The 121896-nt window shown below is 41.9% G+C and overlaps 5 protein-coding genes and 1 long non-coding RNA gene across 14 annotated transcripts; 3 read left to right on the top strand and 3 right to left on the bottom strand.

Annotated features, from left to right (window-relative positions):
* The first annotated feature begins 4126 nt into the window (after positions 1-4126).
* Positions 4127-15911, top strand: LOC118365035 (uncharacterized). 6 transcript variants are annotated; one of them, XR_008088215.1, is made up of 10 exons: positions 4127-4284; positions 4492-4618; positions 4983-5117; positions 5290-5385; positions 5477-5584; positions 6177-6261; positions 7580-7787; positions 8194-8292; positions 14102-14204; positions 14390-15911. It is a non-coding gene; the product is annotated as an uncharacterized LOC118365035 (long non-coding RNA). The 6 variants fall into 6 exon arrangements; XR_008088218.1 differs by lacking the exon at positions 4983-5117; XR_008088214.1 differs by having other exon boundaries at positions 4983-5385.
* A 1901-nt stretch (positions 15912-17812) lies between these two features.
* On the bottom strand, positions 17813-20457 carry LOC118365034 (protein dpy-30 homolog). Of its 2 annotated transcripts, none has more exons than XM_035746934.2 (5): positions 20312-20457; positions 18815-18855; positions 18674-18721; positions 18216-18358; positions 17813-18019 (listed from the first exon to the last, which is right to left on the bottom strand). In XM_035746934.2, exons 2-5 carry the CDS (start codon positions 18830-18832, stop codon positions 17947-17949), a joined length of 282 nt encoding a protein of 93 aa, XP_035602827.1. In that variant the 5' UTR covers positions 18833-18855; positions 20312-20457; the 3' UTR covers positions 17813-17946. The 2 variants fall into 2 exon arrangements, with proteins under 2 accessions (XP_035602827.1, XP_035602826.1); XM_035746933.2 differs by having other exon boundaries at positions 20194-20342.
* Positions 20458-20462: 5 nt separating this feature from the next.
* On the top strand, positions 20463-45829 carry LOC118365033 (spastin-like). 2 transcript variants are annotated; one of them, XM_052490654.1, is made up of 17 exons: positions 20463-20820; positions 22748-22831; positions 23188-23271; positions 25046-25129; positions 27800-27990; positions 28358-28488; positions 28803-28896; positions 30397-30471; positions 31305-31376; positions 31593-31668; positions 31934-32025; positions 32574-32653; positions 35392-35434; positions 35552-35631; positions 40737-40807; positions 40905-40945; positions 45491-45829. In XM_052490654.1, exons 1-17 carry the CDS (start codon positions 20463-20465, stop codon positions 45614-45616), a joined length of 1782 nt encoding a protein of 593 aa, XP_052346614.1. In that variant the 3' UTR covers positions 45617-45829. The 2 variants fall into 2 exon arrangements, with proteins under 2 accessions (XP_052346614.1, XP_052346615.1); XM_052490655.1 differs by lacking the exon at positions 25046-25129.
* A 6845-nt stretch (positions 45830-52674) lies between these two features.
* On the bottom strand, positions 52675-53987 carry LOC118364716 (dispanin subfamily A member 2b-like). The gene is made up of 2 exons (XM_035746411.2): positions 53641-53987; positions 52675-53261 (listed from the first exon to the last, which is right to left on the bottom strand). The coding sequence occupies exons 1-2, from the start codon at positions 53866-53868 to the stop codon at positions 53106-53108; spliced, it is 384 nt and encodes a 127-aa protein (XP_035602304.1). The 5' UTR covers positions 53869-53987; the 3' UTR covers positions 52675-53105.
* A 4932-nt stretch (positions 53988-58919) lies between these two features.
* On the bottom strand, positions 58920-78206 carry LOC118365032 (catalase-like). The gene is made up of 11 exons (XM_035746928.2): positions 78030-78206; positions 76778-76949; positions 74018-74128; positions 69406-69536; positions 69104-69208; positions 68687-68812; positions 64963-65154; positions 64064-64486; positions 62086-62193; positions 60241-60318; positions 58920-59911 (listed from the first exon to the last, which is right to left on the bottom strand). The coding sequence occupies exons 1-11, from the start codon at positions 78093-78095 to the stop codon at positions 59852-59854; spliced, it is 1572 nt and encodes a 523-aa protein (XP_035602821.1). The 5' UTR covers positions 78096-78206; the 3' UTR covers positions 58920-59851.
* Positions 78207-78490: 284 nt separating this feature from the next.
* LOC118364715 (opsin-5-like) lies at positions 78491-120395 on the top strand. 2 transcript variants are annotated; one of them, XM_052490652.1, is made up of 6 exons: positions 78491-78756; positions 112898-113103; positions 117917-118016; positions 118164-118268; positions 118639-118862; positions 119667-120395. In XM_052490652.1, the coding sequence occupies exons 1-6, from the start codon at positions 78732-78734 to the stop codon at positions 120162-120164; spliced, it is 1158 nt and encodes a 385-aa protein (XP_052346612.1). In that variant the 5' UTR covers positions 78491-78731; the 3' UTR covers positions 120165-120395. The 2 variants fall into 2 exon arrangements, with proteins under 2 accessions (XP_052346612.1, XP_035602303.1); XM_035746410.2 differs by lacking the exon at positions 78491-78756 and adding an exon at positions 111594-111821.
* The last annotated feature ends 1501 nt before the right edge of the window (positions 120396-121896 follow it).

Here is a 121896-nt window from a genome sequence, read left to right as displayed (position 1 = left end):
GTGCTTAGTCCTCTCCTGTACTCCCTGTTCACCCACGACTGCGTGGCAACAACACAACTCCAACACGATCATTAAGTTTGCTGACAACACTGCAGTGGTAGGCCTGATCACCGACAACGATGAGAAAGCCTATAGGGAAGAGGTCAGAGACCTGGCAGTGTGGGGCCAGGACAACAGCCTATCCCTAAATGTGAGCAAGACAAAGAAGCTGATCACTTCAGGAAAAGGCAGGCCGAACAGGCCCACATTAACATTGACGCGGCTGTAGTGGAGCAGGTCGAGAGTTTCAAGTTCCATGGTGTCCAGATTATCAACATACTATCAATGGTCCAAACAAACCAAGACAGTCGTGAAGAGGACACAACCTTGCATCACCACCTTGCATCACTGGTTGCATCACCGCCTGGTATGGCAACTGCTCGGAATCTGACCATAAGGTGCTACAGTGGATAGTGCGTACGACCCAGTACATCACTGGGGCGAATCATCTTACCATCCAGGACCTACAGTGGGGAGAACAAGTATTTGATACACTGCCTATTTTGCAGGTTTTCCTACTTACAAAGCATGTCGAGGTCTGTAAATGTTATCATAGGTACACTTCAACTGTGAGACGGAATCTAAAACAAAAATCCAGAAAATCACATTGTATGATTTTTAAGTAATTAATTTGCATTTTATTGCATGACATCATTATTTGATCACCTACCAACCAGTAAGAATTACAGCTCTCACAGACCTGTTAGTTTTTTTTAAGAAGCCCTCCTGTTCTCCACTCATTACCTGTATTAACTGCACCTGTTTGAACTCGTTACCTGTATAAAATACACCTGTCCACACACTCAATCAAACAGACTACAACCTCTCCACAATGGCCAAGACCAGAGAGCTGTGTAAGGACATCAGGGATAAAATGGTAGACCTGCACAAGGCTGGGATGGGCTACAGGACAATAGGCAAGCAGCTTGGTGAGAAGGCAACGACTGTTGGCGCAATTATTAGAAAATGGAAGAAATTCAAGATGATGGTCAATCACCCTCGGTCTGGGGCTCCATGCAAGATCTCACCTCGTGGGGCATCAATGATCATGAGGAAGGTGAGGGATCAGCCCAGAACTACACGGCAGGACCTGGTCAATGACCTGAAGAGAGCTGGGACCACAGTCTCAAAGAAAACCATTACTAACACACTACGCCGTCATGGATTAAAATCCTGCAGCGCACGCAAGGTCCCCCTGCCCAAGCCAGCGCATGTCCAGGCCCGTTTGAAGTTTGCCAGTGACCATCTGGATGATCCAGAGGAGGAATGGGAGAAGGTTATGTGGTCTGATGAGACAAAAATAGAGCTTTTTGGTCTAAACTCCAATCGCCGTGTTTGGAGGAAGAAGAAGGATGAGTACAACCCCAAGAACACCATTCCAACCGTGAAGCATGGAGGTGGAAACATCATTCTTTGGGGATGCTTTTCTGCAAAGGGGACAGAACGACTGCACCGTATTGAGGGGAGGATGGATGAGGCCATGTATCGCAAGATCTTGGCCAGCAACCTCCTTCCCTCAGTAAGAGCATTGAAGATGGGTCGTGGCTGGGTCTTCCAGCATGACAACGACCTGAAACACACAGCCAGGGCAACTAAGGAGTGGCTCCATAAGAAGCATCTCAAGGTCCTGGGGTGGCCTAGCCAGTCTCCAGACCTGAACCCAATAGAACATCTTTGGTGGGAGCTGAAAGTCCGTATTGCCCAGCGACGGCCCCGAAACCTGAAGGATCTGGAGAAGGTCTGTATGAAGGAGTGGGCCAAAATCCCTGCTGCAGTGTGTGCAAACCTGGTCAAGAACTACAGGAAACGTATGATCTCTGTAATTGCAAACAGGTTTCTGTACCAAATATTAAGTTCTGCTTTTCTGATGTATCAAATAATTATGTAATGCAATAAAATGCAAATGAATTACTTAAAAATCATATAATATGATTTTCTGGATTTACAGACCTCTACAAGCTTTGTAAGTGGGAAAACCTGCAAAATCGGCAGTGTATCAAATACTTGTTCTCCCCACTGTATATACTAGGCGGTGTCAGAATCAATTTCGCTTTGCACACTCTTGCCTATTGAGATATCTTTACGTTTACTCACGTATGACAATTGGGTACGTTTTCCACCACTGCGTAATACAGAATATTAATAGACAATAACAGCTCAAGGACATAACTACATACAGTTGAAGTCTGAAGTTTACATACACTTAGGTTGGACTCATTAAAACTCGTTTTTCAACCACTCCACAAAATTTAATGTTAACGAATTATAGTTTTGGCAAGTCGGTTAGGGTAACTAGTTTGTGCATGACACAAGTAATTTTTCCAACAATTGTTTACAGACAGATTCTTTCACTTATAATTCACTGTATCACAATTCCAGTGGGTCAGAAGTTTACATACACTAAGTTGACAGTGCCTTCAAACAGCTTGGAAAATTCCAGAAAATGATGTCATGGCGTTAGAAGCTTCTGATAGGCTAATTGACATAATTTGAGTCAATCGGAGGTGTACCTGTGAATGTATTTCAAGGCCTACCTTGAAACTCAGTGCCTCTTTGCTTGAAATCATCGGAAAATCAGCCAAGACCCCAGAAAAAAAATTTAGACCTCCACAAGTCTGGTTCATCCTTGGGAGCAATTTCCATTGCCTGAATGTGCCACGTGCATCTGTACAAACAATAGTACGCAAGTATAATCACCATGGGACCATGCAGCCGTCATACCGCTCAGGAAGGAGACGCGTTCTGTCTCCTAGAGATGAACGTACTTTGGTGCGAAAAGTGAAAATCAATCCCAGAACAACAGCAAAGGACCTTGTGAAGATGCTGGAGAAAACAGGTCCAAAAGTATCTATATCCACAGTAAAAGGAGTCCTATACCGACTTAACCTGAAAGGCTGCTCAGCAAGGAAGATGCCACTGCTCAAAAACCGCCATAAAAAAGCCAGACTACTGTTTGCAACTGAACATGGGGACAAAGATCGTACTTTTTGGAGAAATGTCCTCTGGTCTGATGAAGCAAAAATATAACTATTTGGCCATAATGACCATCGTTGTGTTTGGAGGAAAAAGGGGGAGGCTTGCAAGCCAAAGAACACCATCCCAACCATGAAGCACGGGGGTGGCAGCATCATGTTGTGGGGGTGCTTTATTGCAGGAGGGACTGGTGCACTTCACAAAATAGAGGACATCATGAGGAAAGAAAAGTATGTGTATATATTGAAGCAACATCTCAACACATCAGTTAAAGCTTGGTCGCAAATGGGTCTTCCAAATAGACAATGACCCCAGGCATACTTCCAACGTTGTAGCAAAATGGCTTAAGGACAACAAAGTCAAGGTATTGGAGTGGCCCTCACAAAGCCCTGACCTCAATCCCATAGAACATTTGTGGGCAGAACTGAAAAAGTGTGTGAGCAAGGAGGCCTACAAACCTGACTCAGTTACACCAGCTCTGTCAGGAGGAATGGGCCGAAATTCACCCAACTTATTGCGGGAAGCTTGTGGAAGGCTACCCGAAATGTTTGACCCAAGTTTAAAAAAAAATATATAGGCAGTGCTAACAAGTACTAATTGAGTGTATGTAAACTTCTGACCCACTGGGAATGTGATGAAAGAAATAAAAGCTGAAATAAATCGTTCTCTCTACTATTATTCTGACATTTCACATTCTTAAAATAAAGTGGTGATCCTAACTGACCTAAAACGGGGAATTTTTACAAGGATTAAATGTCAGGAATTGTGAAAATGTAAACTTCCGACTTCAACTGTAAATTCATGTTGTTCATATTGCTGTTCATTTGGGCAATATGAGATGGGAGTTCCATGCAATAATGTCTCTATATAATACTGTACGCTTTCTTGAACTTGTTCTGGATTTGGGGACTGTGAAAAGACCCCCGGTGGCATGTCTTGTGACTATGTAAACAATTTGGAATTTTCAGCACATTAATGTTTCTTCTAAAAATAAGTGATGCATAGTATTTATATTAGCCCTGATTACAATGAAAAGCAAGATGTGCCACTATGTTCTGGGCCAGCTGCAGCTTAACTAGGTCTTTCTTTGCAGCACTTGACCACATGACTGGACAATAATCAAGATAATCAACTAAACTAGATCCTGCAGGAGTTGCTTTTTTTAGTGTGGTGTCAAAGAAAGCAGAGCATCTCTTTACTATGGACAGACCTCTCCCCATCTTTACAACCATTGAATCTATCCGTTTTGACCATGACAGTTTTCAATCCAAGGTAACACCACGTAATTAATTCAGATTCAGCTGAGGTCTAAAGTTTAGGGATTGATTTGTAGGGGGGTGGTATCTTAATGCATTTTAATTCCAGGCTATAAGGCAATAAAACATTTGAAAGGGTGTGTAGAATTTCTGTTGGCACTGTAAGATGAGGGGTTGTATTTGCAAGTTTCATAAACATATTTTGTATGTATATTTTTATCAGCTGAGGACTTCCTTGTTGCCATTCAGTTTGTCGTCGGAGATAAGAGCAATTGCAGAAGCGCTTTCTTTCATCAAAGAACGGGCGCGGTTTCCTTGGGCTTGTTGATGTCAAATTGTGGATTAAGGAGGTACTTTGATACGTTTAAAAACTCAGTTTAATATAGTACGTACAGCTTTTTTCTTAGCTAGCTAGCTAACCGGCAAGCTAACTTGCACTTCTCACAATCTGTTCTAAATACCGGACTGTAGTGGCTAAATCAATCCATTGGGCGTAATCCTCCTTTTAGCAAGCAACAGTTAAGGTTTGAGTATCCTGAAATTATGTATGCAGTTTTGGGCTACGTTTTTCGACATCAACATACTCGATTATCAAGTATGTAAAAAAAAAAAAAGCCTGCGGGACTATAATGATTGAGCGTCAGTAAAGTTGCAGTTTCTCCGGGTTTTTTTGTCAGTAACGTCGCAATGAATTTTGTCTTGACTCATTTGTAGAATGTTGCAGCTGTGCCCTCCTCTGCCGTCGCTAACATTCTATCCATGAGTACCTCGGACAGTGAAGAGGACAGCCCAGGTTGCATCCGAGATACCTGTTATGGGTGTAAGATGGCACAGTGATGCCATCTGTTGGTAAATGTTCATTAGTGCAACTCTTGTGTTTTACCGGGGTGCTTGAGATACCCGGATGTGTTGTGACGTACTGAACAAGACTGGTTACTCGCATCAATGCTTCTGTCTCGTCATTTAACGTTCAAACTTGGTGTCAGAAGTGGGATAACTAACCATGCTTTCTGCAAATTAGAGTCACCTGCTCTGGTTTACCATTCAAACAATACCGTCTGTGCCATTTTACCAACAAGACCCCGACCAAACCCAGCCTGCAGACAAGGAGCCCAAGGTAGGTGTCCTCTGCACTGTTGGGCAAGTGCCCTTTCCCACAGCGGGGACACCTTGGATCATTTCAATGGCTCTATCTCAATTGGTCTTAGGATACAAGGAATCGCAATCTCCTCACCTCCTTTGCAAATGTATTGGAAGAGATGGTCCAAGGTCGCTCCCTGGACCCTCCTCAACGCATTTTGAGAAGTCGGGGAGAGGTAAGTGGAGATTTATGATGCTATTTATGACTTTTGTTGACTCCACAACTTGGCGGGTAACTGTATGGCTTGATTTTGTGGCTGAACACTGTTCTCAGCTTATTGAATATTGTGCATTTGCCGTAAAGCTTTTTTGAAATCTGACACAGCGGTTGCATTAAGAACAAGTTTATCTTTAATTCTATGTAAAACATGTATCTTTCATCGAAGTTTATGATGAGTATTTCTGTTATTTGATGTGGCTCTCTGCAATTTCTCTGGGTGTTTTGGAGGCATTTCTGAACAAGGTTTTTGGATATAAATATGAACTTGATCGAACAAAACATACATGTATTGTGTAACATTGAGTCCTGGGAGTGTCATCTGATTAATTTGATCTATATTTCTGCTTTTTGTGACATCTGTCTTTGGCTGGAAAATGGCTGAATGCTTTCTGTGACTAGTTGCTGACCTAACATAATGATATGTTCTGCTTTCGCCGAAAAGCCTTTTTGAAATCGGACACTGTGGTTGGATTAACGAGAAGTCTATCTTTTAATTGTGTAAAATACTTGATGGTTAAGGAGTTTTAATTATGAGATTTCTGTTTTAGAATTTGGCGCCCTGCAATTTCACTGGCTGTTGGCGAGGTGGGACGCTAGTGTCCCGAACGATCCCAGAGAGGTTTAGACATGAAGGTTCGTCAATCCGGAACATTTCAAGGACTTTGAACATTTCTTCAGGTATAGTTTCAAAAACCATCAAGCGCTATGATGGAACTGGCTCTCATGACGACCGCCACAAGAAAGGAAGACCCAGAGTTACCTCTGCTGCAGAGGATAAGTTCACTCGAGTTACCATCCTCAGAAATGTCAGTCCAAATAAATACTTCAGAGTTCAAGTAACAAACACATCTCAACATCAACTGTTCAGAGGAGACTGTGTGGATCAGGCCTTCATGGTCAAATTTCTGCAAAGAAACCACTACTAAAGGACACCAATAAGAAGAGATTTGCTTGGGCCAAGAAACACCAGCAATGGACATTAGACCGGTGGAAATCTGTACTTTGGATTGATGAGTCCAAATATGATATTTTTTGTTCCTACTGCTGCGTCTTTGTGAGATGCAGAGTAGGTGAACGGATGATTTCTGCATGTGTGGTTCGCACTGTGAAGCATGGAGGAGGAAGGTGTGCTTTTCTGGTGACACTGTTAGTGATTTGTTTCAAATTCAAGACGCACTTAACCAGCATGGCTACCACAGCATTCTGAAGTGATATGCCATTCCATCTGGTTTGTGCTTAGTGGGACTATCATTTGCTTTTCAATAGGACAATGACCCAACACACCTCCAGGCTGTGAATGGTTATTTGACCAAGAAGAAGCGTGATGGAGTGCTGCATCAGATAACCTCGCCTCCACAATCACCTGACCTCAACCCAATTGAGATGGTTTGGGATGAGTTGGACCGCAGAGTGAAGGAAAAGCAGCCAACAAGTGCTCCGCATATGTGGGAACTCCTTCAAGACTGTTGGAAAAGCATTCCTCATGAAGCTGGTTGAGAGAATGCCAAGAGTGTGTGCAGGGTGGCTACTTAAACAAATCAAAATACACTTTTTGTTGTTTTGGTCACTACATGATTCCATGTGTTATTTCATAGTTTTTGATGTCTTCACTATTATTATACAATGTAGAAAATAGTACAAATTAAGAATTACCCTTGAATGATTAGGTTTGTCCAAACTTTTGACTAGTACTGTACATCAAAGGCAGCATTCTAATTCCTCAGTTCAAACTGAATGGGAGTATCTCAACAGTTTTTAATGTGAATTCCTCATCCTAACAGACAAGGCCGATGAAAGGAAGGATATTCATCGGTCCTCTAATCACTATGGATGAAGGATAGGGAAGGAAGCAACTAGGACCATTGAGATACATCCCTTGTCTGTAAAGCGGTTTGAGGTTTAAATGCACTTTACATAAAGTTTGATTTGACATTTCTCTCTTCCTATCCAGGGAGGTATTTAAAACCTACAACATGGCCATGGATTACCCCACAGTAGCCATCATCTAGAACTTTGGGGCGGTGGGAATGATCTGCATACACTGGAAGAGGCCCCTGCAGCTGCAGCAGGCCTACCTCATCGCCATCTCAGCCCTCTTGGCCCTGGTGTTCATCAAGTACCTGCCCGAGTGGTCATCCTGGGAGCCATCTCTGTCTACGGTGAGTGAGAGGGTTCAGAGTACATATTGTTGTTGGTTTCTACTGTCTAGCATTGTCCGGAATACCATGAAAAAGGGGTAAGGATAAAAATCCACCTTGCCTATCCCAGTGCAAGGTGAATCTACCTTCTTATTACGTATACCTAGCTAATCCTTTTAGATCTTAACCAAGATGGGTAGAGGCTACAGATTGTTTCTGGACGTGCCCTTTGATTTCATGACATAGGTGTTAATGGTAGACCAGTTATCATGCTGCTGTACAGACCTTGACTATTAGCTGAGCACCACCTATCAAAAAGTGTGCAATTTCTTCATGCATAGATGTTGCAATCATTCTTCCAGTAGTTCAGTATTTTTTTGGCTCACTCAGAAATTCCTGTGTCATGCTGTTTTCCTTTTGTTTGCAGATTTGGTTGCAGTTTTGTGCCCCAAAGGTCCTCTAAGGATGCTTGTGGAGACAGCACAGGAGTGTAACGAGCCCACCTTCCCTGCACTCTTATATTCATGTAAGTACAAGGTTTTGTTCATTGGGGCACACCGTAGTAAAATGTTTTGCAACAAAGTGTATCTTGTTAAACAAGTTCACGGGTGTGTATTTATAGTAGCTATTACAGTGAAATAATACCATGCTATTGTTTGAGGGGAGTGCACAACAACAAAACTTATCACAGCAACTGGTTTGATACATTCACCTCTGAAGGTAAATAATGTACTTACATTCAGTAATCTTGCTCTGATTTATCATCCTGAGGGTCCCAGAGATAACATGTAGCATAGTTTTGTTTGATAAAATCCATTTTATATTCAAATGCAGGAACTGGGTTCTAAAGTTTGAACCTCTGCTGTGTCTGCCCGCCAGCTGTATGAATAACATACAGCTGGTGGGTTTTAAGCTTTTTGGCAGGATAGAACAGCAGCCTCTGGTCTATGTATATTTGTAAACAACAGCTGGTGCGTGGAATATAAGGGAAGTCTCGAGGTTCTGCTCGCCTGAGGTAGAGTATCTTATGATAAGCTGTAGACCACAATATTTACCAAGAGTTTTCATCTATATTCTTTGTAGCTATTTATTTACCTCCACAAACCGATGCTGGCACTAAGACTGCACTCAATGAGTTGTATACGGCCCTAAGCAAACCGGAAAACCCTCATCGAGGCGGCACTCCTAGTGGCCGGGGACTTTATTGCAAGGAAACTTAAATCCATTTTACCTCATTTCTATCAGCATGTTAAATGTGCAACCAGAGGGGGGAAAAATCTAGACCACCTTTACTCCACAAACAGAGATGCGTACAAAGCTCTCCCTCGCCCTCCATTTGGCAAATCTGACCACAATTCTGTCTTCCTGATTCCTGCTTACAAGCTAAAACTAAAGCAGGAAGCACCAGTGACTCGGTCAATAAAGAAGTGGTCAGATGACACAGATGCTAAGCTACAGGACTGTTTTGCCAGCACAGACTGGAATATGTTCCGGGTTTCTTCCGATGGCATTGAGCGGTACACCACATGAGCCACTGGCTTCATCAATAAGTGCATTGATGACATCGTCTCCATAGTGACCGTATGTACATACCACAAGCCAAGAATTACAGATCACATCCACACTGAGCTAAAGGGTAGAACTGCCGCTTTCAAGGAGTGGGACTCTAACCAGGACGTTTATAAGAAATTCTGTGATGTCGTCTGACGAACCATCAAACAGGTAAAGCGTTAATACAGGACTAAGATTGAATCGTACTACACCGGCTCCGACGCCTGTCAGATGTGGCAGGGCTTGCAAACGATTAGACTACACACAGCCATGAGCCTACTAGAAGAGCTAAACTACTTCTATGCTCGCTTCGAGGTTAGCAACACTGAAGCATGCATCAAATCAATCAATCAATCAAATGTTATTTATATAGCCCTTCGTACATCAGCTGATATCTCAAAGTGCTGTACAGAAACCCAGCCTAAAACCCCAAACAGCAAGCAATGCAGGTGTAGAAGCACGATGGCTAGGAAAAACTCCCTAGAAAGGCCAAAACCTAGGAAGAAACCTAGAGATGAACCAGGCTATGTGGGGTGGCCAGTCCTCTTCTGGCTGTGCCGGGTGGAGATTATAACAGAACATGGCCAAGATGTTCAAATGTTCATAAATGACCAGCATGGTCGAATAATAACAAGGCAGAACAGTTGAAACTGGAGCAGCAGCACAGTCAGGTGGACTGGGGACAGCAAGGAGTCATCATGTCAGGTAGTCCTGGGGCATGGTCCTAGGGCTCAGGTCAGTTGAAACTGGAGCAGCAGCATGGCCAGGTGGACTGGGGACAGCGAGGAGCCATCATGTCAGGTAGTCCCGGGGCATGGTCCTAGGGCTCAGGTCCTCCGAGAGAGAGAAAGAAAGAAGGAGAGAATTAGAGAACGCACACTTAGATTCACACAGGACACCGAATAGGACAGGAGAAGTACTCCAGATATAACAAACTGACCCTAGCCAACAAACTATCATGGTCCGAACACACCAAGACAGTAGTGAAGAGGGCACGACAAAGCCTATTTCCCCTCAGGAGCCTGAAAAGCTTCGGCATGGGTCCTCCGATCTTTAATACAGTTCTACAGCTGCACCATCGACTGCCTGGTATGGCAAGTGCTCAGCCTCTGACCGCAAGACACTATAGAAGGAAGTGCGTATGGCCCAGCACATCACTGGAGCCAAGCTTCCTGCCATCGAGGACCTCATTACCAGGCGGTGTCAGAGGACGGCCCTAAAAATTGTCAAAGAATCCAGCCACCCTGGTCATAGACTGTTCACTCTGCTCCCGCACGGCAGATGGTACCGGAGTGCCAATTCTAGGTCTAAACAGCTTCTACCTCCAAACCATAAGACTCCTGAATAGTTAATCAAATGGGTACACAGACTATTTGCATTTTACCCTCCCCACCTGTATTTTATTATTTATGCATAGTCAATTTAACTCTACCTACAGTGGGGCAAAAAAGTATTTAGTCAGCCACCAATTGCGCAAGTTCTCCCACTTAAAAAGATGAGAGAGGCCTGTAATTTTCATCATAGATACACTTCAACTATGACAGACAAAATGAGGGGGGAAAAATCCAGAAAATCACATTCTTGGATTTTTAATGAATTTATTTGCAAATTATGGTGGAAAATAAGTATCAGTTGTCCTGGTCCCTTTGCAGAAAAACAGCCCCAAAGCATGATGTTTCCACCCCCATGCTTCAGTAGATATGGTGTTCTTTGGATGCAACTCAGCATTCTTTGTCCTCCAAACACGACGAGTTGAGTTTTTACCAAAAAGTTATATTTTGGTTTCATCTGACAATATGACATTCTCCCAATCTTCTTCTGAATCATCCAAATGCTCTGTAGCAAACTTCAGACGGGCCTGGACATGTACTGGCTTAAGCAGGGGGACACTGCAGGATTTGAGTCCCTGGCGGCCTAGTGTGTTACTGATGGTAGGCTTTGTTACTTTGGTTCCAACTCTCTGCAGGTTATTCACTTAGGTCCCCCCGTGTGGTTCTGGGATTTTTGCTCACCGTTCTTGTGATCATTTTGACCCCACTGGGTGAGATCTTGCGTGGAGCCCCAGATCGAGGGAGATTATCAGTGGTCTTGTATGTCTTCCATTTCCTAATAATTGCTCCCACAGTTGATTTCTTCAAACCAAGCTGCTTACCTATTGCAGATTCAGTCTTCCCAGCCTGGTGCAGGTCTACAATTTTGTTTCTGGTGTCCTTTGACAGCTCTTTGGTCTTGGCCATAGTGGAGTTTGGAGTGTGACTGTTTGAGGTTGTGGACAGGTGTATTTTATACTGATAAACAGTTCAAACAGGTGCCATTAATACAGGTAACGAGTGGAGGACAGAGGAGCCTCTTAAGGAAGAAGTTACAGGTCTGTGAGAGCCAGAAATAGTAGCTTGTTTGTAGGTGATCAAATACTTATTTTCCACCATAATTTGCAAATAAATTCATTAAAAATTCTACAATGTGATTTTCTGGATTTTTTTTCCTAATTTTGTCTGTCATAGTTGAAGTGTACCTATGATGAAAATTACAGGCCTCATCTTTTTAAGTGGGAGAACTTGCACAATTGGTGGCTGACTAAATACTTTTTTGCCCCACTGTATTACCTCGACTACCCTGTGTCCCCGCACATTGACTCTGTACCAGTATCCCCAGTATAAAGCCTCACTCCTGTTATTTTACTGCTGCGCTCAAATTATTTGTTATTTTTCTTAATGAATATGATGTCAGTTCAGTTGTCATCTGAGATATTCTCATCAATGATAAGATGACAAACTCTACAGTGGAAAGTCTACACATCCGAGTTATCGGATTCACATGGAATTGTTGTTCAATTTAAATGTTTGAATATGAAATTATTCGTGATGGGATGAAATGTGATTTTTAGCTTCTAAAATGTGAGATTTGGATTTTCATAAGATAGGGCTCTGCTCAATCAGTGGCCCGCCACTGTGAAGGGACATGGGCTATAAAACTTTTCAAACACGCCCTCCTCTCCCTTCCTATATAAGCCCTTGACGACAATATAACCTCCTGTTCCGAGGATGTAGGACGATGGTCCGATGTCAGAATGGTTCAGATAATAACTACAGAATGAAGCCAACATCAGCATGCGCTTTGGTTGCGAATGGTATGAACTTTGAACTCTTATTCACTACAGAAGTGATACCTCCTTGCCGTTGAGTTAGCAACCGCAGCTGCAAACACAGGTTAGGAAGGAACAGACAGAGTATCCCGTCTACCACACAACGACGTTACTACAACGTATTCAATTTACCAGCAGAGACATTCTTCAAAGGACACAGGACTCGGTTGGGCAACACGGCCTTCCATCTACCACCAACCTACCGAAGCGCAGCTCAGAGTAAATATTTATTGCATTTTCCTTTTCCAAATGGGCGGTAATTTAGACTGCATAAGATAGTGTATTTACGATAGCACAGCTTCGGCCTTTGTTCCTCAGTCTTCCCGCTCCACTCAAACCCACCCCCTTTTCTTTTGTGTAACAAGCTGTCATATCTGTTCCGCCGCTAGGGACGTAATCCTTTATGAAGTAATTTGTAATCAAGTTATGATTTAATTATGTGTATGTGTAATTCTGTTGGATTAGTTAGGTATTTTGTATTGCTGATTCAACTTGTTAGCCAGGGTTCGTGCAGATAACTAAGAATTGACCATTTTCAAATGAGACTGAATTAAGATGACGATTAATATTGACTGCCATTGATGTCAAATATTACTTGCTCTTTAAGAGTTTATTTGGGAGATAACCGCTCTATAAATATTATTTTGTGGTGCCCGACTCTCTAATTAATTACATTTACATGATTAGCTCAATCAGGTAATATTAATTATGGAGAAATTATTTTATAGAATAGCATGTCATATCACTTAATCCTGCATAGTCAAAGACATGACAAGTGTAAGCAATGTTGGTGAACATTACACCAAGCCTATCAAAATGTAGCCATTTGGCATTTCTAGCCTATCCTTTCAGATCTCCAAATATGCATAGGGGTGGCTGTATTACTACCATACCGGCAGTCATGAGTCATGACCACAGTAAAATTCCATGTGACCGTTGAGTAATCTCCTTTTATCACTCTTGACATGCATTGGTGGTATTCAACTCGTTAATGACCATCAGGTTGCTAATGGCCTGGCACTCTGGGCTCTATTGTCCCTCTAACCACTCTGACATCAATGCAAAATCACACTTATCATCAACAGTATTGTGCTTTTAAAACTCACCTCACTGTGAAGTTTAACAAACTTCAAACTGAGTGGTTTAAACTGAGTGGAAAACATGGTCATTGTGGATGTTGTTTCAAAGTGGACAGCGCTTTCTAAGGGCACGATTAATTCAAAACACCCATGAGCATATTAGTTTATGCATAGGCCTATATATGAGCCCCGACAAATGATTGTGCTGTTATACAATACATAGCCTACCGCATATTATGTACGACAGAAAAACTTAAGATTTCTTTGGTACATAATTGCCAACCTGTAATCTGAAATTCTAGTAATCGCCTTTGAATGTGTACTGTATTATCATGCATACTGGATGAACTGGTTACCTTATTCTACGCTCCAAACGTTCTATCCATGAGTCTGGAAGTGAACGTATCGGCCTAGGTGATGTTGGTTCATTGATTGTGCAAGGTGGCTTACAGTTATTCACCATAATTGTAGGCTAACTTTGTTTTTTTTTCCCCATTGTATTTATGTATGATGAACTGTTCAGTTACAAACTAATGTTTGAGTTTATTTTATTTTTACAGGGACAGTGCACATGAATCAACGTTTCAGTAAAAGTGCCGGTTTTAGCCAGCCGGCTAATTTTCAACCGCAGTCCCTGGGCAGGTTATTAAAAACATGTTCATGGTAAGCAGAGCCATGGTAAATTAGAAAGGCAGTTTCTGCAGAAACTTTGGAATGGGTGTTGATTGCTAGCCTATTTAGTGTGGTGGCTAAGCTGAAATTGCCCTAAGAACTGTGTTTAAGCACCAAATGTGGCCCATTTTGTGGATTTGAAATGTTCTTTTAATGACCCCTTCTGTGTCTCACAGGGACTCTGCCTCACTCTGCTGCTGCTGGCCATATGCAAGAAGGAGATTGGGGGGCCATCACCTTCGGCCTGGTCTTCTATAGATAACCTGGTTCGCCCCTTTATGGACAACCTCGCTGCCCATCAGTTCTACATCTGACTTCCCCTCTGGGGGTCAATAGAATGCACAACACCCCCCCCCCCCACACGCCTGTAATGTTTTACTCCAATGGTAGTATAAGCAAGGATTTGATTGGGGGGGGGGGGTGCTATAATGCCTTTTAATCAAATTTAGTATATTTTGCTAACAGGTCACCACAAATGGGGGTCAAATGCATCAAGGATTGTTTCATGGGGTCTTCAACGTGGCAGGTGTATCTGTCTGTTATTTTCCAGATATAGGATGGCGTCAATTTGTTTCTTCTCATTAGATAGGTCAATTTTGATAAGATGCAGGTCAGAAAAACAGGACATTGTGAATGATCAGGAGAAATCACATTTGTATTACGCACTATAGATCATTTTGAATTAGGCATTTATGTCCCACTCAAAGATAACTCTGAAATTGGGAAAATTATAATTCCCTTTTAGTGTGAGATTTATGTTTTTACTCCTGGAATTTGCCTGTTCAGGTGGGATGTAGTTTTTGGCCCCCACAGCATGACATCACAATCCGATCGGATTATTCTGACCAATAACCTGTTCACAAAAATGGTTAGCTCCTACAGACAGTGACTCTGTCTGTCTGGGGCTTGCTATATAAAGCAGGCATCGAGGTCAGTGTATTTGGTGTTATTTTCATGAAATAAAGTTGTTGTTTTTTTACACTGATTTTAATGTCTCGAAAGCAGAAAGTCTGTCTTCACTTCTAACCCCCATTCCCCTTATGTAAATAAGCAAGACAATCAAGCAGATTCAAATGAAAGTTATTTTTGAGGCACTCTATTCGTCAACAATTGATTTAATCTTGTATGACTTGTAGGAAATTATTTAACTTTACATTTTCTAATAGTTGGTTTGAAACCAAATGGAAGTCAAATCATACACTCTCTATTTTGATAATTGCTGCTATGTATGGTGAAGGTGTAGGATTGGGGGAGAGGCTGATGCTAGATCTGTACCTAGGGGAAACATCCCGGAGAGCCTGAAAACAGAAACTAAACATGGTGGTCCAAACTAGCCTGAAATCCAAACAGATATTCTCTGTTCATCAGTTTGTATTGCAGTCTAGGTTCTAAATGCTCACTGAAGACCAAAACTTGCCGGTAGCTTAAAGCTAAAATACTGGCATGCTGTTTGAACGCAACGAAAGTGTGTAGTCTTTATATTGAAGATATATTTTATAGAATGTAATGCTGTAACGTTTTATATTAATACACTTAAATGAAGTTTGATGGATTTTCTGTTGTGCAATAAAGTGGTACTTCTGCTAAATGAATTCCAAGAGCACAAATCTAACAATGGATGAAAGGGTGCTTCTGACGATTAATCTTAATGGTTGTACAGTCGTCTCAAATAAAACTGTGAAGGACCTCGGCGTTACTCTGGACCCTGATCTCTCTTTTGAAGAACATATCAAGACTGTTTCAAGGACAGCTTTTTTCCATCTATGTAACATTGCAAAAATCAGAAACTTTCTGTCCAAAAATGATGCAGAAAAATTCATTCATGCTTTTATCACTTCTAGGTTAGACTACTGCAATGCTCTACATTCCGGCTACCCGGATAAAGCACTAAATAAACTTCAGTTAGTGCTAAATACGGCTGCTAGAATCCTGACTAGAACCAAAAAATGTGATCATATTACTCCAGTGCTAGCCTCCCTACACTGGCTTCCTGTCAAGGCAAGGGCTGATTTCAAGGTTTTACTGCTAACCTACAAAGCATTACATGGGCTTGCTCCTACCTATCTCTCTGATTTGGTCCTGCCGTACATACCTACACGTACGCTACGGTCACAAGATGCAGGCCTCCTAATTGTCCCTAGAATTTCTAAGCAAACAGCTGGAGGCAGGGCTTTCTCCTATAGAACTCAATTTTTATGGAATGGTCTGCCCACCCATGTGAGTGACGCAAACTCGGTCTCAACCTTTAAGTCTTTACTGAAGACTCATCTCTTCAGTGGGTCATATGATTGAGTGTAGTCTGGCCCAGGAGTGTGAAGGTGAACGGAAAGGCTCTGGAGCAACGAACCGCCCTTGCTGTCTCTGCCTGGCCGGTTCCCCTCTTTCCACTGGGATTCTCTGCCTCTAACCCTATTACAGGGGCTGAGTCACTGGCTCACTAGGAATCTTTCATACCGTCCCTAGGAGGGGTGCGTCACTTGAGTGGGTTGAGTCACTGATGTGGACTTCCTGTCTGGTTTGGCGCACCCTTTGTGCCGTGGCAGAGATCTTTGTGGGCTATACTCGGCCTTGTCCCAGGATGGTAAGTTGGTGGTTGAAGATATCCCTCTAGTGGTGTGGGGGCTGTGCTTTGGCAAAGTGGGTGGGGTTATATCCTTCCTGTTTGGCCCTGTCCGGGGGTGTCATCAGATGGGGCCACAGTGTCTCCTGACCCCTCCTGTCTCAGCCTCCAGTATTTATGCGTCGGGGGACTAGGGTCAGTTTGTTATATCTGGAGTACTTCTCCTGTCCTATCCGGTGTCCTGTGTGAATTTAAGTATGCTCCCTCTAATTCTCTCTTGGAGGACCTGAGCCCTAGGACCATGCCTCAGGACTACCTGGCATGACGACTCCTTGCTGTCCCCAGTCCACCTGGCCATGCTGCTGCTCCAGTTTCAACTGTTCTGCCTGTGATTATTATTATTTGACCATGCTGGTCATTCATGAACATTTGAACATCTTGGCCATGTTGTTATAATCTCCACCCGGCACAGCCAGAAGAGGACTGGCCACCCCACATAGCCTGGTTCCTCTCTAAGTTTCTTCCTAGGTTTTGGACTTTCTAGGGAGTTTTTCCAAGCCACCGTGCTTCTAAACCTGCATTGCTTGCCGTTTGGGGTTTTAGGCTGGGTTTCTGTACAGTACTTTGAGATATCAGCTGATGTACGAAGGGCTATATAAATAAATTTGATTCTAAAATTAATGATTAATAGAATGGAGGTTGGGGCATCTGAGATTGACCCTTTTATCAAAGGGGTTCTTCACCAGCTCTATAGCTCAACTAGTGGTAAAACAAGGCACTGGCATATTACATGTGTAATTTGGCAATATGTAAACATGGACTGGACTAGTTCTCAATGTTACATCACAGAGGATATTGTTAGTTAAAAAGCAATGTTTCCTCTTGTAGGCATTTTGGTAAATAGACTGAATTTGAATTTAGAATAGTTTGCCCTGAAGGGGACCATGATGCAAGGGAACTTAAGGTGCACACTAGTGTGTATCTGTTTCGTAGATATTAGTTTACTGCTGACATTTGCCCTAAAAGAAGAGTACCATAATTGCAGCACAATCTTTATTCTGGTTTAAAAAACAACATACACTATCATTAGCAAACATAACCATTGACAGAAACAACAATTTTCTTCATTTTAAACATATGGCCTCAAAGTGCACATTTCCATCCGTCTGGGGCTTAATTTCGATTTTCAAACTGTGATTTGTTCTTGAGAAGGAAGGCTGCTAAGAATTCAATAGGATTTGTAGGTCTGAAAGAGAAGACAAAATGGAGAAAGGCACATCTTTAAAGTATATTAGCTTGACAATTGTTACTCAGATACTCTTTCCTTTTCATAGTACTGCCTGTTCAATGCATTTTTTTTTTACAAATGCATTTCCAAGCATGTCACACAGAAATGTGAATGGGGAGAAATCTGAGCCCCTGCACAGACATTTTCAACATACCTTTCCTTGGCCAACACAGATAAGCCTTGAAGAAGAATGGGCACCACTGTCTGATCCAAATATGCCCTGGTGGGGAGCGACTGCAGATCCACCTTCTGTTTGGAGACCTTCTCTGTGTTGGCTTTCTCGTTTTCCACTATTCTCTACACAATGAGGTGGTGAAAGAGGAAGCAGAGATACAGAAGTTACTGCTACTCACGCCACTATCCATGTATGTAAGCGTCTCAAAAGTGGACTCAGAATTGCAATCTCATGCAATGTAGCCTAACCAATTTGTACCAAAAAGCATAGGCTTCACACATTAGTGCCTGCTATGTTAGAGAGCTGTGCATACAGTGCTTGTTCAGTACACAAGCAAGGTTACCACAATGCAGTGTGATAGTTTGAGTCTTTGAAATTGACCCCTTTTCATGGACATAATTTTCTAAAAGGCACAATAATCATATTGATGGTCATACCTGGATGTTTTCTGTCAGTCCATATTCAGAATGGGGGTTTTCAGCAATCTAAAAAGGAGCAGAAATTAGTCTAACTATAAAACACGACTTTAAATGAAGAGAACCACTTCAAATCCCTAACTACATCTGTATTAGACTTACTGGAGTGTTCCCCTCCATAGATTGGTCTGCGTCTGTGTGATCTGAGAGAAACATACATTAATGTCAGCTAACATTACTACATTCTAGGCAATTCACTCTGGCTATCTACTCCGATTTCAGCGCAGAATAACTGATGAATTTACGAACGCTCAACACCTGTTGAATATGGCCAGTGTCAGTAAAAATAGACAAAAAAGCTTAATTAAATTGTTGCCAGTAGCACAGTTGCAGTCACCAACACTCTGGATAACAGCCTAACCAGCTCTGCCAGGGCAAATCAAATGGCCAGAGTGAGGTGTTCTCTCATTTATGTCTGGAAGTAGCTAGCAAGCTAGCTACCTTTAGCCAGTTAGCTTGGGTGATTGACTGCCATTGTGAGGTCAGATCAACCTTACTCATACACAGCCCTTCTGTAAAAAGCACATCCAACTACCTCATCCCCATGTTATGTATTTGTTGTTGCCAATTTGTACCCCAGTATCTCTACTTGCACACCACCTGCACATCTATCACTCCAGTGTTAATACTAAATTGTAATTATTTCACCTCTATGGCCTATTTATTGCCTTACCTCCCCAATCTTACTACATTTGCACACACTGTACATATATTTTTCTATTGTGTTAGTGACTGTACGTTTGTTTATCCCATGTGTAACTGTTGTTTTTGTCGCACTGCTTTGCTTTATCTTGGCCAGGTCTCAGTTGTAAATTGCTTTATATTGGCCAGGTTTCAGTTGTAAATGAGAACTTGTTGTCAACTGGCCTGCCTGATTAAATAATGGGGAAATTAAAAACTCCTTGGCCAGAGCGTCCAGTGTGCGCTCTAAACGCCCTGCGAAACGCTTCGAATATACGAACACCGAGAGCGCATACTGGCACTCCAGAGTGAATTTACGAACGTACCCGAAGAGGGCAGTCAGTCAGTTAACGTAAATGTCTTCAGAATCATTCCGAGACAGATCAGAAACAATATCAAAATGTCAACAACCGCAAGGACGGTCGATCTGTCATCGTTTACCTATATAACGTAAGACACACACACTTACTCCAGACAAAGTTCAGGTAGATGACTAGTAACATAGCATTACCATCTATTCTTAAAAGCCAAAGAAGGTACTCTACAGGCGGGCTAGCTACAGTAACGTTAAATGAATTCTAGAGGCGAGTAAAGTAACGTTACTTTAGCTCGTTGGCTAGCTAACGTTATCATGTTGGCAACGACATTCCACCGTGAACCAAGGACTGTTACGGAGAGATCAGATTGGATTAAACCAATTGTTGGGGTATAATAAATATTTCAAGCTAAATGTATCCCTAAAATTGACAACAATTATAATTTAACTCACAAAAGTGCCGATAAACGAACATTTCACTTACCGTCCGCCATGTTTGTTGTTAGTATTTACGCAATGTGGGTGGTCTCTACGTAAACTCTTGTTTGCAGTTACGTACTTTCTATGATAGGACAAGAGGGCGCGTGCCCCTCCTCTCTTACCCTTTTGTTCGTTTGGTAACCGCCCCGTCCAATTTGATCAACATTTGAACCACCATGTCGGAGAATATATGGCAACTATAGACGCTTCAAAAGTTGAACCCAAGCAAGAGGCTATGTAATGTAATGGATAAGATAGCAAGTCGTCGGGTGAATGAGTTCTCCGGAAGGAAGAGGCAGCCGAAAGAAGCGAGGCCCTGCAGGGTCCCCGTCCGACGGAGGGGACATCTGCGTCCAGGTGTCACTACTTAAACGAATTGTGTACTACTTCTTCTACCCACTGCTGGCGTTGTTTGCAGTGCTCCGTGTCCTAGTCTTGAATTTTGGCGTACTCTTCGCCTGGCTGTGCGAGCGGATGTCTCGCGCTATGGTTGCGAGACCCAAACAACCGGCAGCAGACGAACATGCGAACAAGGTGTGCAAGCAGGACAGCGGCGAGCAGATTCGAAACAGCCACAAACAAGCATTCGAGTACATCTCAGTGGCTCTGAGAATTGACGAGGATGACAAAGGTATTTTTTCAGTGTAGTGTGACTGCTATTTGCAGCAGCAGCACTGACTGTTGGCTAGCTGGGCTTAAACAGCAGTTGTCAAGTTATCAACTGTCATACACCGATGTTTGGATAATTCAAACAAAGATACTACTGTCAATACAGATTGAAACAAAACTGGTTCAATTTAACTAGGTCTATTGATTCAAACGCATGCTCTTTACCCAAGGTGTGGTGCTGAAGTGTTGATCCCATCATATTTAGTTTATTTATTCAGACTTTTCCATTGAAACCACCACCGTTTTTATAATGTCATCATGCAGACAAAGAGAACAGTTGTTCTGTCAATGACCTTCAGTATGCAATCACATAGAGATATTAGCTTATTGGACTGCAGATACATGCCTGTCCATTATACCACCACATTATTACTACAAGGGCTTAATGTTGAGCCAGTTGACAGTGTTATGCAGACTGTTCAATATGGCTAGGAGAATGTGCCTGCTGCCTACTCAACCTAGGTCTCAGACTGGCTGAATGCAGTCAGCCATATGGTATGCACAGGGGCAATATGTTAGTGGCTGAGTGCGGGGGACACAAACTAGTATAACTAGCCTGCATAAATTAAGGTGCCAATGAATGTTTTATAGTTTGTTAACAAAATGAAGGTAACGATGATGGGCAATACTGTATGGATATGCAAAAAAAACAGCAAATATATTGTGCAAGTTGTGCAAGTTCTCCCACTTAAAAGATGAGAGGCCTGTAATTTTCATCATAGGTACACTTCAACTATGACAGACAAAATAAGAAAAAAAATCCAGAAAATCACATTGTATGATTTTTAATTAATTTATTTGCAAATTAAAATCCTACAATGTGATTTTCTGGATTTCTTTTCTTCTCATTTGGTCTGTCATAGTTGAAGTGTACCTATGATGAAAATTACAGGCCTCTCTCATCTTTTTAAGTGGGAGAACTTGCACAATTGGTGGCTGACTAAATACTTTTTTGCCCCACTGTATATCACATCCCTCTATTTATTTGCAATTGAAGGCTCTGGCCTATATCATGCCCCTAAGTAACCTAAACCGGTAGAGATGAGTGGTGGTTTGAAGTGTAAGTCAAATCCACCTTATTTATTTATATTTTGAAATGGGGAGGGCCGGAGTGGCAGCTATCAGTCTCCTTAAGTGGCTAGAGAGGATACAATGTAATTTCTCATATAGCTAAGGTCCTAATGGAAGCAATACATAGATCAGGGCATGCAACGTAATAAAAATAAATAAAAAATTGCAATCGAAAAACTAAAATCAGCAATTCTTATGACAATTCCTCCCCGTTTCAGGCAGTTTTTCAGTTTAGTGCCTCATGAACGCAACTCGGCTGAACCCAGTAGAATTTTAGGGTCTGTCTGCCTGCCTTGGGGATTAGGGAGCCCCTGTCTCAATAATACTCGATCACTCATAAGGAGTGGATATGCTGTATATTCCCACAGCTATGAAAATCAGTCCCATGACTTAACACTGCTCCAGGCCAGAGGGGTTTAAGAGACCGGGTCAGTCATGTGAAATTATTCATTACAGTTCACTTCATTATGGTTTATGCACTGATTGATCCATGAGTCTCTGTACCCTTGTTTGAGGTCATGATTGACTGTCATGCACAATTTTCTTTTTTTTTTACTACTCTTCCAATGCCTCTTGAGATGCTAAACCTTTATGCAACACATAAAGCATGTCAAATATGTAGCCTAATGCATGGCAAATGTGTATTGTACACTAAAGGATGCTTAGCCTACTGCAAAAGTACTAAATATCTCATCCTTTTACATAGACTTTTGTTGGATCTTATTTGACTGTGAGCAATTTCTTTGTATGTTGTACCTCAAATTGCTTTTAGTCTGTGCCCGTCTGACTGTCCCGACATGTGGTTTGTGTGTTACTAGTGCACAAGGAACAGGCAGTCCAGTGGTACAAACGCGGAATCGCAGAGCTCGAGAGGGGCATCGCGATCAAGGTAGCTGAAAACGGTGAGTTGACTGTGCACACTTTTGCTGTATTTTGTATTCCCTAGGACCTATAGTGCAGATTTCCTGAACAACTCTGTTCCTGGAGAGCTAGTGATATGCAGGGTTTTGTTTCAACCTAGCATTAACACACATGGTTCAGCTCGTCGCGGTCCTGATTGAAGACCATGCTCAGCTGATTATTGTAAGCACCTAGTGTGTGGCTGCTGGGCTGGAACAAAAACCTGCATATCCAGTAACCATAGGAGCGGAGTTGGAGACCTCTGCTATAGCAACAAACTAAAAATCAGTAGTGGAAAACAAGGAAGAATACAGCTATTTTACTAATAGATTTGTTTTTAATCTCTCTTCTCTTCCAGGCGAGAAATATGAACGTGATAAACGTCTACAGGCCAAGATGATCACCAATCTGATCATGGCAAAGGATCGCCTGGAGCTTTTAGGTGAGAATCAAGCATTTGGACACATTTGAAGGTCTTGCCTTCCGTGTCCACATTGATACCGCATGGCACCTTCTGAACGGCTCCATGCATGTTGATTGTGTGACATTTGTTGTTTTTCATCATGCTAGCTTAGATACTGTTAGCTTTGCATGGACCGATTTCAGTGCCAACAGAAATTGTATTCGAATTCCATAAATTTGAATTTGTTGAAGGATATTGAATTTGAATTAAATACTTTTGAATTTGTGATGCACAAATTAAATAATTGATCTTGAATTTCCAGATTTGAAACTGAATTGAATGAATATTGCATTCAGTTTTAATATTCAAATTCAATATTTAAATCAAAACAAATTTTAATTGTCACATGCTTCGTAAACAGGTGTAGACTAACAGTGAAATGCTTAATTACGGGCCCTTCCCAACAATGAATTAAAGAATAATAGGAAGAAAATAAAATTTAAAGGAGGAATAAATAGACAATGAACAATGATAGCTTGGCTATGGACATGGAGTACCAGTACCAAGTTGATGTGCAGGGGTACAAGGAAATTGAGGTAGATACTGTATGTACATAAAGTAAAGTTAGGTAAATAAGGTAAAGTTACTAGGCAACAGGATAAATAAGACGGTAGCAGCAGCGTATGTGATGTGTGTGGGGAATATGTGCCTGTGTGTACGTGTGTGTTGGGGTGTCAGTGGCAGTACTGTATGTGTGAGTTTGTGGTTAGAGTCCATTGTGTGTGCATAGAGTCAAGAAGAGTTAGTGCAAAAAGGGTCAATGCAGATAGTCCTGGTAGCTATTTGGTGAACTATTTAGCAGTCTTATGGCTTGGGGGTAGAAGCTCTTCAGGAGCCTTTTGGTCCCAGATTTAGCACTCTGGTACCGTTTGATATGTGATAGCAGAGAGAACAGTCTGACTTGGGTGGCTGGAGTCTGTCAATTTTTAGGGCCTTCCTTTGAAACCGCCTGGTAGCACCAGCGAAGCAGCGTTACCCATGCAGAGCAAAGGGGAACAACTACTAGAAGACTCAGAGCGAGTGACGTTAGCTAGCCATTTCACTTCGGTTACACCAGCCTCATCTCAGGAGTTGACTGTAAGGTTGCAAGATTGGATCCCCCGAGCTTAATCGGTCGACCTCTAATTTTCATCCATATCGGGTGAACCGTTTAGAAATGATATGGCTTTTTGTACATACTCTAATGAACAGGACCCTACTCTTGGTGTTTTGATTCGTCCTGTTTGGAATTTTTATTAATTTCTTTTTATTTAACCTTTTATTTAACTAGGCAAGTCGGTTAAGAACAAATTCTTATTTACAATGACGGCCTACCCCGGCCAAACCCGGACGACGCTGGGACAATTGTGCGCCGCCCTATGGGACTCTCAATCACGGCCAGATGTGATACAGCCTGGATTTGAACCAGTGACTGTAGTGACGCCTCTTGCACTGAGATGCAGTGACTTAGACTGCTGCACCACTCAGGAGACCATATGGCTGCTATGTTTGGCTTTGCTGCCCAAGACACTGACAATCCTCTCAGCCCAAGACACTGACAATCCTCTCAGCCCTACCCCATATGCCTCTTTTTTTGGATGTGGAATGACAACTTGACTTAGGCACCCTCCCAAAACATTGCTGTTTGTCCCCCATTTTAAATAATCATGGCCCTTATCTTATTTGTTTATTTTAATATAATTTCCTTTTCTTCTCCTTTTCCCTCCCTTCTCCTATTCCGTTTCCCAATTTCGTTTTGATTCCTGTTGTATAGCAAAGCTGTGTTCAGGGCCAGCTCAGAAAGACGTCTATACAGAGAGCTCAAACCAGTCGTACCATAACGGGCATCTACGTTCAGGTGGGTGCTTACTGGGAATCTGCTTTCAGTTGTCATGACTGGTTTCTTACAAGTGTTGTTTTCAGGGGTGTCATTGTTCCTCATTATTCAGGAATTCCAGTTTTTCTGGCTTTATTCTCTTCATACATAATTGAAATTGATCTACCTCCAAACCTACTTTTCCTGTTTGTTCCAATTTCATCTTTGAATGCCAATGTACTGTAAGCTTCCTCCAAGTTAAGTGTTACCGATTTTTATTTATTTTACTCTTTCTGCTGCTTTGTCTGTGTATTTATCAATATGTTCTTCACACTGACACTGATGGCTACCTCAAACTACAGTCATATTTCTCTTTCATAGAAACATCTGCATCCTTTGACTCTCTATGTCCCCTATCTTCCAGGCCGGCTCGGTCCTCCCCTCCCGCTCCGTGGCTCGACGACTCATTGCGAGCTCACAGAACAGGGCTCCGGGCAGCCGAGCGGAAATGGAGAAAAACTCGCCTCCCTGCGGACCTGGCATCCTTTCACTCCCTCCTCTCTACATTTTCCTCCTCTGTCTCTGCTGCTAAAGCCACTTTCTACCACTCTAAATTCCAAGCATCTGCCTCTAACCCTAGGAAGCTCTTTGCCACCTTCTCCTCCCTCCTGAATCCTCCTCCCTCTCTGCAGATGACTTCGTCAACCATTTTGAAAAGAAGGTCGGCGACATCCGATCCTCGTTTGCTAAGTCAAACGACACCGCTGGTTCTGCTCACACTGCCCTACCCTGTGCTCTGACCTCTTTCACCCCTCTCTCTCCAGATGAAATCTCGCGTCTTGTGACGGCCGGCCGCCCAACAACCTGCCCGCTTGACCCTATCCCCTCCTCTCTTCTCCAGACCATTTCCGGAGACCTTCTCCCTTACCTCACCTCGCTCATCAACTCATCCCTGACCGCTGGCTACGTCCCTTCCGTCTTCAAGAGAGCGAGAGTTGCACCCCTTCTGAAAAAACCTACACTCGATCCCTCCGATGTCAACAACTACAGACCAGTATCCCTTCTCTCTTTTCTCTCCAAAACTCTTGAGCGTGCCGTCCTTGGCCAGCTCTACCGCTATCTCTCTCAGAATGACCTTCTTGATCCAAATCAGTCAGGTTTCAAGACTAGTCATTCAACTGAGACTGCTCTTCTCTGTATCACGGAGGCGCTCCGCACTGCTAAAGCTAACTCTCTCTCCTCTGCTCTCATCCTTCTAGACCTATCGGCTGCCTTCGATACTGTGAACCATCAGATCCTCCTCTCCACCCTCTCCGAGTTGGGCATCTCCGGCGCGGCCCACGCTTGGATTGCGTCCTACCTGACAGGTCGCTCCTACCAGGTGGCGTAGCGAGAATCTGTCTCCTCACCACGCGCTCTCACCACTGGTGTCCCCCAGGGCTCTGTTCTAGGCCCTCTCCTATTCTCGCTATACACCAAGTCACTTGGCTCTCTGCTCTATGCAGACGACACACAATTAATCTTCTCCTTTCCCCCTTTTGATGACCAGGTGGCAAATCGCATCTCTGCATGTCTGGCAGACATATCAGTGTGGATGACGGATCACCACCTCAAGCTGAACCTCTGCAAGACGGAGCTGCTCTTCCTCCCGGGGAAGGACTGCCCGTTCCATGATCTCGCCATCACGGTTGACAACTCCATTGTGTCCTCCTCCCAGAGCGCTAAGAACCTTGGCGTGATCCTGGACAACACCCTGTCGTTCTCAACTAACATTAAGGCGGTGGCCCGTTCCTGTAGGTTCATGCTCTACAACATCCGCAAAGTACGACCCTGCCTCACACAGGAAGCAGCGCAGGTCCTAATCCAGGCACTTGTCATCTCCCGTCTGGATTACTGCAACTCGCTGTTGGCTGGGCTCCCTGCCTGTGCCATTAAACCCCTACAACTCATCCAGAACGCCGCAGCCCGTCTGGTGTTCAACCTTCCCAAGTTCTCTCACGTCACCCCGCTCCTCCGCTCTCTCCACTGGCTTCCAGTTGAAGCTCGCATCCGCTACAAGACCATGGTGCTTGCCTACGGAGCTGTGAGGGGAACGGCACCTCAGTACCTCCAGGCTCTGATCAGGCCCTACACCCAAACAAGGGCACTGCGTTCATCCACCTCTGGCCTGCTCGCCTCCCTACCACTGAGGAAGTACAGTTCCCGCTCAGCCCAGTCAAAACTGTTCGCTGCTCTGGCTCCCCAATGGTGGAACACACTCCCTCACGACGCCAGGACAGCGGAGTCAATCACCACCTTCCGGAGACACCTGAAACCCCACCTCTTTAAGGAATACCTAGGATAGGATAAAGTAATCCTTCTCACCCCCCCCCTTAAAAGATTTAGATGCACTATTGTAAAGTGGCTGTTCCACTGGATGTCATAAGGTGAATGCACCAATTTGTAAGTCGCTCTGGATAAGAGCGTCTGCTAAATGACTTAAATGTAAATGTGTTTATCCAGCTTTGTCCAGTGACTACATGGACTTGAAGTTTGAAGTCTGTTGGACCTGTTCAGATTCACAGAGTCTAAGACTAAATCAGGCCTGGAGAATCATTATGCCTCTACTGAAGGGACATTAGCTCACACACAGCTTAATTTAAATGTCCTAAAACGACCATACTGATAAATCATTGATCATGATTGTTCTAACAGTCTCCTTGCTCTTGGCAGTAAGTGGAGCTGTACCCAAAAAGAGGGACTACCTGACTACTCACTCCAGTCACTCCCTCCCACGACCAAAGCATACGGCAAAAAAAACCTTGGCGGCAGGCCACGAGGGCCTCCAGCGCTCCCCCAGCTTCAGTGGGCCCTCCAGCAGTCTCACACAGCACAGACCGGCCCCCCAGTCCAACAGCAACAAGGTGAGACACAGATTGTCTTTCCTCAACTAACTCCATATCTAGCCAAGAGTCCAGGGCCCATATTGATAGTGTCTCAGAGTAGGAATGCTGATCTGGGATCAGTTCCTCCCTGTCAATGTAAATTTGATTTAATTATGCTCTGAACGGAATAACTGATCCTAGACTAGCACTACAGCCATGGACTATAAAATAGATGGAATTAAAAAAACAAATACTAAAAGAACATGTCCAGTCTATATCAATTTTTAATGAAAGGAAGACAAAATTAACAAACTTAATAAAATGGGAGAATTTCCAATCATCATCACAAGCGATTAGCTTGTTTAAAATCGTAACCAAATCTGAATTCATGGTTATTTTGTTATAGGGTAAAGCGGGCTGTAAACCCACCACCACCACTCCCACATCTATGTCCCCACTGAAGAACAGGGACATGAAGAACTTGAAGAATGTGGACAGCAAGCTTGCCAACCTCATCCTCAGCGAGATCATAGACAGGTGAAAGACAATTAATTTGGAGTGTTATGTATTATTCACTGGACTTAAAGCATGTGCTTTGCAAGGTGTCTCAGTTTGGAGCACAATAGATGTTGACTGCTTGACCTGGGTCATGTTCAATAGGGCACACTTTTTAAAACGTTTTGACACTGAAAGGTTCTGCCTGCCTGTTTCAGTCTGTCTTTGCTGCTTAATTTATACAACTCAGGTAGAGTTGAGTATGTCTTTATTTCTGTATGGGAATGAGCACTCAGACCAGGTAGGTGTGTGTGTGTGTGTGTGTGTGTGTGTGTGTGTGTGTGTGTTCGTTCCAGTGGCTCATCAGTGAGGTTTGAGGACATTGCTGGCCAGGAGCTGGCTAAGCAGGCCCTACAGGAAATAGTCATCCTGCCTGCACTGAGGCCAGAGGTGAGATTGAAGAGGAATAGCAATTCACTGGACAATGGAGTGTATATGGTAGTCTTTTCACAGGCTGTTATGGGCAGCCTCTTACAAAGTATCACCTCTCAGTAACATCGTCAGTAAAAATGTTGAGCAGCAACTGTTAGTGTGGGCAGTCCTAACATAATGGTCTGTATTTTTTTGTGCTGTTGATTTAACTAGGCAAGTCAGTTAAGATCAAATTCTTATTTACAATGATGGCCTACAAAGGTGTCTCAGAGTATGAGTGCTAATCTAGAATCGGTTTTGACTTTTCAATCATAATGAATAAGGGGGAACCGTGGATACGAGCAAATGTGTTCAAGCTTTATAGGAGGGAATTTTTATTTTGTAGCACCAGTGCACCTAGAAAAATAATATGCCCGCTAACAATTGTTGTAATGATTAGGCTTTGTTGTACCACTTTGTTTCTGTGTGCCAAAGCCAGCACTTCGGTTGCACCATTTACTACAAAGAAAGCGCTTGTCTCTAGCCCAAACCGTTTGAAAGTTGTGACCATATTACCGGCGCTATGTTTTTCTCCCTTCTATTGCACATTGGCGCTGCAGCTGGATGCATCTCCATTGGTGGGCTGCATTTTACATTCTTAAACCATGTCGCAAGTCATTCTAAAACTATTTGTGGGCCATTAACGCCTTGTTCAGTCATATTACGACAACAGTGGTAGGCCTGATTACCAACAATGATGAGCCCTGGTAGAGTGGTGCCAGGATTATTTGTATGGGGTCGCAGTGGAGAAGGTCAAAAGCTTCAAGTTCCTCGGCATGCACATCACTGACAACCTGAAATGGTCCCTTCACACAGACAGTGTGGTGCGGAAAGCACGACAGCGCCTCTTCAACCTCAGGAGGCTGAAGAAATTTGCCTTGGCCCCTAGGATCCTCATAAACTTCGACAGATGGACCATTGAAAGCATCCTGTCAGGCTGTATCACAGCCTGGTACGGCAATTGTGCCATCCATGGCAGTGCGATGAGCCCAGCACATCACCCGGTAGCACACTGCCTGCCCTCCAAGACATCTACGGCATCTGGTGTCACAGAAAGGCCAAGGAAATCAAGGAACTCAGCCACCCGAGCCACGGCTTGTTCACCCGTTACCATCTAGAAAGCGGAGACATTACAGGTGTATCAAAGCTGGGGCCGAGAGACTGAAAAACAGCTTTTATCTCCAGGCCATCAGACTGTTAAACAGTCACCACTAGCTGGCCTCCGCCCAGTACCCTGCCCTGAACCTTAGTCACTGTTCTAGCTGGCTACCACCAGGTACTCAAGACTGCTGCCCTATGTACATAGTCATTGAACACTGGTAACTTTAGTCATGTTTATGTACTGTTTTACCCACTTCATACTGTATGTATACAGTAAATGTTTAATCAGCCTATCAGAATCAATAAATTACTATGTATCGCTCTGTAATTTTGAACTTCAGGACTATGAAAAAGTGCTGAGTAGATGTTTTTTTCCAGTTGTTTACAGGCTTGAGGGCTCCAGCACGAGGCCTTCTGCTCTTCGGTCCTCCTGGCAACGGAAAGACGATGCTGGTGAGTGTGGTGCAGTGCCATGTGGTATTGGCAAGAGACCGAATGAGAAATGATTAGGAGAGTGAGTCTTGGTTAGGCTCACAAAGATCACAAGTGATCATGATATAACATAACAACTGTCATAGAAAATGCACAAAACAATGCATTTGTAAAATCGTTATAATACATGACTAATATAATTAATATAGACAGTGGATATAGTCCTTTCACTGGAGTAGTTGGTTGAGACATCCTCTACAAGATGCTTTGTCCAAGAGTAGAGTTGGTTTAGGTCTAAGTTTGTAAGTACATTTTATATGGTAGTACTTTGACAGTAGAGTACTATGACAGATGGCACAGAATGATGTAAGGATAGGCTAAATCTGTGGAAATGTATATATATATATTTTTTTTTTGTCGTACAACATTGCATTATCTATTATGAATGTAGTTTAGCCATCATTCATGTACTCAATCTCACAAAATGTGTCTGACCTGCATTAAAACAAATGTTTTATTTTATTTATTTTTATTTCACCTTTATTTAACCAGGTAGGCTAGTTGAGAACAAGTTCTCATTTGCAACTGCGACCTGGCCATGATAAAGCATAGAAGTGTGAACAGACAACACAGAGTTACACATGGAGTAAACAAGTCAATAACACAGTAGAAAGAAAGGGGAGTCTATGGTGATGGTGATTCTATAGAGCAGGAATTTAGACATGTTATCAAATTTCAAACAAAGCGAACAGAAAAATATTGGATTTAAGGATTATAGAGCATATCGTTGAAAATATCTCAAAATAAGTATAATGTTCTGCATTTGACATTTTTGCTCTTTCTTTTACGGACAGGCTAAAGCAGTGGCCATGGAGTCCAACGCCACATTCTTCAACATAAGTGCAGCCAGCTTGACCTCGAAATATGTGAGTACATTATTAGCGTAGAGATCTCTTTACACTTTAATTTGTTACATTTTACATTTCTTTGCATGTTAGTTATTTAGCAGATGCTCATATCCAGTGCAACTTAGTCGGTGCATTCGGCTGAGTTTAGCAGAAAAACAACCATATATCAGTCATTTCAAGTAGACCCTTGTAGAAAAAGAGTAAACTCACTATTATTTTGGTCTTTCCCTGTAGGTGGGGGAGGGAGAGAAGCTGGTGCGAGCTCTGTTTGCCGTCGCCAGAGAACTGCAACCCTCGATCATCTTCATAGGTAACTTTGACTTTGTTAGATAAACCAAGATGACTGCGTAACTGCAATGAACTGGTCAAGAAAGCGCATAACGATAATGATGTTTCATTACCTGCAATCTAATAATAAGCACAGATATTGTATGCAAGAAAGTTGCATTGTAGCATGTTGGCAAGACTTTTCTATTTAATAACTGATGGAAATGGAGTGTACGACTATGCATAGAATACTAGGATAATGGGACCCTTCCATTCAGATTATGACTACAGTTACTTACCCCACACAGATGAGATTGACAGTCTACTCTGTGAGAGGAGAGAGGGAGAGCATGATGCCAGCAGACGACTCAAGACTGAGTTCTTGATTGAATTAGATAATAATAATAATAATATATGCCATTTAGCTGACGCTTTTATCCAAAGCGACTTACAGTCATGTGTGCATACATTCTACGTATGGGTGGTCCCGGGAATCGAACCCACTACCCTGGCGTTACAAGCGCCATGCTCTACCAACTGAGCTACAGAAGGACCACGGACCATGGGGTAAGGTCTCTCTCTCCCTGTGTGTGTTTCTGCGTATGCATGCATGTGTGTTCCAGTGTTAATTTTGTGACCTGTTTATTTGTTTTGTTTTATGAGTTCATGAGCGTATGCACACGTGTATGCAATGTTTGTCCCTGGAGGGATTCTGTGTGTTGGCCACATTCTGCAACCAGCCATGTCTGTTTAGGAGCGAGTCACACAAGAATTTCGCTACACCTGCTATATAACATCTGCTAAACTGTGTACACGACCAATACACTTTGATTGGATTTTTTTGTCCATATCCTGCAGAAAGATTTTGCATCTTCCACATTAAATCTGTCAAAGAGATACATTGTCTAACTGTTTCTGCCAATAGTATTTATTTGTATGTGTGTTCAGGTGCAGTCTGGTGGGGATGAGCGGGTGTTGGTGATGGGAGCCACCAACAGACCTCAGGAGCTGGACGAAGCTGTTCTTAGGTACTGTTGGCCAGTGTGGCTGGGGCAGGGGATGCCCAGTTTTTTTTTTTTTTTTTTGTATGCCACGGTTGTTTTCAATAGGACACAGGGTATTGCAATGGAAAACATGCAAATTGTTCATGTAGTACCGCCCTACCCGTTTTTGTGTGCCTACTGAACACAACCCAGGTTTACTTTTCAGTTAGGTCTCTCTGCCACAAGGTAGCACTGTCAATGGGCAACTCCGCCACATGTAACATTTGGTTTGTTCTTATGAAGTATTTAGTGATGTCATAAACAGTTTTTTAGTGTAATTTTGTGATTTCATGGCTAATGACTGTTTAGTGATGAGCAAAACTGGAAATTGCTTCTCTGTTTTTTTTTCAAGTAGGATCCCTTAGATGACTAATAAAAATACAGTAATTTTCAGCTATCTATGGGGCTCCCAAGTTGCGCAGCAGTCTAAGGCACTGCAAGAGTGCAAGAGGCGTCACTACAGTCCCTAGTTTGTATCCACGCTGAAACACATCCGGCTGTGATTGGGAGTCAAAGGGCGGCGCGTCGCCTGGGTTAGGCCAAACCCGGGCGTTCTTAACTGACTTGCCTAGTTAAAAAAAATAATTTAAAAAAATCTTTATAGAACATGATCTTATTCGAACTCCCTGCTATGTGTTGCTCTGGTTGTCTTCGTATGTCTAATACAGCACCGTAGGCTATTGGACCAATATTTATTTTCTATAAATAATGTGTATTTTGAAACTCAGTCTGTGTCTCAACTTACTGTTGAGAGTTAGAATAATATAATTGTTTTATGTGGTTGTGCATTGCCAGTAACTAAATTAGTATGTCAGCTTAAATGTTTTAGATTGATAAATTAGTCTAGTGGCTAGCTATCTATACTTGTAGTAAGTATGGTCAAATTACCAACCAGGGTGGGCCCTTTGATCATCAGTTATCATATTAAAAACTGCCAACATTTTCCTCCACCCTATGGAAGAATGTGTAGAATTGTATGACGTGAGTTACAAAATTGCAAAATCTTCTCTCCGACTCCAAAAAATGAACTCCAAAACACATTTTTTTTCTCTTTGCTGTCATGAGGGAGGCAGTTAAAATGTTTTGCTTGCAAGGTGACGCTCACAAACCTATAGAATGATATTTAGTTGGCTTACACCAATATTTTTCTGTTGTTCAAGGCTCAAACTACCATGATTCCATTTGGCAAAACAACTCCGGACATCACCGATGAAGTTGCAGCTCCGGCGGCCATTGCGCCCTTTTCCAAATAGCTTATATTTTTGTAGTGAATTACTTATAAATGTCATACTTTTTAGTAGTTCTAATAGGCCTACAGTGTTATTAGATGGTTACTTGGACAGGCTGTATTTGGCTGTTATTGTTGAAAACACTTTATTTCAGATGCAGCAGGGTTAGCTACTTAGCTATGAGAAACTAGGATTCCATAGTGATTTGCCTGTAAATGTCTTAATAAATGTTCTAACAGGCCTACATGTTGTTTGGACATTTGTTTAAGAGAGTCGCTAAGTTTAACTCGACTGTGATTGTTGGAAAAACGTATTTCTGATGTAGAAGTTGGGCTAGCTAGCATACTTGCTAACCATCAGATACGGTAACTTATGGTTAGCATTTGTTAGCATCAAACTCCTTCTTTTTGTGTGTAATGCAGTTGATTGGTTACAATGACATATATTCAGAATTCTATTCATGCAAGCATTATAATAATATTATTATAACCCAAAAGGAATGTGAAATGCACTTCACTTATGATAAGCTTCATCTGGGCTTGCTAGCGAGCTAAGCTAACTGCAGACTAGGCAGAGTATTGTATCGTGGGAGGTGAAATGCACCCCAGAAATTATAGTTCATTTTTTACTTTTTATTTACTTTATTTTTATATATTTTTGCTAATATTTTCTTACTTAATTTTTTTTTTTTGCATTGTTGGTTTGGGGCTTGTAAATAAGAATTTCACGGTAAGGTCTACCTGTTGTATTCGGCACGTGACGACAAATAAAATGTGATTTGACTATACTGTAGATGAGGGCAATGCACAGGTTTCAAAAATGAGAAATCATGCAGTATGACTAACAAAAAATGATAAAACATCACTGTGTATCAAATCCTACAGTAGTTCATATACACTGTGTGCAACTTAGACCAAAGGATGTTTTGTACAAACACCCTTTGGTCTAAATTGAACACCCTTTTGCACTCAGAACAGCCTGAATTCGTCCGGGCATGGACTCTACAAGGTGTCAAGTGTTCCACGGGGATGCTGGCCCATTTTGTGTGTCAAGTTGGCTTGATATCCTTTGGGGAAACTGGAAACTGTTGTGTGAAAAACCCAGCAGTGTTGCAGTTCTTGACACAGCCAAACCTGTGCGCCTGGCACTTACTACCATACCCCATTCAAAGGCACTTAAATATTTTGTATTGCCCATTCACCCTCTGAATGGCACACATACACAATCCATGTTTCAATTGTCTCAAGGCCTAAAAATCCTTTAACCTGTATCCTTCCCTTAATCTACACTGATTGAAGTGGATTTAACAACTGATCAAAGCTTTCATCTGGATTCACCTGGTCAGTCTGTTATTGAAAGAGCAGGTGTTCCTAAAGTTTTGTTCACTCAGTGTATCCTAACAGCATAATAACTGGTTATAAAGTGGTGGAATTGTCATTTATGTCTTCAAGGCATACCCAATGGCACATGTTCTCAAACTGTTTCTATTCACAGGCGATTTGCAAAACGGGTGTATGTGGCTTTACCAACAGAAGAGGTATGTTAAGAAACCTATTAATTCAATTTACAATTGTAGCCATACAGTAAACAAATCACATTCCCCCCCATACAATTTCCCTGCAAAAAAATGTATATAATTGTGTGTTGTGTATAGACACGGCTAAAACTGGTCAAGAACCTTTTGGAGAAGCACGGAAATCCTCTCGCACAGAAAGAACTGTCACAGCTAGCCAGGTAAACTGACTTGGAAACCTACCTAATATGTTATGTACTTTTAGACATCCTTTACCATGGTATGAATGAACGTTGTACAATAGGTAGTTGATAGAGCATTAGATATAGCGATAGATCATGATATCCATATATCTTTATAATATAACATGTTTTGTTCACTGTAATCCTTTCAAAATGATGGATAAATAGATTTCAATAGATATATTAATACATAGAGAAGAATAGAGACATAATGTTATATTTGAAATGTTTGCTGTCTCTCTATGCTTTCAGAATGACATACAGAGTTATACAGTCACGTCTAAAATTATTGGCAACCTAGATAAAGATGAGCAAAACTATATTATTGTATGCTAATACAATTTCTCAGTGAAAGATTTTCTTTAACAAGTAATTTAAAAAAGATAGTTTTCAATACTCCGGCACCCTCCCCTTGGATAATGGTACTTTATTTAAAAACATTTTTATTTATTTAACTAGGCAAGTCAGTTAAAAACAAATTCTTATTTACAATGACAGCCTACCCCGGGCCAAACCTGGACGACGCTGGTCGAATTGTGCGCCGCCCTATGGGACTGAGCCTTTTTCTCAAATGTTTTATGAGATTGAAGAACACCAGTGGCGACCCTTCATTCAGGGCAGGTCCCACATTTTTAGCAATTGTTTTGAAAATATATATTGTCCATATATTTTTGGGGAGGGCTTGCCTGTTTTGCCTGTTATTTTGGCATTAATACGTATCACATATCAGTTTGCAAACAATGTAAAAAAATATATATATATGTCATTCAGTTAATAAAGCTGCATACACACATGGTCTCTTCTTTTTTCTTGAGTAAGGCAGCTCCAAAATGCAGGTATTTCAGCCTAGCTCAGTGCTTTCCGTGGTGGTGCGGCGAGCCAGCAGAAAATAGGAGCATTGTGCCGTGATTGGGTCCTGCCGTAGAGTTATTACAAGTGCCCTTCCAAGAAGGCTCAAGGTCATTGGCCACAGATAAAATTACGTCAAATCACGTTATATGTACAGTAGCTTTGATTGGACCGATCATGTCAACATCTTAATTTCAATGTCTTAGCTAGCAGTCATCATCATGAATCAGGTCGACAATCTACTGGCAAATTCTTTTCATATGAAGATAAATAATGAAGAGAAATTATAGATAAAGCGTATCGGTGCTCATCGGCCATAAAGATTACACAACAAGTTGGAAATCACAAATTCAACAATGAGTCGTTTGGAAGGAATCAGTGACTAACTGCAAGCATTGCAAAGCAACCACTAACGTTCGCCTGCTATTCAATGGAGTGGCTGTGTGTTATTTTTGTTTGAGTTCCCATCATAAATCCAGAGAATACCAGACTTTGATGACAAAGTTTGATGACAAAATTTGCCCCCAACTGACCGCCACGTCCAAAAATGTCTTGTATGCTGCTGCATAAATGATGTAATATGCAAGGGAGATATGTATACTGTAGCTAAGAAAGTAATACTAAGTGTATGTTGTGTAGTAAGCTGTTAGTAGCCCATGTGCCTCACCCTAAAAATGTGGTATATCTTCAGCTCTTAATTTTGCCTACTGTTCTAACTTGGTGGTGCACATGAAGCCTTTAACCTGTTTTAGAGAAATGTAGTCATTGAATATTGTAAGAGCTTTCATTCTGTTTATATGCCCCCTTTGTTTATCCTACGGTTCTGACTTGTTGTACAGTACTGTAAGAACGGCCAATGTTCTGAATTCTGTCGCTGTACATTTCAAAAGTGCTGAACAAATAGTTATACTGACTACGTCCTTCGTCGCTTGCTCATTAAAGTCTTAATCAAAATTACGGATTGCCTCTTATCCGCTTGTCGCTCACTTATGCCATAGTTTGGGGCAGCAGGGTAGCCTAGTGGTTAGAGTGTTGGACTAGTAACCGAAAGGTTGCAAGTTCAAATCCCCGAGCTGACATGGTACAAATCTGTCGTTCTGCCCCTGAACAGGCAGTTAACCCACTGTTCCTAGGCCGTCATTGAAAATAAGAATTTGTTCTTAACTGACTTGCCTAGTAAAATAAAGGTAAAATAAAAAATTTAAAGTTCGGACATTTCAATTGTCAGTAGAAACCACATTTGTTTAAGCAAGTCAGCCATATCAGCTATGGCAGTAAATGAGGCTGGATGAACTGTTTCACTGCTAGACAAGGCTCCGCTGAAAGCCAGGTGTAGCAGTGGTAAGGTGTTAGGGCCCCAACAGCAGAGTCCCAACAGTTTGTGGGCATCGTTTGTCAGCGTTATAGTGCAATTCATGTATTGTGTAGTGGCTTTGCTGGCATGCGTCCCACATTTTTTTGTTTTGTTTTCCCACCAAGATTTACATGCTAAAATCCCCACTGGAGAGCACATACAGAATCTTTCCAGATCCTTGATATCCTTTGGTCTGTGCTTATGGACTGCCTTCTTCAATTCAAACCACATGTTTTTAATGAGGTTCAAGTCCGGAGATTGAGATGGCTATTGCAAAATAGATTTGTTTGGTCAGTTAACCATTTCATTGTGGATTCTGATGTTGTGCTTGGGGTTATTGTCTTGCTGGAATATCCACTTACGTTGAAGTTTCAGCCTCCTGGCATAGGCAACCAGATTTTTGCCTAAAATGTCCTGGTACTTGCTACAGTTTATGATGATGTTGACCTTAACGAGGACCCCAGGACCAGTGGAAGCAAAACAGCTCCATAACATCCAATATCGACTTTTTAAATAGACAGCCAATTTGTTTTCAGCACATTAACTTCCATGACTGATCAAAACTCGTTTTCTCATGGCTCCATCTTGTCACTCTGTAGCAGATATGTGGTGAGCAATATATTTGGACCATAGAATCGCCATGAAATCATAGTTTTGAATCTGACCACAGCAAGAGTTTCAATCCAAGTGTCAATGGCGTTTAGCAAACTCCAGGAGTTTACATTTGTTGGTTGCTCTCAATAAAGGCTCTTTTCTGGCAACCCTTCCAAAGAGCCTATTGGCATGGAGGTGGCATCTAAGTGTAGATTTGGAGACTTGGTGACCCCAAGAAGTGACCAAGTTATGTAATTTTCCAACTTTAGCCCTTCAATATTCTTTGCCTCCCAAACTATCTTCCTTACTGTGTGTGGGGACAAGATACACTTTTTTCCAATACCAGGCAAGTTTGAAACTTCTTCATTGTTGCCCCTTAATTGTTGTGTTCTGTTTTTTAGCTTTTTTTGTACCCATTGCCTGATTTGATGTTCAACAACCATTTGTCGGTTTTGTTTTGTGAATTTTCACATGATGACAATGGTATTTTACATGCGTGTTACCTCATTGTTATACCATATTGAAACAAGATGCCATGGGAGGACACAATACAGTTGCTTAAAATTAATTTAAAAGAATAGAATGTAAATGAAATAGAATTTTGTATGATTTTCTAAAAATATTTAGGGTTGCCATTCATTTTGACACCTGTTATTTATATATATATTTATATTTATTAATTCATTAGAGGTCGACTGATTATGATTTTTCGATACCGATTATTGGAGGACCAAAAAAAAGCCAATACCGATTTAATTGGCCGATTTTTATTTTATTTTTTATTTTAATTTATTTATTATTTTACTATTTTAAAAAATCTATATTGTTTTTAAATATATATATTTGTAATGATGATAAATACAATAATACTGAATGAACAATGAACCCTTTTTATCTTGATACATAAATAAAATCAATTTAGTCTCAAATAATGAAACATGTTCAATTTGGTTTAAATAATGCAAAAACAAAGTGTTGGAGAAGAAATTAAAAGTGCAATATGTGCCATGTAAAAAAAGCTAACATTTAAGTTCCTTGCTCAGAACATGAGAACATATGAAAGCTGGTGGTTCAATATACCCAGTTCTTCAATATTCCCAGTTAAGAAGTTTTAGGTTGTAGTTATTATAGAAATTATGACGCGTTGACTATCTCTCTCTACACCATTTGTATTTCATATACCTGTGACTATTGAATGTTCTTATAAGCACTTTAGTATTTCCAGCCTAATCTCGGGAGTTGATAGGCTTGAAGTCATAAACAGCGCTGTGCTTCAAGCACTGCTAAGAGCTGCTCGCAAACGCAGTAATGTGCTGTTTGAATGAATGCTTACCAGCCTGCTGCCTACCACCGCTCAGTCAGACTGCTCTATCAAATATCAAATCATAGACTTAATTATAATAAACACACAGAAATACAAGCCGTTGATCATTAATATGGTCAAATCCAGAAACTATCATTTAGAAAACAAAACGTTTATTCTTTCAGTGAAATACGGAACCATTCCGTATTTCATCGTACAGGTGGCAATCCTAAGTCTAAATATTGCTGTTACATTGCACAACCTTCAATGTTATGTCATAATTATGTAAAATTCTGGCAAATTAATTCTGACCTTTTTAAGAAGAAAGTTCGCAACGAGCCAGGCGGCCCAAACTGTTGCACATAACGCAAGAGAAGTGACACAATTTCCCTAGTTAATATTGCCTGCTAACATGTATTTATTTTAACTAAATATGCAGGTTAAAAAAATATATATGCTTCTGTGTATTGATTTTAAGAAGGACATTGATGTTTATGGTAAGGTACATTTGTGCAACGAATGTGCTTTTTTCGCGAATGCTCCAGTTATTTATTTATATTATTTTATACTAAAACAATTGCTCAGATTGTTTAACAAGTTTAACAAGTTATATATATATATATATTATATATATATAATATAGCTCAGTATTTGTATTATTTATTTTAGTTGTTTTTTGCTAATCTTGATCAAGGGTGACCATTTTGGACCTGACTGTATAGAGATCTAAGAGATGTAGGTAAATAAAAAAATATCTTTAACCTTTATTTAAGTAAGAACAAATTCTTATTTACCGGGGAATAGTAGTTTAACTGCCTAGTTCAGGGGGCAGAACGACATAATTTTACCTTGTACGCTCGGGGATTCGATCCTGCAACCTTTCGGTTTTTGACCCAATGCTCTAACTACTAGGCTATCTGCGCCCAAACTTAATTTAATATTGTGGTATAATGGAAATACTTGGTATATGTGTAATCCTTGCAGAATGACAGAAGGCTATTCTGGCAGTGACCTGACCTCGCTGGCCAAAGATGCGTCCCTCGGTCCCATCAGAGGTAAGCGGCATAATTCATTCATTTGAATCGATACAGCAATTGGTCTCTTTACAAATGTTTCTATTTGTTTCCTAATGCAATCTATTTCAATTCTCAGAGTTGCGTCCAGAACAAGTCAGGAACATGGCCGCAAACGAGGTATGTTTACACTATTCACTGTATACATCACACTATGGCTGAATAATAAACCAAACACTTCGACCAATCAACCACTTGTATCCCAACTGCCACTTGTCAATGTTCCAAAATTCAAAACCCATTTGTAAGCATTGTCTCCTTCTGCGACCTGTTTTGTAGCATGATACGCTATGAAGCAAAACGGCATCTCTTTACTGCAGCACAAATAGCACCAAAGCAACTCGCCAGTTGACTTAGCCCGCCTGCTCATAGTGCCTGCTAGCTAGTTCTAATGGCTAGCTTCACTGACAAACACAAGGATGGAACATAACAAGCTAGTGATTTTGGGCACTGATGAACAGCGTGTAGCTTGTCCTTCAATTCCAGCATGCTGATAAAGTTGTAGACGTGTTCTCATAAATCAGTCTGTAGAACCTCATGTTTCTCTAAACAGTGTCAGGTCAGCTGAGCACAGCAGACTCTCTACTGCACTAACTTGTTTTCATGCACTTTTTAAAACTTAAAAAATACTACTCCTTCAAGCACAAAACACCTTAGCTCGATGTAAAATTGCAAGACTAAGACCTCTGCAAAAACTTAAAAACAAATGATTATCTTAGATTCATTCTGACAATTTTGAGGGCAAAGTAGTAGTGGCCATGTTGCTACGTAACGGTTTAAAATTCATGGATAAAAGTTGCTGCCAAGGACACTGAATCGGCACGGTATGCCCACTCAGTAAAGAGGCTGCCAAAGGTTCAGTGGAGCCCTCGTAGACTCGACAACTAGCAATTGAGATTGACACATGAACGCGCATATTGAGTGATAGTGTTCGGTTTGAGAATCAATGGCTAGTTTTTTTCCCCCAAGTTTTTTTAAAAATGTTACCGTTATTTAAAAAGGCAAGTCAGTTAAGAACAAATTGTTATTTACAATGACTGCCTAGGAACAGTGGGTTAACTGCCTTGTTCAGGGGCAGAACAACGGATTTTTACCTTGTCAGCTAGGGGATTCGATCTAGAAACCTTCCGGTTACTAGTCCAACGCTCTAGTTGTTGACTACCCTTCGGGCAGCTTGTCTACAGAGTGGTCATCCTGTGCCAACTTGGTGCCCTTGGCAGCAAGTTCTACCTATGAATCTTGGCGTGTTATTTTTTTAGGACATGTTTGGGGTGGGCCATATTTGGGAAAATCTATTCCACGATATGCTACTCCAAATATCTGATATTAGCTCACCTATAATTCCATACTGTGCTATTTTTGTGCTTATTTATTATAGTCACATTCTCATTTAAAAAAAGCCATATGAGTTTTTTATTAACTTTTTTTATTGAAAAAGTGAATCCATTGTAAAAACACTAAACAACCTTAATGTAACATCTAGAGACATCACCTTAACCTTTTAGGTCCCTAGAAAACCAGACGCGAGCAGACTGACACGTAACCCAAACCGGCTGCGCGCGTGCGCCATCGTGCATAAATTAATTTAATCCCCCCACACCAAACGCGATCACGACACGCAGGTTAAAATATCAAAATGAAAATGTATGGCGATTTAGCTAGCCAGCTTGCACTTGCTAGCTAATTTGTCCTATTTAGCTAGCTTGCTGTTGCTAGCAAATTTGTCCTGGGATATAAATATTGAGTTGTTATTTTTCCTGAAATGCAGAAGGTCCTCTACTCCGTTAATCCACACATAAAACGGTGAACCAAATCGTTTCTAGTCATCTCTCCTCCTTCCAGGCTTTTTCTTCTCTGTACTTTATATTGCGATTGGCAACTTTCATAAATTAGGTGCATTACCGCCACTGACCTTGTTCGTCTTTCCGTCTTTCATAACCAATGAGATGGCACGTGGGTACCTGCTTCTATAAACCAATGACTAGATGGGAGAGGCAGGACTTGCAGCGTGATCTGTGTCACAAATAGAACTGACTTCTATTTTAGCCCATGGTAACGCAGACGCTCGTTGGCGCATGCGAGCAGTGTGGGTGCAATAATTTAATTATATATTTCTACATTTATTTTTCAATGCACGCGACGTGAGCGGTGTAGTCAGGGTATGAGCATTTGATAGATTTCCCTCAAGTCATTAGATGCAGAGGATGGGGTGGGAATTGCCCCTTCGCTAAGCCCACCACATAATATTTGAGCAACCAATCACAGCGCTCCGTTGGATAACAACCGTCACTAACCAGAATCCAATCCGACCAGGTCACATTTGAAATGCAAGGAAGCCGATGACTGCAGTTGAAAAAACAGAGTTTTCATCAACAAATAAATTGTTTAAATAATAATAATAATAATATAATAATATATGCCATTTAGCAGACGCTTTTATCCAAAGCGACTTACAGTCATGTGTGCATACATTCTACGTATGGGTGGTCCCGGGAATCGAACCCACTACCCTGGCGTTACAAGCGCCATGCTCTACCAACTGAGCTACAGAAGGACTAATAAATGGTTTAAATGGCTAAATAATTTATCAGTGCACCAGCGGTACTTACGATTGTGATTCCTGAAATGGAGAGCCTGTTGGACTAGTTTTCGAATCCAAAATTATACTTTTGTTTTGTTGTTTTCTAACTGGTTAGCTCGCTGCACAAGCCACCATTGAAAACACTGCTAACGCTAGTTCGCTAGCCAGTTAATTATAACTTGTTTCCTCCAAATGTATGTTAGCTAGCTATATTATGAATACAGCCTTGAGTCTTCTTGGGTATGAAGCTACAAGCTTGCCACACCTATAGTTGGCTGCAGGGCGTTGTCCTGATAGAAGGTGAAACTTCACCCCAGTCTGAGGTCTTGAGCGCTCTGGAGCAGGTTTTCATTAAGGATTTCTCTGTATTTTCCTTTGTTCATCTTTTCCTTGATCCTGACTAGTCTGCCAGTCCCTGCTGCTGAAAAACATCCCCACACCATGATGCTGCCACCACCATGCTTCACCGTAGCAATGGTGCAAGGTTATCTCCAGATGTGACGCTTGGCATTCAGACCAGAGAATCTTGTTTCTCACTACTGTCAGAGAGTCCTTTAAGTGCCTTTTGGCAAACTCCAAGCTGGCTGTCATGTGCCTTTTACTGAGGAGTGGCTTCCGTCTGGCCACCATAAAAGCCTGATTGGTGGAGTGCAGAGATGCTTGTCCTTCTGGAAGGTTCTCCCATCGCCACAGAGGAACTCTGGAGCTGTCAGAGTGACCATTGGTTTCGTGAGAGGCGGGGGCCCATGGTGGCGGCTCTGTTGTTTAATCTTTGAAAATGAATTTAATTGGAATTCTATATTTTTACATTTCCCAGTTAATGAAGTTAATGCACATAGTATATGACATGGACTGTAGGATTTGCTTTTAATAATTTCAACCTTTATTATTATAATTCCAGTATAATCATTACAGGAATTTAATTCAATTTGGAATTTGTGGATTTGGATTATTGGAATTGACCTAACATTGGAATTCAGAGGACTGGAATTATAATTGAATTAAATGGAATTTACTGGGAGAGAATTTAATTTTGAATTTAATTTATGTAAATGACCACAACCCTGGTATATACACCCAAAAATGAAGGAAAAAAATATTTGAGCATTGTTGTGGACTTTAGTACATCAAAGTTAGTTATTTTTATATTCGAAATGTGAGATCGAAAACCTGAAGGGAAAATCCAAAACTTGTAAAGATTGAAACAGAGAAAATAGAATTTAGGCAAAAAATCCTCAAGTCTGTCACCTGTAAAAGGTCAAATGATTATTCCAGGATTCTCTGATTCTTTCCATAGCCACAAGGAGTAGGGGGGTCTGAGGGTGTTGCAGCACCCCTTGAAAAATCATCATAAAAAAAAATAAAAAAAAATATATATATATATTTATCACAAAAGTAGTGCACTGGGCCTTCACTAGCCCTGTATTGGTGGACCAATATAGCTGTCTGTAGCACAGCCATCTTCCCCCTAAAATCTTCCAGTGGCTATGACTCTTTCTGAGCCTCTAGATGCCTCAGCACAGTGAGTCTAACATAGTTCCTCTGACATAATGGATCCTAGTCCCATCCTTCTTCAGACTCATTTCTTCGTCCTTCAAGTTGGCCCCTTCCTCCTACAACTTGCTGGGGCTGCGACAGTGGTGTGGCCCCTGCAGGACCTCTATTGGTTCCATTGCAACAGGCAAGCTCAAGTATTTGCAGCATTCACAATGTGCATCATTCACAAAGTTAAATATATACTTTTAATGAAAAACCCTGTGTTGTCCCTCTTGTCTTACTTTTTTATTTTTTTATCCCTGCACCGTCCCCCACGGGAGGCCTTTTGCCTATTGCCGGGCCATCGTTGTAAATAAGAATTTGTTCCTAATTGACGGCCTGGTAAAATAAAGGTTACATTTTTTTAATAACTCTTAATGGTTGCAAAACTTTTTTCCTACAGAAAAGGAAAACGAGCGCTTCTCATTGGACAGGTTAAGGTGTTCCCTCACAGTTTCATTCGGTTTTCTTACGTTTGATGTGAATGAATGAACCACCCTGCTGTTGTTGCACCCTTCATCGCTGTAGTGTTCTGTGCCTTTGTGCAGGTGAGGAATATCAGGTTCTCTGATTTCGTGGAGTCACTGAAGAAGATCAAGAGGAGTGTCGGACCACAAACGCTGGACCTGTATGTGCGCTGGAATAAGGACTATGGGGACACCACTGGTGTATGAGACGAGAGGGGACACCGTCTCTGTCCTAACCCTGAACCGCCATTGAGGCAGTGGATTGAAAAGTGTTTTGAACAGAGGTGTTTTTGTTATTGTTTTACTTTTAACTCTAAGGACTGTTCAAATAAACTATTTATTGTGTTATGATACAGCTGTTGTCTTCCAAACTATTATAGTCACAGTGATTTTATAAATAAATGCGTATAAATATCCTTACATTTGAAATTATTAATTAAACGGTACATTGAGACAAGGCACATGTACAGTGCATTTAGAAAGTATTCAGACTCCTTTTTCCACATTTTATGTTACTGCCTTATTTAAAAAAAAATAATTCCCTTATCAGTCTAAACACAATACCCCATTATGACAAAGTGTAAACAGGTGTTTAGAAATGTTTGCAAATTTATAAAAAATAAAGTAAAAATATAACATTTTATATAAGTATTCAGACCCTTTACTCAGTACTTTTTTGAAGCACCTTTGGCAGCGATTACAGCCTTGTCTTTTGTTATGACGCTACAAGCTTAGCACACCTGAGTCGTTGTCTTGTTGGAAGGTGAACCATCGCCCCAGTCTGATGCCAGGTTCCCTCTAGACGTGACGCTTGGCATTCATGCCAAACAGTTCAATCTTGGTTTCATCAGACCAGAGCATCTTGTTTCTTATGAGAGTCCTTTAGGTGCCTTTTGGCAAACTCCAAGTGGGCAGTCATGTGCCTTTTTACTGAGGAGTGGCTGCAGTCTGGCCACTACCGTAAAGACCTGATTGGTGGAGTGCTGCAGAGAGGGTTTTCCTTCTGGAAGGTTCGCCAGTCTCCACAGAGGAACTCTGGAGCTTTTTCAGAGTGACCATCAGGTTCTTGGTCACCTCCCTGACCAAGGCCCTTCTCCCATGATTTGCTCAGTTTGAGCTGCCAGCCAGCTCTAGGAAGAGTCTTGGTGGTTCCAAACTTCTTCCATTTAAGAATGATGGCGGCCACTGTGTTCTTGGGGTCCTTCAATGCTGCAGACATTTATTTGGTACCCTTCCCCAGATCTGTGCCTCAACACAATCCTGTCTTGGCGCTCTACAAACAATTCCTTTGACCTCATGGCTTGGTTTTTGCTCTGACATGCAATGTTAACTGTGTGACCTTATATACAGTAGACAGGTGTGTTCTTTCCCAAATCATAATTTCCAATTAATTGAATTTACCACAGGTGGACTCCAATCAAGTTGTAGAAACATCTCAAGGGTGATCAATGGAAACAGGACGCACCTGAGCTCAATGTCAAATCTCCAAGGGTCTGAATACTTATGTAAGTAAGGTATTTCTGTATTTATTTATTTTTAATCTGTTTTCACTTTGTCATAGGGTATTGTGTGTAGATTGAAGAAAATATAATATTTTATCAATTTTAGAATGAGGCTGTAATTGAACAAAATGTGGGAAAAGTCAAGGGGTCTGAATACTTTTGAATGCACTATACATAAGTATCCCATTGTACATAATGTTTGTGTGTAACATCCCTCCAACAACAGAGGCCTTAGTCGTGTGCATGGTAGCATGGATCTGTGCCTTTGTTTTTCGTTTTTCACAACAAAATGGTGCTTCTTCACTTTTCTCTAGCGACAGCAGTACTTAGAAAAAAAAAGATACGTTTTGAAACTGCAGTTAAAGTGCAGTAACTGCAGTCGACGGGTATTTTGGACAAAATAATTGCTGAATTAACTGCAGTGTACTGCTGTTATTCTGCACTCTAACTGTAGTTACACTGCAAAATTACTGCAGCAAAAATAAACAGTGTTATTTTGGACGCAGTATTTGCAGCATACTGCAGTTCTACTGCACTCTAACAACAATTTTTGTTTTCTTAAGGGAGGGTTTTTAAAATGGACACTGCCTTTTGACTGAGATGCATTGGAATAATGTGCCAATATGCTTGACATCAAGACTCCAATTCAATCAATGACAGATAGGGACACCACATTGTGGCTTCTCTCAGAATGTTAACACTGTTATAGGTGTGGTTTGGCATGAATATAGAACAATGTCTGTGAAAACAGCTCACTGTGGTGTTGTTTTTAAACTTGATCCACACTTCCAATATAGCATAAGCATTCTGAATTAATCCCCAATGCAGTTTAACTTCATCTGCAACTGATTAAAAGGGGTCTTGTGTTTCCTTTGGGTAAACCAGCTTAACCTGTTTTGAATATTATCCCACTGGACCACACTGGTTGACATTGAAACAGTGTGTAATAGACATTGAATTGACGTCTGTGCCCAATTGGATACGTTTACGATGTCAAACATAAATCAGGGCTTTTTTTTGTGTAAAATATGAAAGGGTACTAGCTTCTCAGTAAAATAAAATTAAAATGACTTATTGTGTCATATGTTGCAACCAGTTGCTAGGCTAACTTTTTATTTTATTTTTTTACAATGGTTGTTCAGCTTGATAGTTATGAGGCAGCACACCACTGCATTATTTCTTGCTTGTTTGCACAAATATTTGATTGTTACATTTGGATTTCATGGTTTGAAGTAAATTCCCCTCAATCAACTCTGGACCTCGAAGCCAGTTCCACTGCTTTTTTTTTCATTGCCCCCCTCTAATCAGGGAGGGATTTAGACCTGGGACACCAGGTGTGTACAATTAATTATCAAGTAGAACAGAAAAGCAGCAGGGTCTGGACCTTGAAGGGTAAGAGTTGAATTACCCCTGCCCTACTCATTGAACGTAATGCTGTTGTCCCACTCCAAACCAAAAGGGGACAGCAAAAGTTAGACGGTGTACAATAGACTATTGCTTATTTATTCAAGGTAACGTTTTGCAGACATCTGCCCTGTACATTCTCAGGTTGTACAACTGATGTAGCTTATAACAAATTTGACATGATTGTGTAAAAAAAAGGGTGTGCAGACAAACTCATAAAACATTTTTTATTTTTTATTATAACTAACATTGTCAAATGTGTTGTACAACCTGAGTGTTTACAGGGCCATTGTGACTTAGTGATTTGGGTTTCCATACTCTCAAAGTCTTAAAAAAATAAAATAAGGACCTCATACTATACATGTCACATACAGGACTCATATTCAGAAATGCTTCATTCACAGCAATGCTTTTACACGTCTGCCACACTGATTCTCAACACTGGGACCCCTCAGGAGTGTGTACATAGTCCCCTCCTGTACTCCCTGTTCACCCATGACTGCGTGGCCAAACACAACTCCAACACCATCATTGAATTTGCTGATGGCACAACAGTGGTAGGCCTGATCAGCGACAACGATGAGACAGCCTCAATGTGAGCAAGACAAAGGAGTTGATCGTGGACTACAGGAAAATGCGGGCCGAACAGTCCCCCATTAATCGATGGGGCTGTAGTGGAGCGGTGTCTACATCACAAACGAACTATCATGATCCAAACACACCAAGACAGTTTCCCCTCAGGAGACTGAAAAGATTTGGCATGGGTCTCCAGATCCTTAAATGTCTTCAGCTGCACCATTGAGAGCATCCTGACCGGTTGCATCACTACCTGGTATGGTAACTGACCGTAAGGCGCTACAGAGGGTAGTGCGGACGGCCCAGTACATCACTGTGGCCAAGGTTCCCGCCATCCAGGACCTACCTAATAGGCGGTGTCAGAGGAAAGCCCATGAACTTGTCAGAGACTCCAGTCACCTTAGTCATAGACTGTTTTCTCTGCTACCACACGGCAAGCAGTACCGGAGCGCCATGTCTAGGACCAAAAGGCTCCTTAACAGCTTCTACTCCCAAGCCATAACACTGCTGAACAATTAATAAAATTACATTGACCACCCCATTTGTTTTGTACACTGCTGCTATTCGCTATTTATTATCTATGCATAGTCACTTCACCCCTGCCTACATGTACAAATTACCTCAACTAACCTGTACCCCTGCACACTGACTCGGTACCGGTAACCCCTGTATATAGCCTCATTAGTGTGTTACTTTTTATCATTTTTCACTTTCGCTTATTCTGTAAATATTTTCTTAACTCTTCTTGAACTGCACTGTTGGTTAAGGGCTTGTAAGTTAGCATTTCACAGTAAAGTCTACACATGTTGTATTCGGCGCATGTGACAGTTTGTGTGTTTTGTTGTTTGCCCTGTCTTTTCAGTATATTCACCATTAACACTACCCCCCTTTTGTTTTTTTTAAGGTGAACTGAAAATTCCTCTATTGTGGTTCTTTTGTTTTTTAAGGTGAACTGAAAATTCCTCTATTGTGGTTCATCCTTATTGTGGCTAGCTTCACACGGGTGTTATCTAGACCACAAAAACAACCTGGATCAAATGTGAGAAATATTGTGCCTGTTGCATTAACTATTTCAAGGCAGCTTCCTTAAAGACAGGGCATCACTGTCAACATAAGGATGGGACTATTTAATGTTAGATCACTCTAATAAAACTTATTTCAGAGCACAATCTAGAACTGTATGTTTCTAACTGAAACTTGTCTTATTGAAGCTTCACCAAACTATAGATCTTTTAATTCTTTGAGACAAGGGAGGAGAAAAAAAAGGTGGAGGGACAGTCACTATTTTTCAAATGCTCTAAATGGCAGGGACATCTGTTGGTCACCTCAGTTACTTTAAACATCATGCTGTATTGTTAAAATGACAATTATCTGTGCTTGTCGAAACCCTCTATAGACCACGAAAGCCATGTCCCACTTTGCCTAGCTGATTTCTCAGAATTTCTGTTAATCGTTCATCCAAATTATAACAAAATTGTGATCTCAGGTGATTTCAAGTTACATATACAGTGCATCAAAAAGAAAGGAGGACCAAGGCACTCTTCATATAATTGATTAAAATGCCTTTTACTATGGCATGTTCAATAGAAACAACTTTTTTTTTTTAAACGACGCGTTTCGGCTGCATGGCCTTCGCCAGGGAGTACAAAAAAAGGAATACAAAAAAAGGAATAAAAGGTCCTCTTTAACAGCTTTTCAATTAGCCCTAATTGGAAGAGGGAGTGGTTACAAAATTGATTGGACACACCGAGTAAGCAATATTATACACATTAAAAGGTGAAATACTGTAGCTATGTTATCATAAAAATACAACTCCAAACTAGAAGTATCAGAACACTAAAAGGTAGTTCTAACCTTAAATATGACTGGGAGAAGTGTCAAGAATAAGAGCTATATATTCCATAGTACACTAGAACACACCAAAACATGAACAACAACAGTCTAACCATAGATGAGGCCAATAGAGCAAAATGTCCACTAGATGACAGCAAATGGACCAATCACGACCCTACAGGAAGAGTGAGAAATCCATATCTTCATTTAAACCAGGGTATTTAGTGGCCTGTAGTTTGTAAATCCATATCTTCATTTAAACCAGGGTATTTAGTGGCCTGTAGTTTGTAAATCCATATCTTCATTTAAACCAGGGTATTTAGTGGCCTGTAGTTTGTAAATCCATATCTTCATTTAAACCAGGGTATTTAGTGGCCTGTAGTTTATAAATCCAAAAACTTTCCCTATGGTTTAACTGTTTAAGATGGTCCCCTTTTCTATTAGAAGCCGGAATATGATCAATACCCATAGCTTGAAGGGAAATGTGGAAATGTTTGCTCTATCCAAAATGACAACGAACTGTTTGCAGCATTACCGCAAACACGGAGGAGGCAAGTGGAACGTGGAGAAGGTAAGGAATTTGTTTGTCGGCCCAGCATTGAAGAGCAAAATCGGCTAAATACATTTTCTAAAATAAATAATAAAGTATACCTGTTTAATTTAAGGACCAAAAAAATCACAGCTGTACCATAAAGGTTGCAAAATAGTTGGGAGATTTTCGATGTACCGATTCCATGGCACGTGGTTTATGAACTGATACACAAAATGATGACAGATTCAAAATGTAGTTTTTCTATTTAAATTATTATACAACATTCTTGCAACTAATATAATGTTATAGATGGGGGATACAACCATCCCAGCTCTGCACATTGTGCTGCGAAGAGATAGAATCATTAGATCACTTGTTGTGGTAATGCCAATATGCAGCTTGTTTTTGGTCTGAAAAATTGCAACATTTACTTGCAGCTAACTGCAAATAGCACTGCTGTGTGATTGGAAAAGTCAATCAGTCGATCAATCATATAATAATACTCTGAGAATATAAAGGTTTTTTAAACATCACAGCACAGTGGAAACATATGGATGGCAGCTAGAAATTATTTTCTTTAAAATGGTATGAAATAAAAGTATAAGAATATGCATATCCTTGCCTCAGGTCCTGAGCTACAGGCAGTTAGATTTGGATATCATATTACATAAGAGATTTTTTTTTTAAATTAAGGATCCGATCCTTTGAAACTCTTCAAAGTAGCCACCCTTTGCCTTGATTACAGCTTGGCACACTCTTGGCATAAAAACATTAAGCCATAGTCTCCTCCTCCTTTTAGCCCCGAAAGGGCCCAGAACTCTGCAGGTTATCGAGCTTTGCAAGGAGCCTGAAAATGGCCCCCAGCTCACACTATTTATTTTTAGTTTTGTCCCAATCATCTGATCTAGTTCAATTCACTCTACTGATCTGCTTTCCTTCGAGAACTATACTGACAAGAGGAAACCTGTGTGAATCCCTATAAATTTGCATCCTTGTTACAAGCCCTGCTGAATGATAAATGTAAGTATTTTAACGAGGCCATGAATTGAATAGTGTTTTTTTTACCCAACAAACCTACACAGCATATTTCTCCAGAGGGAAAATAGATATTCAAGAGTACCACATTACACAGCCAGCCAGGGATTCCTGGTAACTTACCTTGTCTCCGGAAACCAGGCCTGGACTTTCTACACTGCTGGAAATTCCCCTTTTACAAATTATTAACAGATGTTGAATCAGTAATAGGTCAAAAATACCTAATGCTGTTCATTCTTGGGGTTGATAAAATTGTTCAACATACTCTAATTCCTACATCTTTATATCACACAAGGACAAGTAATCTTAGCAACCATAAATAGTACAGATTGTGGCTTAAACTTGGTTGGAGAGCGACAACAAAGACAAGCCATGTCAGGATATGTATGTTCAGTAAACAGTTTAATTGCTGACCCGAGCCAAGTTCTGTTACGCTGTCTCTGCCAAGTAGATACAAAGCCATGGGAATTGTTTTCTTGTTAAGTGAGTGTATGTCTATATGGGATGAGTGTCACAGAGTCGTTAACATCCATTCACAGCTATAAAAACTGAAATGTAATGCATTTACAAAAAGGTTGAATTTATTCATAAAAAATTACATTTGAATGGAACTTCAAAAGAATCATCTTGCATCCTTAAAACACAAAACTAAAGAAGTGCAAATAAGATCTGGTAGACCGTGCTGAAGGAACTTCTGTGGTGTGTGTGTGTTTAAGAGATGAGCTGAAATGTATCAGGACACAATCCTAGAGGTGTACAGCACCTGCCAAGACTTCAAATGAACACTTGTTACAAAGGCAAAGACTGGGACTACTCAGTGTGTAACTTGGTAGATGATGATACCATAGGTGATGAATAAGAAGAGCAGCCCGAGGATTGTCAAAGTCAGAGTCACAGTATTAAAGCAGCATGCAGTCTTCCCGTGTTTTCTTGCTCCTTCCAAGTCTCCAACCATCTTCCTGTCCCTGGACTGGAAGACAAAATGTAGAATCATTTATATTATAGAATCCTTCATGTGTTGCTGATTGTGTTTATGTAGCTATGCATATTAGTTAAGAACATGCACACATGACATGTCACACTAATGAGATGATCTCAGTAATTAATTACCCTCTTGGTGGTTTAATACTCCATAAAATAGTTATTTTGTAGTAAAGATCTATAGAGCCTATTAATGAAGTATAGGCTACACATTTTTATAACAGTGTGATAACAAGAAAACGAAACGCAAATGTAGACAATTGTCATGTTGTCCTCCTTCCTTAGTTCAAAGTTGGTCGCCTATATAATAACTTGCTCAACTTCAAAACATTGCTATAAAAAGCTATATAAGGAGAATTTCAACTCACCTGTATGGAGAAATACACCGCTAACATTCCGAGACAGAATGGGTTGCCGTACACGAGGCTGCAAAGCGACCAGATAATGTGATCCCTGGGCTGAGGTACAACGGGCTGTGGCTGTCCCAAGACGACGGTATGTTGGAACTTGGGCGCTCCGTGAGTGTCTTCAAGACTCATGTACTTATTTCCTTTCATTGGGACTAACTCTGGCTGGTACAGTGGTGGTTGATCCATGGCAAGCGAATATAGCTACTTATTTAGCCTCGTGTTAAAAAAATAATCAAAGCTTCTAGTGCAAACGAGAAAGTGAGACCCAAAGAGACGTTTCTTTTGTGAGGTGAGGTGGAGGGTTTATAAGAGGAGTGGGTGGTGAACGATGGCGTCATTAGCACTGTTTCCAGTAAATGTGTATGTTTTGATTTCTGGAGCCCCCCTCTCTTGCACAATAGTAGGTTTGTCAAACTTTTTGTGCTGCTTTTGGGAGCGTATACCCAAAGATATTTGACAGGACTTCCTGTCACTGCCATATTTGGTCATGAGAAAAACGTTATGAACGGATGCTTCAGCTTTATAGCCCCTGTGACGTGTCTGGGTTACCACTTCTGTCTGTGGTATACCAGTCTGTCTATCCTGCCCTCTAACTGGTTAGAATGTCTGCCAAGTTTCACCTAGTTCCATCTTCTCACACTACCCCGGACTAGACTTCCTCTCACCAACATATGTTCTTGACGTGTCTGGGTTACCACTTTTGTCTGTGGTACAGTGCATTCGGAAAGTATTCAGACCCCTTGACTTTTTTGTTGTTATGTTACAGCCTTATTCTAAAATTGATTACATTAAAAAATGGCTTCATCAATCTACACACAATACCCCATAAAGACAAAGTGAAAACAGTGTTTTAGAAATGTTTGCAAATGTATACAAATTTTAAAAACTGAAATACCTAATTTACATAAGTATTCAGACCCTTTGCTATGAGACTCGAAATTGAGATCAGATGCAAGCTTTTTCCATTGACACGAAAGACAAACACCCACAACTCAAAAGTGAAACCATGCTACCTAAGTATGATTCTCAATCAGGGACAACGATTGACAGCTGCCTCTGATTGAGAACCATACTAGGCCTAGTATGGAACACAAAATCCCAAATTATAGAAAAACGAACATAGACAACCCACCCAACTCACGCCCTGACCATACTAGAACAAAGATATAATAACAGAACTAAGGTCAGAACGTGACATTACCCCCCCCCCCCAAAGGTGCGGACTCCGGCCGCAAAACCTGAACCTATAGGGGAGGGTCTGGGTGGGTGTCTGTCCGCGGTGGCGGCTCTGGCGCGGGGCGTGGACCCCCCTTCATCATAGTCCTTGTCCGCCTCCGTGGCCTCTTTAGAGGGGCGACCCTCGCCGCCGACCTTGGACTGGGGACCCTAGCCATGGGTCCCGAATGGACGGGAGATTCCGGCAGCACCGGACGGAAGGGAGATTCCGGCAGCACCGGACAGGCGGGAGACTCCGGAGTGAAGGGCGATTCTGGTAGCTGCTGGCTGACGGACGGCTCTGGACGCTCAAATCTGGTATCAGGATAAGTATGACACTGAGTCACCGATTGTAGGCTATGTATTTTTTCTTAGCTAAGCAATAAGTGGTACATGCAATTTTCGTATATACGGGCTCTCTGTCCCACCTCGCAGGGCAAACAGAGAACTGACTTGTTCGTGACAAAGATATTATAATATACTCTGATGACAGAAGTAGTTCCTGCTTCCGGGCCGGCCTGTCAGAGTAGAGACTGGGCGTGGTTTAGACTCACCCAGCCTATCGTTGATTGTTGGCGCAGAGGCTGGTCCCAGCCCCCTTAAGTGCTTCAGCGGTCAGTCGTTGTAGCGGTGTAGAATATACCGTTATCAGGCACCTGGCTCCTGTTATCTAACAAGAGACCGTTTGTTCTCGCAACACTCCGTTCTGAATGTGCCCCCCAACTCATTGCACAGTTCCTGTCTTCATGTTATTCTGTATTTTTCCATTGTGAGAAAGGCCCATGGCCCTGAAACTGTTAACAATGTCTCAAGTCAGCTATGTTGCATAACACATACATACATCCACACAGGCCAACAGCAGATAATATTCAATCACATATATGGTAACGGTCTATATTGCATAACACAGAATTCTCAGAAAAGCCACAACAGCACGGGCTATAGATTTGGCATCTCCTCCCTCCAACTCAACAAGCCCCAGAAATGCTTGGTGTCACTAAAGTACCTTATCACAACACCCAGGTACTTAGAAACACTTACATCCGTGGACTCATCGAGGAGGCTGAAATGCTGGTCACCCACATCTGCGACCAACTTTTTCAGAAAGTATGGTGCTAGAACACCAGTAATCATCTCTGTGGACTTTGTCCTGTGCATTTTGAAGTGGGTAGCAGCAGTGGAGTCTGAGAAAACAGCTCTACAATCTTCTCCAATGTAGCAAAATGCTACCAGTCAATCTGTGATATGACCAGCATTTCATCATCCTAAAGAGAATGCCAGCAGGGAACAGTGTTCAGCGATAGCTAATGCCATGGTGGCCACAGCCTTTTTGGCAGTCAATGTTTTTAACCATAAATATCAGCTTGTTTTGGGTGGAACTGTTTTTTACCTCACTAAGTTTAGCGTAGAAATCAGCCTTACAATACAGGCAGTATGCCCGTGTATCATCTCCAATAAACGGCTTCAACCAGCCTTTGAATTCAGGGTTTGATTCCCACTCCTTTCTGTATTTTTGAATGTACAGCTTAAACTGAGACATGATGAGCTAGCCAGCTAGATGTTTAGCTTATGTCACAGAGGCACACACACAGTGGACAAGGTGACTTAGGCTGTGTGAGTTAAATGCAGTGATTTATTTTAGACAAAGAACATTACATTTACATCCCGCCCTAAATGTAAGCCAGGGCGGGATCAGCCAGCAGCGGCTTTCCCGCATGCGCGATTCATTTGCAGTCTGGCCGGGGAGGGGTGAACATCTCCTGCTCTGACTCCAGCTGGGAGGGACTGCTGCGCGAGGACTGGGCCACCTCTGAGTGCTGTGGGACGGGGGCCTAAGAGTAAGAACGATACATGCTTTCACGTCAGTCTCCAAAAGTCTCCAATAACACCAGAAAAAGTTGTTAGAATTGCCATTAGTCGATTTTTTGAAAATGAGTCGCTAGAGGGGTCTGAATACTCGCTAAATATAGCGACAAAGTCTGTAAGTTGGCAACACAGAGCATGGCTCCCGTTGATGACATCACAGCATTAACACAATTTAGAAAATAAAAATAATATAATTCACTCTTGAAAGTAATGTAATACATCTTAAAATAATCAATAAATAAAAATGAGGGATTTTCAGTGAAATACATAGCACAGGCTTTTTACACCTGTAAAATAGCAGACGTAAAATCTTTCAAAGCTACAAAGCTTCATTCCTTTGAAGGCAAGGTTATGGTTCTGAATTCTGATTTATTAACTCAAGCAAAACGTTTGCTAAGTGATATCACATGAATACATGTCAGATCTCCCAAATTCAAAGATATTCTACATGTGACAATCACCGTGATATAATTAAGCAATAAGGCCCGAGGTGGTGTGGTATATGGCTAATATATCACAGCTAAGGGCTGTGCCTAGGCACTCTGTGTTGTGGTCTACACACAATACCCCACCCATAATGGCAAAGAGAAAACAGGTTTTTAGAAGAAAAAAAATTAAGTATTCAGACCCGTAGCATTGAGACTCGAAATTGAGCTCAGGTGCATCCTGTTTCCATTGATCATCCTTAAGATGTTTCAACATGGACTCCACCTATCGTAAATTCAATTGATTGGACATGATTTGGAAAGGCACACACCCTTCCTATGTAAAGGACCCACAGTTGACAGTATGCATCGGAGCAAAAACCAAGCCACAAGATTGAATGAACTGTCCGTAGAGCTCCGAGACAGGATTGTGTTGAGGCACAGATCTGGGGAATGGTACACTTTTTAAAACTTATGCAGCATTGAAGGTCCAAGAACAGTGGCCTCCAACATTCTTAAATGGAAGAAGTTTGGAACCAACCTCACTAGCAGAAAGTCTGAGCTAAAATAACACTCCCCAACCAACCTGACAGAGCTTGAAAGGATCTGCAGAGAAGAATGGGAGAAACTCCCCAAATACAGGTGTGCCAAGCTTGTAGCGCCATACCCAAGACATGAGGCTGTTATCGCTGCCCAAGGTGCTTCAACAAAGTACTGAGTAAAGAGTCTGATCAGTTAAAGTAGAGTCTGAATATTGTAAATGTGATCAGTTAAAACAAATAATAATTAGGAAACATGTCTAAAAATCCTCTTGGCTTTGTCATTATGGGTTATTGTGTGCAGATTCATGGGAAACATTTAATCAATTTTAGAATATGGCTTTAACCTAACACAAGGTGGAAAAAGTCAAGGGGTCTGAATACTTTGAGTCAGCATGGAGTGCTAGACAGGCCTGGGTTACAGGGTTGGGACATTTCTATTGGTGTATTAAGACAGATGGCAGGCAAGTGCTTCTTTTACTCCTGCTACATTAGGCAAGCTCAAACAGAAACAATTTTTTTATATATTTTTTTTACATATTTGAAAAATAAAGTCTGGCACCATGGCAATTGAGATGCTATGATTCATTGATACAGTGTAACCAAGCACATTATAAAGCAAGGTGGGGAAAATATAAAACAAAGCCAACTCATTTCCCCCACATTACCTATAAAATAGTATCAACTGGTTACACTGAAGAAAATGCTGCTACCTACTTACTAGTCAGACAATTTAGGCATTACAGTTCAATGTATTGATGGGAATTAAGTGTGAACCTGGCTTGAATGTTTTGTACAGTCGAAATCAGTCATTGTCAAAGTGTTTACCCTTAACTCTGAGTGTCTGGTATGCTTACTTTAGTCTTAGCCACGCTCCCGTGTCTGTTTGCATATGTAAATCTTCTAATGGAGCTGAATGACTTGTTGAAATGCTGGGCCCTCCAAAGGCCAAACCACCATTCACAGTTTGAACTGCATCATAGATGACAACCCCATAAACATGCTCAATGTATTCAATCCTGGTTCGAGAGACCATCAGGGTGTGCAGGCTTTTACTCCAACCCAGTAACACACCTCAACCAATGAAGGGTTCGATAAGTAGAATCCGGTGTAGTCCTGGGCTGTAACAAAAGCCTGCATACCCTGGAGTTAAGATCAGCCTGCTTTAAACCAGACACACCAAAACCACACATACAGCATCACCTTTTGATTTATTACGATCTCATTTTGTGGTTAAAAAAAGTTCACAATTTTACATTCATATAACAAATCATTTTTCTTCAGACAGGCGATATGAGTAGGAATGCTACCTAACATAGAAACATTAACAGCGATAAGGCGCAAAATAGCAATCGAGTCTGGAGGCTTGCGAGAAGAGATAACGACTAAGTTTTCTTCCCAGGAAATAGTGGTGGTTGTTAATTCCCCAGACAAAACTCAAACGACATATCTTCAGTGATTCATTCTGGTACAGAGCATCTACAGAAAACATTTAGTGAATCGCACTAATCGATGGCCTGAAACCATTTCTCATATAGCCAAGAAATATGATGTAGGCATAAGCACTGAAAAATGTTAAGAGAACTCAGAAGTTTAAACAGCTGAATATACTATAAAATAATTATGAATCTTATTTGAAAACGTTGGTGGTTTGTTTAATTTTGATTAAATGCCATATTTTGTGCATATAGGCTAGCTAACGCATACCTGTTTATTAAGCTAACTATCAGGGCATACATGAGGCCTGGATACACAAACAATAAGTCATTGGGAAAAAGATGAAACACTACGGACAATGGAATGAAAACTATACTATAAACAACTGAATAAAGGCATGGCTTTTCAGATAGCGCCAGTGTATTTGACTGATGTGGACAGATCTTCTCCCATAGGGCTGCAGTCTGACCATATTAATTTCTGTGTGAACTTAGGAGAAATGGACAGGACGGACAGCAATGCCGTCTCTCGTCATCTGTGCAGCAAGTAGCCTGAGGAATTACAAAAACAATCATGATAGTTTGCCATTTAATTAGCTATAGTATTTACTGACAGCCTGTAGTAAGATCTTCTATAGCGGATGGTAAGTGCAACAGGTAGAACTGCCCCCAGGTGGAAGTTAAGGCATCACATCTTGGAGGCAGCAACGGCAGAGGCACCGCCACGAGTGTACACTCTCACAGTGTCCTGGTAGAGAGGAGGGGGGGGGGGAGGAGACAAAAGGGAGAAAAAGACAAAAATAAGTTAGAGCTCAATGCTAAACTTTATTAATTTCATTTGAGGAGAATTATGGATATAAACAAGTTAAACACAATCTTGTTTATGAGGCGTCCTGAGAGAAACAGTTACATTTAGTATACATTTGTGTTGTAAAGGAATAAAAGTAAACATGTTCTACATGTATAAAATAAAAACACGCTTTTCTTATTTTAAACTATACTTTGATTGAAATAGGCAAATACCCTTTTAAAATGACATAAGCTTTAGTGTCCGCTGACAAGAATGAATGGACTTACCTGCGTGGGCTCAGTGTTGTTGAGTAGGGCCTGAACCCCGTTTCCATAGTCTGCATGCACAGCCATCAGGTTCTGAATCTGGAAAAATAGGGTGCAAGACCAGGGAGAGATGGTCAGAAGTGTTGATAGCGATGGCAGTAAAATAGATACATTATACAATATTGCATTGCAAAGATGACCTTCGTGGTAGTGAGGAAGATGGCTGGGAAATATACAGTGCCTTCAGAAAGTATCACACCCCTAGACTGTTTCCACATTTAGTTGTGTTATACAGCCTGAATTTTTTATTAATAATCCCACTGGCTTACACACCATACCCCATAATGTCAAAATGGATTGTTTTTCTAGATATTTATACATTAATACAAAATTAAAATCTGAAATGTTTTGAGTCAATAAGTATTCAACCTGTTTGTTATGGCCAGCCTAAACAAGTTCAGGAGTAAAAATGTGTTTAACATGTCACATGGACTCACTGTGCAATAATATTGTTTAACGACTACCTCATCTCTGTACCCCACACATAAAAGTATCTGTAAGGTACCAGAGATTAGGCTCGTGTAACCAAAGTGAAATGGCTAGCTTAGTTAGCGCGCTCTAATTGACGTTGTGTTGCTGGTCCGAGCCCAGAAAGGAGCGCGGAGAGGGACGGAAGCTATACTGTTACACTGGCAATACTAAAGTGCCTATAAGAACATCCAATAGTCAAAGGTTAATGAAATACAAAATGGTAGAGAGGGAAATAGTCCTATAATAACCACAACCTAAAACTTCTTACCTGGGAATATTGAAGACTCATGTTAAAAGGAACCACCAGCTTTCATATGTTCTCATGTTCTGAGCAAGGAACTGAAACGTTAACTCATAGTGCACTTTTACTTTCTTCTCCAAACACTTTGTTTTTGCATTATTTAAACCAAATTGAACATGTTTCATTATTTATTTCAGGCTAAATTGATTTTATTGATGTATTATATTAAGTTAAAATAAGTGTTCATTCAGTATTGTTGTAATTGTCATTATTACAAATAAATAAATCATTTTTTAATTTATTTAAAATCGGCGTCGCCTTTTTTGGTCCTCCAATAATCAGTATTGAAAAATCATAAAATCGGTCAACCTCTACTCCACAATACTAATCTTACTGACAGAGTGAAACAGAAGTCGAAAGAATAAAAATCCTAGAGGAAAACCTGGTTCAGTCTGCTTTCCAGTAGACACTGGGAGATGAATTCACCTTACAGCAGAACAATATCCTAAAACAAGGCCAAATCTACACTGGGAGTTACACACAGTACCAAGAAGACAGTGAATGTTCCTGGGTGGCTGGGTTACAGTTGACATAAATCCGCTTGAAAATCTATGGCAAAGACCTGAAAATGGTTGTCTTAGCCATGACCAACAACCGATTTGAAAGAGCTTGAAGAATTTTGAAAATAATAATTGGCAAATATTGCACAGTCCAAGTGTGGAAAGCTCTTAGATATTTTACCCAGAAAGACTCAGCTGTAATTGCTGAATACTGAAGTAATCAAGATATAATGCAGTTTATTTTTCATATTATATATATATATATAAAATTTGTTTTTACAAATATACTTTTTTTTCTTTTTTCTTCCACAGAACTTGTGTAGACCATTGACAAAAAAGACAATTAAATCAAATTGTAATCCCACTGTAACAAAATCTGTAAAAAGTCAAGGGGTGTGAATACTTTGATGACAGTGTGGTAGAAGAGAGTTTGATTTGAATAGTAATGATTTTAAAAAACATGAGGATATAAATAACATTATTGCTGAGCCCGATGATGAAAATGGTGACTTAATCATAATGATGAGAACTCACCCAGCGTTTCTGGATGAAGACTTGGGCCCCCTTCAGGGCCCCAGCCATGTTCTGACAGAGCCTCTGGCGCTCCTCCTCATTCAGCACCTCAGTGAAGAAGGTACGCACCTGCAATACACACGCAAGGTCAAGCAACTGGTCACACACGTGCATTAATAAACTATTAAACTATCAATAAATATTTCATTATTTGTAATCATTTATAAGCATTACAGTTAAGGATTTTTTAAAAATGTATAAATTACAAAGCCAAACATTTGAACACAGAAACAAAGTAGTATTGCTTAAAAAAAAATATATATATATATATTTTTTAGAGTTCTATATAGAGCGTATCATCGTTGTGCCTGGCAGTGCACACAGACCTCTATGTGTATGAATTCACCCTCAGGTCACATCAGTGCAACCCTCTCTACTGGAGAGAAGCCCAGAAACCTTTTTTGGACTACATTAAGTGGCAAGCCTTTTTCTAAAACACATTGCCTGACAGCGCATCAAGACACAAGCCTGGTAAAATGTTGAGGTTAATGAAAAGTATGTTTTTTGTTCCTCTTAGAAATGGTCTTTCTTCCTTGAAGCCGAGATCACATTGCGGATCACTGGCTTGCATCCGACTGATCTAGGGTTGTCCCAGACAAACAAAAAAACAATTGCCTGTTCTTTCAACCAATCGAATGCTGTATTTTTCCATATTCATAAAGTATTCAGACCACTTTCCTTTCCCCCAAATGTTCTTACATTACAGCCTTTAAAATACAGAACCCCCCCATCTACACACAATACCCCATAATGACAAAGTTCATTACATTTCTAAAAAATAAAACAGATCTTGGACCGGTCTATATAAATAAAAAAGGTCCCACAGTTGACAGTGCCCGGCACAGAAAAAAAACAGGCCATGAGGTCGAAGGAATTGTCCGTAGAGCTCCGAGACAGGATTGTGTCGAAGGCACAGAGCTGGGGAAGGGTACCAAAATATTTCTGCAGCATTGAAGATCCAAGAACACAGTGGCCTCCATCATTCTTAAATGGAACAAGTTTGGAACAATCAAGACTCTTCCTAAAGCTGGCCACCTGGCCAAACTGAGCAATCGGGGGAGAAGAGCCTAGGTCAGGGAGGTGACCAAGAACCCGATGGTCACTCTGACAGAGCTCCAGAGTTCCTCTGTGGAGATGGGAGGACCTTCCAGAAGGACAACCATCTCTGCAACACTCCACCAAGCCTTTATGGTAGAGTGGCCAGACAGAAGCCACATGACAACCCACTTGGAGTTTGCCAAAAAGGCACCTAAAGACCTTCAGGCCATGAGAAACAAGATTCTCTTCTCTGATGAAACCAATATTGAACTCTTTGGCCTGAATGTACTGGGAGACTAGTCAAGGGTCGAGGCAAAGATGAACAGAGAGAGGAGACTTACGGTAGAAAAAGTAACATTCAATTCTCTGGCAAGAGCTCTAGTGGACATTCCTGCAGTCAGCATGCCAATTGCACACTTAATCAAAACTTGAGACATCTGTGGCATTGTGCAGTTTTGTCACGCAACACATTTTAGAGTGGCCTTTTATTGTCCCTTCCACAAGGTGCATCTGTGTAATGATCATGCTGTTTAAAATCAGCTTCTTGATATGCCACACTTGTCGACTGGATGGATTATCTAGGCAAATGAGAAATGATCAGTAACAAGGACGAAAGAAGAACATTTCGGGGATCTTTTATTTCAGCTCATCAAACAGGGGACCAACACTTTACGTGTTGTATTTATTATGTTGTTCAGTGTATTTCCAAAACGTTGGTTTACTTTAATGTAACTAGGGCTGACCCCATTAAGTCGACAGGCTATTGGTCGACCAAGATTTTTTGTCAAGCAGAAGCAAAAATATATATACACACACAACAAAAAAAAAAGGCACGAGACACCTGTTTGATTCACGCTCATCTCAGTGAACTAATCCATTGTGCGCTACATAGATACATTACCTGTGTGACATCATCGTCGTCAGCGCTGTTGTAGCGGCCCACATCTGGGGACACCTTAAACCTGGTCTCCACGTGCTGTTGCTGGGTCTCTGGAGCACTGAAGCTGTTGGGGAAGTAGTTGGGAGCGCCAGCCTGGTTGTCGAACATGCACATGGGCCCGTCTCGCTGGTAGTTGGCCACACGGGTTCTGTAGGGGCAGTTGACGGGCAGCTGCAGGTAGTTGGTTCCCAGCCGGTGGCGGTGTGTGTCTGGGTAGGAGAACAGACGCCCCTGCAGCATCTTGTCGGGGCTGGGCTCGATGCCAGGGGGCATATTGCTGGGGTCAAAGGCCAGTTGCTCGATCTCAGCAAAGTAGTTGGCAGGGTTTCTGTTGAGCACCAACCTCCCCACCGGAATGAGGGGGTACTCCTTGTGAGACCACACCTAAGGAAAAAGAGACTTCTTCTCAGGCCAACCAAGGTGCATAGAAGTGCAAGAGATTTCTAGCCATTCTTAGAGGACAAAGATGTTTTTTATGCATTCATGCATGACCCCTACCCTATATTTTCACCTAATAATTATCCCGAAAAGATTGCAGCTATTCAGTCAGTTACCCATTATTCTACCATTCACAAATACTATGACACCATAACACAGCTCAGACCACTTTCAGAGGTTATGTGGAGCAAGTCCCCCCTCTGGTGGAAAAGTCAGAGTACTGCATATGTATGGACAGAATATTTTTGGGGACATCTTGTTTAAATTGCTAACAAAGTACAATACTAAGACATTTCAGGTATTTCTGTCACATTCTTTAAAAAACAACAAAATATTGATCAAATGTTAAGGAATACACCTACTATAAGGGTTAGGGTCCCCACATACCATTTTAATTTATTAAATTGGTATCTCTATGCTACCTTGGTCAGGTCAAAGGGGTTCCACTGGAACTTCTCGGCCTGGTCAAAGGTCATGATCTGGATGTAGAATGACCAGGAAGGGAATTTGCCGTTGGCGATGGAGGTGTAAAGGTCTCGAATGGCATAGTCCGGGTCGGTGGAGGCCAGGCGCTCGGCGTCCTCAGGTTTCATGTTCTTGATACCCTGGTTGGTCTGAGAGGAGAGCAGAGGAAGGATGCTATGGGTTACTATGGACACATCCCAATTTTTCAAACTAGGTTTACTTCTTCCCACTATTACTCTTTCATCCTTCAGTTAATTAAGTATAGTCGACTCCTATATCTATTTAAGTGTAGTACATTTCACTAGTCCTGTAGCATCTTTTTTTGAGGATAATACAGTGCCACCGGTGTGGCCCGCTAACAAGGACTGCGGCCCCCCCCTCTCCTCCTCCGCGGCCGAGGTGAGTAAAACTTAGTGTTAACCCTTGCTAGGCTTAACCCTCCCTAGCCGCGTCCTCAGCGCATGCGCAGACCAGCTGGCTGGAGGGTTTACGGACATTATTAAATCACTCCCTATCCCAGTCTGCTGTCCCCACATGCTTCAAGATGGCCACCATTGCTACTGTACACAAGGCAAAGCAAACTAAATGGCTACCACCCTGTAGCACTCACTCCTGTCATCATGAAGTGCTTTGAGGGACTAGTCAAGGATCATATCACCTCTACCTTACCTGCCACCCAAGACTCACTTCAGTTTGCATACCGCCCCAACTGGTCCACAGATGATGCAATCGCTATCACACTGCCCTATCACATCTGGACAAGAGGAATAACTACAGTGCCTTGCGAAAGTATTCGGCCCCCTTGAACTTTGCGACCTTTTGCCACATTTCAGGCTTCAAACATAAAGATATAAAACTATTTTTTGTGAAGAATCAACAACAAGTGGGACACAATCATGAAGTGGAACGACATTTATTGGATATTTCAAACTTTTTTAACAAATCAAAAACTGAAAAATTGGGCGTGCAAAATTATTCAGCCCCTTTACTTTCAGTGCAGCAGACTCTCTCCAGAAGTTCAGTGAGGATCTCTGAATGATCCAATGTTGACCTAAATGACTAATGATGATAAATAATCAAGTCTCCGTATAAATGCACCTGCACTGTGATAGTCTCAGAGGTCCGTTAAAAGCGCAGAGAGCATCATGAAGAACAAGGAACACACCAGGCAGGTCCGGGATACTGTTGTGAAGAAGTTTAAAGCCGGATTTGGATACAAAAAGATTACCCAAGCTTTAAACATCCCAAGGAGCACTGTGCAAGCGATAATATTGAAATGGAAGGAGTATCAGACCACTGCAAATCTACCAAGACCTGGCCATACAAGGAGAAGACTGATCAGAGATGCAGCCAAGAGGCCCATGATCACTCTGGATGAACTGCAGAGATCTACAGCTGAGGTGGGAGACTCTGTCCATAGGACAACAATCCGTCGTATATTGCACAAATCTGGCCTTTATGGAAGAGTGGCAAGAAGAAAGCCATTTCTTAAAGATATCCATAAAAAGTGTTGTTTAAAGTTTGCCACAAGCCACCTGGGAGACACACCAAACATGTGGAAGAAGGTGCTCTGGTCAGATGAAACCAAAATTGGCAACAATGCAAAACGTTATGTTTGGCGTAAAAGCAACACAGCTCATCACCCTGAACACAACATCCCCACTGTCAAACATGGTGGTGGCAGCATCATGGTTTGGGCCTGCTTTTCTTCAGCAGGGACAGGGAAGATGGTTAAAATTGATGGGAAGATTGATGGAGCCAAATACAGGACCATTCTGGAAGAAAACCTGATGGAGTCTGCAAAAGACCTGAGACTGGGACGGAGATTTGTCTTCAACAAGACAATGATCCAAAACATAAAGCAAAATCTACAATGGAATGGTTCAAAAATAAACATATCCAGGTGTTAGAATGGCCAAGTCAAAGTCCAGACCTGAATCCAATCGAGAATCTGTGGAAAGAACTGAAAACTGCTGTTCAAATACTCTCCATCCAACCTCACTGAGCTCGAGCTGTTTTGCAAGGAGGAATGGGAAAAACTGTCAGTCTCTCGATGTGCAAAACTGATAGAGACATACCCCAAGCAACTTACAGCTGTAATCGCAGCAAACGTTGGCGCTACAAAGTATTAACTTAAGGGGGCTGAATAATTTTGCACGCCCAATTTTTCAGTTTTTGATTTGTTAAAAAAGTTTGAAATATCCAATAAATGTCGTTCCACTTCATGATTGTGTCCCACTTGTTGTTGATTCTTCACAAAAAAATAGTTTTATATCTTTACGTTTGAAGCCTGAAATGTGGCAAAGGGTCGCAAAGTTCAAGGGGGCCGAATACTTCCGCAAGGCACTCTATGTAAGAATGCTGTTCATTGTCCATTGTACCCTCAACACCATAGTACCCTCAAAGCTCATCATTAAGCTGGAGTCCCTGGGTCTCAACCCCGCCCTGTGCAACTGGGTCAGGGACTTTCTGACGGGCCGCCCTCAGGTGCTGAAGGTAGGAAACATTTCTACTTCGCTGACACTCAACACTGGGCCCCCCCACACAAGTGTGCGTGCTCAGCCCCCACCTGTACTCACTGTTCACCCATTACTGCGTGGCCATGCACGCCTCCAACTCAATCATCAAATTTGCAGACAACACAACAGTAGCGGGCATGATTACTCACAACGACGAGACAGCCTACAGGGAGGAGGCGAGGGCAGAAAAACAACCTCTCACTCAACGGCAACAAAACAAAGGAGATGATTGTGGACTTCAGGAAACAGCAGAGGGAGCACCCCCGTATCCACATGGAAGGGACAGTAGTGGAGAAGGTGTAAAGTTTTAAGTTCCTCGGCGTACACATCACAGACAAACTTAAATGGTCCACCCACAGGCAGCATAGAGAAGAAGTCTCAACAGTGCCTCTTCAACCTCAGGAGGCTGAAGAAATTTGGCTTGTCACCTAAAATCCTGACAAACTTTTACAGGTGCACAATCGAGAGCATCCTGTCGGGCTGTATCACCGCCTAGTACGGCAACTGCACCGCCCTCAACCGCAAGGCTTTCCAGAGGGTGGTGTGGTCTGCACAACGCATCACCGGAGGAAAACTACCTGCCCTCCAAGACACCTACAGAACCCGATGTCACAGGAAGGCCAAAAAGATCATCAAGGACAACAACCACTCGAGCAACTGACTGTTCACCCGGCTACCATCCAGAAGGCGAGGTCAGTACAGGTGCATCAAAGCTGGGACTGAGAGCCTGAAGAACAGCTTCTATCTCAAGGCCATCCGATTGCTAAACCAAAATCACTAACTCAGAGGCTGCTGCCTACATAGAGACTCATATCACTGCCCATTTTAATAAAATGGATCACTAGTCACTTTAAACAATGGCACTTTAATAAATGTTAATATATCTTACATTATTCATATGTATATACACACTGTACCGTATACCATCTATTGCACCATGCCTATGCCACTCAGCCATGTCTCATCCATATATGTACATACTCTTATTCATTCCTTTACACTTGTGTGTAGTTGTTGTGAAATTGTTAGATTACTTGTTAGATATTACGGCACTGTCAGAAGCAGAAGCACAAGAATTTCGCTACCCTCGCATTAACATCTGCTAACCATGTGTATTTGACCAATAAAATGTGATTATATTTTTTTGTTAAGCTCTTCTAACCTTGTAGTGGAACTTGCAGTAGACGGGCTGACTGTCGGCGTTCACCAGCTTGAAGGTGTGGGATCCGTAGCCGTTCATGTGGCGGAAGCCGTCGGGCAGACCACGGTCACTGAACAGGAAGGACACCTTCACAGAGATTAAGACAAAATTATGAACAAAGGCACATATTCAGTCATAAGCAATTTAGCCATTGTGATACGTAAATAAGACTAGAAGAATTATATAATAATCTATTTAAATTAATGCAGCAACCACCATTTCTAGATATACTGGCACGGCTTTTAAGTTGTTAATGACATGTTCTTACTAGAATTTGGCTGAGCGTGGGGTGAAATCAGAAAATACAATGCATTTTCTGATTCTAACTATCGTGCGTGTACAGGTTTGGTGGCGAGTAGAGAGGAGCAGATGCAGTACCTGATGCATACACTCAGGCCGCAGGCTCCAGAAGTCCCACACCATGTCTGGGTCCTTCAGGTGAGTCTGGGGGTTGCGCTTCTGAGAGTGGATGAAGGATGGGAACTGCACAAACAAAGGGAAATTACAGAGAGATGTGGTAATGGTATTTAATATCATACGGGGAGATTGACTAATGTACTAGCCTGGTTGCCAGTCTGTTCAGCTAACATTCCACTCCTTGTACTCCACGTCATGTGTCAAAGACTGAATCTAAGCAAGGCACACCCAGACGCAATCTTGACTCACAAGTCTGAACTCACCAGCATTGCATCCCTGATAAAGAATATGGGGGTGTTGTTGCCAGTAAGGTCCCAGTTGCCCTCGTCAGTGTAGAACTTGACTGCAAAGCCACGTGGGTCTCTCACTGTGTCCGCTGAGCCCGATTCCCCAGCTACATGAGTTCGAGACAAAAATAGTTTGATAAGAAACACACATGGACAACCAGTTTAAACACAATACACTATTTCCAGACTAAAAATATGACATTGTGTATTTTCTGGTATTTATTCAATGGTGTATTGATGATGTGGGGTCTGAAATGATCGACTCCCTTGATAAACACAAGCAAAAATGACTGTATACTAGGGATGCACCGATATGACATCTTTGGCCGATACTCAATATTTTCCTTGCAAAAAAAAAAACCCTATACCGATCTCTGATATTGACAATTTTAGCAGCCTTTTAAGCATTCTAGTACAGTTAAATAGTACACACACACACACATCCCATCTCAGTGCAAGTGGCATCACTACAGTCTCTGGTTCGAATCCAGGCTGTATCACATACGGCCGCGATTGGGAGTCCCATAGGGCGGGGTAGGCCGCCATTGTAAATAGGAATTTGTTCTTAACTTGTCTTGTTAAATAAAGGTTACACACACAAAACAATTGTTCTTTTTGTACAATTTAATTATGCCAATGTGCTTTCATCAATTGAAAGCCCTTAATCTATTTTATGAGAATTTGTAAGATTTCTTGTTTGCATAAAATAGACGCAGACCAGTCTTTAAATAATAGGTAATAGAATTTATTCTCGGAGCGCGCTACCACTCAAACACATGCATCAGTTTATATACAGATCATGACGTCATTTCACTGCCTTAACCGAATCCCCTCCTCTCGACCGGGACAAAGTAAGGTGAAAAGTTCATTCTAACTTACTACCACACTCCCGAATAACTTTTGACCCCTCAACATTATCGACCACCACTGAACTGACAGTTTTATTAGACAGAAAAGGCAGTGAGTTAATTCCTAGGTTATCTAAAAAACCCAGAGCTAAGTTCCAGTTGGGTCAACCATAGGCTAACAACCTTATGTGTTTACACAGTCCACAACCCATTTGTTCCTGCCTAGTTGGAATGGCGTTCATTAACTTGTCCTGTCACACAATTCCTTTTTATGAACTCCTATTGTCTATTACTTATAAAACAGATAATAAGTTTACCTAGATACAATTCTATTTAAAAATGGGGATATTGTTTATTCATTTATCCATAATAAATTGTTGGCATTTACATATGTCCACATTACCAGTAAAACATAATCAAAACCTATTTCTTTCACTTACTTGCTGTGCCGTTTCATTGTTTGTCATTTCATTCTCAACCAGGATTTCATCATGCGTGCCAAGCAATGAAGCTTTTCAGCTTACTCTTTCTGTGGTAGAGGTCGACCGATTATGATTTTAACGCAGATACGATTATTGGAGGACCAAAAAAAGCCGATACCGATTAAATCGGACGATTTTTTTAATTTGTAATACTGACAATTACAACAATACTGAATGAACACTTATTTTAACTTAATAATACATCAATAAAATCAATTTAGCCTCAAATAAATAATGAAACATGTTCAATTTGGTTTAAATAATGCAAAAACAAAGTGATGGAGAAGTAAAAGTGCAATATGTGCCATGTAAGAAAGCTAACGTTTAAGTTCCTTGCTCAGAACATGAGAACATATGAAAGCTGGTGGTTCCTTTTAACATGAGTCTTCAATATTCCCAGGTAAAAAGTTTTAGGTTACAGTTACTATAGGAATTATAGGACCATTTCTCTCACCCCGCTAACTAGCTAGCATTTTCACATCGGTTACACCAGCCTAATCTCGGAGTTGATAGGTTTGAAGTCATAAACAGGGAAATGCTTGAAGCATTGCGAAGAGCTGCTGGCAAAATGCACAAAAGTTCTGTTTGAATGAATGCTTACGAGCCTGCTGGTGCCTACCATCGCTCAGTCAGACTGCTCTATCAAATCATAGATTTAATTATAACATATCACAGAAATATGAGCCGTGGATCATTAATATGGTTGAATCCGGAAACTATCATCTCGAAAACAAAACGTTTATTCTTTCAGTGAAATACGGAACCGTTCTGCATTTTATCTAATGGGTGGCATCCATAAATCTAAATATTCCTGTTACATTGCACAACCTTCAATGTTATGTCATAATTACGTAAAATTCTGGCAAATTAATTCACAACGAGCCAGGAGGCCCAAACTGTTGCATATACCCTGACTCTGCGTGCAATGAACACAAGAGAAGTGACAATTTCAGCTGGTTAATATTGCCTGCTAACCTGGATTTGTTTTAGCTAAATATGCAGGTTTAAAAATATATACACTTCTATGTATTGATTTTAAGAAAGGCATTGATGTTTATGGTTAGGTACAGTCGTGCAACGATTGTGCTTTTTTCGCAAATGAGCTTTTGTTAAATCATCCCGTTTGGCGAAGTTGGCTGTCTTCGTTAGGAAGAAATAGTCTTCACACAGTTCGCAACGAGCCAGGTGGCCCAAACTGCTGCTTATACCCCGACTCTGTTGCAAGAGAAGTGACAATTTCCCTAGTTAAGAAATTCATGTTAGCAGGCAATATTAACTAAATATGCAGGTTTAAAAATATATACTTGTGTATTGATTTTCAGAAAGGTATTGATGTTTATGGTTAGGTACACGTTGGAGCAACGACAGTCCTTTTTCGTGAATGCGCACCGCATCGATTATATGCAACGTAGGACACTAGATAAACTAGTAATATCATCAACCATGTGTAGTTAACTAGTGATTATGATTGATTGTTCTTTTATAAAGATAAGTATAATGCTAGCGAGCAACTTACCTTGGCTTCTTACTGCATTCGCGTAACAGGCAGGCTCCTCGTGGAGTGCAATGTAAGGCAGGTGGTTAGAGCGTTGGACTAGTTAACCATAAGTTTGCAAGATTGAATCCCCGAGCTGATAAGGTACAAATCTGTCGTTCCACCAAGGCAGTCAACCCACCGTTCCTAGGCAGTCATTGAAAATAAGAATGGTGTTCTTAACGGACTTGCCTACTTAAATAAAGTGTCCAAAACGCAGATTTACGATTGGTATGAAAACTTGAAATAGGCCCTAATTAATCAGCCATTTCGATTAAACGTCGACCACTAGTCTGTGGCCTCTTCCTCGGTGCGTACTGTCACGGTGTCCGTTTCCATCTTGTCCAGCTGTGATGTAACACTTCACGTTAACCCCGTTTCTTGCCTGCATCAAAGTAGCGGTCCTTGTACATAGCATTGAGCATGGTGGCGACACAGTAGAGGCTCAGAGAGAATGCCACCAAATCGCTTGTTCACAGCCAAGTACTTTCGTACCTTTTAACCCCGCGGTCTGTCGGCAGTTTTGTTGAGCAGTAGTTTCAATGCCATGGCAGGGTATCGCGTCTGCTGCAGACGCAGTTTAGCTTTTTTCTCAAGTCAGTTTTTCGAATGGAGCTAGGAGTGTTCATGTTCCAAACATGTTCTCAAATGCCAGCAGTGGTATGAGAACCAGCACATTTTTGAGCATGCAATATGGCTTTCCTCAGTATGAAATCCTCGTTGACCCACTGTGCTGTCAGACTCATACTCTTCATGGGGCTGACATTGAGTTGTGAAGCTAATAGCAGTGACTCTCATGGAGACAAGTTTCAACAATATTGTGCAACTCCGGTAGGGCAACATCTGAAAAATAGTGAGTACCGGGGCTCGACCAGTTGGCAAAAGGCAAAAGCCAACATCCACGACAGAGCATGGTTGATTTTCAAGGGCAATGAATTCCATTATCTTGGCGTTAATGGGTTTCGCCTTTGAGTTCTCACTGAAATGTTCTTACTCTTTCAAATGACTGCTCGACTTGAACTTGTTGGAAGTGTGGGCTTAATATTTTTCTGCTTTTGTTCTGTGTAGCGCTGTATTTTTCGTGCCGTCATTACGTCACCTACTTACATTATACATTCTTGTACTGGGTAAAGTTCATGATAACGTTGACCTTAACAAGAGCCCCAGGACCAGTGGAAGCAAAATAGCCCCATAACGTCAAAGCTCAATATGGCAAAAACCAATTTAGACATTAATAAAGGCATTTCTATATATATATATATATATTTTTTTACAATGGTGGGGAAGTGCCAAGATGGAGGCGTGTTGGCTTCAGAAAGCACTCCTCTGTCAAGTCATCTAGTGTATATATTGCATTTTATACTTACAGGAGCAATAAGGGTACGTCAACAGCTTTTTCACCTAGTCGGCTCGGAATTTGAAACGGCGACCTTTTGGTTATTGGGCCAACGCGCTTAACCACTAGGCTACCCGACCGTCGAGAATTCTTCAGATATCGGCAAACAATGCTCTTGCAGACAAGCGTGCTCTTAGTCATTTCCTGTACAGTGGCAGTAGTCAAATTGGTAGCTAGCAAATCCGATAGGGTTTCTTTTTGCATGTCCTTAAGGAAACAAAAGTAACAGTTTGTAGCAGTTTTATAGAAAAACCGGAGTGAGCGGCCTCAAAATACCAGGGACAAAAAGGTATGTTAAAAGAAAATGTAATGTAGGCTAATGTCTTACCCACGGTGGAGAAGCGAATGGCCACAGGTGTGGTCTTGCCCACATGCTCAAACACCTTGGCCTTGCAGTAGCGAGAGATGTCATGTGTCACCTCAAAGTACCCAAAAGCTCCTGTGTAGGAAGAGGCAAAAAATGGTCAGTTAATGAGTATATAGTACCAGTAAAAAGTTTGGACACCTACTCATTCAAGGGTTTTTCTTTATTTTTACATTGTAGAAGAACAGTTAAGACATCAACACTGTTGAATTACACATGTGGATTCATGTAGTAACCCAAGAGTTTTATATTTGAGATTCTTCAAAGTAGCCACCCTTTGCCTTGATGACATCTTTGCACACTCTTGGCACTCTCTCAACCAGCTTCACGAGGTAGTCACCTGGAATGCATTTTAATTAAACAGGTGTGCCTTGTTAAAAGTTCATTTGTGGAATTTATTTCCTTCTAAATGTGTTTGAGCCAATCATTTGTGTGGTGACATGGTACGGGTGGTACACAGAAGATATCCCTATTTGGTAAAATACCAAGTCCATATTATGGCAAGAACAGCTCAAATAAGTGTTAAGTTCTAAATGAGCCTAGTAAAACTCATGTACGATTAGTAAAGCTTAAACCAAGTCTATTCACCCATTGGGTCATACAACTGCATAAGACAAAGGCATGGTTCCGCCAGTGGTAGTATGTATATACCCCAATTTGAGGTGGATTCTCCTCCTCTAAACATTACATATTTGTTGCTAGGCCGGAAATTAAGTGACGCGGGCAATAAACTGTTCCTTCTCACTTAACGTGACCTAACCTCAGCACCCCTTCCTCACTAATCCACATCTCGCCACCCTTATCCAGTGCCCGCCAACATGTGATCAGCTTTCCTTCACTCAGTATATTCCAAGCTTAATTGCCTCCACCATATACATTCATCCTACAGAACCATTAACTTCTGGTGTAGACCTTAGACTATAGCACTCAATAGGTTACCTGATAATTAACACTATTCTAATCCAATATTACTTTAAGACAAAGGTCAGTCAATCCGGAAAATAAAATAAAAACTTTGAAAGTTTCTTCAACGGTCTTGTCTATTTAAATAAATAAACAAGTTGCAAAAAAAATAAAATTAAAATAAATAAAACAAATAAAACAGCAAAAGCCATCAAGCGCTATGATGAAACTGGCTCTCAATGAGGACCGCCACAGGAAAGGAAGACCCAGAGTTACCTCTGCTGCAGAGGATAAGTTCATTAGAGTTACCAGCCTCAGAAACTGAAGCCCAAATAAACGCTTCAGAGTTCAAGTAACAGACACATCAACTGTTCAGAGGAGACTGCGTGAATCAGGCCTTCGTGGTCAAATTGCTGCAAAGAAACCACTACTAAAAGGACACTAATAATAAGAGGCTTGCTTGGGCCAAGAAACACAAGCAATGGACATTAAACCGATAGAAATCTGTCCTTTGGTCTGATGAGTCCAAATTTGAGATTTTTGGTTCGACCCGCTGTGTCTTTGTGAGACGCAGAGTAGATGAACGAATGATGTCTGCATGTGTGGTTCCCACCGTGAAGCACGGAGGAGGTGGTGAGATGGTGCTTTGCTGGTGACACTGTCAGTGATTTATTTAGAATTCAAGGCACACTTAACCAGCATGGCTATCACAACTTTCTGCAGCAATACACCATCCCATCTGGTTTGAGCTTAGTGGGACTACCATTTGTTTTTGAACAGAACAATGACCCATCACACCTCCAGGCTGTGTATGGGCTATTTGACCAAAAAGGAGAGTGCTTGAGTGCTGCATCAGATGACCTGGCCTCCACAGTCACCCAACCTCAACCTAATTGAGATGGTTTGAGATGGTTTGAGATGAGTTGAAGGAGTGGAGTGAAGGAAAAGCAGCCACCAAGTGCTCAGCATATGTGGGAACTCCTTCAAAGACCGTTGGAAAAGCATTCCAGGTGAAGCTGGTTGAGAGAATACCAAGAGTGTGCAAATCTGTCAAGGCAAAGGGTAGTTACTTTGAGGAATACATTTTGATTTGTTTAACACTTTGGTTATTTCATAGTTGTTCTACAATGTGTAAAATAGTACAAATAAAGAAAAACCCTTGAATGAGTAGGTGTCCAAACTTTTGACTGGTACTGTACATCTAGCTAGTTAGTAAACACCAACTTAAAATGCCATACACATGGTCCACTATACAGAAGGGTAAAGTGCACCAACACAGAACATCACATGATCAAGTATGGTCCTATAATATTCTGCCCTGAGTAGACTAACGAGTTAGAGTTGGTATTTTGGCCTAGAGCCAGAAGTAGGCAAACACTTTAATATGTTTATTTAAAATGTGATCGGCATGTCTAGGGAAGTATTTCCCTATACCATTACTTTGTGAGGGTCCACTTTTAAGATCAAATCTAGTAGAGTCTGACTCTCTCCAGCCTGTATTCAAAATGTTTCTGACAAATACAGTGCAGTGAGCTCCAAAATAATTCAGAAAGTAACCATTTTTTGTTGTTGCTTTGGCTCTGTACTCCAGCACTTTAGATTTGAAATGATACAATAACTCTCAGCTTTAATTTGAGAGTATTTTCATCCATATTTGGTGAACCGTTTAGAAATGACAGCACATGGTCGGTCCCCCCCACACACAATGATTACGTCAAGCTTGTGACTTTACAAACTTGTTGGATGTAATGCTTTTGGAGCTCACTGTATATTGCATAAATGCTAATCAGTGTCTGTTAAAATGTATTGGTGGACACCCACCGCCTCCCTTGGCATGTACCACCCTCTCTGGGATGCGCTCGCGGTCGAAGTGGGCCATCTCGTCTATGAACGGGGTGTCCTGCACTAGGAGGGGCCCCCGGGGACCCGCTGTTATTATATTCAGCTTGTCCCCTATCGGGTGACCAGCCCCAGTGGTCAGGTTGTCTGGCCTCTGAAGGGGATGCAATGACATAGACGTCATACATAAGACATTGCACTACACACTTTATTTACACAGTCATTAGGCCTACGTTCTCTATTTTCCTTTGGCAACAGAGTAGGTCCTTTCCCTGATTCCACATCAGCTACACTTACACTCTCTTAATGTACTTGTTTTCAGGAGACATAACTACACACACACACACACACACACACACAATAAGACTCGTAATGTACAGGTATACTTTGAGCACCTGACACTTAATAGCCTGGGCAAAGGACTCAATGGTCCCATTAGGTATGTGTGAGATTGACAGTAAACAAGGCCTATCTTGCATAATGTTGATCCATTAAATATGCCCTTCCTGCGCACTAATGATTAGATAACCATGATTTGACATGGCTAAAGTCCAAGCTAAACTATAGGCAAGACAATGGTCAAGCTACATTTCTTATCCCAACAAATCAAGGTCCATAAACATCCAGTTATTGCAAAGTGTCACTGATTATTCTATTCTAATCTTGCAATGTTTTCACGTTAAACCAGCAAATTAAAACACAAGCAGACAACTTCTTGGCATTTCATTAGGTAGGTAGTTGACGTTAGTTAGCTAATCGAAACAAATAGCTACTCTGCAGTTATGTTACCTCAACATATTACAAGAGTACGGGAGTAAACCCTAGGTAACATTGGGATTATTTTGGAATTGTATTCTACAAATGTCAAGAAAGCTCGAACTGCAGGGGTTTGTTAGAAATGGGCAGGGTTTGACTTTGTGATCGTGGGTATAGCAGCTAGTAACGACCAGCTGCTAGCTAGTCCAAGCTAGCTAGTAGTAATAGGCTAACGTTAGTTGTAGGCAGCAGCCAGCTAACAATTCTTGCACGATCAAAAAAAGACAATTCAAATACAAAATATGCATTCTTTGGTTGTGGAATTGAACAGTATAATGGTTCAGTAAATGTGTAGCTAACTACCTAACATTAGCATTATAGCTAAGTAGTCCAGGAGGCAGAAATCGACCCTGGATGATCTCTCACTCATTTCTAAACAGATCTGCACAACACAAACTAAGAATACAAATTGACAAACCTTAACGCTGTGGTCCTCTTTCCATAACTTCATTTGATCGTTTGCTTTCCCTCTATCCTCGTCCATCTTAAATGAAAAAGTTTAAACCACAACTGCTTGGGGGGGGGGATGATATTTCGGAGTGCTATTTAACCCCGGTACGATTAAAGTCCTACTGCTTTCTCCCCGACTCCTATTGGCTGCTGGATCACCATCTGAGCTACTTTTTTTCCAACAATTGTTTACAGACAGATTATTTCACTTATAATTCACTGTATCACAATTCCAGTGGGTCAGAAGTTTACATACACTAAGTTGACTGTTTTTAAAAATCTTGGAAAATTCCATAAAATTATGTCATGGCTTTAGAAGCTTCTGATAGGCAAATTGACATCATTTGAGTCAATTGGAGGTATGCATGTGGATGTATTTCAAGGCCGACCTTCAAACTCAGTGCCTCTTTGCTTGACATCATAGGAAAATGAAATGAAGTCAGACAAAAATTGTAGACCTCCACAAGTCTGGGTCATCCTTGGGAGCAATTTACAAATGCCTGAAGGTACCACGTTCATCTGTACAACAATAGTATGCAGGTATAAACACCATGGGACCATGCAGCCAAACCACTCAGGAATGAGACGCGTTCTGTCTCCTAAAGATTAACGTACTTTGTTGCAAAAAGTGCAAATCAATCCCAGAACAACAGCAAAGGACCTTGTGAGAATGCTGGAGGAAACAGGTGCAAAAGGTATCTATATCTACAGTAAAACGAGTCCTATACTGATAAATCAAATCAAATTGATTTGTCACATACACATACATGGCTAGCAGATGCTAATGCGAGTGTAGCGAAATGCTTGTGCTTCTAGTTCCGACAATGCCGTAATAACCAACGAGTAATCTAACCTAACCATTCCAAAACTACTACCTTATACACACAAGTGTAAAGGGATAAGAATGTGTACATAAAGATATATATGAATGAGTGATGGTACAGAACGGCATAGGCAAGATGCAGTAGATGCTATCGAGTACAGTATATACATATGAGATGAGTAATGTAGGGTATGTAAACAAAGTGGCATAGTTTAAAGTGGCTAGTGGTACATGTATTACATAAAGATGCAGTAGATGATAGAGTACAGTATATACATATGAGATGAATCATGTAGGATATGTAAACATTATATTAAGTAGCATTGTTTAAAGTGGCTAGTGATATATTTTACATCAATTTCCATCAATTCCCATTATTAAAGTGGCTGGAGTTGAGTCAGTGTGTTGGCAGCAGCCACTCAATGTTAGTGGTGGCTGTTTAACAGTCTGATGGCCTTGAGATAGAAGCTGTTTTTCAGTCTCTCAGTCCCAGCTTTGATGCACCTGTACTGACCACGCCTTCTGGATGATAGCGGGGTGAACAGGCAGTGGTTCGGGTGGTTGTTGTCCTTGATGCTCTTTAAGGCCCCCCTGTAACATCGGGTGGTGTAGGTGTCCTGGAGGGCAGGTAGTTTACCCCCGGTGATGCGTTGTGCAGACCTCACTACCCTCTGGAGAGCCTTACGGTTGTGGGCGGAGCAGTTGCCGTACCAGGCGGTGATACAGCCCGGCAGGATGCTCTCGATTGTGCATCTGTAGAAGTTTGAGTGTTTTTGGTGACAAGCCAAATTTCTTCAACCTCCTGAGGTTGAAGAGGCGCTGCTGCGCCTTCTTCACGATGCTGTCTGCGTGGGTGGACCAATTCAGTTTGTCTGTGATGTGTATGCCGAGGAACTTAAAACTTGCTACCCTCTCCACTACTGTCCCATCGATGTGGATAGGGGGGTGCTCCCTCTGCTGTTTCCTGAAGTCCACAATCATCTCCTTAGTTTTGCTGACGTTGAGTGTGAGGTTATTTTCCTGACACCACACTCCGACGGCCCTCACCTCCTCCCTGTAGGCTGTCTCGTCATTGATGGTAATAAAGCCTACCACTGTAGTGTCGTCCGCAAACTTGATGATTGAGTTGGAGGCGTGCGTGGCCACGCAGTCGTGGGTGAACAGTGAGTACAGGAGAGGGCTCAGAACGCACCCTTGTGGGGCCCCAGTGTTGAGGCTCAGCGGGGTGGAGATGTTGTTACCTAAACTCACCACCTGGGGGCGGCCCGTCAGGAAGTCCAATACCCAGTTGCACAGGGTGGGTCGAGACCCAGGGTCTCGAGCTTGATGACGAGTTTGGAGGCTACTATGGTGTTAAATGTTGAGCTGTAGTCGATGAACAGCATTCTCACATAGGTATTCCTCTTGTCCAGATGGGTTAGGGCAGTGTGCAGTGTGGTTGAGATCGCATCGTCTGTGGACCTATTTGGGCGGTAAGCAAATTGGAGTGGGTCTAGGGTGTCAGGTAGGGTGGAGGTGATATGTGGACACTTCATGATGACGGAAGTGAGTGCTACGGGGCGGTAGTCGTTTAGCTCAGTTACCTTAGCTTTCTTGGGAACAGGAACAATGGTGGCCCTCTTGAAGCATGTGGGAACAGCAGACTGGGATAAGGATTGATTGAATATGTCCTGAAACCTGAGTGCTTACAGCCCGAGAAAGGCCACTCAGCAAGGAAGAAGCCACTGCTCCAAAACTGCAATAAAAAAACAGACTACGCTTTGCAACTGCACATGGGGACAAAGATCGTACTTTTTGGAGAAATGTCCTCTGGTCTGATGAAACAAAATTGGCCATAAAGACTATTGTTATCTTTGGAGGAAAAGGGGGAGGCTTGCGTGCCGAAGAATACATTTTACATTTACACCATCCCAACTATGAAGCATGGGGATGGTAGCATCATGTTGTGGGGGTGCTTTGCTGCAGGAGGGACTGGTGTACTTCACAAAATAGATGGCATCATGAGGGCAGAAAATGATGTGAATATATTGAAGCAACATCTCAAGACATCAGTCCGGAGGTTAAAGCTTGGTCGCAAATGGGTCTTCCAAATGGACAATGACCCCAAGCATACTTCCAAAGTTGTGGCAAAATGGCTTAAGAACAACAAAGTCAAGGTATTGGAATGGCCAACACAAAGCACCAACCTCAATCCTATAGAAAATGTGTGGGCAGAACTGAAAAAGCTTGTGCGAGCAAGGAGGCCTACAAACCTGACTGTTACACCAGCTCTGTCAGGAGGAATGGGCCAAAATTCACCCAACTTATTGTGGGAAGCTTGTGGAAGGCTACCCAAAATGTTTGACCCAAGTTAAACAATTGAAAGGTAATGCTACCAAATACTAATTGAGTGTATGTAAACTTCTGACCCACTGGGAATGTGATGAAAGAAATAAAAGCTGAAATAAATCATTATCTCTACTATTATTCTGACATTGCACATTCTTAAAACAAAGTGGTGATCCTAACTGACTTAAGACAGGGAATCTTTTCTTGGATTAAATATCAGGAATGATGAAAAACTGAGTTTAAATGTACTTGGCTAAGGTGTATGTAAACTTCCGACTTCAACTGTAGGTCCTGGACAGCAGGAAGCTTGGCCCAAGTGATGTACTCGGGCTGTAAGCACTACCCTCTGTAGCTCTACGGTCAGATGCCGAGCAGTTATAGGCGGTAATGAGCAATACCAGGCGGTGATGCAACCGGTCGGTATGCTCTCGATGGTGCAGATGTAGAACTTTTTGAGGTTTTGCCAAATATTTTCAGTCTGCTGAGGGGGAAAATGTGTTGTCGTACCCTCTTCACAACTGTCTTGGTGTGTTTGGACCATGATAGTTTGTTGGTGATGTGAACACTTGAAACTCTCGACTCGCTCCACTACAGCCTCGTCCATGTTAATGGGGGCCTATTCGGCCCGCCTTTTCCTGTAGTCCACAATCAGCTCCTTTTGAGAGATGAAAGAAAAGAGAAGACTACCTTTACCCATGTCAACTAGATTGATGCATTCTTTCTATCGATTTATGACATTAATTTGGTGAGTAAGGGTATATTTCATCTTCTAGGGCAACAAGTAATGACTGAAGAGAAGCTGCATGCATTTAATTATAGACAAGTTGGCTAACAAATAGTCTACCAAAATGTTGGAAATTTTAACATGCCTATCTAAAAAGGCCTGTCAAAACATCTGACTGAACAGTGTATTTTCTATATTTGTGTGTTAGGGTCAGATGTTCACTTTATCACATACAGTACTCGTCAAAAGTTTGGACACACCTACTCATTCCAGGGTTTTACTACATTGTAGAATGATGAAGACATGATGATGAAGACATCAAAACTATGAAATAACACAAATAACACATATGGAATCATGCAGTAACCTAAAAAGTGTTAAACAAATCAAAATATTCTTTCAATTTTATATTCTCCGAAGTAGCCACCCTTTGCCTTGACAGCTTTGCACACTCTTGGCATTCTCTCAACCAGCTTCACGAAGAATGCTTTTCCAACAGTCTTGAAGAAGTTCCCACATATGCTGAGCACTTGCTGGCTGCTTTTCCTTCACTCTGTGGTCCAACTCATCCCAAACCATTCCAATTGGGTTGAGGTCGGGTGATTGTGGAGGCCAGGTCATCTGATGCAGCACTCCATCACCCTCCTTCTTGGTCAAATAGCCCTTACACAGCCTGGAAGTGTGTTTTGGGTCATTGTTCTGTTGAAAAACAAATGATAGTCCCACTAAGCGCAAACCAGATGGGATGGCATATTGCTGTAGAATGATGTGGTAGCCATGCTGGTTAAGTATGCCTTAAATTCTAATAAATCACTGACAGTGTCACCAGCAAAGAACCCCCACACCTCCTCCTCCATGCTTCACGGTGGGAACCACACATGCATAGATCATCCGTTCACTTACTCTGCGTCTCAGAAAGACACAGCGGTTGGAGCCAAAAATCTCAAATTTGGACTCATCAGAACAAAGGACAGATTTCCACCGGTCTAATGTCCATTGCTGGTGTTTCTTGGCTCAAGCAAGTCTCTTCTTATTATTGGTGTCCTTTAGTAGTGGTTTCTTTGCAGCAATTCAACCATGAAGGCCTGATTCACGCAGTTTCCTCTGAACAGTTGATGTTGAGATGTGTCTGTGACTTGAAGCATTTATTTGGGCTGCAATCTGAGGTGCAGTTAACTCTAATGAATTTATCCTCTGCAGCAGAGGTAACTCTGGGCCTTTCCTGTGGCAGTCCTCATGAGAGCCAGTTTCATCATAGAGCTTGATGGTTTTTGCGAATGCACTTGAAGAAACTTTCAAAGTCCTTGACATTTTCTGGATTGACTAACCTTCATGTCTTAAAGTAATGATGGACTGTTGTTTCTCTTAGCTTATTTGAGCTGTTCTTGCCATAATATGGACTTGATCTTTCACCAAATAGGGCTATCTTCTGTATACCACCCCTACCTTGTCATAACACAACTGATTGGCTCAAACTCATTAAGAAGGAAAGAAATTCCACAAATTAACAAGGCACACCTGTTAATTGAAATGCATTTTCCAGGTGACTACCTCATGAAGCAGGTTGAGAGAATGCAGAGTGTGCAAAGCTGTCATCAAGGCAAAGGGTGGCTACTTTTTTAATTACTACTTGATTCCAAATGTGTTATTTCATAGTTGTGATGTCTTCACTATTATTCTACAATAAACATTTTGCTAAAACCCTGTTGGTCCCATGTTTCATGAGCTCACATAAAAGATCACAGAAATGTTTTATATGCACAAAAGTATTATTTCTCTCAAATAGTGTGCACAAATTTGTTGGTATTAGTGACCATTTCTCTTTTGCCAAGATAATCTATCCACCTGACAGGTGTGGCATATCAAGAAGCTGATTAAATGTTACTCACCACCTGGATTCGGTCTTATGTAGCAAAATTTGAAATAGTGTTTTTTACATTATATAAAGTAGAGACTCAGAGCTACAAAATTGTATATCATATATATAACACTGCATTTAAGGAGCAATGTGCCATTTTCTACCACTCTAAATTCCAAATCTGTAAACCTAGGAAGCTCTTTGCCACCTTCTCCTTTGAAAGTTGGTCAACTTTAAACTCACTTTTCAGAAAATCTGCCTCTTGAATGTTTTGCTATCTAGTGAAGATCGTCCCTTCCGTCTCAAAGAGAGCGAGAGTTGTCTACAACTCCATTCAGCATTGTTCTGAATGACATCCCCTCACATTCAACTAAGCTTTAGCCCCACCCATCTCTGCTCTCATCCTTCTAGACCTATCGCTCTCGAAGAACCATCAGCACACTTGACGCTCTGGCCGATGATTTGTTTACCTCACCACTGGATAACATGAAAACAGCCTAACCAGCTCTGCTGCCAACAATTTCATTACGCATTTTTTGCAGATGTTTACTGACACCAGTTAAATTCAACTGGTTTTGTATATCCAGAACGCCGCAGCCCGTCTGGTGTTCAACCTTCCCACCTCTGGCCTGTCAGTTCTCTCACGTCTCAAAACCGCTCCTGGCCCCCGCTCTCTCCACTGGCTCCTCACGTACAAGAATGTTAGCTAACGAGCCAGCCAGTCAGCCAACGTTAGATAGTTAAACAATAAACAGTGACAACAATGCCACAGTGTTGGAAGCTAACCAATCATGTTCAATGTTAGCTTGTTAACATTAGGCTCTAACTAGAACAGTAGACGGCTCTGGGAAACGAATAATAACACCAGCGAGGGAAGGGAGCCAGCCAGCTAACGTTAGCTAGCTAGCTAGCTAGCTAGCTAAAAGTACACTTTAGCTAGAAATGAAACCACTTTCTGTCAAAATTTGAAAATGTGTAATATCTGAAAATGTAATGTTAGCTAGCTAGTTACAGATCATCAGAAAATAGTCTCCATCTAAAATTTAAATAAGTAGATCCAGCCAATCAGAATTAGTTTTCCCCACAAGGAGGAGTATTTCTGTCTGTAATAAAGCTATTTTGTGAGGAAAAACCAATTCTGATTGGTGGACCGGGCTCCCCAGTGGGTGGGCCTAGCGGCCAAGGGAGTGGGCATGTATTTATTTAAATTGACTAATTTTCTTATGATCTGTAACTCAGTAACATTTTAGAAAATTGTTGCATGTTGCTTTGATATTTTTGTTCATTATATTTATTAAGATAGAAGAGTATCATAGGTTGCTTGTTTAATTTTAACTCACATTTTATTTAACCAATGATCTTCAGTATTGACAGACATTATAATAAGCTAACGATAGCTAGCTTACTTACAATCAGTAATGACAGTTCATAATCTTTGAAAATTCCTAAACTCTATAAAACTTTGTATAACTGAATACCATTATACTACACAACTTGCGCGCTATTGTAACCAGGGGTTGGAACTGGTTCAGAGAACAGAACCGAAAACCGAAAAAGAAGGTCAAAAAACAAAAAGACAATCATGGGAACCGGTTCTTAACGTTATTTTACATTCCAGCCATTTTTTCAGTCCCACAAAAAACGCAACCAAGCGCCTATGCAGAGCCATTGCTCTGTCACTCAGAACCTTATTCCAGTGTCTGCCTGCCAGCTGAAAATCTTTGCCAGTGTGTCTACCTGACCCTCCCCCTCTGAAGCATAGACCACTAGAGCCTACTGACGTTACAAGCATGATTCAGAAATTAGGGAGAGATTTTTTTATTAGAAAATCATGGATTATCTTTTTCAATGCTAGTTAAGGATACTATACTGCCCTTCCAAGCAAAAATGCAGTAACTGCTCATAGCATGGAACTGAGAAAACAGCTTAAAAGTGTTTTAATTGTCCAGCCAAATTAATTATTGGGAGATCATTGGAGATGTAGTGATCTGATGTCTTACTATGAGTTAATGTTTTATTCATGTTGACCCTGACCTCTGACTTGACCTTTGCCCCTTAAACGACAGTTACTGTCTTCTTCCTTGTCATGATATGTTACAAATTGCAGGGTAATACCAAAGCAAAGAGCAGTATCTGCCATTTTCATTTGTTAGTTTATTATACTTCTCATTTATGCTATTAATAAAAGAGCAGTGTAATTACTTACAGTGTAACAAGAGTTGAAACTGCGTACCAGTTGCATTTACATAGAGTTGTAGGTTCTGCGTCAGTCACATTACATACTGTGTTATACAAGTAGCCCATGTCTTGTTATAAGAATAAATGTGAAAAGCAGCACTGCAATTGTTTGAATTACATTAAATGATTACCTATCTTGTAATATATAATGATGTATTGGAACATGAGAAAAGTATGATGTAGGGTCATGCTAATTATAAAAAATTACCATGAGATTGTGAATATATATATTTTTACATTATTATTTTTTCAAATGACACTTACATAGACCATTTTGAATAAATAACAACTTTATGTAATGGTCCTGTGTGTAGCTGGTGTAGAGAGTCAGGCGCAGGACAGCAGATATGAGTAATCAACGTACTTTACTCAAAATGACAAAAATACAAAGCAACATAGTGAGCCCACAAAAACAGATCGATGTCCAAAGAACAATCACTCACAATCAAAATATGGGGAACAGAGGGTTAAATAATAAAAAGTAATTGGTTGAGTGAAGCCATGTGTGAAAGACAAAGACCAAACAAATGGAAAATTAAAAGTGGATCTGCGGGGGCTAGAAGGCCAGTGACGTTGAACGCCGAATGCCGCCCGAACAAGTCGTGACACTTTAAGAATTAATTTTAAACATATTTACATTTTCATAAGAGGACCAAATGACATTTAGCTACAGTTGACAACACCCAACAATAGTTACATTTCATTTTTTAGTAATATTTTCATTTTTAAGTAAAACTTCTCCAGTGCTCTTCCATATCACTCCTTAGCAATGCTGTTCACAGCCAAGGCGTTCCAGAACTGCTTTCGATTTGCAGGCCCTTTTCTATTTTGCAGAACTTACTCGGAAACATGCGTGCTATGTTCCTGTTGTCAACTTCTGTCTGCAATTGCATTAATAAAGGTTTTTGAATGATTTAATTAAAGATATTGTCTGAATGATAATTTCACCAATGAGCCAATGATTGACAAGGAACAAGGAACGAACCCCAACAGTTGGGTAAACTGAAATTTTGCTAGGGTAAATGTTAGCAACACCTCCGTCTTTGCGGGATGCGGGGGGATATGGTCACTAGTGTAACCAGGAGGAGAGGCCTCATTTACACAGTAAATTCATCAGGCTTAAGTCATGTTTCAGTCAGGCCAATCACATCAAGATTATGATCAGTGATTAGTTAATTGACGATAACTGCTATGGAAGTGAGGGATCTAACATTAAGTAGCCCTATTTTGAGATGTGAGATATCACAATCTCTTTCAACAATAGCAGGAATGGAGGAGGTCTTTATTCCAGAGAGATTGCTAAAGCGAACACCGCCATGTTTAGTTTTGCTCAACCTAGATTGAGGCACACACGGTCTCAATGGGGATAGCTGAGCTGACTACACTGACTATGCTAGTGGCAGACTCCACTAAGCTGGCAGGGTGGCTAACAGCCTGCTTCCTGGCCTGCACCCTATCTCATTGTGGAGCTAGAGTTAGAGCCCTGTCTATGTTCATAGATAAGATGAGAGCACCCCTCCTCAGCAGGCCAGGCTTGGTCCTGTTTGTGGGTGAGTCCCAGAAAGAAGGCCAATTAACTACAAATTATATATTTTGGGAGAGCTCATCACTCCCCCTAACTGGGAGGGGCCAGAGACAATTACTCGATGCCGACACATCTTTCTAGCTGATTTACACGTTGAAGATATGTTGCGCTTGGTGACCTCTGACTGTTTCAACCTAACATCGTTGGTGCTGACGTGGTTAACAGTATCCCTATACTCTCTACACACGCCAGATTTAGCCAAAGCCAGCACCATCTACAGATTAGCCTTAACGTCGGTAGCCCTGCCCCCTGGTAAAAAGTGTATGATCGCTGGATGATTATTTTTAAGTATAATACTACGGGTAATGGAGTCGCCAATGACTAGGGTGTTCAATTTTTCAGAGCTAATGGTGGGAGGCCTCGACATCTCAGACCCCGTAACGGGTGGAGGAGAGACCAGAGAAGACTCAGACTCTGACTCGTTGCTTAATGGGGAGATCCGCTTGAAAGTATCTGTCAGCTGAATGAGCGACACCGTTGAGCAGCATTTCCTTCCAGAAACCATGAGAAAATTGCCCGGCTGCGGGGACTATGCGAGGGGATTTATATATACGACTATCTGTACTTATTGGTGGCACAGACACTGTTTCATCCTTTCCTACACTTAAATTACCCTTGCCTAACGATTGCGTCTGAATAAGGTGATCATTCTCCTGTATTTAATTTTTGTATTTTTTATTTCACCTTTGTTTAACCAGATGGGCTAGTTGAGAACAACTTCTCATTTACAACTGCGACCTGGCCAAGATAAAGCGAAGCAGTGCAACACAAACAACAACACAGAGTTACACATGGAATAAACAAACGTACAGTCAATAACACAATAGAAAATAATCTATATACAGTGTGTGCATATGAGGTAAGATTAGGGAGGTAAGGCAATAAATAGGCCACAGTGGCGAAGTAATTACAATTTAGCAATTAAATACTACAGTGATAGATGTGCAGAAGATAAATGTGCGAGTAGAGATACTCTGGTGCAAAGGAGCAAAATAAAAATATAACAATTTGGGGATGAGGTAGTTGGATGGGCTATTTACAGATGGGCTACGTACAGGTGCAATGATCTGTGAGCTGCTCTGACAGCTGATGCTTAAAGTTAGTGAGGGAGATATGATCTCCAGCTTCAGTGATTTTTGCAATTCGTTCCAGTCATTGGCAGCAGAGAACAGGAAAGGTGGCCAAATGAGGAATTGGCTTAGGGGGTGGCCAGTGAAATATACCTGCTGGAGTGTGTGCTACGGGTGGGTGCTGCTATGGTGACCAGTGAGCTGAGATAAGGCAGGGCTTTACCTAGCAAAGACTTACAGATGACCTGAAGCCAGTGGGTTTGGCGACGAATATGAAGTGAGTATGTTTGGCAGTATGAGTGAAGGATGCTTTGTTGCAAAATAGGAAGCCAATTCTAGATTTAATTTTGGATTGGAGATGCTTAATGCGAGTCTGGAAGGAGAGTTTACAGTCTAATCAAACACCTGGGTATTTGTAATTGTCCAGAGAGTTATTCACCTCTGAATCTACAGATCCCTTGTGTATGTATGTGTATGTATTTTTTTATATACTCACTCACGTTGGTTATCACTTTTTGATGAGAACTTTTAGCTTTATTATGATTTATTATAATTATATAATTTTACAGAACCTCCTTTTGATAGAAGCTAAACACTAAATGCTTACTTTAAAATGGTATTAAAGTATGGAATGTAACGGATGAAATGTACTTTGTGCATCTTATCTTTAGTGTCATGAACAATCCTTGGTTCCTGTCTGTGTCTGGTCAAGAGAGGAGTGGGAGGGCCCCCTCTGGAAGAACATCTGGCAGAATGCCCAGAATATGTTCTTTAAGATAAGATAGATAGAGCCAGTCACATGTGAACCGATCCAATTAATCATGTTTACGTAGGTTTAGATGGCAGTATATATGGCTCTATGTAAGGAACGCCCTTTTAGAGCTCACATCAGACCGGTACTTATGCATCTAAGTTTGACTTTGACCGTTCCAAGTTGCTGACGATAAAGAGTGATTAATTTAATATTGACTTCAAGTGTCCTATGTGAGAATTTCCATAACAATATTCCAGTCTGTGCTAGCAAAACAGTCAAGTAGCTTAGCATCTGCGTCATCTGACCACTTCTTTATTGACCGAGTCACTGGTGCTTCCTGCTTTAGTTTTTGCTTGTAAGCAGGAATCAGGAGGATAAAATGATTGTCAGATTTGGGAGAGGGAGAGCTTTGTACGTGTCTCTGTGTGTGGAGTAAAGGTGGTCTAGAGTTTTTTTTCCCCCTCTGGTTGCACATTTAACATGCTGGTAGAAATTAGGTAAAAAAGGATTTAAGTTTTCCTGCATTAAACTCCAAGCCACTAGGTACGCTGCCTCTGGATGAGCGTTTTCCTGTTTTCTTACAGCCTTATACAGCTCATTGAGTGCAGTCTTAGTGCCAGCATCGGTTTGTGGGGGTAAATAGACAGGTACGAAAAATGTAGATGAAAACTCTCTTGGTAAATACTGTGGTCTACAGCTTATTATGAGATACACTACCGTTAGAAAAAGAGGCTGTGTATACAGGCATTGAAAATGAAACATAAACAGTGCAATGAGGATCCATTTGGACTATTTTTCTTTTCATTATATCTTATGAAGCAACATTTTAAATGGTGTTTTTCAAATTGGATAAAAGTAGTGACTCAGAGCTAGAAAATTGTATATCATACACACTACAGTTGAGGAAGATCTGATCTCTCTTCGTCCGCCCACGTGTTCTCGCACACCCCGAGAGCTTCTGGTCAGCGGGGTGGTGGCACCGGGATCCTCATCTCTCCCAAGTGGTCATTCTCTCTTTCTCCCCTTACCCATCTGTCTATCGCCTCCTTTGAATTTCATGCTGTCACAGTTACCAGCCCTTTCAAGCTTAACATCCTTATCATTTATCGCCCTCCAGGTCCCCTCGGAGAGTTCATCAATGAGCTTGATGTCTTGATAAGCTCCTTTCCTGAGGACGGCTCACCTCTCACAGTTCTGGGTGACTTTAACCTCCCCACGTCTACCTTTGACTCATTCCTCTCTGCCTCCTTCTTTCCACTCCTTTCCTCTTTTGACCTCACCCTCTCACCTTCCCCCTACTCACAAGGCAGGCAATACGCTCGACCTCATCTTTACTAGATGCTGTTCTTCCACTAAACTCATTGCAACTCCCTCCAAGTCTCCGACCACTACCTTGTATCCTTTTCCCTCTCGCTCTCATCCAACACTTCCCACACTGCCCCTACTCGGATGGTATCGCGCCGTCCCAACCTTCGCTCTCTCTCCCCCGCTACTCTCTCCTCTTCCATCCTATCATCTCTTCCCTCTGCTCAAACCTTCTCCAACCTATCTCCTGATTCTGCCTCCTCAACCCTCCTCTCCTCCCTTTCTGCATCCTTTAACTCTCTATGTCCCCTATCTTCCAGGCCGGCTAGGTCCTCCCCTCCCGCTCCGTGGCTCGACGACTCATTGCGAGCTCACAGAACAGGGCTCCGGGCAGCCGAGCGGAAATGGAGGAAAACTCTCCTCCCTGCGGACCTGGCATCCTTTCGCTCCCTCCTCTCTACATTTTCCTCCTCTGTCTCTGCTGCTAAAGCCACTTTCTACCACTCTAAATTCCAAGCATCTGCCTCTAACCCTAGGAAGCTCTTTGCCACCTTCTCCTCCCTCCTGAATCCTCCTCCCCCCCCCCCCTCCTCCCTCTCTGCAGATGACTTCGTCAACCATTTTGAAAAGAAGGTCGACGACATCCGATCCTCGTTTGCTAAGTCAAACGACACCGCTGGTTCTGCTCACACTGCCCTACCCTGTGCTCTGACCTCTTTCTCCCCCTCTCTCCAGATGAAATCTCGCGTCTTGTGACGGCCGGCCGCCCAACAACCTGCCCGCTCGACCCTATCCCCTCCTCTCTTCTCCAGACCATTTCCGGAGACCTTCTCCTTACCTCACCTCGCTCATCAACTCATCCCTGACCGCTGGCTACGTCCCTTCCGTCTTCAAGAGAGCGAGAGTTGCACCCCTTCTGAAAAAAACCTACACTCGATCCCTCCGATGTCAACAACTACAGACCAGTATCCCTTCTTTCTTTTCTCTCCAAAACTCTTGAACGTGCCGTCCTTGGCCAGCTCTCCCGCTATCTCTCTCAGAATGACCTTCTTGATCCAAATCAGTCAGGTTTCAAGACTAGTCATTCAACTGAGACTGCTCTTCTCTGTATCACGGAGGCGCTCCGCACTGCTAAAGCTAACTCTCTCTCCTCTGCTCTCATCCTTCTAGACCTATCGGCTGCCTTCGATACTGTGAACCATCAGATCCTCCTCTCCACCCTCTCCGAGTTGGGCATCTCTGGCGCGGCCCACGCTTGGATTGCGTCCTACCTGACAGGTCGCTCCTACCAGGTGGCGTGGCGAGAATCTGTCTCCTCACCACGCACTCTCACCACTGGTGTCCCCAGGGCTCTGTTCTAGGCCCACTCCTATTCTCGCTATACACCAAGTCACTTGGCTCTGTCATAACCTCACATGGTCTCTCCTATCATTGCTATGCAGACGACACACAATTAATCTTCTCCTTTCCCCCTTCTGATGACCAGGTGGCGAATCGCATCTCTGCATGTCTGGCAGACATATCAGTGTGGATGACGGATCACCACCTCAAGCTGAACCTCGGCAAGACGGAGCTGCTCTTCCTCCCGGGAAGGACTGCCCGTTCCATGATCTCGCCATCACGGTTGACAACTCCATTGTGTCCTCCTCCCAGAGCGCTAAGAACCTTGGCGTGATCCTGGACAACACCCTGTCGTTCTCAACTAACATCAAGGCGGTGGCCCGTTCCTGTAGGTTCATGCTCTACAACATCCGCAGAGTACGACCCTGCCTCACACAGGAAGCGGCGCAGGTCCTAATCCAGGCACTTGTCATCTCCCGTCTGGATTACTGCAACTCGCTGTTGGCTGGGCTCCCTGCCTGTGCCATCAAACCCCTACAACTCATCCAGAACGCCGCAGCCCGTCTGGTGTTCAACCTTCCCAAGTTCTCTCACGTCACCCCGCTCCTCCGCTCTCTCCACTGGCTTCCAGTTGAAGCTCGCATCCGCTACAAGACCATGGTGCTTGCCTACGGAGCTGTGAGGGGAACGGCACCTCAGTACCTCCAGGCTCTGATCAGGCCCTACACCCAAACAAGGGCACTGCGTTCATCCACCTCTGGCCTGCTCGCCTCCCTACCACTGAGGAAGTACAGTTCCCGCTCAGCCCAGTCAAAACTGTTCGCTGCTCTGGCTCCCCAATGGTGGAACACACTCCCTCACGACGCCAGGACAGCGGAGTCAATCACCACCTTCCGGAGACACCTGAAACCCCACCTCTTTAAGGAATACCTAGGATAGGATAAAGTAATCCTTCTCACCCCCCCCCCCCCCCCTTAAAAGATTTAGATGCACTATTGTAAAGTGGCTGTTCCACTGGATGTCATAAGGTGAATGCACCAATTTGTAAGTCGCTCTGGATAAGAGCGTCTGCTAAATGACTTAAATGTAAATGTAGGAACAATGGGAAAGTAATTCTGCTTTAAAAGTTGATACATTTGTAACATCACTTTTGAGAAAATGTCCCTTGAATGTTTTGGTACCTACTGGTGAGCTCTTCTTTGTTTACACCCATTCAGCATTGTTCACACCCTCTTAAGCTTTAGCCCAACCCATTGCTTTAAGGATTCACATGTGAGGTTATGTACTAAACAACCAAAGATTTCAAGACTAAAAGCTGGTTTTATACTACAGGTTTGTTCGTAGGAGTTTGCTCTGGGCATTCGTAAACTCAGAGCGTTTCGCACTCAGAGCGCACACTGGACACTCTGGTCGAGGTGTAGGGTTGGTCCGAGTGTTCTGACCTAACAACAGCAGTCAAGCACCCAATCTAACTGGCTAATGTTGGCTAGCTTGCTAGCTACTTCTAGTCACAATTGAGAGAACAGCTCACTGACCATTTACTCGCCCTAGCAGAGCTGGTTAGGCTGTTTTTATGTTATCCAGAGTGTTGGGGACTGCAACTGTACTGCTGGTAACAATTTAATTATGCTTTTTTTGCCAAAATTTACTGACACCGGCCATATTCAACGGTTGTTGAGCGTTAGTAAATTTGTCAGTTATTCTGCACTCTGGCACACTCCGATGAGAGCGCTCTGAAATCAGAGTAATTTACCAGAGAGCGAATTTACCAGCTATTGTCTATCGACAGTTGTCGCAGTGGCATCATAAACGTTATGTTGAAATAGTTACATACATAGTGGAGTATTTTGTTTAGACATGTAGCTAACTAGCTAGCTAAACAATTACCTATAATCCCAACTCATAATGTTACTACCCTGCATGAATCTGCAGGTAGCTAACCAACCAGTGTTCATGTTAACTAGCTAAACTAGCAATGCAAATGGCTCTGAGATACAAATAATATTACTACTCCAATCATACACATAACATTAGCTAGCTAGCTAACAGTACACTTTAACTTGCAATGAAAACTACTTTGACAAAATTAGAAGCGTGTAATATCTGAAAATGTAGCTAGCTAGATTATCTTACCCGTATAACGTAACCTCAGCCCATTCCGTACAAATGTGTACAACCGCAACATTCAAACGAGGCTACAAAGAAAACTAATGGGACTGTAGAGACTGTGTTGACTTCAAAATCGGGGATGTGAACTAGGTTTCTATTCAAGCGTTGATCGACATGGTAATGGCTCTATAGTATTGGAGAAAAGTTGAAAAAACTGACCCTCCGTTACATCTTGACTTGTCATGTCATAACCTACAGCACGCATAAAGCAACTATTTCTGTCTTACAATCTCTCTCCACCAGGTGTAGCACTTCTCTCATCCTTTAAAAACAAGAAATGGACAGTGACAGCGTCATCATTGCATGTGATCATCATTCTCAAAGCCACTGTTTACTTCTAAGATCACTTTAGCACCGCCCTAAAAACCCGATTCAAATTTGACACAAACCTTCAAATAGGTATGTTGTCACGCATTATATAAACTCTTTATAGTGTTTTATTTACATTTGAGGCGATAAGGTGATAAGTTGGACAGATGGAGTGTAAAAAGGACATTTTCCCACACGACATCTCTCCTTCCCACTATCACGCATTCGTTTCGCTTCCCCACCCGACATTTAAAAAAAGACCCGATGGGGCTCATTGCCTGCTTGAAATATGCAGAAACGGGCAGTGTTTAGGTCATGTAATTGATTCTGTTGGAAAAGGGAGAAATTGTGCTTTACAATGGTATTGACATTACAGTTGATCTGGAAGTATTACGTTTTTGGGGTGCTAAAACAAGGGCAATTGTACGGACCAAGGCGATGTACGAGTTTACGTGAGTTTACGTTACATGGATGGCTTCTCTCTCTCTCTGTCACGGATGCCATGGTATCCCTTAGTTTGAAGATGTAAAACTTGGTCCTCCAGAAAGTAAAGAGCAACACTTATGCACTTCTACTGGAGTGGGTTTCTGGGAAGATGGTGTTAATGTGAGCCATGACCAGCCTTTCAAAGTAATGCTACCGACGTGAGTGCTACAGGGCGGTAGTCATTTAGGCAGGTTACCTTCGCTTTCTTGGGCACAGGGATTACCTAATGGTTTCTGGCAAGGAACACAAGCATGTTCACCTTTTCCGTATTTAATAGACTGTGGAGTGTGGTAACAATATTGCCTTCTGTAGGCCTATTGAAAACATGTTCAGACGGAACTCTTTTTGCACAGATGCAGAGGTAGTGTTTGAGGGCGACGTTGGCCAAGAGCGGAAAGCGACCCTCATTCCCTCTCCCCCATGCCAGTGGGTCATCATTTCCTCCGATTACATCTTAGAATAGGTAGGATGTGAGCTCTGCACTGGCCAGCTGTTTCACACTGAGTGTGACTGTTTGCTTAGCTCTCCCAAAAAGACTGCCCAGTGACGTCTTCGATGGTGATGCATATACATTGTCTGAAATCACTATTGAAAGGGTCTCATATCACACTGTAGGTCTACAACGTTTGGTTCCAAATCAACCTTCAAAGTTATTGGTACCACATATCATCATATGATTGGTTTATATTCATTAATGTATTTGCACATAAGAAATTACAACATTGGTAAGGGGATTTCCACATTGTAGTCAAATGATTATAATTTAATCAGTGGTTTGTGCATGACACAGGCTGCATTACACATCGTTTACATCACTGATATACAATCAAATATCAACGATTTTTGGGCAGGCCGATGGGACGGTGTGTCATTCCAGACTCACTCCAAACCTAATCTACATAATGGGACAGTTCCAAGGACAGACTGGGATGGGATTAGAAGCTTTTTAATTGAGTTAAATACGAGACAGCCAGGATCAACAAACGGCCCTGTATTACCCCAAATACTTTCATCAGAGTTGTCAACTACATTTTAATAAATGGCATGCAGCTGCAGGTGCTGTATTAAAGTAAATAACCGAATACATTTGGCTGCACACTGGTTCGAGTATGTTCCCAAAACTAGAGGTCGACCGATTCATCGGCATGGCCAATTCATTTGGGCCGATTTCAAGTTTTCAAGTTTTCATAACAATCGGTAATCAGCCTTTTTGGACGCCGATTATGGCCGATTACATTGAAATCCACGAGGAGACTGCGTGGCAGGCTGACAACCTATTATGCGAGTGCAGTATCAAAAGGACATGTGGCTGCAAGGAGGAGCCAAGGTAAGTTGCTAGCTAGCATTAAACTTATCTTATATCTTGATTTAAGATTGATTGTTTTTATATTTATATAGCCCTTCGTACATCAGCTGATATCTCTGTTATAGTGCTGTACAGAAACCCAGCCTAAAACCCCAAACAGCTAGCAATGCAGGTGTAGAATCACGGTGGCTAGGAAAAACTCCCTAGAAAGGCCAAAACCTAGGAAAAAACCTAGAGAGGAACCAGGCTATGTGGGGTGGCCAGTCCTCTTCTGGCTGTGCCGGGTGGAGATTATAACAGAACATGGCCAAGATGTTCAAATGTTCATAAATGACCAGCATGGTCAAATAATAATAATCACAGGCAGAACAGTTGAAACTGGAGCAGCAGCACGGCCAGGTGGACTGGGGACAGCAAGGAGTCATCATGTCAGGTAATCCTGAGGCATGATCCTAGGGCTCAGGTCCTCTGAGAGAGAAAGAAAGAAAGAGAGAATTAGAGAGAGCATACTTAAATTCACACAGGACACCGGATAGGACAGGATAAGTACTCCAGATATAACAAACTGACCCTTGCCCCCCGACACATAAACTACTGCAGCATAAATACTGGAGGCTGAGAAAGGAGGGGTCAGGAGACACTGTGGCCCCATCCGATGACACCCCCAGACAGGACCAAACAGGAAGGATATAACCCCACCCACTTTGCCAAAGCACAGCCCCCACACCACTAGAGGGATAGCTTCAACCACCAACTTACCATCCTGAGACAAGGCCGAGTATAGCCCACAAAGATCTCTGCCACGGCACAACCCAAGGGGGGCGCCAACCCAGACAGGAAGATCACATCAGTGACTCAACCCACTCAAGTGACGCACCCCTCCTAGCGACGGTATGAAAGAGCCCTAGTAAGCCAGTGACTCAGCCCCTGTAATAGGGTTAGAGGCAGAGAATCCCAGTGGAAAGAGTGGAACCGGCCAGGCAGAGACAGCAAGGGCGGTTCGTTGCTCCAGAGCCTTTCCGTTCACCTTCACACTCCTGGGCCAGACTACACTCAATCATATGACCCACTGAAGAGATGAGTCTTCAGTAAAGACTTAAAGATTGAGACCGAGTTTACGTCTCTCACATGGGTAGGCAGACCATTCCATAAAAATGGAGCTCTATAGGAGAAAGCCCTGCCTCCAGTTGTTTGCTTAGAAATTCTAGGGACAATTAGGAGGCTTGCGTCTTGTGACCGTAGCGTACGTGTAGGTATGTACGGCAGGAGCAAATCAGAGAGATAGGTAGGAGCAAGCCCATGTAAGGCTTTATAGGTTAGCAGTAAAACCTTGAAATCAGCCCTTGCCTTGACAGGAAGCCAGTGTAGGGAGGCTAGCACTGGAGTAATATTATCAAATTGTTTGGTTCTAGTCAGGATTCTAGCAGCCGTATTTTGCACTAACTGAAGTTTATTTAGTGCTTTATCCGGGTAGCCGGAAACTAGAGCATTGCAGTAGTCTAACCTAGAAGTGACAAAAGCATGGATTAATTTTTCTGCATCATTTTTGGACTCTCCATGGAGCTTTAAAAATAGAGGCCACTTCCTGGTTGAATATTTTGACAGTTTTGGAAACTTTAGAGTGTATCCTAATCTGACAATTATATGCATATTCTGTCAGGACCCGGTTACGAACTCGGGTCTCCGGAGTGAGAAACAGTCACTTAACCAACTGAGCCACGAATAGTCGGCAGCACCCAGAAGATGAGGCAGACACAGCAGTACTTGAGACGGTGTATTTAATGAAGTAAAAAGTGAAGTTCTTCAGGAAAACATGTAACTCCACAACCTCAAAAGGAATTCTACAAGAACAAAGGTAATCCTCCAAGACAACAAAGGTAAGTCCACAAGGTGGAAGGTAAAGCACAAAAAGCCTCAAAAGATACTCAAAAAACAAACAAACAAGAACAAAAACAGAATTCCACAAGAGAGTCCACCGGGATCAACAAGAGTTCTCAAGAGTACTAGGGCTGGGTGCTAACATACAAACACAGAGCAAAGAACAGAGGAAAACAAAGGGTTTAAATACAATCAGGGGAAACGAGGCACAGGTGCAAATAATAATGGGGATCAAGGGAAAACAAAAGGTCAAAAGGCACAATGGGGGCATCTAGTGACCAAAAACCAGAACAACCCTGGCCAAATCCTGACATATTCTAGATTCTGGGCCTGAGAAATAGTCCAATGATGGCCTAGGAACATTGGGTTAACTGCCTGTTCAGGGGCAGAACAACAGATTTTTATTGTACCTTGTCAGCTTGGGGATTTGAACTTGCAACCTTTCGGTTACTAGTCCAACACTCTGGGTACATTTGTAACCACCAGGCTACCCTGCCGCCGCCCCAGGCTACCCTGCCGCCGCCCCAGGCTACCCTGCCGCCGCCCCAGGCTACCCTGCCGCCGCCCCAGGCTACCCTGCCGCCGCCCCAGGCTACCCTGCCGCCGCCCCAGGCTACCCTGCCGCCCCATAATCAATGCGGTGCCTGTTAATTTATCATCAAATCACAGCCTACTTTAACTTTGCCAAACAGGTGATGATTTAACAAAAGCGCATTCGCGATAAAAGCACAATTGTTGCACAAATGTACCTAACCATAAACATCAATGCGTTAATACACAGAGGCATATATTTCTTAAACCTGCATATGTAGTTAAAAGAAATGCATGTTAGCAGGAAATATTAACTAGAGAAATTGTCACTTCTCCTGCGTTCAGTGCAAGCAGAGTCAGGGTATATGCAAAAGTTTGGGCTGCCTGGCTCGTTGCGAACTGTGTGAAGACCATTTCTTCCTAACAAAGACCGTAATTCATTTGCCAGAATTTTACATAATTATGACATAACATTGACGGTTGTACAATGTAACAGTAATATTTAGACTTAGGGTTGCCAACCATTAGATAAAATACGTAAAGGTTCCATATTTCACTGAAAGAATAAACGTTTTGTTTTTGAAATGATAGTTTCTGGATTTGAACATATAAATGATCAAAGGCTCGTATTTCTGTGTGTTTATTATATTATAATTAAGTCTATGATTTGATATTTGATAGAGCAGTCTGACTGAGTGGTGGTAGACAGCAGGCTGTTAAACATTCATTCAAACAGCACTTTACTGCGTTTGCCAGCAGCTCTTAGCAATGCTTGAAGCACAGTGCTGTTTATGACTTCAAGCCTATCAACTCCCAAGATTATGCTGGAAATACTAAAGTGCCTGTAAGAACATCCAATAGTCACAAGTATATGAAATACAAATGGTATAGAGAGATCTAGAGAGACTGTTATTTTTTCATTATTTAAACCAAATTGAACATAATTTATTTGAGACAGAAATATATATTTTTTTATGTATTATATTAAGTTAAAATTTCATTCAGTATTGTTGTAATTGTCATTATTAAATATATATACATCTTTAATAATGACAATATATATATATAAGATCAAACCATTGTCTGTTATGGAATATATGTATATATGTATATGTGTATATGTATATGTGTATATATATAGGAGAACCAAAAATAGCTTTTTTTGGTTCTCCAATAATCGGTATCGGGGTTGAAAAATCATAATCGGTTGACCGCTACCCAAAACGGCTGTTTTTATTCCATAACAGACAATGGTTTGATCTTTGTAAAGACCAAAAAAAATCCCGAAAACTTGCCATTGAGAGTAATCCTCTCCACTGCAAAAAGGCAGTGATTGTTGTTAACCTCTCTGAACATGGAACCCGGTAGCGGGCTGAAATTCCACAACATACGGTGATCGCTATATAAATAGTCATATTAAACATTCATGAAGATACAAGTGTCTAGAATCTTGCTAATCCAACTGCGTTGTCAGATTTAAAAAAAGATTTACTGCGAAAGAATACGATGCGATTATCTGAGCATAGAGCCCCATAAAAACCAACTATTTCAACCAGCACAGGTGTAACATAATCACAAACTGCATTTAAATCCAATTGTTTACCTTTGACGATCTTCGTCTGTTTCCAATGCTCATTTTTACACAATGAATGATCTTTTGTTTGATAAAATCCGTTTTTATAGCCTAACACAAAACATTTTGTATATCTCTCTCTGTATATTATACCATGGGGCAAAAAGTATTTAGTCAGCCACCAATTGTGCAAGTTCTCCCACTTAAAACGATGAGAGAGGCCTGTAATTTTCATCATAGGTACACTTCAACTATGACAGACAAAATGAGAAAAAAAAAAAATCCAGAAAATCACATTGTAGGATTTTTAATGAATTGCACCGTTAAATTGACCTGTCCCTTCCCCCCCACCCGCCTCCCGAAACCCTCATCCTACGCTTCCTACCCACACACGCCACAGGAGGGGAGTCATTAACACCCCTCGCTAAGGTCAAACGGCTTCCATTTGCGCCCGTCAGACGGAGAAAGAGGGGAATTCGTATACAACCGCATTAGAGGAGAGAAGAACGTAAATCCTGTAGTGACACATTAAAGGTGAAAGGAGAGAGGGAGAAAAGAGCAAGAGAGAGAGTGAAGAGAGAGACAGATGTTCACATTCAATGTGCTTTCACTATAATTGTTTCTCAAGCAATTTCCTTTGAGTTGCTATGGTACAGTTAAACTTTGGAGGAAGCTTCCTAAATTGCTTGAGCCTAAAATTGAGGCTTTGTACAGTAGGAAATGCTCTGTACAAGAGAACTGAAAACTCTTTTTTTGTATTTATGGTGTATAGTGCATTCTTTTGTGAATTCCCTTGTAGCATTTCAAGGACTTCCAACACATGTTACACAGTTAAATACAAACATGTGGCTTCTAAGGGAGAAAGGAAGAGAGAAAGAAAAAGACCCACGAGTCCAAGAGAAAGACAGAAAGAGAATCAGTGGTCAAGGCATGGTCGTGGGTGCTGACGCATGTAAGAGCCCTCATTGAAAACTTCTACACAGGAATAGCGGCGTGCATTCGTCAGAACATTACTCATAAACCATGACTCATCAAATGAAGGGCCCTCTGTCTCGGATCATTACCTTAATAAAGGCGCTTGAAGCCAACACCATAGTTTGACTCCATTGCATAAGCTTGGTGCGCTCAGCTAGCTGTTACATGCAATTAGGTGGTCGAGGAGTGCACTTCGACTGGCTGAGGTGAAAGGGAGGACTGGGCTTCCTGGTTATGGCTGACGTCTGATAGAATGACTTAATATAATTAATTTTATGAATGAACCCAGCTGCTATGAGTCTGAAAGCTACAGATGTTAACATGTAGGGACAATGGCTATCAAGAGCTTGTGTGTGTGTGTGTGTGTGTGTGTGTGTGTGTGTGTGTGTGTGTGTGTGTGTGTGTGTGTGTGTGTGTGTGTGTGTGTGTGTGTGTGTGTGTGTGTGTGTGTGTGTGTGTGTGTGTGTGTGTGTGTGTGCAACAATGGATATCAAGACACAGCTGATGTGTGTGTTCAGCTCATGAGGTCCATTTCCACGTCACACCTTAAATTTGAATAGTGTCAAATTTGTTCTGAGATTGCACACCGCCCTACTCCAGGTAGAAAGTATGTAGCCCCAAGGCACAGTTCTGTGATCTGTTCACCGTGCCAAAGTTCAACATTAAACATTACTCTACAGCAATCAGTATGTCTCTTTGAGGTCACATTAGCTCAGTAAGCTCCTAATGGGCCTAACCCTAGCAGAGAGGCCATAACAGTAAAGGGATGACCTATGTACACAGTTTGACTTTTCCCTTTGCAGTTCACAAGGCAAAGAATTCGGAGCGTCTTCCACTATACAAAATGTCTACCAGCTATTGCATGTATCAATCCACAAACCGGGTCTTAAATACAGTTGGCATCTTATATTCACACAAGTCACAATCAACACAACATAGGCTATTCATTATGGTTTTGCACTGCGGACACCAAAGGAAGGTCAAACTAAACAAAAGGTCTGCAGATTGTTTCAAATCAAAACAATATTCAACTATATTCTTACAAGGGCCAGATGTAAAAAAAGGTTAATTGCAGGGGGGCCGCGGACAGTTTCCACATGCACTTTTTCTTTGGATGAACAGTATTAAAAAAAAAAAAGCAACGCACACACACCAATAAAGCACTTTTCTTCAAATTAAATGTTGATAAAAGTCATTAGGAAAGAAGTGGAGAGTGCTCAGCCAATGAGAGTCGAGGTGTAACCGAAACATTTGATCATCATTGAAAAGGAAAAGGCACAACGAGCGCCCACCATTTTTATTTTATTTAAATAACTATTAAAAGCTTTTTAACTGAAAGTAAATCGGTCATTTTAAAATAATCTGAAAGCTAAGTATCTCAAATCAGGTAATACCAAATTCCAATCTGAAGGAAGTATGCTTTAAATTAATTTCCCTCACACTCCCTTTCAACTAGTCCTTGTGAGCATCAGAAAGGAACATAGAAAGCATGTACAGGTTCCTGAGAGTCGTAGTTTTCAGGAATGGGGTCATAAGTTTTAAACCGTTCAATCGCTAGAGCCAAATTCATATGAAGAAAAAATTATCAACATGCCACATAGGCGCTAGAAGCCACACAACAGATAACCACAATAGTGCTTGTCATTTTGAAACAGAACATTAAATTAAAAAAAAAAACACCTTTATTTAACCAGGTAGGCCAGCTGAGAACAAGTTCTCATTTACAACTGCCATTCAGTGCGACACAAACATCACAGAGTTAAACATGGAGTAAACAAACGTACAGTCAATAACACGATAGAAAAGTCTATATACAGTATGTGCAAATTAAGTAAGATTAGGGAGGTAAGGCAATAAATAGGCCATAGGGGCGAAATAATTACAATTTAGCAATTAAATACTAGAGTGATAGATGTGCAGAAGATGAATGAGCAAGTTGAGATACTCCGGTGCAAAGGAGCAAGAAAACAAACAATATAGGGATGAGGTAGTTGGGTGGGCTATTTACAGATGGGCTATGTACAGGTGCAATGATTTGTAAGCTGCTCTGACAGCTGATGCTTAAAGTTAAGGAGATATGAGTCTCCAGCTTCAGTGATTTATGCAATTCGTTCCAGGCATTGGCAGCAGAGAACTGGAAGGACAGGCGGCCAAAGGAGGAGTTGGCTTTGGGGGTGACCAGTGGCAAATACCTGCTGGAGCGTGGGGCTGAGATAAGGCGGGGCTTTACTTTAAGACTTATAGATGACCTGGAGCCAGTGGGTTTGGCGATGAATATGAAGCGAGGGCCAGCCAACGAGAGCATACTGTTCGCAGTGGTGGGTAGTATATGGGGCTTTGGTGACAAAACAGATGGCACTGTGATAGACTGCATCCAGTTTGCTGAGTAGAGTGTTGGAGGCTATTTTGTAAATGACATCGTCAAAGTCAAGTATCAGTAGGATCGTCCGTTTTACGAGGGTATGTTTGGCAGCATGAGTGAATGCTGCTTTGTTGTGAAATAGGAAGCCGATTCTGGGTTTAATTTTGGATTGGGTATGCTGAATGTGAGTCTGGAAGGAGAGTTTACAGTCTAACCAGACACCTAGGTATTTGTAGTTGTCCACATATTCTAAGTCAGAACCGTCCAGAGTGTAGTGATGCTGGACGGATGGGCAGGTGCGGGCAGCTATCGGTTGAAGAGCATGCAGTTAGTTTTACTTGCATTTAAGAGCAGTTGGAGGCCAAGGAAGGAGAGTTGCATGGCATTGAAGCTCGTTTGGAGGTTTGTTAACACAGTGTCCAAAGAAGGGCCAGAAGTATACAGAATGGTGTTGTCTGCGTAGAGGTGGATCAGAGTATCAACAGCAGCAAGAGCAGCATCATTGATGTATACAGAGAAAAGAGTTGCCCGATAATTGAACCCTGTGGCACCCCCATAGAGACTACCAGAGGTCCTGACAACAGGCCCTCCGACTTGACACACTGAACTCTGTCTGAGAAGTAGTTGGTGAACCAGGCGAGGCAGTCATTTGAGAAACCAAGGCTGTTGAGTCTGCAGATAAGAATGTGGTGATTGACAGAGTCAAAAGCCTTGGACAGGTCGATGAATACGGCTGCACAGTAATGTCTTTTATCGAGGGCGGTTATGAGATCGTTTAGAACCTTGAGCGTGGCTGAGGTGCACCCATGACCAGCTCGGAAACCAGATTGCATAGCGGAGAAGGTACGGTGGGATTCGAAATTGTTGGTGATCTGTTTGTTAACTTGGCTTTCGAAGACCTTAGAAAGGCAGGGTAGGATAGATATAGGTCTGTAACAGTTTGGGCCTAGAGTGTCTCCCCCTTTGAAGAGGAGGATGACCGCAGCAGCTGTCCAATCTTTGGGGATCTCAGATGATACGAAAGAGAGGTTGAATAGGCTAGTAATAGGGGTTGCAACAATTGCGGGGGATAATAAGAAGAAGCTAGCTAGCTTACAAAGAATAACAACAAAAAATATCTAGTTAACAGAAGAAAGGAAGACAAAAGAAGGACAGAAGAAAAAGGAAAAGAAAGAGGACAACAAAGTGAAACAGTCAGCACTTCTATTGCAACTTCGTATTTCATCGTCCTAACGTAGTCTACACTGCTATCTGCCCAGCAGCTAGCCAGCTAGCAAACGTCCACCACTACCGAATAGCAGCACTGTATAAACTATTACACTCAACTGAACGACTTGATTAGAGTAGTGTTAGCTAGCTACATAGTTGTCTTTGCTGTCTTCGTATCGAAGATAATTGTGTAGTTTAGAGCGTGTAGTCTTAGAGTGATTATCTTAATTTACCGAGGTTAGCTAGCCAGCTATTTGTCGTCCTTAACGTAGGAGACACTGCTAGCTAGCCAACAGCTAGCCAACGTCTACTGAATAGAACTTCCGCACTCAACAACCCGGTCGCATTCCGCTTCGCTCCACAGGTAGTATCACATTTTCATTTCATTTCATTACAGCACAACGGTTTGATTTGTTTGATCGTAGCTAGCTACATAGCTAGCTACATAGCCGTCTGTGTATCAAAGATAATTGTGTAGTCTAGAGCGATTTTCTAGGTTAGCTAGCCAGCTATTGTCGTTCTTTTAATGCAACGTAACGTAATCAACACTGCTAGCTAGCCAGCTAGCCCCCGAATAGCAGCACTGTAGAAACTATTACACTCAACGGAACGACTTGATTAGTGTAGTGTCAACAACGCAGCCACTGCCAGCTAGCCTACAAAGTCAACAACGCAGCCACTGCCAGCTAGCCTACTTCAGCAGTACTGTATCATTTTAATCATTTTAGTCAATAAGATTCTTGCTACGTAAGCTTAACTTTCTGAACATTCGAGACGTGTAGTCCACTTGTCATTCCAATCTCCTTGCATTAGCGTAGCCTCTTCTGTAGCCTGTCAACTATGTGTCTGTCTATCCCTGTTCTCTCCTCTCTGCACAGACCATACAAACGCTCCACACCGCGTGGCCGCGGCCACCCTAATCTGGTGGTCCCAGCGCACGACCCACGTGGAGTTCCAGGTCTCCGGTAGCCTCTGGAACTGCCGATCTGCGGCCAACAAGGCAGAGTTCATCTCAGCCTATGCCTCCCTCCAGTCCCTCGACTTCTTGGCACTGACTGAAACATGGATCACCACAGATAACACTGCTACTCCTACTGCTCTCTCTTCGTCCGCCCACGTGTTCTCGCACACCCCGAGAGCTTCTGGTCAGCGGGGTGGTGGCACCGGGATCCTCATCTCTCCCAAGTGGTCATTCTCTCTTTCTCCCCTTACCCATCTGTCTATCGCCTCCTTTGAATTTCATGCTGTCACAGTTACCAGCCCTTTCAAGCTTAACATCCTTATCATTTATCGCCCTCCAGGTCCCCTCGGAGAGTTCATCAATGAGCTTGATGTCTTGATAAGCTCCTTTCCTGAGGACGGCTCACCTCTCACAGTTCTGGGTGACTTTAACCTCCCCACGTCTACCTTTGACTCATTCCTCTCTGCCTCCTTCTTTCCACTCCTTTCCTCTTTTGACCTCACCCTCTCACCTTCCCCCCCTACTCACAAGGCAGGCAATACGCTCGACCTCATCTTTACTAGATGCTGTTCTTCCACTAACCTCATTGCAACTCCCCTCCAAGTCTCCGACCACTACCTTGTATCCTTTTCCCTCTCGCTCTCATCCAACACTTCCCACACTGCCCCTACTCGGATGGTATCGCGCCGTCCCAACCTTTGCTCTCTCTCCCCCGCTACTCTCTCCTCTTCCATCCTATCATCTCTTCCCTCTGCTCAAACCTTCTCCAACCTATCTCCTGATTCTGCCTCCTCAACCCTCCTCTCCCCCTTTCTGCATCCTTTGACTCTCTATGTCCCCTATCCTCCAGGCCGGCTCGGTCCTCCCCTCCCGCTCCGTGGCTCGACGACTCATTGCGTGCTCACAGAACAGGGCTCCGGGCAGCCGAGCGGAAATGGAGGAAAACTCGCCTCCCTGCGGACCTGGCATCCTTTCACTCCCTCCTCTCTACATTTTCCTCCTCTGTCTCTGCTGCTAAAGCCACTTTCTACCACTCTAAATTCCAAGCATCTGCCTCTAACCCTAGGAAGCTCTTTGCCACCTTCTCCTCCCTCCTGAATCCTCCTCCCCCTCCTCCCTCTCTGCAGATGACTTCGTCAACCATTTTGAAAAGAAGGTCGACGACATCCGATCCTCGTTTGCTAAGTCAAACGACACCGCTGGTTCTGCTCACACTGCCCTACCCCACACTGCCCTCCCCTCTCTCTCCAGATGAAATCTCGCGTCTTGTGACGGCCGGCCGCCCAACAACCTGCCCGCTCGACCCTATCCCCTCCTCTCTTCTCCAGACCATTTCCGGAGACCTTCTCCCTTACCTCACCTCGCTCATCAACTCATCCCTGACCGCTGGCTACGTCCCTTCCGTCTTCAAGAGAGCGAGAGTTGCACCCCTTCTGAAAAAACCTACACTCGATCCCTCCGATGTCAACAACTACAGACCAGTATCCCTTCTTTTTTTCTCTCCAAAACTCTTGAACGTGCCGTCCTTGGCCAGCTCTCCCGCTATCTCTCTCAGAATGACCTTCTTGATCCAAATCAGTCAGGTTTCAAGACTAGTCATTCAACTGAGACTGCTCTTCTCTGTATCACGGAGGCGCTCCGCACTGCTAAAGCTAACTCTCTCTCCTCTGCTCTCATCCTTCTAGACCTATCGGCTGCCTTCGATACTGTGAACCATCAGATCCTCCTCTCCACCCTCTCCGAGTTGGGCATCTCTGGCGCGGCCCACGCTTGGATTGCGTCCTACCTGACAGGTCGCTCCTACCAGGTGGCGTGGCGAGAATCTGTCTCCTCACCACGCACTCTCACCACTGGTGTCCCCAGGGCTCTGTTCTAGGCCCACTCCTATTCTCGCTATACACCAAGTCACTTGGCTCTGTCATAACCTCACATGGTCTCTCCTATCATTGCTATGCAGACGACACACAATTAATCTTCTCCTTTCCCCTTCTGATGACCAGGTGGCGAATCGCATCTCTGCATGTCTGGCAGACATATCAGTGTGGATGACGGATCACCACCTCAAGCTGAACCTCGGCAAGACGGAGCTGCTCTTCCTCCCGGGAAGGACTGCCCGTTCCATGATCTCGCCATCACGGTTGACAACTCCATTGTGTCCTCCTCCCAGAGCGCTAAGAACCTTGGCGTGATCCTGGACAACACCCTGTCGTTCTCAACTAACATCAAGGCGGTGGCCCGTTCCTGTAGGTTCATGCTCTACAACATCCGCAGAGTACGACCCTGCCTCACACAGGAAGCGGCGCAGGTCCTAATCCAGGCACTTGTCATCTCCCGTCTGGATTACTGCAACTCGCTGTTGGCTGGGCTCCCTGCCTGTGCCATCAAACCCCTACAACTCATCCAGAACGCCGCAGCCCGTCTGGTGTTCAACCTTCCCAAGTTCTCTCACGTCACCCCGCTCCTCCGCTCTCTCCACTGGCTTCCAGTTGAAGCTCGCATCCGCTACAAGACCATGGTGCTTGCCTACGGAGCTGTGAGGGGAACGGCACCTCAGTACCTCCAGGCTCTGATCAGGCCCTACACCCAAACAAGGGCACTGCGTTCATCCACCTCTGGCCTGCTCGCCTCCCTACCACTGAGGAAGTACAGTTCCCGCTCAGCCCAGTCAAAACTGTTCGCTGCTCTGGCCCCCAATGGTGGAACAAACTCCCTCACGACGCCAGGACAGCGGAGTCAATCACCACCTTCCGGAGACACCTGAAACCCCACCTCTTTAAGGAATACCTAGGATAGGATAAAGTAATCCTTCTCACCCCCCTTTAAAGATTTAGATGCACTATTGTAAAGTGGCTGTTCCACTGGATGTCATAAGGTGAATGCACCAATTTGTAAGTCGCTCTGGATAAGAGCGTCTGCTAAATTACTTAAATGTAAATGTATAATTTTAGAAAGAGAGGATCCAGATTGTCTAGCCCAGCTGTTTTGCAGGGGTCCAGATTTTGCAGCTCTTTCAGGACATCAGCTATCTGGATTTGGGTTAAGGAGAAATGGGGGAGGCTTGGACAAGTTGCTGTGGGGGGTGCAGAGCTGTTTACCAGGGTAGGGGGGTAGCCAGGTGGAAAGCATGGCCAGCCGTAGAAAAATGCTTATTGAAAATCTCGATTATCGTAGATTTATCGGTGGTGACAGTGTTTCCTAGCCTCGGTGCAGTGGCCAGCTGGGAGGAGGTGCTCTTATTCTCCATGGACTTTACAGTGTATCAGAACTTTTTGGAGTTTGTGCTACAGGATGCAAATTTCTGTTAGGAAAGCAAAAGCACATTTTTTCAAACTGCCTGTGTATGTTGGTTCCTAACTTCCCTGAAAAGTTGCATATCACAGGGGCTATTCGATGCTAATGCAATACGCCACAGGATGTTTTTGTGCTGGTCGAGGGCAGTCAGGTCTGGAGCGAACCAAGGGCTATATCTGTTCTTAGGTCAACATTTTTTGAATGTGTCATGCTTATTTAAGATGGTGAGGAAACCACTTTTAAAGAATAACCAGGCAACCTCTATTTATGGAATGAGGTCAATATCCTTTCAGGATACCTGGGCCAGGTCGATTTGAAAGGCCTGCTCTCTGAAGTGTTTTAGGGAGCATTTGACAGTGATGAGGGGTGGTCTTTTGACCGCGGAGCAATTACGGACGCAGGATCGCTGAGATCCTGGTTGAAGACAGCAGCGGTGTATTTAGAGGGTAGGTTGGTCAGGATGATATCTACGAGGGTGCCTGTGTTTACTGATTTAGGGTTGTACCTGGTAGATTCCATGATAATTTGTGTGAGATTGAGGGCATCTATCTTAGATTGAAGGACGGCAGGGGTGTTAAGCATATCCCAGTTTAGGTCACCTAACAGTACAAACTCTGAAGATAAATGGGGGTTAATTACTTCACATATGGTGTCCAGGGCACAGCTGGGTGCTGAGGGGGTCTATAACAAGCGGCAACAGTGGGAGACATATTTATGGAAAGGTGGATTCTTCAAAGTAGAAGCTCGACCTGTTTGGGCACAGACCTGGATAGCATGACAGAACTCTGCAGGCTGTCTCTGCAGTAGATTGCAACTCCACCCCCTTTGGCATTTCTATCTTTTTTTGTTCAGATTTTGGAGGGGATTTGTTTTTGCAGATCTTTTATTCATGTTCAAAATTGATCAAAGGGCCAGTCCAAATGAATAAACGGTCCAGATCTGGCCAGCGGGCCCTCAGTTGAATAGCCCTGCTTTATGTCTACCATGTTCAATTTAGCTTTTGAGGATACAATATATACTAAGCAAAAATATAAACGCAACATGTAAAGTGTTGGTCCTATGTTTCATGAGCAGAAACGAAAAATCCCAGACATTTTCCTTACATAAAAAATGCTTATTTCTCTCAAATTTTGTGCACACATTTGTTTTACATCCCTGTTAGTGAGCATTTGGGAGTGCATTCTGATGAAGACCATCAAAGATAAGTGAATATTTATAATTTTATTTCTGACTTCTGTTGACTCCAACATGGCGGATATATGTTTGGGTTGTTTTGGTCTCTGAGCGCCGTACTCAGATTATTGCATGGTTTGCTTTTTCCGTAAAATTTTTAAAAAATCTCACACAGCGATTGCATTAAGGAGAAGTATATCTTTAATTCTGTGAATAACAGTTGTATCTTTTATCAATGTTTATTATGAGTATTTCTGTAAATTGATGTGGCTCTCTGAAAAATCACCAGATGTTTTGGAAGCAAAACATTAACTGAACGTAAACTGAGATTTTTGGATATAAATATGGACTTTATCGAACAAAACATACATGTATTGTGTAACATGATGTCCTATGAGTCATCTGATGAAGATCATCAAAGGTTAGTGATTAATTTTATCTATATTTCTGCTTTTTGTGACTCCTCTCTTTGGCTGGAAAAATGGCTGTGTGTTTTTGTGACTTGGCTCTGACCTAACATAATCATATATTGTGCTTTCACTGTAAAGCCTTTTTGAAATCGGACACGATGGGTAGATTAACAAGAAGTTTCTTTCATTTGATGTATTGCACTTGTTAATGTTTGAAAGTTACATATTTCTGGAACCCCTTAGCCGTTAATCTTAAAACATATTATTGGCAGCCTTAATACATTCTTTTAGACTATTTTAGTACCAAGCCATCGTGAATTTAAGATGCCTAAAATAATTTTGTCATAAGAAATGTAGGTCTAATTGATCTATCATTGGTTTGACTAGGTCACTGCAACAACGTATTTAGACTATCTCGACAAGTAAAAGCCTAATTTTATTCAAAGCGCTCTCATTTTCAGCACCTTGGACAGCGGTTTTAGGCTACATGGGAGTCGCTGATTTGCTCTCAATTTGACGGCAGCGCGTCCCTGTAAAACGTGTAGGCTGGCTACTCGACTAATATTTTTCATTATACACTGGGCTTTATTAAATTGAGTTAATAATGTAGTAAATGAAACCCACAACAACTTGTGCTTAGCCTACAACTTCACCCAAATACAATAACACACGGACGTTTCCTTTAGTTGCAAATCAAATTCCTCGAGGACAAAACAACATATAGCTCAAGTCAGAAACAACAAGTGATTTCCCCCCGCAGGTGTATCAACCTCGGGGTATAATTGGGATTAGCTAAATACACGTCATCCCTCTCAGACAACACACTGTGCGCCGAAGAATATTTTTAGACTGGATTTAGAGAAAGAGGAGCCGGTCAAGTGTTTTCTCAGAGGAAGCACCTTTGTGTCTTAGCAAGTAGAGAGCGCGCAGCTCCGTGTATGTCTCGACAGCTGGAACGTTCGGACAACAAAATGTCAGCCAATAATGCTTTTCAAATTGCTAATATTCAATGGAAGAATAACAATTTTACCATGTCGAATAAAGACCCACCTTTCTCGGATCAAGGGGAGACCATTATAGGAGTATACCTGCTGGTGCTAGGTGGGAGAACTTTCTTATGCAGTTGTTATTTATATATATATTTTATATATATTTTGTTGGAATGTAATTTCGTTTTTAAAATGTAGCTTTGCTTTTATGATGCAAATACTTTATTTAGTTTTGCTTTCATGGCAAAATAATCTGGAAATATGTCACTAATGGCTAGTTACTACTTCATAATTGATATTTTATTACCTAAACGTTAGGGTAGGATGAATGACAGTAGTTTTTACTAATTTACAACAGCAAAAAAAGAATCCAGAGAGTTGTCTACATTTATCTTGTTCTTTTTTTTACTCTACCATATTTTGATATCGCAATAAACAACGATTGGATGAAGAGTTCGATTGCACTGCAGAATACAAATCACCAATAACAGAAACCGTTGTTAATGGTTTGTTATACTACTGTTACTGTCAGAGTAGTGTATGGGCAACGGTTAGTGGGTTTGGTGCTATAAGTAGCCCAGGACAAAGCGGGGTGACTCCTGCAACCATTCAGATACTGTCTAAGCCGTGGAAATCGTCAATCAAGAAAGAATGGCAGCCAGCTAATCTGACGTTCTTTAAGAGAGGGCAGAAAGACGTGTAAACAACGTGTCTTAGCAAGTAGACCTGAGATGACCTGTTAATTGGCGCAAATGTATTTGCATTGATTTCATTTGATCCTGATTTTTGAAATCAATAGTGTGACTGTCATTTCAGTTACAGGATAGGTAGGCTACCTATCCTGTAAATACCTACTATTAGCCCTAAAGGAAATTTCATGAAGGAAGGTTTTATGCTAATTTGAGTATTTGAATATGCAGTGTTTGAAGAGAGGTCAGCAGGGTTAAAATGACAGATGAGGCACTTTGTCACCTCAATGCATCACACTGCTTTATGAGCCTCATTTTGTATGGTGTGACTACAATTCCATTACATTTCACAAAACTGACAAGGCCTTTGCTCATAGGTACTTTGGGACACACTGGTAATAGATGTGGTGAGTTTCCCTCTATGTAATGTTTTTAGCTTCTGGAACAGAGCTATATAACACCAATCAGTTAGCATGCCAATGTTTTATTTCCTCATCAGGTTGGCTGTCGTGGTTTGGCAACAGTATTGTGATCTTCGTCCTGTACAAGCAGCGTGCGTCGCTGCAGCCCACGGACTATCTCACCTTTAACCTGGCCATCTCCGATGCCAGTATTTCCGTCTTCGGCTACTCACGGGGGATCCTGGAGATCTTCAATGTGTTCCGGGACAACGGATACTTGGTTACCTCGATCTGGACATGTCAGGTAGGCAATGAGGGTGTCTGGTTGGAGGGGGGAAAGTTGTTTTGAGAAGTGAGATGCTTCACATTTGTATTGTATGTGAATGGTAATGTGTTGCATCTGTAGCATGTGCCATCCTACTGCAGGATCTGATACTATACTCACTCACTGCAATACTCACAAGACACAGACATTTACCGCCATCCCATAAAACATGGCATGATTGGACAGGACTTTAGTAGTTCAGGTCTCCTGGGAGGTGACGTCACTGTGAGATGCTAACTTCGCCATCCTCTACACAAATGTCAAATACACAAACAAGACAACGTACCTTTACGATTTGCAAAAACACTGCTCTATGGCTTAGTTCCCATTGCCAGTTCTTTATCATTTCCTGCTAATTGCCTAGTTAAGAATATCAATGGTCCACTCAGAATGGAGACTTATTAAAAATAACACAATGGATAAAGCATAGAAATGTGTTGAAACAGATCATTATATACACTACACTACAATGGTTCTTTGGGGGGAGGGGGGATGGTCCTTTCTATAATTAGCTTGGTTACGAATAGAATATTAACAATGGGTGCTTTGGACAGTTGATCATTAATTCAATCAAAAGTAGCGTGTTGGCACATTCATCACGTTAAGTGATGATGATTAGTTACCTTGAAGCAGTGAGAGGGTGGTTTTACAAGGTGTCACAAAGGCATTATATTGCTAACTACAGCACAGGAGAAAAGGTCTGTAGGCTTTACCTGAAGTAATATAATGTTAGCACTATCTTAGGGGGGAATAAGAATGCTTTTGCCACACCAACAGCCAAACATAGATGGATGGTTAAGGTTTGGTACATGCTTATAGCATTTGATTAAAGAGGAAGCGTGATTTGCACAAGGGCTAATATCAATCAATTTACCACATGGGTTTTTGTTTTAGTGCACAATGTGAGAAAATGCCACCTTAAAAAAAATGAATGCAATGTCTGTGAAATTACAAAGTTATCCCTGTTGTATTTGTATCAAACTTGTTAACACAACAACAGTGTGTGTGTGTGTGTTTTAATGTTAATTACAGTTATTTCCCCAAGCAGGTGTTGCTGCTTGTTTGGGACAAACCGTAGTTGAATAATGTCCAACTAACACTGAACAATAATCTTTTCATTTACTATTGGCCAATGCTAAAAACAATGAGAAAACATCCAAATGAAAACAAACTAAGAGGAGAGACAGAAATGATTTTTTTTTAAAGACTGAGATAAATAAAATATATTTATTAAGTAATAGGGCAGAGAGGGCAGATGAGGAGAGTTTCTTCTAATAAAGAAAAGTGGTCCTGAGGTCAGCAGACATTGAATGCTTGATTATAGAATGTCTGGGTCAGAGTAAGGTGAGAGAGTTGTCAAAGATGAGATTCCGGACTATAGGATAAGTGTACCTATTAAGCCCACCAAAATCTTAAGTTTAGATATTTCTAACATATACGTGCCCTAATTGTTTTACGAAAAGTGGAGATAATATGAAAGATTAATCTCTCATTTGAAATTGTATTACTTGATTTATACCATTTGTTAATATAAGAGAAAAATATTTGATAAAATATGTGGAAAGTCCGGACTGGGTTTAATGGGTACTAAATGTACCCTTTAAGCCTATGGGTGTTCCAAATAAGCCCACCTCTAAAATAATCCATTTAAATATATTTCCTAATGCTGAAAACTTACAAACTGATATATCTTATGTAAACTTAAATTATAGTAATCTCCCCTAAAGTTATTAAAATAAACTGATCATTACTATTCATTATGGGTGTAGCACTCATAAAAGCGGGTGTTCAATAGTATCCGCATAGAACAATGTGTACCCAGGCTTTTGTTCATGCCAACCGGTACACACCTGATTCGACTAATCAACTAATCATAGACTTCAACCAAGACTTGACAAGTTGAGTCAGTGATACTGCTTGGTGAGAACAAAACATGCACCCTCGCCGGCCCTCTGTGGATAAGACGCCATGCACAAAGACCATAATTACAAACAACTTTAAATGAATTACCTGAAAGCTGGTTCACATTTGCTGTAGTCTTATTCTTGTTCGTTAGTTCAACTTGTCTTCCTAAAGCCTGTGTGAAGACAGTTTCAAATTTCCCTCTCTACTGTTATATTAAAGGTACACGTGGTCAACCCAAATATAGAAAAAACTGGATGAATGATGGACAATATGACAATGCCCCTGGCTCTAAGTGCATAAACAGTCATCCAATAGTCATCTTCTTGTCCCTCATTTGTTTCCATTTTTGTCCAATACTTCTAGATCTTCCATCCCTGATATCCTTCAACCCTGATCTTATTCTTCTCTCTCTGCATCAATGACTATCTGTCCACTCCAAACGTCTTGGAGAGAGTATAGAGGTTTTTAATTGTTCTTAATTGTTTTTCATCTTTGTAAATGAAACCATGAATAGATGCATGAGATGCATACATTTAATTTGAGTATTTTAATGAAAATAAATCTGAAGAAAAAACACTTATGTTCAGGTTCATTGATTATTAGGGATATCAACACACAATCTCCATGTGTTTCAATGCAAACCAGGCTACTGGGCTTTTTTGGAACAGTGATTTATGGTTAAAAAAAAATTAAAAAAATAAAAAGACAATAGCAAAGTTCAGTCATAAAATATTTGGAAACCAATGGTTTGGGGTATAAGTATGCACTATAGACTACAATAATATGTGACGTTAGTATTGATCATATTGAACAATATTATTTTATTTTACATTCTGTTTAGAGCGAGTGATTGTTGTGCTACTGTACCCTTCAAGCCCACCTGAGATAAATGTCAAATTTACAAAAAAGGCAACCATGTATAACAATGCAAGGTTTATTTAACAGTAAAATAAGACTAAATTCATAAAAAATGTGAGCTGTTGAGTGCTTAAGATCTATTATATCGTTGTGGTTCACCAAGTTGTGTTGCTACTGTATTGACTGACATGTGGTACGACTGGTTGCATGAAAAACCCATATTTTCAATTGGCAATAAATAGTCATTAATACCTATGTAGTATGCTATCATATATCAACACATATCAACACATATCATATCAACATATATCAATTAATATCTTAATTTTACATTAAGTGTGATCACTTATCTGAGAAGGTACAGAAAATGTAACAAAAAAAGGTGTATCAGAGTCACATCCACACCAAAGTTTTTTTGCAGTTTTGAAATTGACAACTAGTAAGAACTTACACATACATGTCTGTCACGCCTTCCGCCGAACTCTGCTCCTTCTCCTTGTTCGGGTGGCGCACGGCGTTTGACGTCACCGGCTTTCTAGCCATCGCCACTCCATTTTTCATATTTCCATTTGTTTTGTCTTGTTCCATACACACCTGGTTTTCATTCCCTAACCACACTGCATGTATTTAGTCCTCTGTTCCCCTCCATGTCTTTGTGTGAACTTGTATTTATGTTATGTGGGTATTGTTACACGCCATACTTTTTGTTTATTTTCGTGTTTGGGCACATTTATGTACTTTTGTGCTTTCGTTGGACCAGAATAAAAAGTGTGCCTGTTCACTACACTCTGCTCCTGCACCTCCAGTACACACTATCAATAACTTAATAAATGTCTGATTGTCTTAGAATAAAAACTGGTATGGAAATAACAATCAGATGAATTGGTTGAAACATTAAAAACCAGGAAATGTATATATTATTTTTTTTAAATCCAAAATTGGAAGTGGGTTTAATGGGTACGTACGTGAGCTTAATGGGTTTGCTTACCCTAATAAGGAGCAAGTAAAATGCATGATAGGACATGAACTCTGGCATGTAACTACTTTCCAACCAGACCTGGGTTCAAATACATGTGTATTTGAGTGTTTGGTATTTAAAATACACAGGAAAAAGTGTATTTTTATTTTTTTAAATAAACAGCTCAAAACAAGTACTTTTATTGAAGTATTTGAATTGTTATTTGTAAAAGCCAAATCTACCAAATTGTATTTGAGAGTATTTTCAAATACTTTCCAAGTGTATTTCCAAATACATAAAAATATTAAACTACTTGCCTTTTCAAATAAGATATATCTGAATTACTTACTTCAAATGTATGTAAAAAGGAGTTTAGATATTTGAAATAGCATTTGAACGCAGGTTTGTTTCCAATTATGGAGAAACCCCATTTGCAGAAAATGCTATGTTGCTTGAAGCATCCCACCAGGTGTTTTTTTAAAGTATGGTCCAAGATTTTTCCTCCAATAGACATATGCATGGTCCTCCAAAGTGTATCTGACCGTGAGGCAAAAGTGAATGGGGCTTGGATGTAAATATATTAGATTAAGTAATCTGATCAGTCAAAGTACATTGGCTCCTGTCTCTACTAGGAAGATACATTTAAGTTAATTTGGTAGAAGCTGTTGATCTTGATCAGACATACTTCACCACTGCTAACCATAGCTGTGATGGACTGATCTATAACTCCAGTCAATGTAGCTAGATCAGCTCTTCTGTGTTCTGGCAATACAAGTGTTCATCCTGGTGAACTGAAAACTGAACAACCAGGAGAAGGATTTGGCAAAGTAGAGAGGAGCCCTATTCACACAAAATCAGTAATTGGTTAATGATGGATTTGTTAAGTACGTGAACCCAAACAAGTATTCAACAGCAGGATACTTGTTTTCAACTTGATTTTCTGAGTGATTGGAGTCCTTCAACTTTTGCAAGTGGATGTCTGTTTTTTTTTCTACTGTATTTGTTTTGAGATTCTCTTCCCTACAGCTTCCCCCTCTAAGCATCTCTAACAGTATTGTTGGTCTTTCCCAGGTGGACGGCTTCTTCACCTTGGTCTTCGGCCTCAGCAGCATCAATACTTTGACTGTCATCAGTGTCACAAGATACATCAAGGGATGCCATCCGAGTAAAGGTAAGACACTGTGACACGACCTTAACCTTTAATGGTCATCTCAATAATTCCAATAAAGTTGGAAGAAAAATGGCTAGATGTTCTGGTCAGATGCAATGATCTTGTGGGAGCCTTTCTTTGAACTTTGAACTCTTTTCCTTTACCTAGCTCACTGCATAACCAACACAACCATAGGCATGTGCCTAATATTCATCTGGATGGGGGCTGTGTTCTGGTCGGGAGCGCCCCTTCTGGGCTGGGGGAGTTACACAGGTGAGATAAACATGGCTAGTAATCATGTGACATACTATTTGATACAGGGCCACTTACTTGTGTTAGGTTCTTGTAACATTCTGGTTGGGCAACATTTTCAAGATTTGTATGTGCACAATGACGACAAAAAAAGAATAGCAAGTTGCTATCTAAAATATTAGTAGAAGAAAATCTTTAAACAAGAACTGACCACATTTTGACATATGTGGACCTTTTTTCACACTTACCCCGAGTTTTTAAAGGGCCAAAATAGAGGAAATTCTTACATTTTAAACTATCTTCACCTGAACAAATATTTTAAAAATGCCAACAAAGAAACGCATGAAGGTAAAAAAAAAAATGGTGCATCTCAAACTCCTCCTTCTTTTAGATCGCGGTTATGGAACGTGTGAAATCGACTGGGCCAAAGCCAACTACTCCACCGTCTACAAGTCCTACATCATCTCCATCCTCATCTTCTGCTTCTTTGTCCCCGTGCTGGTCATGCTCTTCACCTACGTGTCCATCATCAACACGGTGAAGAGAGGCAACGCCATGGCCGCTGAGGGAGACCTGACCGAAAGGCAGAGAACGATTGAAAGGGACGTCACAATTGTGAGTAGAATTCAAATCAAATCAACGTTTATTGGTCATGGACAAAGATTTGCAGGTGTTATCAGCAGGTGCGGCGAAATGCTTATGTTACTAGCTCCAAGAGTGCAGTAAGAATGTCTCACAAATGGCCTCCCGAGTGGAGCAGTGGCCCTAGGCACTGCGTCGCAGTGCTAGCTGTGCCACTAGAGATCCTGGTTCGAGTCCAGGCTCTGTCGCAGCAGGCCGCAACCACGAGACCCATGGGGCGGCGCACAATTGGCCCAGCGTCGTCTGGGTTAAGGGAGGGTTTGGCCGACAGGGATGTTCTTGTCCCTTCGTGCACTAGCGACTCCTGTGGCGGGCTGGACGCAATGCAGTGTTTCCTCCAACACATTGGTGCTTCCGGGTTAAGTGGTCATCGCAGTCATTGTGTCAAGAAGCAGTGCAGCTTGGCTGGGTTGTGTTTCGGAGGACGTATGGCTCCCAACCGTTGCCTCTCCCGAGTCCGTACGGGAGTTGCAGCGACGGGACAAGACTGTAACTATGAACTGGGTACCACGCAATTGGGGAGGAAAAAGGTGTAAAAAATAAATATATTAAAAAGAAATTAAAAAGAATGTCTCGCAGATACAATTCAAAAATCTAAACAAGAAGTGACAGAGTGAGTCCAATAAACAATCCAGAGTAGATATTAGATATGATATTAGAGTGAGCATGTGTCAGAGTCCCAAAAAATTGCAGATGTACAAACAATACTACATATAGATCAAGCGTTAAACGATGGGTTATGATCTAACAGTCATCCTAACTTTTGTTTTCTCCAAGGTATCCATTGTCATCTGCACAGCATTCATCCTGGCGTGGTCGCCGTACGCCGTGGTCTCCATGTGGTCGGCCTGTGGCTTCCACATACCCAGCCTCACCAGCATCTTCACCCGCCTCTTTGCCAAGTCGGCCAGCTTCTACAACCCGCTCATCTACTTCGGCCTCAGCTCCAAGTTCCGCAAGGACGTCGCCGTCTTGCTGCCCTGCACTGGCGATGGCAAGGACACGGTCAAGCTCAAGCGTTTTAAGCCGAAAGGCGATGCTCACCAGGGCTCTGGAAGAGGCAATGGACTCAAAGCACCTCCTCATCACCCGAAGGAGATGAAGTATGCCCCTGGCAATCCGTATCCGCTGACAGCGATTAAGGCCTCCTCAAGCCCAGATTCGGGAGTGGGGAGCCACCCCTGTACTCCTCCTCCTCCCGCCAACAAGGAGATGTTCTTTATCGAAGTGCCCCATCTGTCTGATGGGCCAGAGTGGGAATGCGACAGACTCTAAGAACAATACGTTTGTTTTTTTGTGTTACTTTTTTATTTAAAAACACATGGGAATTTACTTACACAAATCAAATTGACTTTGATTCGTGTAAGTATGTACACCTGTTGATGCAATTTGTTATTTTCTTAATTAATTGTGTTTATACTTTTTCTATTCAAAGGGAACAAGTTCAAAGATGCAACATCAATCAATACTCATTCTGTCACTCTTCAAATAAATTCCTGTCCAACATAATAATTCAACCCCATTAGCAAACATAGGAGAAGACATGACAGAAATGTAAGTGTATTTCTTCTGAAAATGCTCTGAGATGCTCAGCTCACACATAGGCAACTTTACTTGAGGAAGGCACGTCTTCATGGGCTGACTTGTTTTCATCCAAAAATGATCTTTCTCTTCCCCCATCATTCCAAAAAACTCCACACAAACCAACTTTACCTCAGATAGGACATGTACCATAAGAAACAGTTGAAGTGAATTAAAGTGCCATTAAACTTTGATAGGCTACAATACCCAAAGAGAACTGTACTAATAGAAGAAGAAAGAAGCGGATACTTCTAAATGCCGCTGCTATACGCTCACGCGTGGGACACCTGTCGGTTTAGAACGACGCAATCCATTCCACTCGCGCAATCTACTATCAAAGGCGACCGACTGCAAGGTTGATTGTGCCAACGAGGAAGTTGTAGACTGCTTTATTAAGGAGTCTAAATCAAGTCGGACGTTGGAAAGAGGGAGAAAGACAAAAAAATGAATTGAAAGTGTCTTTGATACTCCACAGGACAACAGGTTGGCAGATTTCATTTTTGCTTTCTTTATCGTCATGCTTCCTTCAACTTTTTTCATGACGCATCACATGGGGATGATTTCTGTATTTTCCTTTAAGGAGCCAACCGTTACTCCTTAAGGTCCAAGGACCTTGTACACTGAACTAAAATATAAACACTTCATACAACAATTCATACCATTATACTGAGTTACAGTTCATATAAGGAAATCAGTCTCGTGAAATTAATAAATTATGCCTTAATCTACCGATTTCACGTGACTGGGAATACAGATATGCATCTGTTGGTCACAGATAACTTTAAGAAAGGGTAGGTGCGTGGATCAGAAAACCAGTCAGTATCTGGTGTGACCACCATTTGCCTCATGCAACACATCTCATTCTCATAGAGTTGATCAGGCCGTTGATTGTGGCCTGTGGAATGTTGTCCCACCCCTCTTCAATGGCTGTGCGAAGTCGCTAGATATTGGCGGGAGCTGGAACCCTCAATGGGTGACATGTCTGGTGAGTATGCAGGCCATGGAGGAACGGGGACATTTTTAGCTTCCAGGAATTGTGTACGACATGGGGCCTTGCGACATGGAGACGTGCATTATCATGCTGAAACATGAGGTGATGGTGGCAGATGAATGGCTCGACAATGGACCTCAGGATCCCAGCACGTTAAAATTTCCATCAATAAAATGAAATTGTGTTTGTTGTGCGTAGCTTATGCCTGCCCATACCATAACTCCACCACCACCATGGGGCTCTCTGTTCACAATGTTGACATCAGCAAACCACTCGCCCACACGACGCCTTACACGTGGTTTGCAGTTGTGAGGCTGGTTGGACAGACTGCCAATTTCTCTAAAACAACGTTTGAGGCATTCAATTCTCTGCCAACAGCTCTCGTGGACATTCCTGCAGTCAGCATGCCAATTGCACGCTCACTCAAAACTTGAG

The sequence above is a fragment of the Oncorhynchus keta genome, chromosome 32 (genome assembly GCF_023373465.1).
Source record: "Oncorhynchus keta strain PuntledgeMale-10-30-2019 chromosome 32, Oket_V2, whole genome shotgun sequence".
Lineage (NCBI taxonomy): Eukaryota > Metazoa > Chordata > Actinopteri > Salmoniformes > Salmonidae > Oncorhynchus > Oncorhynchus keta.
This window is presented reverse-complemented; position numbering and strand designations above follow the sequence as displayed.

What these genes read in the sequence shown, in the direction of transcription:
- LOC118365034 (XM_035746933.2), bottom strand. An exon ending in CTATGGAGGGGAACACTCCA is followed by an intron (nt 18,722 to 18,814) that starts GTAAGTCTAATA and finishes GCTCCTTTTTAG; the next exon opens with ATTGCTGAAAACCCCCATTC. An exon ending in TCTGTGTTGGCCAAGGAAAG is followed by an intron (nt 18,020 to 18,215) that starts GTATGTTGAAAA and finishes CTTCTCTTTCAG; the next exon opens with ACCTACAAATCCTATTGAAT.
- LOC118365033 (XM_052490654.1), top strand. Translation starts at nt 20,463, where the DNA reads ATGAGTTCTCCGGAAGGAAGAGGCAGCCGAAAGAAGCGAGGCCCTGCA. An exon ending in ACCCTCGATCATCTTCATAG is followed by an intron (nt 31,669 to 31,933) that starts GTAACTTTGACT and finishes TACCCCACACAG; the next exon opens with ATGAGATTGACAGTCTACTC. An exon ending in TCTTGATTGAATTAGATAAT is followed by an intron (nt 32,026 to 32,573) that starts AATAATAATAAT and finishes ATGTGTGTTCAG; the next exon opens with GTGCAGTCTGGTGGGGATGA.
- LOC118364716 (XM_035746411.2), bottom strand. Translation starts at nt 53,868, where the DNA reads ATGGATCAACCACCACTGTACCAGCCAGAGTTAGTCCCAATGAAAGGA. An exon ending in CGGTGTATTTCTCCATACAG is followed by an intron (nt 53,262 to 53,640) that starts GTGAGTTGAAAT and finishes TTTGTCTTCCAG; the next exon opens with TCCAGGGACAGGAAGATGGT.
- LOC118365032 (XM_035746928.2), bottom strand. Translation starts at nt 78,095, where the DNA reads ATGGACGAGGATAGAGGGAAAGCAAACGATCAAATGAAGTTATGGAAA. An exon ending in CATTCGCTTCTCCACCGTGG is followed by an intron (nt 69,537 to 74,017) that starts GTAAGACATTAG and finishes GAACTCATGTAG; the next exon opens with CTGGGGAATCGGGCTCAGCG. An exon ending in ACCCCTTTGACCTGACCAAG is followed by an intron (nt 64,487 to 64,962) that starts GTAGCATAGAGA and finishes CTTTTTCCTTAG; the next exon opens with GTGTGGTCTCACAAGGAGTA.
- LOC118364715 (XM_035746410.2), top strand. Translation starts at nt 111,659, where the DNA reads ATGTCTCGACAGCTGGAACGTTCGGACAACAAAATGTCAGCCAATAAT. An exon ending in GGGATGCCATCCGAGTAAAG is followed by an intron (nt 118,017 to 118,163) that starts GTAAGACACTGT and finishes TCCTTTACCTAG; the next exon opens with CTCACTGCATAACCAACACA. An exon ending in TTGAAAGGGACGTCACAATT is followed by an intron (nt 118,863 to 119,666) that starts GTGAGTAGAATT and finishes GTTTTCTCCAAG; the next exon opens with GTATCCATTGTCATCTGCAC.